At 38.9% G+C, this 118,771-nt stretch overlaps 2 protein-coding genes and 1 pseudogene across 6 annotated transcripts in view; 2 read left to right on the plus strand and 1 right to left on the minus strand.

Moving 5' to 3' along the window:
• The first annotated feature begins 23,072 nt into the window (after positions 1-23,072).
• Positions 23,073-97,775, plus strand: NUP153 (nucleoporin 153). 2 transcript variants are annotated; one of them, XM_082346314.1, is made up of 23 exons: positions 23,073-23,420; positions 42,869-43,094; positions 52,422-52,670; positions 52,810-52,949; positions 53,031-53,159; positions 58,789-58,905; positions 58,992-59,036; positions 59,145-59,201; positions 61,331-61,477; positions 64,339-64,391; positions 64,649-64,775; positions 68,378-68,515; positions 69,166-69,264; positions 70,307-70,394; positions 81,733-81,858; positions 83,691-84,308; positions 87,118-87,312; positions 89,294-90,178; positions 91,874-92,230; positions 92,925-93,197; positions 96,013-96,181; positions 96,659-96,742; positions 96,875-97,775. In XM_082346314.1, the coding sequence occupies exons 1-22, from the start codon at positions 23,310-23,312 to the stop codon at positions 96,738-96,740; spliced, it is 4,431 nt and encodes a 1,476-aa protein (XP_082202440.1). In that variant the 5' UTR covers positions 23,073-23,309; the 3' UTR covers positions 96,741-96,742; positions 96,875-97,775. The 2 variants fall into 2 exon arrangements, with proteins under 2 accessions (XP_082202440.1, XP_082202439.1); XM_082346313.1 differs by having other exon boundaries at positions 96,659-97,775.
• A 2,512-nt stretch (positions 97,776-100,287) lies between these two features.
• FAM8A1 (family with sequence similarity 8 member A1) lies at positions 100,288-109,727 on the minus strand. 3 transcript variants are annotated; one of them, XR_014232477.1, is made up of 6 exons: positions 108,871-109,725; positions 107,651-107,771; positions 105,898-106,021; positions 105,256-105,395; positions 103,307-103,736; positions 100,288-101,317 (listed from the first exon to the last, which is right to left on the minus strand). XR_014232477.1 is itself a non-coding variant. In XM_082346404.1 (5 exons), exons 1-5 carry the CDS (start codon positions 109,595-109,597, stop codon positions 103,592-103,594), a joined length of 1,257 nt encoding a protein of 418 aa, XP_082202530.1. In that variant the 5' UTR covers positions 109,598-109,725; the 3' UTR covers positions 100,288-103,591. The 3 variants fall into 3 exon arrangements, 2 of the variants coding, with proteins under 2 accessions (XP_082202530.1, XP_082202531.1); XM_082346404.1 differs by having other exon boundaries at positions 100,288-103,736; XM_082346405.1 differs by lacking the exons at positions 100,288-101,317; positions 103,307-103,736 and adding an exon at positions 103,743-104,862 and having other exon boundaries at positions 108,871-109,727.
• A 7,924-nt stretch (positions 109,728-117,651) lies between these two features.
• LOC309607657 (small ribosomal subunit protein uS2-like) overlaps positions 117,652-118,771 on the plus strand; it is a 2,482-nt pseudogene continuing 1,362 nt past the window's right edge. Inside the window, exon 1 of the transcript in view lies at positions 117,652-118,771. This exon is cut by the window's right edge and continues 63 nt beyond it. The product of the transcript in view is annotated as a small ribosomal subunit protein uS2-like (transcript).

Below are 118,771 nucleotides of genomic sequence, written 5' to 3' on the forward strand. Positions count from 1 at the left end.
TCTGCTTTCTTCCGGAGAACCGAAAATCCTGGCTTAATGAAGTGGCAGTATTTTTGTGTGCACTCACTACACACCCACCCTGTGTAGAAACCTCCACAGATTCAAACAAACTTTATTCTTGTACAATTTTAATCAATTCTTACTGTAGAATCTGGAGTCAATGCTCTAATTTTTTTTATAAATAGTATATGTTATGTATATGAAATGGTATCTATAGTATGTCTGGAGACAGACAAGTCTGCACACTAAAATGGGGAGAAAAGTGATTTGTAGAAAATCGGAAGGTACTGGACTTCGTTACAAAGCAGCTTGGGCGATCTCTCAGAACAGGAGCAGATGAAAAAGATTGTGTTGCCTAAGAATGAGTTGTAAATCCCTCTTTGCAGCAAAGGTTACAGAATGCCGTTCTTTATAACCAAAGAACTTACATAAGACTGAATGTTTTTGCTGTCCACTCTTGTTTTATGTGCACATACGTGTTTGACTGCAAGTTTGGTGCCATACGCCCCTTGGCTCCCAGGCCACGTGCTGCCGTTCTCTGTCCCGTTTCGTAAGCACACTGAAAAATCTCACGGCCCCGTTCTTTGGTCTTCCACCTGGCGCACCGCCTGCTGACTTGCCGTGGAATTGGAACCGTTGACAGTGACTGGGGCTCTGCCCCCAGCGTTTCTGGTCCCTCGGTCCAGGCCAGCCAGACAGGCGGGATGCAGAGAGCGGTCTTACTGTAAGAAAACACAGGGACAAACCAAGAGTTGGGTTGCGGGGAGCGGGTGTTGATTTTCGTCTCTTTGTGGTTTTGTTTGGGGTTGGTAGGTTTTGTGGTGGTGTGGTTTTGCCATTGTTATTTTACTTCAATTTTGGAAAATGCTGAAGGGATGGAACGAGCTGTAAAGTTCACAGGCGCCCACTTCACCGCGTTCGCAGGAGATCATTGAATACAGATGACCCTGCTGTCCGTGTCTTCATTTGTAAAATTCTCTTACCGATGGAGACTCTGAAGGATTACGTGTGTGGAAGCTTTTACAAAAGTACTTTCTGTACCTGTTGTGTAGATGCCTGTACAGTTGGCCCGGATGTACAGCGATAAATGTGTCGTGGGAGCGAGAGAGTGTGTACAGCCTGCTGTACCTTTTCCCTTTTAAGTTCCTAGCGTCAGTAAGTGAGTAAGATATTGGAGATTTTAATGCAAAGCTGCTGTTCGTGATGTTTGTGTATAGTGAGCTGACTGTAGTATTTTACTATTGTCTGTTTAAAACAAAGAAAAACTGTAATTTATGTCCCTTTCAACTTTATTGTATTTAATTGGTACAGACTGTGTGTGTGTGTGTGTGTTTTAGAATACAGACTGTCTAATTCCGATTTTAAAACATCTGTTGTTTGTCTTTAATTACTCTGCCACTAGTTTCAGATCAATTTTCCATATTTGTTTGTGTGTCCCTGTAGCTTAAACAATAATAGTAACAGCGAACATTCACTGAGGGTTTAACTGTGTACCAGGCACTGTTCCCAACTTTTGATACCGATCTCGCTTAATCCTCACAGCAGCGGATGCCATAGGTTCTGTTGTTATTAAGCGTTGGACGAAAGGAAAAGGGAGGTGGAGAGGTTGGTGACAGGGAGCAGGAGGCAGAGCCAGGGTTCAGCCCACGCTTCCATCAGTGTCTCCCGGTGTTCTGTCTGGTGACGTGTCACGGGGGGATAGGCCTCGTAAGGGAGGACCGGGCGCCTTCAGAGAGCAGAAGGCGGTGGTGAGTGTCCCAAGTCCAGACTGACTGACATTAGCGGGGAGCATCTGCAGCAGACAGGCCGATGTGGGTCACACATGGTCACGGCGATCAAGCACTTCTTTAGAGGAAGCAGCAGGGCCTGCCACCCTGGAAACAGTGGCTTAAGGTAGCTTAATGTGAAAGAGTTATCTAAAAATGGTTTTCCAGAATCTTCTCAGAAAAGATTCACAAGAGCCTTTCTGATGTGGTCAGGAACTAGGTCTAGCCTGTTCTCGACAGAGAGTGACTTTACATAGACTTCCAGGAAAACGTAGGTGGGGGGAAAACCCGAAGTATTTGAATTTTATGGAATGGGAGTTGGGGCAGGAAAGCAGCTATTTAATGTTTAAATAAATCATGACAACCACAAATACAGTTTAAGACAAAATGAGCAAATTGTCATTCCCTTTACTAGTATGAGATCAGTGGTATTTGGTCATGGACGTTGTCATTTGTCATTGACTATGGGAGAGCACACTGATTTTAGAACATACTGGATAGTTAAATATAGGCGTGTGTTTACCAGTTAATTTCCAAAGTACGGTATTACTGCTGTCATCACATTTGTCTATCATTATTTGGACACACAGTTTATCATAGCAAAAATTTAGCCCTGTGTTTCTAGGGTACCAACTTAGGGGAAGAATAACTGTTCATAAAAAACACCTTCAGGGTAGGTAAGGGCCAGATACGATCTTCCAAAAATCCTTCTCTAGCCAATACTTATTTTGAAAGTTACAATATTCAAGCTTTAGAACTATGTTGGGGAAAAAAAAGATAACTAATTACACGATTCATCTTTATTTTTAAAAAGTAAAGCTTTCCGGTCATGTAAATTTGAAAAGTCTTGAAAGAAGATGTAATTGAATAAGAGTTCTTGCTTTCTTTTCTAGACCAAGAGCTAAAAGTAGAAAAGGATGCCACCAGTACACAACCACGTAGAGAGGTTTTTGTATTCAGCCTTGAACTTACTGCACTAACACTAGCACAGGTGTCTTTCTGTAATATTGAGCCTACCTCCTAAATTAAAAAACAACAACAGGAAGTCAGTCTGTAATTTGTAGCAGTTTGTCTCAGGTTTTCTCCTCACCTGGGGGAAAGGCAGTCTGTTCTCATGCCCAGACATCTGGGGGTGGACGGCATCCTGCTGGCGGGGGAACCTGGAATATGTAAGACTCCTCGAGAATGCCAGGAGACGAGTTCTCCCCTTTAATACATTATGAACTGGAGCTGACAGGAGTGGAAAAATCCCAGAGTCTTCTATTTAACCTGCTTGTCATCTGTTTCTAATCCCCTGAGCTGAGGGGAAAGATAATTGTAGATTTGAGGGCCACTTAATGGTCCTTTTTTTTTCTCGGACACTGTGAGTTGATTTAAGTTGAAATAAAACTCAGTCTTCATCTTTCTCATGTTCTGGATCACACACTCACCGCTGTGTATTTTTGGAAAAACAAGTTATTCTCTCCTTTGTGAGGGGTGCCTGTATCGTTGCATTCAGTTCTTAGAAGACTGTAGCTCGAGAAGATGCTTGGGGTGCCTCTGTCACTGTAATATGAGCCCCGTTGGCAACAGCCGCCATCTTGGAGCTTATTATTGTAGGTTTCTCTTTGCCAGATTGTGTCCCTGAGAAAGGAATTCTCGAATCTTTGTGGGACCCTATTTATGAAGACATTGAGAGGCTGATTAATAGAACAATGAATGTTTCACAAAGAAAAAGGTAAGTTAGAACTGGAGTCTGTGGAAGAAGATCAACTCAGAGAGGGGAAAAACGCCCAGTTTGGTTTGGGGAAGAGTAGTACAAACCAACTTGACCCTTTCACGATACCTCAAACACTTGTACCTATTTACATTTTAAAACCAGAAGACACTGGTGTTTATAATAACTTTATCTGCCTGAACCAAATCATATAGAGATGTTCTTAGGTTTCTTTGTTATTGTTTGTCTTTTCTTAGTCTAGCGTGCCACACCTTCATGTAATTGATTAGTCACACTTGTTGAATCAGCATAATCTTTACCAAGCATATGGTTAACCACAAGTAAGCCACTTAGAAACAAGCTACTTAGAAACACCAGAGTTAAAATACTTAGTCACAGCATCAGCCAAGAAAAGAGCAATTCACCGAAAATGATGATTTAATATCTAACCTCAGTACCACTGGCATCCAAGGGTGTCTTGATGATATGAGAATGCCAAGTCACCAACGTTTATTTCCTAGTCCTTTTATATGTAGGGGTATATATTTGTGAGAAAGCCAGTGCATTAATATTAGTTACCTATTGCAAAATAAACTACCCTTAAACTCAGCAGCTTAAAGCAACAATAAACATTTATTATCTCACAATTTCTGCAGGTCCAGAATTCATTCCGGCGTGAACAGTTCTAGGCGATTCTGCCTCCAGCTGCTCATGAGGCTGCAGTCAAGATGTCAGCCAGAGCCGCAGTTATCTGAAGGCTTGACTGGAGCTGGGAGGACCCACTTTTCAGGTGGTTCAGTCACACAGCTGGTGAGCTGGTGCTTCCTCACTATGCAGACCTCTCTGTGCTGCTTGAGTGTCCTCATGACGTGATGGTTGGCTTCCCCCGGGTGAGCGGCTCTGGAGAGTAAACACAAGCCACAAAGCCTTGTATGACCTCACCTCAGACGTCACACTTTGTCACTTCCACCACGTTCTATTCATTAGAAGTGAGTCAGGAATGCAGGGGAGGGAATTGGGCTCTTCCTTTTGAAAAGAGAACATCTAAGAATTTATAGACATATTTTAAAACGACTGTAATTTGTTAGGAGTTATAGGGCTGAGGCCATGGGCCAAAGCAAAGCTAATTGGAACCTGTGAGTGAACGTAGAAATCCAACTCATTTGTAAACAGTAAGGTCAAAAGGAAAGCCACATTTCCATGGAATAAAAAGTGAAAATACTAGGATTATCTGAATATGTGAGTTATAGCCAGTAATCATACTGCACTAATATTTCTGGTAGAGGCAAATGATCGGGAACTATTAACTATGCTTCTATTTATAGTTATATTTTCACATTTGATTCTTTTCAGATTTGCTTCATTAGAGGTACAATGAATAGATTTGATGGCTTCGTGCAAAATAGAAAATGAATCTTAGGAATTTCAAACACATCATTTCTTATTAAGGCAAGCAATATTAATGATTAGCTTTAGAAATAAAACTGCCAACAAAAGAAGAGTTTATGAATATAGGATTTTTTTTTTTAATGAAGACACTGACAAAGGTAGGATTATTTTACTATTAAAATGTCATATACATCCAAATGTTTGGAAATATGCAAAAGAGTTGGTTCAAGGCTCTTGAAGCTTGTAAAATAAAACTCTAAATCCAAAAGAGGACTGGAAAAAACTTTTAAATAAAGGGATTTTAAAAAATAGTTTAAAAGAGAAAAACAGTTTCAAAAATAAAGTAAAAGTAGGCAAACAAAAAATGGTGCAGATATGTAGAAAAGGATTCCTGGGTTGTTTCTTCCTGTTTAAAATTAGACTCGGGGGGCTTCCCTGGTGGCACAGTGGTTGAGAATCCGCCTGCCAATGCAGGGCACACAGGTTCAAGCCCTGGTCCGGGAAGATCCCACATGCCGCGGAGCAACTAAGCCCGTGTGCTACAACTACTGAGCCTGCGCTCTAGAGCCTGCGAGCCACAACTACTGAAGCCGGCGCGCCTAGAGCCCGTGCTCTGCAGCAAGAGAAGCCACCGCAATGAGAAGCCTGCGCACCTCAACGAAGAGTAGCCCCCGCTCGCCACAACTAGAGAAAAGCCAGCGCACAGCAACGGAGATCCAACACAGCCAAAAATAAAATAAATTAAAATAAAATAAATTTAAAAAAAATTGACTCAGGTAAATACTCAGTCAACTCAAACTCAGCGTTGGGGCCCTTTTCCCCTCTCTGTTCCTCCTCGCCTCCTGGGATGGGTCTAGAAGGCACCTTTAGTTTTCCCGTCAGCCAGGAGAGGTGCCCGTAATCTGTTGCCCTCTGCTGCCTCCTGCTGACCCCGGTTGAGGAGTAGCTTTTCTCACCTAATTTTTGGGCACAGACTTCTGTCTTCATCCACCAGTGATGTCAGTGATGGTCTGTCCTCTGAGAAACTTTTTGAGGACAGTTGCTCCCAGGAAACCTGGCAAACGGCCTCTGCTGACCAGCTTCCCCTGCTGGCCTTGCACTGGGACTTGTGAGGCTCAGCTCTCCCTGCTCCAGATCTGGGCTGTCCACAGTGCAGCCCCTGCCATGGCGCTCCGTACGGGAGTGCCCATGCGTGGCAAACCCTGGACAGTCACGGTGACTTAATTCTCAGCTGTTAATTCTTCTGCATCATTCATGGTGTCTTTCAGGAACTTATCCGTGCTGCAAGAGAGACAAGGTGGATGCTTTCTGGAGCCCATCCCTTCCGTCCATCCTACCAAAGCAAGGCTGGGAGGGTGCCAACAGGGAGAAGCAGACATCAGCCTAGGCAGTCTCAAATTCCCTCTCAAGCTGTCTTAGCTTCTAATGGTTTTCCCAACATCTTATCCCAGACAAAGACATGGTGGATTAGGTCTCCTCTTACAGACCAGGAAGCATCCCTACCATGGTCTCAACCTCTGAATGTCTCTGTCTCTTCTCTCATCCCCTTTCTTGATTCCATCTTTCTCCTTCCCTTCCTGTCTCACAGGAACCACCTTTATACCATAGAGCCGGTCTCTCTATACTCTGACTTTTAACAAAATGCTCAGACCTCCAAACTTTGCTTGAATATGTAAAGGAAGGCTCTTGGAATTAAAACAACCCTTTTCTCATTCAACAAAACATGGCTCTCAAGGTTACTTATTACCTACGTGAGGTCTGAAAGCTAACCTGTGCTCAAGATAGTACCCACCACTCTGTGACGGAAGACGTGGAACAGACACAAAGAGTGGAGAACCAGAGAGTAACATGATTTGGAGGCAAAATGATACATCTGTTTAATATTAACAAATACCCATTGCATCATTATTGGGTGTAAAGGATTTCATATGCACAATCTCCTGAAATCATTTCAATAACCCTGTGAGGTAGATACGGTCATTACCCCCTCTTTGTAGATGAAAAAACACAGTCTTAGTTTAAGGATTGTCAATGTCATAAGGGCCAGAAAATGATGGAGCTGAGCTTCAAATCCAGCAAGATGATCATAATCAGTCTGTCAGTCTCAAAATCCTGTTCAGAAGAACTGTATAGTGGTTGTGGCTGTTACACTTGACTCTTAGTTTCTTTGGATTTCCAGCAGAGAAGGGAAAGCTGCAGGCAGATGCATTCCTCCTTTCTCCTAGCTCAGAGACTTTGCTGTCTGTACCGCCTTCATTTGGGGATCTCCAGCCTCTAAGGAAATGAAATATAGCCCTTAACTAAAGGTTGGGGCATCCCTGATATGGATTCTGTAAAGGGATAGGTTGGATCATTCTTCAAAAAATAAACCAACAACTTAAAAAAAAACTTGAAATAACAAGCTTATTCTAGTTTAAAATTGCTCAAGGTCAGACAGCAGGTGAATGGCAGCTCCAGGCCTGACGTCTGTTTGATGCCAAAGCCCACTCTTTCTATTGAACCAGGTTTATCCTGCTGACCTGGCTCCAAGCACCTTTCCAGGTCTACTTCTCACTGGTCATACCCTTGCTCTGGGATCCCTGTACTATGTTTAACATCTATCCGAACCATGCTTATCTGTACCTCCAAGACTCATGCTCTCCCATCAAGAGGCCAATGGAATAGTTCCAAAATTCTGAGAGCAAGTCAATCTGTACTTCAGCTTCTGGTTTGTTAATAATTCAAGAATGAGGGCAAATAACATTTTAGGCAGAGACAAAGACTTTACCACCTATAGACTCTCCCACTAAAAGACTATTAAAAGAAGTACTTCAAGAAGAAGAAAATTAAATGCAGATGGAAGGAATGAAAGCCAAGAAAGAGTGATGAGCAAAGAAAGCAGTTGATATATGGTTAAATCTAAACAAGCATCAACAGAACAAAACTTGTGTGTAAGTTTGAAAATGACGTGGGACAAAAATATGGTCAACAGTTGAGAGGAGGAGGGATTGGACTGAAAGCATTCTATAGAGCTTGTGTCGTTCTGGAAGAGGAGAGAGGCTGATCAGTTTCAGACGATTCATGTTAAAATGTAAGGAAGGAAGGAAGAAAGGAAGTGTTACAGCTTCATAACCAACAGAAAGGGAGGAAAGGCAGGGACAACAAGACCATTAACCATTAGTAGGCAAGAAAGGAAGGGAAAGGCAACATAGAAAAAAACAGGGTAGGACTTCCCTGGCGGTCCAGTGGTTAAGACTCCGTGCTTCCACTGCGGGGGGAATGTGTTCGATCCCTGGTCGGGGAACTAGGATCCTGCAAGCTGTGAGGCACGGCCAAAAAAACAAACAAAAAGCAGAGTGGACAGAATGAACAAAATAAGAAGATAAAAGCAAATCTAAGTAAATCCATAACCACGATGCTTGTAAATAGTCTAAACTTACCAGTGCTGTCAATGAAAACAAAGTAAGAACACATCCCAAATAGGGTAAAACTCACTGGAATTTGAGTCGGGAGATATCTGTTCTATTACTGTCACAAAGTTGTGACTTTGAGTATATAGCCTAAGCACTCTGGACTTCAGTTTCCTATAATGAAACACAACAGTAACAATAAAAATTTATTAAATGAACGAATTACTAACAAATGGAAAAAATGCTTCACAATCTGACAAACCATCACAAAGAGCAAGGTTATTATCTAAAGTACAAATATATAAAACAACACAAGTATTGAGAGAAAATCAGCTTTCGGCCAAGAGAGCACTTGTTGGCAAGACTCGCTGATGAAGTGTCCCCGGGGATTAGGTCCGTCCAGGCTGAGTCCCAGAGCAGGTCCCGGAGATAACAGCTGCCACCTGCCAGGACCACTCTCCACCCCTCAGGAAGCACGGATCTTCATTTCTGTAGACGATAAAGCCCCAACACAATGGATACTTACAAAGTTGAAAAAGTCACTCATGCGTTAGTTGTGGGACTGGCTTAGCAGACCTTTATAGTTCGTTTCAACCTGTGAAGCCTGATTTCTTTGGTTCTCAACTCCATGCCTGTGTCAACCTTTCAGGAAAAAAGGACACTCTGTGCAGGAAAACTAGTTTTCTTTATTTACAGCATCTAGCGGAGTGCTCTGTAGACGGTCGGCATCTGTTATAATATTTCCTGATCAATCAGCTTTGAATAGATACTGCTGCTTAATCAACTTCTTTCCTTCCAATTTTATTGAGTTATAATCGATATACAGTACTGTCTAAGTTTAAGGTGGACAGCATGATTTGACTTACATACTCATGAAATGATGACCACAATAAGTTTAGTGAACATCTATCATCTCATATAGATATAAAAATAAAGAAATAGAAAAAAATGTTTGTGTGTGTGATGACAGCTCTTAGGATTTACTCTCTTTTATTTATTTATTTATTTATTTATTTATTTTTGGCTGTGTTGGGTCTTCGTTTCTGTGCGAGGGCTTTCTCTAGTTGCGGCAAGCGGGGGCCACTCTTCATCGCGGTGCGCGGGCCTCTCACTATCGCGGCCTCTCTTGTTGTGGAGCACAGGCTCCAGACGCGCAGGCTCAGTAGTTGTGGCTCACGGGCCCAGTTGCTCCGCGGCATGTGGGATCTTCCCGGACCAGGGCTCGAACCCGTGTCCCCTGCATTGGCAGGCAGATTCTCAACCACTGCGCCACCAGGGAAGCCCAGGATTTACTCTCTTAACTTTCATATGTAACACACAGCCGTGTTATCTATATTTATCATGTTGTACACTACATCCCTAGGGCTTATTTATCTTATAACTGGAAGTTAGGGTATCCTTTGACCACCTTAATCCGATTCCCCCTCCCTCCATTCCCCCATCCCCTAGTGACCACAAATCTGATCCCTTTTTCTATGAGTTTGTATGTATATTTGGTTTTGAAGTATAATTGACCTACAATAGTATGTTAGGTCCTGTTACACAATATAGTGATTTTTTCCTGTACATATCAAAATGGTCACCACCGTAAGTCTGCTTACAATATGTCACCATACAAAGATATTACTTAGTTATTGACTATATTTCCCACACTGTACATGTCACACCCTGGACTCACTTACTTTGCAACTGGAAGTTTGTCCCTCTTAATCTCCTCCACCTATTTCTTTCTTCCTCCCACCTCCCTCCCCTCCAGCAACCATCTGTTTGTTCTCTGTTATATATATCTCTGTTTCTGTTTTGTTATGTTCATTTGTTTTATGTTTTAGATTACACTTGTAATTGAAATCATACAATATTTGTCTTTCTCTGCTTAATCAACTTCAAAGAGAAAGATATATTTCTCAATAATTAAGCCTGGAGTGAGATATTCAATGTAAATTTACTTTCTTAAGAAGAAAAGGGACTTCCCTGGCAGGCCAGTGGTTAAGACTCTGCGCTCCCAATGCAGGGGGCACGGGTTTGATCCCTGGTCGGGGAACTAGATCCCACAAGCCGCAAGGTGTGGCTAAAAAAAGAAAGAAAGAAAAAGGAATTACTGGAAGCTTCTTAGGCTACATTCACTTCTCTGCTCCTGTTCAGCCTACACACTCCCTAATTTTTCAGGCCCTTTGCCCTGTTATTTAATATGGAGTAGTATTCTGATGTCATGATAATAATACATGACTTTCTGTTGAGTCAAGTCAATAAGCATAGCTGACTTTTATAAATATCAACTACCATCCCAGGGGGTGAGTCTTTCCAATCATTACTTGCGAATGATTTTCATCACTCCCTAGGACGTAATCCTTTAAAAGCCCCAATTTAGCTCAGTACTCCTAACCTCATTTTAGAATAAAATAGGCCAATGGTATTGCCAGCCTGACATGTCCTACCTAGCCATATTCACTTTTAAAAAAGGTGAACTGGTCTCTCCAAATAAATTAAGAGGGTGTTTAACAATAATGTAAGCAAATCAATGCAAGCGATTTTTAAGAATCTTACTTTGTAATTTACACATGTTGGGAATATATCTTAATTGCTTAGGCCTTTCCTCTGGAAGTATTTCCAAGCCTTGAAAAACTGGGATGCTTAGATCTGCTGATGATTCTTCCTAAGAACCAAGCAGCATTTAGGTCTCTGGGAAATAGTTTTGCATTTGACACAGGATGGAGATACGTTGTTGGGTGGTCCTGTTTGATGGGTTAGACTGAGGTTTTCTTCTTGGAATGTGGAAAGGACACTGAAGGATGAGAAAAGCGGGGTAAGAGATAGATAAGAGGAGACGAGACTCTTGAACATCCTCTTGCCCTCCAGGCTATCTTCCCTTTGAAAGATGGATACGGAACTCCACACTAGATTTTGGTTCTGTGCAAGGAACCTTTAACTGGATGTTGCCACTCCAGGGATAAGAAAGAAAGGGAAAGAAGGCAGAAGATGTGGGAAAGAAAAGGGGAGTCATTCTCAGAAGCAGGCCAGAGGACGAGTGCAACTGAGCATGTAAGAAAAATGGTGGGAGTTTTAAAAAATATGCATTCCTAGATTCAACCCTAGAGATTCTATAGATCTGGTTGGGGCCCTGACAATCCATGTTTTAAATGCTTCCCATCTGCTGCTAATGCCAGATTCGGGGACTACTGCGGAAAAGCAAAGTTTATGCCTAAAACAAACCAGGATCTAATGCTTTAGCTTTGACGTTGGGGGGAAAAAAAAAGGGAGGGATGGGGCCTGAGGATGTTTAAAGTCAGTTGGTTAGGATACTTTCCTTTATTCTCGCCTTATTCTCTCTCCCCCTTTCAAGAAAACTGTTTCGTATTCATTGCCTGGCAGGGGGTGAGGGTGGGGAGAATAAGCCAGGGTGAAAAGCAATAACCTTCCAAAAACCTAAGATCCTCAGGGGAATTAGATACACAGGAAAAATATTTGAGAGCTGGAAGGTGAGGCCATGCCCAGAAAAAGATTGGGAAAAAAAAAAAAAAAAAGATTGAGAAAGATTGTCTAGGCAGAGAGTATTTAGAGAGGGGAGGGGAACAGAGAGGACACAGGTGCCTGGAGTCCTCCAGAGGAACTACATTCCCTTCCCACCTGAGACAGTAGGATTCAATGGCGAAAAGCCTCAGGCTTCACTCCCCAAAGCAGAGGCCTGGAGTGCAAGGAGACCCTGGAGAGGGAAGGGCTACACCGTGCATCTCAGCCCAGGAGGACCGGGAGGAATGCAAAGGCCTGGATTGAAGGGGGCAGAAGGCCAGGAAGGCGAGGTGCCTTGGCAACAATTTGCAGGGACAGAGGACATCAAGAAACACATCCCTCCCCACAGCATGACGTGCACCCTAGGAACGACTCTAGGAAGAGGCGGGGTGCTGAGACCTGACTTGGCTTAGTTTATGTTTCTGCTACCTCTAAAAAATGGGGTTTTGGAACAGAAATTCTGTTGAGTTAAAGAAACAGGAATTTACATTTCTTGAATACCTGAGTCATGGACACTCTCGACATGTCTGCTGCACTAGAAGCTAATCAAATGACTAACGGCAGCATCCCATGATAAACCACGGAACAGCCTGGGTAGGTACGGGTTAGGGATGATGTGCTTGCAGTTGAGTTTCCTACGGTTCCAGTCGGTAGCCAGGATATCTTCATTCTAAGCTAAAGATCACGTGTAGAGTTGTAAGTTACTCCAGCATGCATGCAACTGTCTCTAATTCTAATCCAAGACATTTTGAAACAGTGCCAAGAAGCAGGGTGGCCAGATTCAGCAAAGAAGTTGTCTCATGCATTATTTGCACAACTGGGGACATTCTTATACTAAAAAATTATTCGTTCCTTTTCTGAAATGCAAATTTAGCTGGGTGTCTTCTAGGTTGTCTGGCAACCCTACAAAGAGGGGAACTCACAGGTGAGGGGGCCCAATAAGACATCTCCTACTGTCCCCGACCTGTTTAGCAGAGCCCTTACTCCACTCCAGAAACCCTGCCAAGGCCCTGGCTGAGAAGCAGCTGGACAAACCTTGGTGAGAAGAGGCCGGAATGTCAGTGGGCTGAGCAGCTTCCGTAAACATCTCAGACTCCACTCCCTGCACCCGCGCATTGGCTGTGGGAAGTTCTAGAATGCTGCCTGGCTTAAAGAAAGGAACACAGGTTTTGAAATTAGTCAGATGTGAGTTCAGAGCCCATCATGTCAACTACCGAGTGTATGACCTTGAGTGAACTCCTTAACCCTTCTCTTTTAGACAACTCCCTAAAAGACATTGTAAGGATGAAAAAGAACGAAAAAGAATGCACGTAAATCACACAGCGAGGTGCGTGGCTCACAGTGGATACCTCTTAGTGCTATTTTTTTTTTACAAATTTATTTCTGGCTGCATTGGGTCTTCACTGCTGCGTGCGGGCTTTCTCTAGTTGCAGCGAGCGGGGCTACTTCTTGTTGTGGTGTGTGGGCTTCTCATTGCAGTGGCTTCTCGTTGCAGAGCACGGGCTCTGGGCTCGCAGGCTTCAGTAGTTGTGGCTCGCAGGCGCTAGAGCACAGGCTCAGTAGTTGTGGTGCACGGGCTTAGTTGCTTTGCGGCATGAGGGATCTTTCCGGACCAGGGCTTGAACCTGTGTTCCCTGCCTTGGCAGGCGGATTCTTAACCACTGCGCCACCAGGGAAGTCCCCCCTTAGTGCTATTATTTCATGCAATTAATTACTAAATAAGAGTGTGGGAAACTTTAAATCATATTCCTTGGTCTCTTCCTCTCCTCTGGAAGATCCTACTTGGATACTGCAATTATTTGGGGACACAGTTTGTCCCGTTGCAAACTCAGGGCTATGTATCTCTGTCTAGAGTTTACATTTTACAGTATTTTCTTTTACCCTGTTCTTTTATACTAAAGAATTTATTTACATCTAAACAAAGGGTTAGGGAACTCGTTGGCAGTCCAGCGGTTAGGACTCTGTGCTTCCACTGCAGGGGGTCCGGGTTCGATCCCTGGTCGGGGAACTGGGATCCCACAAGCCGTGTGGCCAAAAATAAATAAATAAATAAATAAATAAATAAATAAAATGGTTAATTTTTTAAAATAAATAAATAAAGGAATAGCGTACTCAACTCATTCCTTAGTTCAGCATCCTCATCACAATTCCACTGAGCCCAGGGTATGGGGACAGTGCTGGTTTAGGTGAAGCTTTTTTCTGACCGAAAATTGTTTAAAATAAAGAATGTAAACTTACAGCCATTTATGCAATACATATTTCCAAAAGGAAATGTATCTGCATTAAGTATTTATTCAAAACACTTAAAGTAAAAGTATAACCATTTCTACTTGTCCCTAAACGGCAGGCCCTATGTCGTCATCATGTTTCTATCTGCAGAACATATGGCTCAGAATATAGTAAATATTTGTTCCATAGTATTCCAAAGGTCTGGTTTTAAAGGATATATCCTCCTCCTGTAGTTCCTATTTTGGTATGATCCCTGAGGGAAAGCACTATCTTCATCCGATTACATAAAAGTGATTGTTTTCTGTTTACTTCTGACACAGCAAGTAGTACATGGTCTAAGGTAAACTGTGTTTAAAAAGGAAGGGGGGATTAAAGGTGTTTTAATAATAAAAGATTATTTTAACAAACTAAAGTATTTTTGAAATACACAGAAAAATAATTCCATCACATAAAAGTGGTTGAGGGAAATAACAAATTGAAATAACGAAACTCTGTGAATATGCATTCAGCCATCTAGTAAACATTTATCCAATTTGCACCTGGTACTCTGGATATAAAATGTTAGGAAACCATGATGTGGCAATAACGAGGGTCTTTTCTTTCTAATGTATTATTTATTAGTCCTTCATTATTTACGACGTTAGTAAGTGATACTCTGCACGTCTGTAGCACCATTCCTGCAAGGTACCCCTCATACCTCCTTTGTTTATTTTACAGCATGTGAATTTGGATCAACAAGGAGCCAGTCTAGACTCAGAAGACTGACTTCGAAGGGTCAATCCACCAAAGGTGAGTTCAGGTCGGCTGCGGACCTGGCAGAATTTTTGACTGAGTTTTCAGGAATTGCTCATCGTGACTATTTTTCAGAACTTAAAATTTGCTCTTCCCTTTCTCTCCTCAGCCCTCCCTTCTTCTCTCTTATGTCACCCCTTAAACATTTCCCCTTTCTTTTTCCATATTGCTGGCATGGGTAGGAAGTTGTCAGTGAAAGTTGCTGAAAAAAATCTAAACAAATGATCTTGTCTTGTTTCGACTTGATGTAGAACTGGCCGCTGTACTTTCATTTTCCTTAGTTTGACCTTAGGACAGAAAGCTTCTAAGAACTATTGCTTTTTTTTTTTTTCTCCATCTCAGTCTTTAAGACTTTTCAAAAAATCCCGTTCTAAAGTTAACGATGGAGCAAATGAAGGGGAAAAGTCAGCTCCTTTTTGTTTGTAAACTCAAAGCAAACCTTGAGAGAAGGAAGAGGCTGTTATCTGAGGAAGCGTAGCTGCAAAGCGTAGGCCCAGATGATGAGTTAAGGAGAGGCATAGTCACAAGGGCCAGCAGTGAAAAGAGAAAAATGGCTTTTCCTTCTTAACTGTCTACTCCTAGTGGCCTTTTGCAGGTCTGTGTCCTCAACCACCTGTTTGCAGAGTAACTACCGTTCTGCATGGCACCATCTAATCTGGGAGAGACAAGGGATTATACTCCAGTGTGAGCAGGCACGAAGCTAAGATCATTCATTGATCTCTGCACCTCAGCTGAAAGACATGGGCCTAAAAGCAGGTGCTTCTTATAGTAAGTGCTTAGGAGTTACTGCTGCCTCACAGAAGGGGCAAGATTTTATGACCACATAAGTGAAAAAGAGCTGGTTTAACTATTACTAATTTAAAGCATCTAAGTTGTGGCTTGGATTTAATAGTGGCTGGTAGAAGCTGTGCGTTGCTTGGTTAGGGCCTCTGCGGAGGCTTTTGGCGTGCTTTGATGTTTTAACTCTGAATCTAAACCTTTGTGGGCAGAGGTAGCTTTCTCTAACCGGAGGTGGTCTGTTTAACAGGCTTTGCTCCATGTCTGCAGAGTTGCCTTTGTTTGGCAACACTGCCTATTTAATATTACATGTAGAATAGTATAACTTCACTCATATTTGCTTTGGAGAATATTTGTAGAGTTCTTTTTGTTTTTTGGTTTTGAAGAACCATGTTAGTGGTGACTCATGATATGCTGTTGTCCTTATAATGGACCCAAACAAGGTGAGATAGTTTGAAGACAGGCCGTGGGTTATAGGTACTGGGTTTAAAATCATCTTGTTAACCATTATGTTTGGTTAGTTGCTCTGTTAAATCAGCTCTGCTACCTGCGATAATAGACACTAAAAAAGTACTAAATCCAGAATTTTATTTCAGGTAATAGTCTAGCTTCCTTTGGAAGAAGAAGCTAATGAAAATTAAAAATGTTTAATTTCATTTCTGCTCACATTGTGGTAAAGGTGAAATGTACCAAATGTTAAATAAGAGGGAAAAAAAATCTACACGCACTATAAGCTGCTGGTTCATCAACTCTTACTTAAATTGTTGATTGGAGACTAATGAAGAACAGGGATTCCTAAGCCTGTTCTTTATAGAAACTTTGGTTAACTTCAATACCTTGATGTCTCAATGTGTAAGTGTTCATATGAACAAATGTGTTTATATTTGGCCTATAGGAGGGGAGGTGTGTGTGAGCCTTTTAAAAACGATTTTTCATTTCTTGTGTTTCACAACTTTTTAGGCCTTCCCTAAGAGTTAAGAAGAGCTATAGGTGTGTTGTGGAAAGAATACTTTTGATGACCAATGTCAGGGAAGGAATTTTTACTCTAAAGATCCATTACTATTTAATTTTTTTCCAGAAGTAATTTTTGGAGAAAATACTGTATCTGAATTTTGTCTTGACTTCATAGCACCTACGTAGGAGGTCAGGCTATTAGTAGGTAATCTATTTAATTGGTTTTATAAATTTGTTAAGTAGAAAGCTGCCGTCATTCGTGTCCTGACAGTTTAGGAAAGTGAAAAAATCTATAGATTTTACTCCAAGTTGCCTGACTTCTTATCCAACATTTTAGATATTAGTTGCTAACCCAGTACCAAGAATATTCCCCCTTAGGAGTTCCTACCTTAACATTGGTTTTGTGAGTGTTTGGAAAAGAGAAAAGCCACAGCAATTCTAAGGAAGTAGTCTGATATTTCTTTTCAGAATTTCTCTCTGCTCACAGCTTCTTGGATTGTGAGATGGTTTACTCTCCATCCATGTCTTTTGTTTCTTGTGAATTAATTCTAAAAGAAAATTTGTACAAATAAAGAAGGATAGTTGGGAATTAGCAAAGTGCTCTTTAAAGTGCTCAAGTATATGTCATAACTGATGTTTAGTTTCAGACTGTTAACATTTCAGATGTGCTTTATGAATTCTACAGCACGGTTAATTCTTAAAACAGGGCTTCTCAGATGTCCTGTGCATAGGAATCACCTGGCGATCTTGTTGAAATGCAGATTCTGATTAAGTTGACCTGGGATGATCTTTATTCTAACAAGCTCCCAAGGACTGGTGCTGCTAGCCCCTGAGTAGCGAGGGGCCAAAAGACACCCTTTAAGCTAGGTAGGTTGTACCTTTCTGGTGGTGGTGGGGTGACGTGTACAGTAGGGTTGTTAACATGTTAATTAGTAGAATGCTCTTGAAAAGAAGTCTTAATAAGTTAGGGTCTAATAAATTCCAGCATTCTCTACAAATGCTTTTTAAAAATGAAAACGCTTGGTCTCACTGTGAGCAAATTGAATTTTGCAAACATTATAGTTTTACATAGATTGCAACCTTAATGATGAGTCCAGTTTTCTAATGAAACTGAGGAATTATATTAAAAAAAATAAACTAAGCCATTAGATTTATTGTATGGGATGAATTCAATAGCAGGTGTTTAGAATTTAGAAAGTAGAATTTGGGAGTAATTATTAGTGTTAACGTGCTAGGGATTAATAAGAGCATAATACAGTAAACTTTAAGAGGATTCAGTAAAATGATAAAGTATAATGCACTATGTGGACAGAGGTTGTTTTAATGTTTTCTACACTGACATATATACTAAATGCTGAGATTAGAAATCAACACAGAGTAGGTTCAACACATAGTAGGTGTTAATGTTTAGATTATGTTTGTAAATTGTTTATAAATATCTATATCCTGCTTTAGCCTTGATCTCAATTGTTTATGTTTATCCTAGTTTACATTTTGCCTATAGGCTAATATATGTTTAATCTTTGTTGATTCATTAACTGTCTTAAATATTAGGATGGGACTGGTCTTCCTGAATTTGGTTATTATTTCATTCAGTAAAACTGAATTTCCATTTAGGATTGATGAATTTAAAATGTGCCTTCAACTATAATGGAAGGTACATAAACACATATATGCCAAAAGCTACTATATATTGACATACGCAGTCAGGAAGAAGAAAAATGTTATATGGCATGTTGGAATTAAGTGATCTATATAGTTAATCAAAATTTGATTATATTAGTTAATTCATTTAGTCTTAAGTATTACTTTATTCCCAAAAGACAGAGAACACAGTAAGTTAATGAGAGTATAATGATGTACATCTTTAAATATCTTCCCAATGCTGTGGCCTCTCTGTCCCTAAAATACAGACAAAAACCCCAATACTTTTCTAGAATCCCAACCCCACTTTGAGTTCTTCCAGCTGAGATTGAAGTTCATTATATCATTATAATACATTTTTTAAAAAAAACCACTAGTTTAACCTTATTTTTCTATCTAATGAAATGCTTGGTAATAATTATCACGTAGAAATGTCTGTTGGAAGATCAAGGAGATCTGTCTAAAACTACTCTCAATAAAATAATTTGCTTCAATACACATCATAGCAGATACCTCATTTTGTGTAGCTAGGGTAAATACATAGCTTTCTAACTTCTTGTAATTGTCATCTCTAAATACTCCTTTGGCCAGAATTGTCTTACCTTTTGAAGAAGATATAAAGGCTGTTTTTCAATCCAGGTTGGGTGTAGACCAAATTGTATTTCACTTGTAATTGGTGGATATTCCTTATCTCTAAAGAAAGGTCAGAAGCCTCTCTATTTGCTAATTTATAATTGTCAGATGGATACCATATTATATGGGGAAAAATAAAGATGTTTCTTTGTGGGGAGGGACTTTAGTAGTAACAGTCTTTTCATAAATTAAGATCTCTTCCAATACACCATCTGTTTTGGCTGAAAAAAACTGGATCCGCATTTAAGCAAAGTTGGTCTAATTTTTGTTTTCAACTTATTGAGACAGAATTTCTGTCCTTCTGTGTTTTGTGTCCATTTCTGCCACTTGATCTGAATATGAATAGCTGTCTTTTTTTTCATTATCCTTCATAGAGACAAATACATTGAATTCTATTGATTTTGCTAACATGGGTTCTTCTCTCTGTGATTTGGAGGTCTGATGTACAATATCCTTTCCACCCAAATGCACCTGTTGATGTACTCTTCACTCCCATCCTTCAACATATCCTCATATCCCCATGCCATGATGGGAGTCCTGGAATTCCCAGGTGATCCTAAGCCAGATATTTGAGTCTAGTCTTTCCAATGGCTATCATATGATACAGTTGGCAAATGTCTATGCTCACTATGCAGTAAGACAGTACTAGGATCTCAACATTTTAGTCAACATGAAGGCCATCACAGAGAGAGATTTCTGAAGTGTGGAGTTCTCCACTGAACTGGAAAAACAATCTTTTTTAAAAAAATGTTTAAGTGGTAGTTAGGTTCCTAAATTGGCTACAAAAATGGCAGAGTGATGGCAAAGGTAAGAGGATAATAATTCCTGCATAATATTTTCATAGGGATCTGTTTACAATGCTCATGAATGCTTTATCATGAATGAATAAATGAATTTGAGAAATATTAATTTGTTATGCAGTATAGAAAATGAATGTATGCAAGCTAGGAAAGGTTATATAAAGTAGTTCAGCTGTATTCATCATTGAATTTATTACAATAAAATGGAAACAGTTGGCATTGGTAGTAATTGGATGTTGGGCAAATGAGCTAAAGTATATGTAGAGCTACTGGTATATGTCAACACTGTTCTATGTGTTCAGATTATAGCAGTGAGGAAAAAAATCTTGGTGTTTAAAACATATTAGGGGAGAAATTAGTTTCTATTAAAATACTCCCAGTGAAACAACCCAAAACACAAGATCACTTCTCAGAGTTATTTCAATTTTGTCTAGACCGAAAGACTGATGGGAATAGAAGTAATGAATAAAGGATGAATAAAGAAGATAACCACTTTATAATAGAAAATCTGCAAGTGCTAGCTTCCAATTCTGTGAACTACAGAATATCATAGGCTTTGTTGGGATTAAATTTTATCATTTATAGAAATTGCTTACTTACACATACTAAATAATACATATTATTCCCTTCCCCCAAAACTTAACTCCTAATACGGCTGGAAGGATTTCAAGAATACCTATTATTATTCCATGCCATTTGATATTTTTCCCAACTTATATATAGTATCTCTTAGAGAAATATTCAGTAATTATTTGTATGTTTGAAGGTGGGCAGATTAAGTTTTATAATCAGAATAACTTATTATAACCCATTCAACTACTAGTAATTCCTAACTGAACAATGAGTTCTGTACCAAAAGTGTGTGAAGAATTCTAGATTTGGTGATTTGTAACTCCAAACTGAATTTCAGCACAGACACCATATTATTTTGGAATCTCAAACTGTGTACGAGAAGTTATTTCATCCCATAGCGAGGCTGATACTATTTCAGGGTAAAATTAGGCAGTGGAAAGTTTAGGATGCAGATTTCTTCTTGCTTCTTATTCCTTCTCTGCTGTCAAGATTGGTAAAGTTTCCAATAACTCAGTTACCTGAATGTGGGACTAAAGTATTATTGTTCCCTCACATTTATTTTACTTCAAAGAAATAATCATAAAATGAGTTAAACAACTGAGATCAAGGCTAAAGGAGGATGTGGATTTTTCCTTATCTCCCTGAATCCTACTAATCTTCTATTCTGAAGTTTTATCTGAGTGTGGCCCAGCTCTTTCACATGTCCTTTCCTTTCAGAGCTCGGATATGAATGCTGTCTCATACACCAAATAACAGCCCCCAAGACAGGAATGATTTTTGAGTCCCAGCCAGTTTATTCACCTGTGCTGGAAATTTTGAGTTTGGTAGGGTGAAAAGGGCAAATGGTATGTGGCTACAGTTCAGTCTCCTATATATGAAGTGCAATTAGAGATTAAGGTACAGATCTTTTCTGGGAGTTGGCTTATTAGGAATTACTTTACTCTGCTTGTCACATATCTAGCTAAGAATCATGAAAGACAACTGTATTGAAGAAGGATGAAGTGCTTCAGGGGGAAGAGCTTGTATACCTGGAGAGTCTAGTGGGGAGTTAGTGGTGGAAGGGGGCATGAAGCTAGGACACTGAAGCACAAAAGGAGGTAATTAATTTTGTCTATCCTATTTGGGAACTTTTTATAGTCTTGGTGGTTATAATCAGAGGTGCCATTTGTTCTGTAAACCTATGCCTTATACGTCATGGTTCCTTAGGTGCTGGAAGGTACTACAAATTCCAAGGTACTGTAAGTTTGGCTTCACCTTTTGACTTACATGATTTATATAGTGATTGGAATATTGGAGTGAAGTTTGGTGGTAGAGATGGTATAAAAGTCTTGAAGTTAGTTATTTGTATCTGATAACTGGATGATATTAGATGCTTTGTATCTAAGCAGTTATTATGAACTATACAGAGACACATAAATCCTTTCATCAGAACCACCAACCTGTTGAGGTTAATATTCATTCTATTTGCAGATCAGGAAACTGAAGCTTAGAAAGAGGATCAGTAACTTCCCCAAGGCTACACAGCTAGTAAGTGATAGATTTTAAATTAAGTCTATTTGACTCCGAAGTTATTTATAAGCTTTAAAACCAATTGTCTCAAATGGAACATTAAGCCTATGTTTCTTCACAGTAGATTTTCTCCCTAATCATTTGGTTACTTGTTTGGACTCTTATAGAAAAGCTGGGTTATAGTTCTGGCTTTGACTGCGCAGCTCAGTATCCTCCAGTATGCCACCTGAATTCTCTGGACCCCTGTCTTGTCCGTTGAATGAGGGCTGGATCACGTGATCACCAAGATCTTTCTAACAGTCAGCTCTTACAATCTCTCTACTTTGTGGATTCAGTCTCTGAGCCTACCTCGCTTACTCACTTTCCAAAATATAATGCCTTCTATTTGGGGCAAATATATGTATATTTTTATTACTGGTAATATACCACTCACCTCTAATGTGAGCTGACTGCTGTAGGTAATCATTTATTGCATTTCCTGTATACCAGGAAATATACTAAGTGCTCCATTTGGATGATCACAACAGCTCTATAAGGTGGATTTTAAAGTTCCCGTTTTATAGGGGGGAGGAAGGTTTTGACTTATCCAAGGTCAAACTAGAGAGTGGTGGAGTGAGAATTCCAGCACTTGTGTGTTTTGACAACAAAGCCCTTATATGTTAATGGAACATTAACGAAACTGTATGTATTTTCTAATTCTGCTTTAGGCTTAAAGATCATGGACATTGTCTTTTCAACCAGTTTTTTTTCTTTTTATAAGGTATTGTTAGCTTCTGTCTGTGATTTTACGATCTGCTCACTTTCTGCCCGCTTTACCAACCACGGGGAGAAGGAGACCGGGAAGGAGGTTACTCTTTTTGTGCTAAATGCCTCTTCCGAAGTCTACGTTTGCAGCGCAGAGCAATAAGTCGAACGGAACCCCTGGCTTTGTGCCTCTGCGGCGAACCGCCCATCTCCTTCCGCGTCCTGGGAATTCGCCTTCTTCCGCTGAACTACGTTTCCCAGCGGCCTGCGCAGCCGAGAGAGCGGGCTCGACCCGCCCTTCCTTCCTCCTTGCCTATCACCCGGTCGCAGCGTGATGATGCAAACTCGTCGGGCGCTGACGAGTGACGACCTTCTGGCTCACAACTGCAGCGGCGGCTTTAGCAGCGGCGGCTTTAGCAGCGGCAATAGACGCAACAGCGGCGACTGCAGGGACGACGACGACGACGGCTGGGCGGGCGCTGTGCGCAAAGGGGAGGGGTAGGCGGGCGGCGCCGGCGGCTTCAACTGCGGCAGCTACGGCTAGGGCGACGGAAGAAGAATCCCCATCAGCCGGCGGTCGAGTTAGGCCTAAGCAGCGCCTGGAGCCGCTCGCAGTGTCCTCTGCGGGGCAATCTCCATAGAGACGGTGACATACACAGAGGCGGGGGTCCGCGGGAGGCTGCCGGACCGGAGCCAGCTTCTCGGCCTCTGTCGCCGCCACCCCCTTCCCTGCCGCCAGCGCGCGTTCTCTCTCCGCTCCTGCTCGCAGCCCCGCGATTCCCGGTGTGCCTGTGCCCCGCTGTGTGGGCAGCGCGTGCGTACTTTTGGGCTGGGGCCGGGCGGGGGGGGCTCTAAGGCCGTCTCTGCCTCTCCCGCCCCGGAGGGGGAAGCCGCGGAGGCTCACGCCATGGCCTCGGGAGCTGGAGGCATAGGAGGGGACGGTGGCGGCAAGATCCGGACTCGGCGTTGCCACCAGGGGCCAATTAAACCTTACCAGCAGGGGCGACAACAGCACCAGGTACGGGACCCCGGCGCCGTGGGGGCCTAGCGGGTCGGGAACTGGGCGGGAGTGGACGGGCGGCGAGGGGCCCCGGCGCCCCACGTGGAGCGGACGGGAGGGCCTGAGCGGAGGCCCGAGCGAGGCGGCGGGAGCTCTGGCCGCTGGGGCGGCGACGGGAAGTGGGCTGAGACGGGCCAATCCTGCGGCGCACACGTGTGGTTCGGCCGCCTCTCCCCAGCCCGCTCCGCCTGGGGCTTTCCCCCGACCGGCGCAGGGCGGGAACAGAAATCCTAGGCCACGCTGGGCCTAGAATTCTTCCGTTTTTTGGCGGGGATTGGGGGTTTGGGGGTATTACTCACGTCCTCTCGAGGGAGAAGGAAAAAGATGTGGCTGGAGGCCCCTACGTCTGCTGTTTGCTAGTCTCCCGCGTCTCAGCGTGTGTGGGGAGGGGGCTGCCCGGAGGAATCTGCCTCCGGGGCACCCGGGGGTTGTCGGGGGCGCTGTTAGCGCGGAAAGTGGAATAACTTACAGCGCGATTAATTAATTCTCCATCTCCCGGTGTCCCTCCCCGATCTGAGAGCACTGGCTTCGATTTTGTTTTGTTTGTTTGTTTGTTTGTTTCTTAACCGGCTTATAGTTAGTGGCACTGGGGCATTTTGAAAGTCCCTCTCCACACTTACGTCTCTTTTCCGTCGCGAGACTCTTTCCTCCCCACTTTTGTCCAATCCCCCCCCCCCCCCCCCGCCACCCCACCCGCCTGCCTTTTATTTTGGAAGCTGGAATTGGCCATTCTGCACAGCTGACCGGGGCTCCAGTTCTGATCTCACGCACAAACTATTTTAATGTTACGGGGCGTATTCTAGAAGTTTAGGTACTTTTTTGACACTCCAGGAATGTTGGTGGTCTTATAATCTAAGCACCCTGTGCACTCGTGGGTGTTTGAAATTATGAAAAGGAGTTTATCCTAATTGTAACTGAGACATTTGATTCTGAGACAACTCCGTTTTAAAAATTTTACTTGTTATGGGGATTGAGTAGGATATATGTTAAGAATATTCTAATAAAAGTCATAACACTTTTCAGGGATACTAAGGTAGAAGTAAGTGTGGGTCTTAAACCTATAAAAAACACAAAGGTATAGCAAAAGGGTCTGATAACTTGTCGCTTACTGTTAAGGGTAGACTTCCTAGATTGCCTTATTAAGGATGATGATGAATATTGAACACTTTAACATGTTTGGTGCTGGTGTTAAATTGTATCATTAAAAACAGAATTTTAAAAGATTTCAGAGAAATTTCTTAATAGTAAAAATTGTGGTCTGTAATATTAGGTCTCTACTTACGGTTACAGGTCTTGGCCTTACTTTTACCTCCCACCGGTTTTCCCCCGGATATATACCAAAAGAGCTTGGTTTTCAGATTCCTTTGTGAGGAGCAGGGGTACTTGCAGGCAGATTTAAGATTAGAATTCGGGTCACAAGCCTGGCCATTTAACCTAATCCTTTGGTTGAGTGGAAGTTAAACACACATGCTTTCTGTTTTTCCTGAAGAATAAATGTCTTTGAGTGCTTTCCTAGATCTCCTCAAAAGAAAGTTACTACATAAAAAAAGAAATTTGTAAATACAGAATATTGGATGGTCTGGAAAGGAGCTCATATATTCTGAGTGGCAAAAGCCAAAAATCACACCTTATTTTTAAATGTACTTAGATAAAAATCTAATTTGGGGGAGATGATGCCTTAACAATGTAACACCTATGATCCAAATTGTCTTAGAGCTGGTATGATTTCAGACTGTGTGGTTTTGTTTTAAAGCCTGATAGTTTATCATTTCCCCCTATCTAAAGTACTTTCAGCTTTTTGCCCCACCCATTTAATTGAAAAAGAAAGTACATTTTTAGCTTTTGAGTTGGATCAAAGGTGTTTGGGGGTTTCTTAATCAACACTGCAGGTATTAATATTGGCAGATACTACCAAAGAAAAGTATCCAGGAATATACAAAAGAATACTTTAAGGATTAAAAAAAAATCTTAAAATAAGGACTTTCTTTAATCCTTACTGGAACTTTTGTGAACTTGTAGACTCCCTGGTTGCTGTCAGCTATCCTAGGCTGTCACCCCTCTGTTTTGCAGCAACTGCTGAGTCATCATGAATAGCAAGGAGCTTCATGACATGGCATGTTTTGTACTCATGTATTTTGATTAAATGTCCAGTGGTTTCTGGGCAAAAATGAAGCTTTTGGGTTGTGTAGTAGAGGCTTGAAAGAAGAATGAGCTATCTGGCACTGTTAGTTAATGGATGTTTGCCATTGCTTGTCAGGCCAACTGGCTTGTGCAGTCACGCAGTACCTGCGACTTTCGCATGTGTTCAACTGACTTGTAATTTCCTGTTTTGACTTATTCTGGTTTAGCTCTGCTGAGGTATACCTAAAGTTCACATTTTTTTCCTATTAACTTCTGATCTTTAAAATGGCATCTTGCTTCAAGTTGTGGAGACAAAAATCCATTGTCTTATTCAACTAACTGAAGGGTAGTAACTTAAGAATTGTAGAAGCAAAAATGAAGAACAGCACCAAATGATTAAGTTGATCATTTTCACTTGCCTTCTTTCCTACCCCCTAACTCTTAGCCCAGATGCATTTAGGAAATGGTATCATTTTTCTAGTGGGAGTGAACAGGTCAATAAAGAGAATGTGCTCAGTTCTTGTCACCTGTTCAGTCTCCTTTCCCCTTTCCTTTTTGTGCAGATTGTCAGGCCCAGAAAGTCAGCTCTGGAGAGGTCAAGCTGCTTTTCTTAATAGCCACCACAAAAAACTTGAGCCCATGGGCAAACCAGAACCTTGCCTCTGGAAGAATCTACTGCCACCTCCTGGTGAGAAGGGAACTACTTATTTTTGCCCTTTTTTGGGGGGTGTGCTTCAGAGGTTTTGTCTTCTGGTTTGGAGCTAAGGGAATCCACTCATTTTATCTTCCTAGATGCAGTTTGTCTTACAAGTCAGTTTCTGCATTTAGCTATTTTCAAAAAAGGGGGGGAGGAAACCCCTTTATCTATTCAGTAGCTTAAATCAGGAGTCTGCAAACGTTTTCTGTAAAGGACCATATAGTAAATATTTTAGGTTTTGTTGCTGCAGGTTCTTTGTTTTGTTTTTATAACCCTTTAAAAAATGTAAAAATCATTCTTAGCTTGCCGCCTGTATGAAAACAGGCTGAGGGCTGAATTTGGCCCACAGACCATGGTTTGCCTAATCTTGGTTTATGTGATAGTGTAGTTTTTTTGTTGTTTTGGTAGCTTCTATATGATACTTTGTCCCAAATAACTATGTCCTGCTTGGATTCTGATGGCAGAAGAGTGTTCTCAGTTTTGAAAAGGAGGGATATTTAATGGCTGAATACTTAACTCATTCCAGAAGTCGCTGAGTAGTTTGGACTTTTATCTTTGCTTTATCCTAGATGTTTAATTAATACGGTTAGTGAAAATAGAAATGGAAATAGTTGATAGGAAAAAAATGTGCTGTAATACAGTCAGAGCCTCTGGGTTTGAATCCCTATTCTGCCAGAACTTGGACAAGTTCTCTCTGCTTAATTTACTCATCTGTAAAGTGGAAATTGTTGGGAGGGGTTAAATGAGATAATATAAGGAAAGCTCTTAGAACAGAGCCTGGCATATAGAGTAAGGACTCATTTGAAATTGTGATTAAGTAGAACCTTTTGATTTAAATGTTTTATTGTATCTGAATTTTGCTGCCTCTTAGTAGAGGTATTTTTCTTTACCAATGTTCAGTCTTTTATAGGTTTGTACTAGATTTAAAAACTTGTTTTCTGAGTGATGAGGCCAAACCTTTAAACTACCTTAAACTACATAAAAGTACATTATTTTTAACATGTTCCTCATAGAAATGCCAGTCATTTAAGTGTATAGGAAAATAAATCCAAGTGTTAAATTATTTAATGCATAGTAGGTTTTTTTGTTTGTGATGAGAGGCCCTTGTGTGTGATAGTTTATCAATTTACTCACCAGTTTTTCAGATAATGACAAAAAAGCCAAGGTGTCTCCATTTCCTGGAAAGTCCTTTGATGAGGCAATTACCTATTACTTGAAGTAAAATGGTCTGATATCACTAATTAAAACCATTTCATTAGGCACAGAATATTATTGGAAAGTTGTGATGACCTTGTATTTTCAAAAATGTTTTATTTGTAGCTACTTGGCTAATGGTCATGGTTGTTTTATTTATATATATATATATATATATATATATATATATATATTTCTCTTTTAGATATCTGTTTTTGGTTTTTTTTAAGATCTTTACTGGACTATAATTGCTTTACAATGTTGTGTTAGTTTCTGCTATATAACAAGATGAATCATCTATATGTATATATATATCCCCATATCCCCTCCCTCTTGTGCCTCCCTCCCACCCTCCCTATCCCACCCCTCTAGGTGGTCGCAAAGCACCAAACTGATTTCCCTGTGCTATGCGGCTGCTTCCCACTAGCTATCTGTTTTACGTTTGGTAGTGTATATATGTCCATGACACTCTCTCACTTCGTCCCAGCTTCCCCTTCCCCCTCCACGTGTCCTCAAGTCCATTCTCTACATCTGCGTCTTTATTCCTGTCCTGCCCCTAGGTTCATCAGAGCCTTTTTTTTTTTAGATTCCATGTATATATGTTAGCATATGGTATTTGTTTTTCTCTTTCTGACTTACTTCACTCTGTAAGACAGACTCTAGGTCCATCCACCTGACTACAGATAACTCAATTTCATTTCTTTTTATGGCTGAGTAATATTCCATTGTATATATGTGCCACATCTTCTTTATCCATTCATCTGTCAGTGGACAATTAGGTTGCTTCCATGTCCTGGCTATTGTAAATAGTGCTGCAATGAACACTGTGGTACATAACTCTTTTTGAATTATGGTTTTCTCAGGGTATATGCCCAGTAGTGGGATTGCAGGGTCATATGGTAGCTCTACTTTTAGTTTTTTAAGGAACCTCCATACTGTTCTCCATAGTGGCTGTATCAATTTACATTCCCACCAACAGTGCAAGAGGGTTCCTTTTTCTCCACACCCTCTCTAGCATTTGTTTGTAGATTTTTTGATGATGGCCATTCTGACTGGTGTGAGGTGCTACCTCATTGTAGTTTTGATTTGTATTTCTCTAATGATCAGTGATGTTGAGCATCTTTTCATGTGTTTGTTGACAATCTATATCTTCTTTGGAGAAATGTCTATTTAGGTCTTCTGCCCATTTTTGGATTGGGTTGTTGTTTTTTTGATATTGAGCTGCATGAGCTGCTTGTATATTTTGGAGATTAGTCCTTTGTCAGTTGCTTCACTTGCAAATATTTTCTCCCATTCTGAGGTCTGTCTTCATCTTGTTTATGGTCTCCTTTGCTGTGCAAAAGCTTTTAAGTTTCATTAGGTCCCATTTGTTGATTTTTGGTTTTATTTCCATTTCTCTAGGAGGTGGGTCAAAAAGGATCTTGCTGTGATTTATATCATAGAATGTTCTGCCTATGTTTGCCTTTAACGGTTTTATAGTGTCTGGCCTTATATTTAGGCCTTTAATCCATTTTCAGTTTATTTTTGTGTATGGTGTTAGGAAATGTTCTAATTTCCTTCTTTTACGTGTAGCTGTCCAGTTTTCCCAGCACCACTTATTGAAGAGGCTGTCTTTTCTCCATTGTATACTCTTGTCTCCTTTATCAAAGATAAGGTGACCATATGTGCGTGGGTTTATCTCTGGGCTTTCTATACTGTTCCTTCGATCTATATTTCTGTTTTTGTGCCAGTACCAGACTGTCTTGATTACTGTAGCTTTGTAGTATAGTCTGAAGTCAGGGAGCCTGATTCCTCCAGCTCCGTTTTTCTTTCTCAAGATTGTTTTGGCTATTCGGGGTCTTTTGTGTTTCCATACAAATTGTGAAATTTTTTGTTCTAGTTCTGTGAAAAATGCTAGTGGTAGTTTGATAGGGATTGCATTGAATCTGTAGATTGCTTTGGGTAGTATAGTCATTTTCACAATGTTGATTCTTCCAATCCAAGAACATGGTATATCTCTCCATCTGTTTGTATCATCTTTAATTTTTTTCATCAGTTCTTATAGTTTTCTGCATACAGGTCTCTTATCTCCTTAGGTAGGTTTATTCGTAGGTATTTTATTCTTTTTGTTGCAGTGGTAAATGGGAGTGTTTCCTTAATTTCTCTTTCAGATTTTTCAGCATTACTGTATAGGAATGCAAGAGATTCTGTGCATTAATTTTTTAAAATTAATTTATTTATTTATATTTTTGGCTGTGTTAGGTCTTCATTGCTGCACGCGGGCTTTCTCTAGTTGGGGCGAGTGGAGGCTACTCTTCATTGTGGTGCACGGGCTTCTCATTGCGGTGGCTTCTCTTGTTGCAGAGCACGGGCTCTAGAGCACAGGCTCAGTAGTTGTGATGCAGAGGCTTAGTTGGTCCGCAGCATGTGGGATCTTCCCAGACCAGGGCTCGAACCCGTGTCCCCTACATTGGCAGGCAGGTTCTTAACCACTGTGCCACCAGGGAAGCCCCTGTGCTTTAATTTTGTATCCTGCTACTCTACCATATTCATTGATTAGCTCTAGTAGTTTTCTGGTGGCATCTTCAGGATTCTCTATGTATAGTGTCATGTCATCTGCAAACAGTGACAGTTTTACTTCTTCTTTTCCAATTTGGATTTCTTTTATTTCTTTTTTGTCTCTGATTGCTGTGGCTAAAGCTTCCAAAATTATGTTGAGTAATAGTGCTGAGAGTGGGCAACCTTGTCTTGTTCTTGATCTTAGAGGAAATGGTTTCAGTGTTTCATCCTTGAGAACAATGTTGGCTGTGGGTTTGTCATATATGGCCTTTATTATGTTGACGTAGGTTCCCTCTATGCCTACTTTCTGGAGAGTTTTTATCATAAATGGGTTTTGAATTTTGTCAAAAGCTTTTTCTGCATCTATTGAGATGATCGTATGGTTTTTATCCTTCAGTGTGTTAATATGCTGTATCACATTGATTGATTTTCGTATACTGAAGAATCCTTGCATTCCTGGGATAAACTCCACTTGATCATGGTGTATGATCCTTTAATGTGCTGCTGGGTCCTGTTTGCTAGTATTTTGTTGATGATTTTTGCATCTGTGTTCATCAGAGATACTGGCCTGTAGTTTTCTTTCTTTGTGACATCTTTGTCTGGTTTTGGTATCAGAGTGATGGTGGACTCATAGAATGAGTTTGGGAGTGTTCCTTCCTCTGCTATATTTTGGAAGAGTTTGAGAAGGATAGGTGTTAGCTCTTCTCTAAATGTTTGATAGAATTTGCCTGTGAAGCCATCTAGTCCTGGGCTGTTGTTTGTTGGAAGATTTTTAATCACAGTTCCAATTTCAGTGCTTGTGATTGCTTTGTTTATATTTTCTATTTCTTCCTGGTTCAGTTTCGGAAGGTTGTGCTTTTCTAAGAATTCCAGGTTGTCCATTTTATTGGCATAGAGTTGCTTGTAGTAATCTCTCATGATCTTTTGTATTTCTGCAGTGTCAGTGGTTACTTCTCCTTTTTCATTTCTAATTCTATTGAGTTGAGTCTTCTCCCTTTTTCTTCTTGATGAGTCTGGCTAATGGTTTATCAATTTTGTTTATCTTCTCAAAGAACCAGCTTTTAGTTTTATTCATCTTTGCTATTGTTTCCTTCATTTCTTTTTCATTTATTTCTGATCTGATCTCTATGATTTCTTTCCTTCTGCTAACTTTGGGGTGTTTTTGTTCTTCTTTCTTTAATTGCTTTAGGTGTAAGGTTAGGTTGTTTATTTGAGATTTTTCTTGTTTCTTGAGGTAGGATTGTATTGCTATAAACTTCCCTCTTAGAACTGCTTTTGTTGCATCCCATAGGTTTTGGGTTGTCGTGTTTTCCTTGTCATTTGTTTCTAGGTATTTTTGATTTCCTGTCATTTCTTCAGTGATCTCTTGGTTATTTAGTAGTTTGTTGTTTAGCCTCCATGTGTTTGTGTTTTTTACAGTTTTTTTCCTTTTATTGATAACTACTCTCATAGCATTGTGGTCAGAAGAGAAATTTGATATGATTTCAGTTTTCTTAAATTTACCAAGGCTTGCTTTGTGACCCAAGATATGATCTATCCTGGAGAATGTTCCATGAGCACTTGAGAGGAAAGTGTATTCTGTTGTTTTTGGATGGAATGTCCTATAAATATCAATTAAGTCCATCTTGGTTAATGTATCATTTAAAGCCTGTGTTTCCTTACTTATTTTCATTTTGGTTGATCTATCCATTGGTGAAAGTGGGGTGTTAAAGTCCCCTACTGTTATTGTGTTACTGTCGATTTCCCCTTTTATGGCTGTTAGCATTTGCCTTATGTATTGAGGTGCTCCTATGTTGGGTGCATAAATGTTTACAGTTGTTTATCTTTTTCTTGGATTGATCCCTTGATCATTATGTTGTATCCTTCTTTGTGTCTTGTAATGGTCTTTATTTTGAAGTCTGTTTTGTCTGATATGAGAATTGCTACTCCAGCTTTCCTTTGATTTCCATTTGCATGGAATATCTTTTTCCATCCCCTCACTTTCAGTCTGTATGTGTCCCTAGGTCTGAAGTGGGTCTTTTGTAGACAGCATATGTATGGGTCTTGTTTTTGTATCCTTTCAGCCACTCTATGTCTTTTGGTTGGAGCATTTAATCCATTTACATTTAAGGAGATTATCGATATGTATGTTCCTATTACCATTTTCTTAATGTTTTGGGTTTGTTTTTGTAGGTCTTTTCCTTCTCTTGTGATTCCTGCGTAGAGAAGTTCCTTTAGCATTTGTTGTAGAGCTGGTTTGGTGGTGGTGAATTCTCTTAACTTGCTTATCTGTAAAGGTTTTAATTTCTCTGTCGAATCTGAATGAGATCCTTGCTGGGTAGAGTAATCTTGGTTGTAGGTTCTTCCCTTTCATCACTTTAAATATGTCCTGCCACTCCCTTGTGGCTTGCAGAGTTTCTGCTGAAAGATCAGCTGTTAACCTTATGGGGATTCCCTTGTATGTTATTTGTTGCTTTTCCCTTGCTGCTGTTAATATTTTTTCTTTGTATTTAATTTTTGATAGTTTGATTAATATGTGTCTTGTCGTGCTTCTTCTTGGATTTATCCTGTATGGGACTCTCTGCGCTTCCTGGACTTGATTGACTATTTCCTTTCCCATGTTAGGGAAATTTTCAACTATAATCTCTTCAAATATTTTATCAGACCCTTTATTTTCTTCTTCTGGGACCCCTATAGTTTGAATGTTGGTTCGTTTAGTGTTGTCCCAGAGGTCTCTGAGACTGTCCTCAATTCTTTTCATTCTTTTTTTTTAATTCTGCACTGCGGTAGTTATTTCCGCTCTTTTATCTTCCGGGTCACTTATCCGTTCTTCTGCCTTAGTTATTCTGCTATTGGTTCCTTCTAGAGAATTTTTAATTTCATTTATTGTGTTGTTCATCACTGTTTGTTTGCTCTTTAGTTCTTCTAGACCCCTGTTAAGTGTGTCTTGTATTTTCTCCATTCTGTTTCCAAGATTTTGGATCATCTTTACTGTCGTTACTCTGAATTTTTTGGGGGGTTGGTTGCCTATTTTGTGTTCATTTATTTGGTCTTGTAGGTTTTTACCTTGCTCCTTAGTCTGTAATATATTTTTTAGTCGTTTCTTTTTTTTTTTTGGGTGGTGCTGTATTCCTGTCCTACTGGTTGTTTGGCCTGAGACATCTAGCGCTTGAGTTTGCAGGCAGTTGGATAGAACCAGTTCTTGGTGCTGAGATGAGGACTTCTGGGAGGCCTCACTCCGATTGATATTCCCTGGTGTCTGAGGTTCTCTGTTAGTCCAGTGGTTTGGACTCAGAGCTCCCACCACAGGAGCTCGGCCCTAACCTCTGGCCTGGGAACCAAGATCCTGCAAGCTTTGTAGCACGTTAAAAAAAAAAAAAAGAAGAAAAGGAGCAGTACAGTATCAAAGAATAAAAAAGAAAATAAAATTAGATTAAAAAATATATTAGGAAAAATAAAACTGTAGTTGAAACAACTGCAACAAGGTAAAATAAAACCACAACAGAAAAAAGAAAAAAAGGGGGGGGGGGCGGAAACAAGCCAAAAGGAGAGAACAATAACAAAGTATAAAGAATAAAATAAAATTAGAAAAGTAAAAGATTTATTTGGGAAAATAAAAATATAAAAGAATCGGAACAGTGAATCAACAAGGTAAAACACAACCCCAATCTAAAAGAGGAAAAAAGAAAATAAAAAAGCCTTGGCTATGGGAGTCAAAAAAAGCTTGATGGAGTTTAGGCGGGGATGGAACTGAGTCAGGAGCGTGGTTTAGCGTTGGGCGGGGCCTAGGCGGGGTGACTGTTCAAGCGTGGGGTGGGGCTTCTGCTTAGGACCTGCTCGGAAGGGGTGAGGCAGCACCTCCAAAGGAGAGCCTCCAGAATGTGGAGTTCCTAGGGCCCTGGGTGAGGGAGTATGGGAGGGGTTTAGGCCCAGCGCGTTGGAGGGGGTCTCAGAGGGAGTCTCCGAGTGTAGAGGTGGGGCCCTGGGTGAGGGGTGCAGGGGCGGGGCTTGGGCTCCGCACGGCAGGAGGGAGGCTCCGAGGGCAGAGGATTAGGCCTGGGAGCCCAACAGGCGTCCTGGTGCCCAAGTGGACAGGGAAGGCCCTGGCCCCGTTCCCTTCCGTTCCTTTGTGCCCCTCCCCCACCGTCTCCGCCGTAGCCACTGGTCCCGTAACCGGGGTGGGTCCTGCTGCTGTAGGAACTCCTCCCTTCCCCTAGCCACACCTCAGGGGTGCCGGTCCCGGAGTTCCGGCCTTTACTTTTGCTCCCCCTTCCCTCCCTCCCACTCCCTCAGGACCTGTGCCGAGGGGCCCTCGGTGGGCAGAGGATCAGGCCCGGGATCTCAGCAGGCTCCCGGGGGCCCAAGTGGGCAGGGGAAACCTGGCCACGCTCCCTTTTGATCCTCTGCCCTCCTAGTGGTTCCCCAATTTCCCCCTTCGGGCGTGGGATCCCTTCCCCTCCCCCAGCCACCCCTCAGGGGCGCCAGTCCCATCCCACCTCCACTTCTCCTCACCCTTCACTCCCCCCATGCCCCCCGTCCTACCTGGTCGCTGGGGGTTCCTCCTGTGTCCGTGGTCCCCCACTGGTGCCTAGTAGGTGCCCTAGTGGTGAGGAGACGCGAATTCCGCGTCCTCCTAGTATGCCATCTTAACTCCGCCCTCTCTGTAATATATTTATAAAGGGTTCTTCTGTGTTGCTAAGCCCAGGTGAAGGTCTTGCCACCAGATACAATTTACTATGTTTACTATTGGAAAAAGGATGGTAGAACGCCTCTTCTGTCTAAAGAGATTTTACTTTCCCTGCCCGTCTGCTTGTGACTTAAAGAATAAACTTTTACACCCAGTTTTCAAACAGATTGTGAAAGACAAGTGACAATATCTTGTAGATAACTTTTAGTGGATTAAATTGCTTTAAGCTTTTATTGTGTCTAGTTTGAGGGGTCTCTTAGGGACTCCTTTTCTTGTCCTTGTTGTTTGATTACTGTTAATTATCTATTAATACCACCTCTATAATGTAGATTTCAATTAAGAGACTAAGCCAGGTCATATTTCTCCTTCCTGAATTAGTGTTAGAGTCTTAAAGGACGTTGAAAATTGTGGCCAGTTGTAATTTAAAATTTTCTTAGCTACAATAACTTTTATGCTCATGTTTTTTAAAAAAAATTAATTAATTAATTAATTAATTATGGGTCTTCGTTGCAGCGAGCAGGGGCTACTCTTCATTGCGGTGGCTTCTCTTTGTTGTGGAGTGCGGGCTCAGTAGTTGTGCCTTGCGGGCTCTAGAGCACAGGCTCAGTAGTTGTGGCACATGGGCTTAGTTGTTCCACAGCATGTGGGATCTTCCCAGACTAGGACTCAAACCCATGTCCCCTGCATCAGCAGGCGGATTCTTAACCACTGTGCCACCAGGCAAGTCCCTGTGCTCATGTTTTTTTGAGTTAATCTCTTGATGTTGAGAAGAGAAATGAAAAGTATAAGGAATGGATTTTACGTGGCTGGAAAGGTTTGGACTGGGTGGTCAGGAGAAACTTGGCTGCTAAATGACTGTCTGTAGGTTGTAAAACGTGACAAGTAATAGCTTAGGTTAAATTCAGGTTACTGAAACTAGATTCAGTATAACTGCATTAGAATTTGAATACTTTATAATAGAGATGCATTGTTAAAATAAGTAATGTTAGAATGGATATATTAAAAAGCTGGAACTAACTGAAAGATTAGAATAGCATCTAGGTTTTTACTATTTAGTGTTTCAGATTTTTTATATTTATAATTAGATATTCTTTAAGTCTCATGTGAAGTCTTGGGTTCTTAGCCCTTGTTCTTCACTTGGGCTTGGATGGAGCAGGGGGAAAACTGATTAGGGAATCTGTATGAAATGAGACTTCCAGAAAGTGTGGAGAGACTAGTGACACGGGAGTTGAGTGGGTAAGGAGAGAGTTCACAGACCCTTGGAAGAAAACTAAGGGTCAGTGACAAGCTTCAACAAAATAAAGGCAGCCAAAAGAACAGACAGAAATCAAAACAGCAGTGTATTCTGGGAGAATAGGGCTTCAGAACCTTAAAACTGAAGATGGGTTATGTTTGATATTTATAGTTAGCAATCCCGTGAAGTTTACATGAGAAAGGAGATTTTATAATCTGAATACTACTATTTAGTAGAGGGTAATGTGAAGAAAGGAGAGTTGAGGGAATTCCCTGGTGGTCTAGTGGTTAGGACTGTGCTTTCACAGCTGAGGGCCTGTGTTCAGTCCCTGGTCGGGGAACTAAGATCCTGCAAGCAACACAGCGCGGTGCAGCAAAAAAACAAACAAAAAAACAGTTGAATAGAACTGAGGTCAAAAGTCAAGTAAACTAATAGGAATAGAGGGCATTATATAAGAAGAAGGAAGGCTGTATAGTACTTATAAGGAGAGGTGTCTCTGGTTATTATGATATTACAAATTGGTGAGAAGATATATAGGAAAAGAATTTTTTTTCCATTACAATTGAGTTCTGAGTTAGGATTGTAGAAGAGCCTTGCCCCACCTCAGCTTCTTTGATTAACCCTTGAACTCAGGTTAAATGTAATTTGAAAAGCTAATACATTCACAGTAGCTTACAAATTGGATGTGCTTGATATGTGTATAGTATTGAATTGAATTTACTTTTGGCCCCCAAATTGAGTATTTATACTAGATCTCAGTGACATTTTGATAGCGTTTTTGTTGTGGGGTTTTTTGGTTTTGTTTTTGTTTTGTTTTTGCCATGTTTGCCAAATGAAGAGCCCTTAGTTCTTGAGGAGAAAAAAAATCCAATCATTTTAACCAGTCCAGGTTTAAAGATTCACCCCTGTAATCCTTGAATTTAACTTCATTACTTAGGATCATCTGGTGTAGACTTTGCTTTGGCTACGAGGAGTATTTTAAAGATTTTAATGCCCCATTTGTTTTGTTGCTTTTTCTAATAAGCCCTTCATTAATTTTTCTTCCTTTGACTACTTTTCTGCTTCTCTTCATTTAGTTGGCTTTGTGTTATTTATCATTCCAGAGGATGGTTCAATTTTCCCATGCTCTTGGCTAACTTCACAAGTTGTTTTTTGGAGGAAGGACTATTAGTGTGGCAACAAAAATAATATTTGTTTAAGCTGAAGCTATTATACCAAGCAAATGTATTATTTATTTTTTTGAATTCTAGGATTACTGATGTCCTTTTTTGAAACTTGCCACAGCATATTCGTATGTGGGAATAAAAAGCTGGTTGACTAGTGCAGCTGTAGAAAATTAAAATCATGCACCAGCTAATCTGTGCCCTGTACAGACCTGTTGCCTGCCTTCACAGAGCTGATCCTCCAGGGGAGGTGATAGACTGTGATTACCATCCCATATGACAGATTGCCTGTAGGAAGTACAGGGTGCTGTGGGTGCATGTACGTGAGTGACTGCCTAGACTTGGAGGATCAGAGAAGATTTTCTGTAGGAAAACTTAAACATCAAGTTATAATGATGGCAGTTATGCTTACCACTGAAGCCTGTGGAAGTGGAGAGAAAGCTATTCTGGTAAAGTAGGACTTGAGTATTCACTCCTTAGTAGACCTTTACTCAGTGTACCTCTTTCCCCCTCAAGGTTGGTTTGTTTGTTTGCTTGCTTATTTTTAATATCACAAAACATTCTTTCTTCAAGTCCATATAGGAAGCTGATTTGCCCCATTCCTGTAAAGACCTGAAGCATATTATCTCAATAACTCTTGAAAAGGTAGACCTTCTTTGGTGATTGTAAAAGGAACCTTTTCTTCCATAAGAAAACTATTTTTCCCCTTTTCTAGCTTCCTTCACTTTTTCTCAGTTTTCCATTAGTGGCTGAAGTACTTCAAAACTCATAAAAATTGCCCGCCAGGGAAGTACTTCTCCAAATCTATACGATAGACAGGGTCCCTTACGTCTTCAGTCTACCCCATTCTATGCATAATCAGGAGATTTCTTTTCCCTAACAGTTTTTTAACTTATAATATCTGGTAGTTGGTTATTTACTATAAATAAGCATGTTAAGTCTTTAACTGGAAATAAAAGAGATTCAAAGGTAGCCTTTTATGTTTTACTTCTGTTTACTTCTTTCTATATTTGATATTCAGAATTCATATTATAAAGTAGGTACTTAGGAAAGTTGGTATAATGGTATGACATCTTTGATGAGATAATCTTGGAAACAGTTTATTTTGTAGTTAAGTTTATACTCAGGGTTATGTTTATCATGGCCTTAATTGGGAAACCTGTCAGAGTTTTTAGATGATTTTAGTACAGTGGTTCTCAAACTTTAATTTGCGTAAGAATCACCTCAAGAGCTTGTTAAAACAAATTTGCATTTCTGACATGCTCTTAGGTGACACCAAGGCTGCTGGTCTGAAGACTCCAATTTGAGAACCACATTTTTAGGCTTTTTTATAGTCACTAGATGAGCCACAGAACAAAAGGTTACACGTACATTCTCACACATACACGTACGTGCACACACATGATTAAAGGGGAATTTTGAAGGATCGAAATAGTTATTTCAGGTCTATCAGATAGTGCATTTATTAACAACGTTACGAGAAGCTTGGATGGCATGTGCCAAGGACATTCCTACATTTGAGTCTTTGCACCTTTTGCTTCCTCAGCCTATAATACTTCTCTGCTAGAAATATACATGGCTCATTTCTCACTTTTTTCAGGTCTTTGCATATATAAAACGACTATCCCCATTTTGCTTCCCTGCTTTATTGTTGCCCATAGCACTGAATCACCATATCATGTGTTACATGTTATACTTATTTGTCTCCCTAACTTAGAATCTAAGCTCCAAGAGGGCAGGAACCTGTTCCCTGTTTATTATCCCTAGTGTTCTTGCCTGACATGTAATATGTGATCAATAAGTACAAATTAAATGAAGAAAAGCAATGTTTGCCTTTTACCTCTGTGAGCTAGGTAAGATTTTAAAATTTTCTTCAGGGTAAGCCTCTTTCCTGGTCCGTTTATGTACTGTTTTACAGAGATAACAGTTGGATGTAACTTCTGGATAGTAAGTGCTTCCCCAGGTGTGGTATATGTGTTCCATTGTTGCTAAAGCAGATGAATCTAACTGATATGTGGACTGACTTTTTATTTTTCATGTTAATTAGAAAACAAATTTAACAAGTACGCTAAGGACCCAACAGGAAACAGTTCTCCAGATGGTTCAGCTGAAATATCTTTAAGAAAGAGTCTACTCAAAGATATGGTGGTGATTAAAGGAATACATGCGGGATAGCAGGATACCCAGAGACTAGCAACAGTGGGAAGCTGCTGCCATCCCTAGGGCTGGATGGAAAAGGGAAGAAACTGTGTAACTGGAGTGGAGGAAGGGCTACCTGGCTGGAGCTGTAGTTCTAGAGAAGGGGCGCTTGAGCAGAGGGAGCACAGGAAGAACGACTTCTCTTTCCTCCCATCCTCTAGTATCTGATATCCTCCAGAATCTCTCATGAGCCAGTCCAGAAGCCAGTTTGTTGAGACAGCCAGTCAGGAATGGTGTCAGGGCAGCGCAAGTGAAGACCAGTACAGCATCAAATTTGTGATTTGGTAGATTTTATTGTGTAGGAAAAACTGTTTATTAAGAGAAATAAAACAGATAGAAAACCATTAAATAACAGTACAGGTAAAAATCATGGCTAAAGTTTGGGAAACACTGGGGAAATAGTTATTAATCCACATTGTATTCAGCACAGTCCATTGTAAGGTTTGTTATTCTGATTCATTAAATAGTATTTTAATATTATGATATATTTTAATTATTGTCTGACTAGTACTCCACATGTATGTTTTCCAGATAACTGAATATTAAGATTTAAGTATACATAATTTTACTCACCTCTTGTAGAGGGATTTTTTCCCTGAAATGTATTGTGATTTCCTGAAATGTATCTAATTTCCTAATCTCTTTTTTTTTATTTTAATTTTTTATTTTTGGCTGTGTTGGGTCTTTGTTTCTGTGCGAGGGCTTTCTCTAGTGCGGCAAGCGGGGGCCACTCTTCATCGCGGTGCACGGGCCTCTCACTATCGCGGCCTCTCTTGTTGCGGAGCACAGGCTCCAGATGCGCAGGCTCAGTAGTTGTGGCTCACGGGTCTAGTTGCTCCGCGGCATGTGGGATCCTCCCAGACCAGGGCTCGAACCCGCGTCCCCTGCACTGGCAGGCAGACTCCCAACCACTGCGCCACCAGGGAAGCCCCCTAATCTCTTCAATTAGATTGGTGGTTCTCAAACTATAGCATACATCAGATTCACTTGGAAAGGTTTGTGAAAACAGGTGAGCCCTATCTCCTGAATTTAGTAGGGCTGGGATTGGGCCTTAGGTAATGCAGATATAAATGGTGAAGGGACCACATCTTGGGAACCACTAGTAACTAGGGTATACTGAGCTTAATTTAACTTTTCTTGATGATTTAGGGTCATTTACCCTATAGAGGCATATTGAAGTGAGGGGATATTTCTTTTTAATAACAGTTCCAGGTCAATTTTAGCATCTGTATTTAATTTTGTTGTCACGTGCATCATGCTGTCATTCATTGTGCCACTAGTAATTCCTCTCTCTCACTGTAATTTTTTTTTTTTTTAATATTTATTTATTTTTGGCTGCATTGGGTCTTCGTTGCTGCGTGCGGGCTTTCTCTAGTTCTGGCGAGCAGGGGCTACCCTTTGCTGTGGTGTGGGGACTTCTCATTGTGGTGGCTTCTCTTGTTGCGGAGCACAGGCTCCAGGTGCACGGGCTTCAGTAGTTGTGGCGCACGGGCTTAGTTGCTCCGCGGCATGTGGGATCTTCCCGGACCAGGGCTTGAACCTGTGTCCCCTGCATTGGCAGGTGAATTCTTAACCACTGCACCACCAGGGAAGCCCTCTCACTGTAATTTTGTACTAAGCTGCTCTGGTCTGAGACTAAATAAATTGGTTACATTTCAGGTTAGAAAAGAGAAGGTCTCCAAGCAAAATTCATGAGTTTCAACGAAGGAGCTTTTTTTTTTTTTAATCCATTTTGACTGTTCAATTTTTACTGATTATTCTCCACAATACCTAATGCTGCCACATAAGTGACCTTTGGTTAAGTACGGTGCTAATTTTAAGTTGTTCTGTACTTGCCTCCTTCAGTGAGTAGAGATCACAGGAATCTCTGATACTTTTAGTAGCTAAACACCTTAGAGGAAGTCTACGAAAGATTTATTTTACTCTAAATTCTTGCTATAGTGCCTTAACATCGCTTTGTATCAAGTGTGTCTTTTTTTTTTTTACTTATTTAAACTGTGTTATATATTGAAAGCACTTTCAAGTCTTTTGGAATATGGGGAGGGGGTAAATAAATATTTAAATATAAATAATTAGCAAAATAATAAACATGAATGTTTTTATAAATATTAAATCTTGGAGTAGGTATAGAATCTTTCTTTCCAAAGAAACTAATACTGTGTAACATTGGCATAGAAAAGGGGAACAGTGAATTTGTGTTTTTCAGTAGTGAGTATTCTAGGGCTGCTGGCTTCATGTGTTGTTAGAGATCTTACACAATGTAGATCTGTTCAGAGTTTCTGATGGGAGGAAAAGTAATTACTTTTTTCCCAGTTGTTACCTACAGCTTTTCAGATAATCAGGAGAATACTACTCAAGTGCTTATATCAGAGGTGTCTTCCATCTTTACTATTGACAGAATTTTTCAAGGCCTCTTTGTCTTGGGTTTGCTTTCAAGGTTTATGTGCTCTGCCTTAACTTTACTGTTTTTTTTGTACCTGCTGATTCATTCTTTCCCTTCCATGGCTTTCTCTCTGAAATCCTATTCTGTGAAGGGAATTGTTGCCTAAAACTGATTACCTCACCCGAGCTTGTTTCTGCTAACTTTTTATTTTTCTCATTAGTAATAAAATTATCAGTGTATGTTTCTGTTAATATTTAGTAAGTTGTGAAGTGCTTTCACATTACTTCATTTGATCTTCATTATAATCCCTATCAGGTAATAGTAGGAGAGAGTGTTATTCTTATTTTACCTAGAGTAAATCATAGTACAGCCTACCAACCTCTAAGTCGATGCTTTTACTCTATCCTAGATATACCATAGCAGTTGTGTTTGTACTTGGGCAGGTTACTTAACTTCATTGTCTCTCTTCATCTGTAAAGTGGCACGGTTAAAACCAATTTCATAAGATTATTGTGAGGATTAAATTGAATAATATGTTGAAACTGCTGAGAACACTGTCTGTTCTGATGAATGTTAATAATGCTGGTAGTTGTTATACCACATCTTTTTCTCCCTTTAAAAGTTACTGTAATAAAATTCTTGGTTTTCAGGCAACATTTGATATAACAAAATTTTACCGTCAAAAAAAAAATCTGAGATTATTTGTTGAGTTTATTATGTTGGATTAGTTGTCTTATTGCCTTTTAAAAAAATTCTCATTTTTATTTGTCTAAATTTTTGTTCTTAAAGAATGTGCAATAAAATATTTGAGGAAGCTATTGAAGGTATTTATTGCTTCTTTTAATATGCTGGGATCAAGATGGATGCCTTTTGTCTGGGATTATAACATTTTAGTGCATATCTTATTACTAAATCTAAAATTTATATTGCTTAGTTGAAGACCTGTGGGAGTTTTTTAAAGATTAGAACAATACGGCCATTCGGGACAACTATTGGCTCATGGACATATGCATATGAAAGAAAGAAAAAAGTAGGAATTTCATAAAGTATAGAACTTGTAAAATACATTACGTCAACATTAACTCACGTAACTGATTTTTAGGAAACTTTGTTGGAAACAGTTGTGTTTTGCCTGGCATGGCTTTCTTTAAATAGGTACTTATGTAAAAGATACATTTCTAAACCTGCCTTACATGTTTTCCCCCCAACAGGGCATTCTCAGCAGGGTTACAGAATCTGTTAAGAATATTGTGCCAGGATGGCTACAAAGATACTTCCACAAGAATGAAGCTGTATGTAGCTGCTCAACCGACACAAGAGAGGTGGCACAGTGGCCGGAAAATAGGGAAGATGAGCGTCTACTGTACGCTGATGAGGAAAGCCCTAGCGTTCATGATGGGAGAATCACTCCTGAGCCAACAGTCAGTAATTCAGAAGGTAAATAGAATGTGGATATTTTGTTGTGAATGATAGGTTTTCATGCCTTAATTTAAAGTATGTTTATGTTACCTGGCTATGGTAAATCTAATTGTGTAGTACAGAAACGATGTTGGAGGAGGGTGATGATCACCTTCAAATTAGAGATCTTTTTTATTTATCAGCTTTTTTGTTTATTAAGGGAGGCTGAAATACTGTATCAGTTGAGAGTGCAAGCTCTGCTGCTAGACTTTGGGTTTGAATTTTCATACCACCAATTGTTAGTCATGTGGCTTTGGTCAAGGTAATCTCTGTTCTCCTCTGTACCCTCAGAAATGGTTTTGAAAAAAGTAAAGGTGAAGCCCTTAGAGTAGGTCGTGGCACTAAAGGAGCAGCGTGGCAGTGCTTCCCACAGCACACGGACTTGGGTACGGTGTCACTGCAGTTGTCTCCTGTCCTCTGCAGCTAGCGCAGCTGGGCCACTTCATTAATCTTACCACTGAGTGACCCTGCATTTTAAATGCTTTTTTGGATCCATTTATGGCGTTTTTGTGGGGTGACAAATATTAAATAGCTTCAGTGTAACCCATGAATGTGACATATTTGGGAATGTTACTCTGTCATTTCACTTTATATATGTTTTACAGCTTTAGTGAGATGTACTTCGCATAACAATAGGACTCACCCATTTCAATTGTATAGTTCAGTGGGTTTTGGTATATACAGAGTTGTTCAGTCACCACAGTCAATTTTAGAACACTTTAATCACCATCCTTTCCTCCCCATCTCCGCAAAATCCTATACCCATTAGTGGTCACTCCCCATCCCTACCCCTCCAGCCCTAGGCAGCCACCAATCTGTATACTGGACATTTCATATAAATGGAATCATAAAATGTGTGGTCTTTTGTAACTGGCTTCTTTCACTTAGCATAATGTCTTCAAGGTTCATCCATGTCATAGCGTGTATCAGAACTTCCTTTTTATTGCCAGGTAATAGCTCATGGAATGGAGAAACTACATTTTATTTATCCATTCATCCGCTGATGGACATTTGTGTTGTTTCTACTTTTTGGGTATTATGAACAGTGCCACTTTGAGTATTCCTATGCACGTTTTTGTGTGGATATGTTTTCTCTTGGGTATATACCTAGGAGGAGAATTGCTGGGTCATCGGGTAATTTTACATTTTGAGGAAAAACTGTTTTTCTAAAGTGGCTACACCATCTTACCTTCCCACCAGCGGTGTATGAAGAATGCAATTTCTTTACAACCTCACAAATACTAATTTTCCTTTTTTTAAAAAACATAAATTATACCTATTTTGGTAGACGTGAAGTGGTATCTCATTGTGTTGATTTGCATCTCCCTGATGACTAATAATGAGCATCTTTTCATGTTATTGGCCATTTATACATCTTTGGAGAAATGGCTATGCAGATCCCCCTTTTCCATTTTTAACTGGGTTATTTGTCTTTTTATAGTTGAATTGAAAGAGGTCTTTACGTATTCTGGATATAAGCCCTTACCTGTATATGATTTGCAAGTATTTTCTCCTATTCTGGCTTCTTGATGGTGTCCTTTGAAGCACAAAATTTTAAATTTTGATGAAGTCCACTTTATCCCTCAAGTATATGTTTCTTTCAGCCTATATATTTTTTCTTTCACTACATGTTTTGACTTACTTATAAAAATTTTTTCGAACTCTGTGAAATCTTGTCTTGCCTAAATAATTGATGTGGATATGTGCCTGTTAATTTTGGTATACTTAGTAACTTATTTTCCTGCCTGGTTTGCTTATAGGGAAAACTAGTGAGGGTGAAATGGGCCGAAAGAGTGATTCTTATTTGGGAGAAATGGCAAATCTAAGTTTTCTTAGTGATATTCAGTTTGGCTTAGTCTTCAAATCCTTGCTTATTTTTATTAGAGTAACTTAGGGAGTTTTAATATCTGTATTGTTCAAGATTTCTTTCTAATATATTACCAGCAACCATCTTGAGATTTTATTTGGTAGATCTCTAAGGTGACTGCTTCTATATTGCTCTCTTTTCTGGACATCAAATGGGACCACAGCTTCTCTCTTTCTTTTGACTGGAGACTTTTAGTGTGCAGCAGCATATATCTACAGTGACTGAAACCTTCTTTTGCATCCTAGTGAGTATGCTTGTGGGGATTAACTAACTTGAAGAATTTAATTCAGGTGTGAGGTTAATGGCGTTTCTCATTTTACATCTGTGAAGTTCTTTTTTGTTTGTATTTTCATTGAAACTATGGAATTAATTCAGTGGTCTGCCAAGGTTAATTCCAACTTGGATTTTATTCATTATATTATTAGGTTTGTAAGGTAGCTTTTCTGTTATGTGTATATTACACACACCTTTGTGAATAACTTCTAAATTTAAATTATTGTGGAAATTTTCAAACTACAAAAGTAAGGAGGGTAGTACAGTGAACCTCCATGTACCTGTTACCCAGCTTCAAAGACAACCAGCTTATGGCTGACTTTGTTTTCTTTATTCCCACGTCTATTCACCTACCTTCTCAGTCTAACTCCCTTGATTATTTAGAAGCAAATTATGAACAGCTTTCTGATACTAACTTCAAACACTTGATGGCACTTTCCCTCTGTCTTGTCTAAGAGCTGACCTCTCTGCTCCTATCTTAAAATCTGTACGTTCCAGGCAGTTCCCTTCTCACAATCTGCCTCCACCTCCTCAAAGTATTTACTCAATAGTTGCAGTCACATAATGTGTGACTACAGTACTGTTGATAACTCCCCAGTATGATGAATATAGATCTTACTAGATGTAGCAAATCCGTTTATGTTTACTCTGTGAAACATTACTCTTAAATTTGACAATGCATTCTCAAAACAACTTAGATATACTTGCTCTTAAAGTAGTGTAAAATTATCAAAAGCTTAAAATAATTTAGTTATAACCGTCCTGAGTGTTGTTTACTAAATAGTAATTTTACCACTGTAACTTTTGTATTAATAGTAACTGGAGCTGGAGAGTATAGGACATTCTTCAAATAGCACAGTGCAGTACGACAATTATAGACTCTGTGGCCCGTTTCAGATCTGTTGTCTGCAGCTGTCTGCTTATATGTACCTCCTTGTACTGACTGTCTTAATGATGGTGAGCCATTAGGTGTCTAGATTTCTTCTGCTAGGTTAATGGAATGGATCAATGAGGAGAACCTCAAATAATGTACATGTTAGATTTTTATTGATTCAGTAAGAGTTCAGGCCTCTGAGAGCCCCACAATGGCATATCTAATATGCTAGTCAGCAGTAGATTGAAGTTGTAGACTACATTGGCTGATTGATACTATGTGATCATAGGTGTACTCTTAGAAACTGGGCATTTATGGCTGGTGTGAATCCGTAGATGATGTGGCCTTATTTAGTCTTATTATCCCAAAATGCATCCTTTATTGGGCCTGATTTGGAGGTTAAGGAAGCTCTGTAAATATAAAAAACTGGCATTGCTATTAGCAGCATACCTTCCAGTAGAAGTATATCATACTAGATTTCTTTTTTCTCTATAACTTCTGTATATACTAGATTTAGTAAATGTCTGCCAATATCTAGAAAGTTGTCCTATCACTTTTATCCTATAGGATAAACTGCTGTAGGGATGAGAGAATGGTAAGTAAAAAGCACTTTTAGGATATAACATACTACAAAATTAGAATACTTAATACTCTAAGAAACATTTCAGCCTATATGTGTATGAATCCTGACTGCAGAGAAATTGAAATATGATAATCTTTAGATGCCAATAGGTTTAAATGCCAATACCAGTAGATTTCGAAGCTCCAGCCAGTTTCTGTCTTAACTTGAGCAAGCTTGATAAGAAATTATTACATATACATTAAATTCTAATTCCCCATTCCCCCTCCCCCGCCAGCCCCTGGCAAACACCATTGTAGTTTCCCTATGACTTTGACTACATACCTCATATGAGTAGAATCATACAGTAATTAATCTTTTGTGACTGACTTATTTCACTTAGCAGAATGTCTTCAAAGTTCATTCACATTATTGTAGCATATATCAGAATTTATTTCCTTTTTAAGGCTGAAGAATATTCACTGTATGTATTTACCACATTTATTTATTTATCTGTTGATGGACACTTAACCTTACTTCCACCTTTGGCTTTTGTGAATAATGCTGTTAGGAACACGGTTGTACACATCTCTTTGAGACTCTCCTTTCAGTTCTTTTGGATATATACCCAGAAGTGGAATTGCTGGGTCACATGGTAATTCTATTTTTAATTTTTTGAGGAACCACCATACTGTTTTCCACAATGGCTGCACCCATTGTACGTTTCCTATCCACAGTGCGCAAGGTTTCTAGCTTCTCCACATCCATGCCAACATTACTTTCTTTTGTTTCTGATAGTAGCTGTCCTATTGAGTGTGAAGTATCTCATTGTGGTTTTGATTTGCCTTTTTCTGATGATTAGTGATGCTGAACATCTTTTCATATGCTTGTTGGCTGTTTGTATATCATCTTTGGAGAAATGTCTCTTCAAGTCCTTTGCCCAGTTTTTAATCAGGTTATTTGATTTGTTGTTATTGTTGTTGAGTTGTAGGAGTCCTTTATATGTTCTAGATATTAACCCCTTATCATATATATGATTTTCAAACATTTTCTACCATTCTGTAAGTTGCCTTTTTACTCTTGTGTCTTAGTGCACAAAAGTTTTTAAGTTTTATGTAGTCCCACATGTCTTTTTTCTTTTGTTGCCTGTCATATCTAAGAAATCACTGCCAAGACTAATGTCTTGAAGCTTTTCTCTGTTTTTTTTCCTATAAGTTTTATAGTTTGGGGTCTTACGTTAGGTCTTTAAAACAGTTTGTGTTTATTTTTGTATATAGTGTAAGATAAGGGTCCAGTTTCCTTCTTTTGCCTGTGGGTATCCAGTTTTCCCAAAATTATTTGTTGAAGAGACTGTCCTTTCCCGATTCATTGACTGGTCTTGGCACTGTGTCAAGGATCATTTGACCATGTATGCAAGGGTTTATTTCTGGGTTCTCTATTCTTTTCCATTGGTCTACCTGTCTGTCTTTATGCCAGCAGCATACTTTTGATTACTGTTTTGTAATAAGTTTTTGAAATCAGGAAGTGTGAGATCTCCAGTGTTGTTCTTTTTCAAGATTTTCTTGGTTACAAGTGGTCCCTTGAGATTCCATAGGAATTTTAGGATGGATTTTTCTGTTTTGTCAAAAAAAAGTCATTGGTTTTTTTTAAAGGAATTGCATTGAATCTGCAGATCACTTTGGGTAGTATTGACATTTTAACAACATTAGGTCTTCCAACCTAAGAACATGGGATGTCTTTCCATTTATTTACATCTTCTTAAATTTCTTTCAGCAATGTTTTGTAGTTTTCATCATGCAAGTCTTTCACTTCCTTCCTTAGTTAATTCCTAAGTGTTTTATTCTTTTTGAAGCTATTAATAATGGAATCATTTTCTTTACTTTTTAGATTGTTCATTGTTAGTGTATGGAAACAAAACTGATTTTTGTATGTTGATTTTGTATTCTACTTTGCCGAATTTGTTTATTCTAACACTTCTTTTTGGTGGAATATTTAGGGATTTCTGCGTATAAGATATACCATTTGAAAACATGATTTTACTTCTTCCCTTCCAATTTGGATGAATTTAGTTTCTTTTTCTTGCCTTATTACTCTAGCTAGAGTTTCCAATCCTGTGTTAAATAGAAGTGGGGAAAGCAGGCATTCTTATCTTATTCCTGATCTTGGAGGAAAATCAGTCTTTTACCATTAGGTATGATGTTAGCTGTTAGTTTTTCACATATATGGCTTTTGTTATGTTGATGTTTCCTTCTAGTCTTATTTGAGTGTTTCTGTCTGCACTTTTTTTTTTTATATATAATAGCACTTTGAAACTAAATAATCCAGAATTGTTTTGCATTGCTTAAGCTGGTAAATATTTTTGAAGACAAACTTTTAGAAAGATAGTATTGATACATAGAAGAAGATTACAGAGTAATTTCAAGTAGCAAATACAGTCAAGCAACACAGTAAAGAATAGCAGACTCTTCTTACTCATTGGGGACAGTTAATGTAGGGATGCAAGGAATCAATCATTAGGGAATTGTTAATATAATTCAGCATGTTAATAGGTGAAATGAGGTTGTAAATTGTTTCTTTCAGGTAGATACTAAATAGGCATTTGCTGAAACTTAAAAATATATTGTTCTTTATTTCTACTTGGAATATGGAAACCACTGCTTAATATGTCAGTCATCCACAGGCCAGAAATCATGTGTCATGGTGAAACAATAGAAACATTTTTTTTAAATGTGATTTTTCAAGTGATATTTTACTAAATTATCATTTTGTAGAATATGGGTGGAGATTCTGGGTACTGTTGTCTTCCTCTGAGAAGTATTGATTCTTGTTTCAGAAAGCAGTTGTTACTGAATGATCGTTTTGAACTCTTACATAGTTTTATGTTTTATTAATGTCCATCTGTGGAAAATCCAAGGTGTGTGTTAAGTCCCCTAAAGTGGCAGAATTTAGCCTCCAAACTCTGTCTCCTCTGTGGCTTTTTAGGTGGGTTTACAGCAGGTCTTGTTCTAGGACGTGGCCCTTAGTCTCAAGGGAAAGCTCTTCTGGTATCTCAGCTGAATGCCAGGGATTTAAGGAGGTGTTTATGGGACCTTTAAATTCTGGCAGTCTTGGAACTTCACTGTCCTCAGCACTGCTTTTTTTCCCTAGCACTGATCAACCTTCTAGTAGCTGTTTTCTCAATTTCATAGCAGCTGCTATTTGGTAAACCTTAGGTGGTCTTGCTCTGTGTATGTATAGCCCGTCCACGCTCTGGACACTCCTGTGTAGACTTCTGGAGGCCCCTTCCTGTGTAGTTTTCTACTGTCCAATGCCCTTAGTTCTGATTTCTGCCTACTGTATTTTGCTTTGACTCCAACTCTCTTTGCCAGGTCTGGAAATGTTCCTAGACAGCTGGGTAGTGATAGGGCTCACTGTGAGCTCTTCTTGTCCGTTTTCTGTTGTCTGAAAGTTATTATCGCATATATATTGTCCATTTTTATAGTTATTTACAGTAAGAAGGGCTAGTCTAGGGCCCCACTTATTCCAGCCTAACTGGAAGAGAGTCTTTTGGAAACTTGACAAATGATTCTAAAGTTCTTAAAAATACACCTGAAAATGAATAGAGAAATCCTGAAAAAGAGTAAGGGAAATGTGATGTAAGTCAGAGTAACTTTTACAGGCATTAAATGTGTTACAAAGCTATAGGATTTAAAACATTATGGTACTGGTATAGATATATATCATTGGGGAAGGCCTCTTAGAATTTACTATGTGGTAGTGGTGGCTTCTCGATCAGTGAGGAAAAGATGGCTTACTTAAGAAGATTGTTTTAGAATATAAACAGACTAACCATTTGGAAAACAGTGAAGCTAAATCATTCCCTCACTACTTCATCATAACTGATTCCATATGGAGTCGAGATTAAACATTATATTGAAATAAAAGCAATACTACCAAAAAGAAGAGAGTAAAATTTTTTATTTCTTAGTCTTGGAACGGTAGAAGTCTCTGTTAAAATACATGTTATTTTCTGTATTACAAAGGACACCATCAAAAAAATAATGGTTTCAACCAACAGTGAAAAAAATTAGTTGTGATATTTCAGATCATGTCACACTAATATTACTGATCAAAAAGAAACTAGATTGGACTAATTTTATTAGCAAGATAAACTATATCAATGAGCACTTAACAGAAGAAATATAAGTGACCAATGAATAGGGAAGGGTGCTCAATATGTCATTTAAATAAATTCAGATAGTAATGATGCCACTGGACACAGTAGATTGACAGAAATCAGAAAAGGTTATTATTATCCAGTATTGGAGAGCATGGGGGAAATATACATTGTCATTTACTATTTATGCAGTATAGCTTAACAGAAAACCTTTGGATCCACAGTATCTCTCATAAGCAAAAGTGAGTATGTACTCTGATCCAGTATGACAGGGCAGTTCCACAAATTATTGTTTATCCATTGATTCTCAGGATACCTTGCACTACTTAGGCTGCTTTATGAGCCCAATTTCAGACTTACAGAGTCAGATTTTTTGTGGGTCACTCAGGCATATTTCTTAAATAATTTCTCCTCATGTTTCTTTTACATATTTAAAGAACCATGGATTTATCCAAAAAGAATACAAAGTCTGCAAATATAAGTGCTTGTATGTTTGATAGAATATTGAGAAAACAATTACATAAATAATTATGCTAAATCAGTCTGATAAAATAGAATGTGGTCTTCACATGGAATGTGCTCTGTATGTGGAGACAAAATTATATGATAACTGAAAAAAAACAAGTCACAGAACATAATGCATAAGCATGATTATGTGATTAGGGAAAATGTGTATGCATATAGAATGAGAGGATATACACATTTTTTTTGAGATATAATTGATTTACAGTATTATATGTTTCAGATGTACAACATAGTGATTCACAATTTTTAAAGGTTATTCTCCCTTTATCGTTATTGTAAAATATTGCTTGTATTCCCTGTGCTGTACAATAAATACGTCCTTGTAGGTTATACATTTTATATGTAGTAGTTTGTATCTCTTACTATCCCTACCCCTGTCTTGTGCCCACCCACTTCTCTCTCCCTCTCCACTGGTAACTACTAGTTTGTTCTCTGTGAGTCTGTTTCTTTTTTGTAATATTCATTAGTTCTATTTTTTTAGATTCCTCATGTAAGTGATATCATACACTGTTTGCCATTCGCTGACTTATTTCACTAAGCATAATACTCTCTAATACCTCTCCACGTCCATCCATGTTGATGCAAAATGGCAAAATTTCATTCTTTTTTTATTGACTGAATAGTATTCCATTAGAGGATATACAAATTTAATAGGTGTTGTTTCTGGAGGGATGGACTTACCTTTTTGTTTTATGACTTTCTTATATAGCTTCTTTGCTTTTATTTTTCCATGAGCAGATTTTATTGTTTTTTTCTTTCTTATTGAGCACGTTTTATAATACCAATTCAAGGGAAATCAAGAACCTTGTACTTTTAGAAGTGTATTTGATAATGAAGTATATTTTGACACTAGGTTAGGTAAATTTCAGTTAGTTGAAACTTTGTTTGGCTAAAGAATATCTTAAATTGGGCTTTTGGGAGGCTTCAGTGTTTTGAATTGAAGCTATATTTATTATACAGTATATTTTCTTGAAACAAACACTGTTTTGTTTTGACAGTGTATTGCTTTTTTCTAAGTTGAGTATTCATAATATTAATGCTTTTCTTTTAAGAACCCTCAACAACTAGTACTGCTTCAAATTATCCGGATGTATTAACAAGGCCTTCTCTTCATCGGAGCCATCTGAATTTCTCCATGTTGGAATCTCCTGCGTTACACTGTCAGCCCTCCACATCTTCGGCATTCCCAATTGGCAGTTCTGGATTTTCCCTCGTAAAGGAAATTAAAGATTCTACCTCTCAGCATGATGATGATAACATCTCAACCACCAGTGGTTTTTCTTCAAGAGCTTCTGATAAAGGTATTCTTGGCTTTTGGTAGTAAAAATAAATTTCACGGGATAATTTTTTCTAACTTGGTTGTCATTTTCATTTTCTATTTATAAAAATATAGGCCTTGTAATTAGTGGCATTACTATGCATTGCATATTTTTGTTTCAGATATAGCTGTTTCAAAGAACACTTCAGTGCCACCTCTGTGGTCCCCAGAGGCTGAACGTTCTCATTCACTCTCACAGCACACTGCCACCAGCTCAAAAAAACCAGCATTCAACTTGTCTGCCTTTGGAACACTTTCTCCTGTGAGTACTCATTTGATTTGATTTAACCACATTAGTTTTGAGTGTTTATTGCTTATAATTTATCATTATGTTTTTGTGCAGTCACTTGGGAATTCTTCAGTTCTTAAAACAAGTCAGCTTGGAGATTCTCCTTTTTACCCTGGAAAAACGACATATGGTGGGGCAGCAGCTGCTGTAAGACAGCCTAAACTACAAAGCACACCCTATCAGGTTGGTTTGAATAGGAGGAGGATTTGTAACCATTTTTTTTTTTATAATCAATAAGTAACTATTGGTACTCAAATAGAGTTTTGGTTTAGTTATTCTTTGGTGAAATGATAGAACTCTGGATTACATTCTTTTCATTTAGGGGCTATATTAATATTATTTGAGACCTAAGGGAACATTTTATACATTATTTGTGATTTATTCATTCATTCACTCATTCATTCATTCATTTATTTATGGCTGTGTTGGGTTTTTGTTGCTGCGCGTGGGCTTTCTCTAGTTGCGGTGTGTGGGCTTCTCATTACGGTGGCTTCTCTTGTTGCGGAACACGGGTTCTAGGTGTGGGCTTCAGTAGTTGCAGCACGCAGGCTCAATAGTTGTGGCATGTGGGCCCTAGAGTGCGCAGGTTTCAGTAGTTGTGGCTTGCGGGCTCTGGAGCGCAGGCTCAGTAGTTGTGGTGCACGGGCTTAGGTGCTCTGTGGCATGTGGAATCTTCCCCAGCCAGGGATCAAACCTGTGTCTGCTGCATTGGCAGGTGGATTCTTTTTTTTTAATTTATGTATTTTTTGGCTGCGTTCGGTCTTTGTTGCTGAGCGCAGGCTTTCTCGAGTTGCGGCGAGCGGGGGCTGCTCTTCATTGCGGTGCGCGGGCTTCCCATTGTGGTGGCTTCTCTTGTTGCGGAGCACGGGCTCTAGGCGTGTGGGCTTCAGTAGTTGTGACTCGCAGGCTCTAGAGTGCAGGCTCTGTAGTTGTGGCGCACAGGCTTAGTTGCTCCGTGGCATGTGGGATCTTCCCAGACCAGGGCTCAAACCTGTGTCGCCTGCATTAGCAGGCAGATCGTTAACCACTGCACCACCAGGGAAGTCCCTGTGTGTGTGTTTTAGGAAGTAGGATGATTAATTCCTTTTTTAAAAAATTGAGGTATAATTTACATGTAGTAAAATGTGCCCTTTCCACAGTATTTGAATTTTAACTGAACACATACAGTTGAGTAACCACTTCTGCAATCAAAATACTGAATAAACATTTCCATCACCCCAGAATATTACCTTGTGCATCTCTGTAGTCAGCCCTTCTTCCTACTTCTGCCTCTTGGCAACCACTTATCTGTTTTCTTTCCCTGTAGTTTTGTTTTTTCCCAGGATGTCATAAATTTAATCACATACTATGTAGTTTTCTGAATGTGGCTTATTCTGCTTAGCATAATGTATTTAAGATCAGTCTCTGTATTTGCATATATCAATAGTTCCTTTTTATTGCTGAGTTATTGTTTATCTGCTCACCAGTGAAAGGATGCTTGGGTTGTTTCTAATTTTTGTCCATTGTGAATAAAGCTGCTATATAAACATTAATTTTCATTTCTCTTGGGTAAATACCTAGAAGTTGGACTGCTGAGTCACATGGTAAATATACATTAATTTTATAATAAACCACGAAGGTGTTTTCTAAAGTGGCTGCTACCACTTTGCATTCTCACCAGTATTATAAGTGTGTTCTGGTCAGCACTTGTTATCATCAGTGTTTTGTTTATTTCAGGCATTCTAATAGGCATGTAGTGATAACTCCAACTCACTGTGGTTTTGCATTTCCCTAATGACTAATGATGTTGGGCATCTTTTCATGTGCTTATTTACCATCAGTATATCTTAGGTGAAGTACCTGTTCAAATCTTACTGCTCATTAAAAAAAAATCTAAAAACATTTTTCACTGAGTTATAATTAATATAGAATATTAGTTTTAGATGTGTAACATAGTGATTTGATATTTGTATACATTTTGAAACAACTGTATTAAGACCAGTTACCATCCATCACCATACAAAGTTGTTAAATTATTACTGACTATATTCCCTGTGTGTACATTACATCCCTGTGACTTATTTATTTTATAGCTGACGTGTACACCTATTAACCCCCTTCACCTATTTTGTCTGTCCCTTTTGCCCATTTAAAAAAATTTTTTTTTCTTATTAGTGAGTTTTGAGAGTTCATTATTCAAGATGTAAGTCCTTTATTAGATATATGTTTTGCAAATATTTTCTCCCATTCTCTGGCTTGGCTTAACAATATCTTGTCAAGAGAAGTTTTTACTTTTGATGACATTCAGCGTATCGTTTTTTCTTCCTTTTATGGTTCGTGCTTTTGGTGTCATATCTAAGAAATTTTTGCCTAACCCAAGGTCACAGAGACTTTCTTCTGTTTTCTTTTAGAAGCTTTATAGTTTTAGGTTTTAATTTAGATCTTTGATTCATTTTGAGGTAAAATTTTTGTGTGTGGTATGAGATGTGGATCAAGATTCATTTTTTTAACATATGGATTTTCATTTTTTCTAGTCCTATTTGTTGATAAGACTGTACTTTCTCCATTGAATTGCCTTTGCACCTTTTATGAAAATCAGTTGACCATATATGTGGCTCTTTCTGGACTTTCTGTTCTTTTCCATTGATGTGTGTGTGTGTGTGTGTGTGTGTGCACGTGCACATATATATATGTGTGTATATATATATATATATATATATATATATATGCATGTATCTGTATATATATATATCTATCTTTTGTCAACACTATCCTTTTGTCTTGATTACTATATCTTTATATTAAGTCTTGAAATCAAGTAATCTGAGTCTTCCAAACCCCCCTGCCCCCGCCCAAGATTGTTTTGGCTTTCCTAGTTCCTTTACTTTTTCATAATTTTAGAATTACCTTATCAGTTTCCACAAATCTGCTGGGATTCTGATTGTGATTGCATTGAATCTAAAGATCAGTTTGAGGAGAATATACATCTTAACAAAATTGAGTCTTCCAATCAGTGAACACAGTATGTCTCCATTATATAGGTCTTTTTATTTCTTTCATCAGTGTTTTGTAGTATTCATCACACAGACCTTGCACATATTTTGTTGGATGAATACCTAAGTATTTTATGTTATTTGGTATTAGTCAACAATAAATAGCCCGAATAGTCTATTCAGTAAATTGAATTCATAGTTAAAGTACTTTCCACCAAAGAGAACTTCAAGCCCGATAGCTTCCGTGGCAAATTCTACCAAACATTTAAGAAAAAAATAAAACCAATTTTATACAACCTTTTCCATACAATAGGAAGGCATACTTCCCAACACATTTATGAGGCCAACATTACCCTGATATTAAACTGGACAAAGACATTACAAGAACTCTACAAACCAGTATTTCTCATGAATTACCTACACAAGCCTTTTCAACAGATATTTGCAAATTGCACCCAGTATATATAAAAAGGATACTACATTATGATCAAGTGGGGTTTATCCTGGGAATGCAAGGTTTGCTCAACATTTGAAAATTAATGTGATCTACCATGGAAACAAGCTAAAGAATAAAAAATGAACATCTCCACAGATACATAAAACACGTTTGACAAAATCGAACATCCATTCATGATAAAAATTTTCAGCGACCTAGGAATAGACGGGAAGCTACTCAACCTGATAAATTTTATCTACGGAAAATCTTCGGCTAGCATCATACTCATCGTGAAAGCTTAGTATTTTCTTCCTAAGATCAGGAAGAGAACAAGGATGTCTGCTATCACCGCTACTGATCAGTGTTGTGCTGCAAGTCCTAGCCAAAGCAAGAATACAGAAATACAAGGCACCCTGATTAGAAAGGAAGAAGTAAAAATGACTCCTATTCGTAGACAACGTGCTTATCTACATAGAAAACCTTAAGAAACGCCAAAAAAAAGTTGTCAGAACTTACAAATGAGTTTAGCAAGGTCACAGAATAAAGGTCAACATACAAAATCAGCTGTATTTACATACATATATTAACAGAACAATTGGAAATTGATAAATTTTTTAAAAACATAAATTTAAGGTAAATTGCATCATTCTGTGCTTTGTCCCAAGAGTTACTTGATCATAAAAATCCGGTTTCATGTGTATGTTGTCATGGTGCTTACATTACAGGTTTTGACCTTTTAAAGATGGAGGTGTAATAATACTTTAAGCCTGTAGGCTTTTGGTAGGCTTTTGGAGAGGGAGATCCATTTGAAGATGACAATCCATGATATGGAAGTGACACAGAAGCAAGTATATATGAAGATTGTGTCTTGTCCTTAGGAGTAGTTTCTTTCCTAAGTTAGAGGATGCTTCTATATGTAATTAACAGTAATTATGAGTCTTATTTCTGAGTGTGTTCTTCATGAAGGGCAATATTTTGTTACTTAAAGTGTTAACTGGATGTTGGAGTTACACAGGGAGTTTTTTCTAGAGCTTAAACTGGATCATATTACTCTTTTTCACAAAATTTTTACAGTTAAAATAGTTCAGCGTGTATTAGAAGATAAGATGAAGCATGCCTGTGATTGATGGAATAGCCCAAGTCAGAGCATATTTCTGCTACTTCCTCCTCTGTTTCTTGTATCAAATCCTATACTTTTTAATGCTGAGTCCTGACATACCCTTAGAATCCTTGTCAGCATGAGCTTCCAACTGTTCATCATTGATATTTGGGGTTAAATCTATTTCCTATTCCTTTCCTAGGGTGTTAGAGCTGGGAGGTATATTAAAGATTCTCTAATTCAGTTCCATTTTATTGATTTGTGAGTTGAGGCCCTGAGAGGCCAGTGACCAGCAGAATCCAATGACAGACTGTCATGTTTTCCCCGAGGATTTTAATGTTGCCTCATGTTTGCCAAAGCCTCTGGCCTGAACAGCAATCCTAAACAGTGCACCAAGTTCTTAATAAAACTAACATAGAATATTGCAGCTACTCTGAAAATAAAATGAATATTGGTATCAGATAGAGAAACTTATTTAAAGTAGTTATTATGATTCAATTTTTCAGATATTATGAGCTATTTACAGAAACTGAGTTATATTTTGATTGTGAGCATATATCTTTTTTTATATTAAGCATTTCCAGACTACATTTGTGGTAGTCACTTGGATGTTTTGTGGTAGTCACTTGGCTATTGGAATGTTATAATGCGTTCATGACAAAAGGAAGTGTTTCTATTAGAATTTGTAAACATTGCTTGTGTGTTAAAGGGTACATGTCTATTCTTTATAAGGATTTTTCCTTAACTCCAATTTTAACGTTTAAAAGTCATTTATTAAGAAATAGCCTGAGTATTTAAAATTTTCCTTAAAATTTGAGAAACAAGTCAGTTTAAAAATTTTAATTTCCATTTCAATAAAAGTTTACAGTCTTGTTTAGCTATCTTGGATGTTACTATAGTTAGAAGTTATTTAATACCAAAAATAATTAATACTAATGCAGTTCTCATTAGTGTTCTTTGATTTAAATATCAGGGATAAATTGATCCAGGTGATACTATAACTTTTTACCAGTTGTCTCATTTTTCACATTTAACATAGCTGACAGGTCTTTAGAGTAGCGTGCGCTATCTTATCATTTTTATCTGATTGTAAAAGTAATTTCTCAGAGAATTGAATTTTCAAGAAAGGCATAAAGAAAAAACGTTGAACATGAGCTTAATGATACCACCCAGGGATAAGTTGCTGTTAACAGTTAATCCTATTTCACTTCTCACATTCATTCTATTTTGTAAATATTTTCATTGCCTGAAATATGTGCTTTAGAGTTTATGGTTCCAACAAATAACTCAAGGCTTACATTATAGGTACCAGTCAGAAGACAGATGAAAGCTAAGCAACTCAACGCACAATCCTATGGTGTGACTAGTTCAGCAGCTCGGAGGATATTGCAGTCTTTAGAGAAGATGTCAAGCCCTCTAGTGGTAAATTTTTTAAATCACAAATTCAGGAGTGTAACAGAATTTGAGTTTAGTGAAAAATCTTAATTTTGTTATTTCAACATTAACAGGATGCAAAAAGAATTCCATCTGTTTTTTCTTCTCCTCTGAATTCCGTAAGTTGACTTTTAAATCTTTTTAGGAGATATATTTTTATATATTGGTATGAGAGTCATATTTTTTCAAAGTTTCTCATCTATTCTAATAGTGTTTTATTTTTTCAGCCTCTTGATAGGAGTGGGATAGATACCACCACAGATTTTCAGGCCAGAAGGGAAAAGGTAAGACTTCTTTAGCATTTATTTAAGGTATTGGCAGTTTTGTTGTATTTATTTTTAAGTTGGCAAATATACAAATTGACTTTAGTTGATGGTCATTAGGGAACATGTTTGAAAAAATAGATTTTTTTACTTGGACATTGTAGCCTCTTGTGAGGGCCTTACCACATGCTGTATATGTAGTAGATGCTCTGTGAATATTTCTTGGTTATTTGGCATTTCCATCTTCAGTATCCTGGCAGTCTTTTTTTTTTTTTTTAACTTTATTATTTAAAAAAATTTTTTGGGGGGTATAGGTGATTTACAATGTTTTGTTAGTTTCAGGTGTATAGCAAAGTGAATCAGTTATACATATGTCCACTCATTTTTCAGATTCTTTTCCCATATAGGCCATTACAGAGTATAGAGTTCCCTGTGCTATACAGTAGGTTCTTATTAGTTATCTATTTTATATATTCCTGTCAGTCTTTATGAGTGACTCTTACAAACATTATGTTTGTTTCCTCATAAACAAACATTATGTCAAATTTGTTATGTGTGATGGGATTTCTAGTTGGCATATCTTCCATCAGTCAGCCAATGTACTGTTCCAAGATAGCAGAGCTAATAAAAAATATAATATAGATTATACATTGATAACCTTTTTTAGTGTATTCTATTTGGTTAAAATTAGCTTTGGAGGTTACTGTGGGGGAAAAAAAATGCTTAATAGTTAGAGTTAAAGAGGTATATTTTTTGTCAGTTATATTTGTGGCTAGTTAAATATCCTTCAGGGGAAGCAGATTCCCAGATCATTACTTGTGAAAGCATTTATTATGATACCAAGTTCCCCCAGCAGTAGTTGACTAAAATTATCATAAATCTCTGAATTAATTGTGGGAACTATATTCAAGATATTGGTAAATTATAATTATTGTTACTGAAATTCTGAAAGCTTAATTGAGTTTTTTCTTGGGATAGCATTGCTTCTCAATTTTCCGTAGTACCCAGACATTTGTAATAAGGCAAGAGAGAATTCATTATTGGCTGCTGTGATGGGATTAATTTAAGCCATTAGCTGCTTTTCTCAGACTCACTTATATCAGATTGCTTAAAAAGAAGTAAAATTTAAAAATTGTGCCATAAGAGAAGTTCTCATCAATAAAAATTTTATTAATGGTTGAGTATAGTATCAATAAAATTTTGGTAATGGGTGCTAGGAAGTATGAAGACCAGAATACAGTATTGTAGTTAAGGTTTTACGGTTGTAATCAGAACAGTCTACAAAATAGACTTGCTCATTGAATTATAGGATTACATTTGTGATGAGGATTTAGGGAAGAGCTAGTAACTATACAGAGGCTTTGCCCTGGAAACCAATGCTGTTCACAGCTGCTGCTGGGTGAAAGGACTGTATTCATAGTATTACAGTTTTTGGACAGAGTAGAAGCTCTTGGCTTTATAGTCGTCTTGCACCAACAGGATTTTTACTGTGTTTTCAGTGTACCAAAAGAATGTTGACAAAACACTTGTGTACTTAGATAATGAAGCCAGTTCATCTTAAGATTTGGAATTCTTCACAGTGCTTTACTAATTGGACTTAAATTGTACGACTTTTGATTTGGTTTTTAAATAACAATGGAAGAAAATTTACTTGGAGAGAGATTTGCTCATTTTTTAGCAATTAAAATATTTTCATAGCTAGTTTAAAAAAAAAGAGAATGTAGATAGTAATTTGGGGAAAATGTGGCAGAATCAGTTTTGGTTCATATGTTTGAAATTCATCCTGTAAAAGCTTAGATTATTCAAAATACTCTGCAATCGTTTCCATTTTGTGTGTGTCACGTGTGTGAAAAGTCATTAAGTCTAGAATAAAATAGTCTGTGAAACTGTTTTGAAATTATATGTGTATATGTAGGTATATGTCTAAATAAATAAGTACATACATAAATTAATAATATAAATACACACACACACCCTTGGTTCTTTACTTTCAGTTTTTCCTCCTAGTATTTGTTGGCACCCACTGGGTATTTCTCTAGGAAGTACTCATAGTTTCTGGGTTACATTAGCTATTGTCAAATAATTTTTAGATATGCATCGCTGATAAATGAAAATAAAAGTTTGTCTTTTGATTTCTGCCTGTGTGTAAGGTGGACTCTCAACACCCCCCTGTTCAGAGACTCATGACCCCAAAGCCAGTTTCCGTAGCAGCAAATCGAACTGTTTATTTTAAACCATCTCTGACCCCTTCTGGTGAATTAAGGAAGACTAATCAAAGAATAGATAAAAAGCACAGTGTGAGTATGTGTTTATTTTCACTAGTCTTTGAATATTGATTAAAATGAGTAAGAATAAATAAAGTACCAGTAACCTACTGTTGCAGTCTAGCAACTAGATAATGCGTAAAGTTTGTGAATTAGTGATGATTACGAATTGGTATGGCTTTAAATAGTTGGCACCTTGGTCAAATCCTAAATTAGTGTTTACTAGTAAACACTAGTATATATTCATTGTTTAGATTAAATAATTTTGCCAAACTAGCTTTATTTGTGTGTTTTGTTTATGTTGTTGAACTATTTGAAAATAAATTTTAGACACCATGACTGTTCACCCCAAACTGCTTTGGTATAGATCTCCTATGTTGTCATGTCTAAGCAAATTACTGTCAGTTCCTTCCTAATATTATCTAATATCTAGTTAATATTCATATGTTATTTATAGCTGTTTGCGTTTTTTTGTTTTTGTTTTTGTTTACCATGCCGTGCATCTTGTGGAATCTTAGTTCCCCAACCAGAGATTGAACCCAGGGCCCAGGCAGTGAAAGCACAAGAGTCCTAACCACTGGACTGCAAGGGAATTAATTCCCTATGGCTACTTTTTTGAGCCAGAATCCAAACAGGTTTCACATATTACTTTTGGTTTTGTCTTTCTAGACCTCAAATCTTCATGCTCACCACATTGTTTTTGTTTTTAAATAACTTCCTTATTGAGATATAATTCATATACCTTGCCATTCACCTATTTATTTAAAGTTTACAGTTCAGTGGTTTTAGTATATTCACAGTTGTTCATCTACCAGTACAGTCAACTTTAGAACATTTTCATCACCATCCCCTCCCCCTCCCCCAAATCTCACATCCATTAGTGGTCACTCTCCACCTCTAACCCCTCAAGCCCTAGGCAACCACTCTCTATAGGCTTGCTTATCTGGACATGTCATATAAATGAAATCTTAAAATAAGTGGTCCTTGGTGTTTGGCTTATTTCACTTATGTTTTTGAGGTTCACATCATATATTAGAACTTCAGTCCTTTTTTATGGCTGAATAATATTTCATTGTTTGGATATACCACATTTATCCATTCATCAGTTGAGGGACATTTAGGTTGTTTTCACTTTTTAACTGTAATGAATAAATACTGCTGTGAACTTTTGTGTGCAAGTTTTTTTGTGGACATAGGTATTCATTTCTCTTGGGTCTTATAGCTTGGAGTAGAATTGTTAGGCACATTGGTATTTGAAAAGGCCAGGTCAGTTGTCTTATATGATGTGTCTCATATCCTGGGTTTGTCTGTTTTCCTGTGTCATTTAACTAAAGTGCATTTTTTTGTATTTACATAACATCTTCCTATTTGTGCCTTTGTTTATGTTTAATTTCATTCAATCTTTGTAACAACTCAATTTCTTGAAAATATTCAAACTAAAGTTGAAAGAATAGTACAATATTTACCCATTTCCTTTAACTTGACTCACCAATCTTTAACATTTTTTCATATTTGCTTTATCAAACTTTAAAAAAATGATTTGAACATAATTTTGGACTTGCAAGAAAAATCTTAAGAACTCCACATTTTACTACATTTCCTTCATGTTTTTCTGTGTTTTCTACAAACAAGGAGTTCCCTCACATAACTGCAGAACAATTACCCAAACCAGAAAGAAAGTTGATATCGGTACAGTACTATTATTTACAGATTTTATTTAGATGCCAGTTGTCCCGAAAGAAAGAAAATGCAAGATCATGTCTTGCACTTAGTTGTCATATCTCTTTATCTCCTTTAGTCTAGAACAGGTTTTTAGGGTTTTTTTATTTGCTTGTTTTTTGGTATTTCATAACATTGATAGTTCTGAAGAGTAAAGTAAGCTGCGTGTTCGACGTCTCCTCATGATTAGACTCCGGTGTGGTACTTTTGGTAGTAATACCACAGAATAGAGTCTGAACTCTTCTCACTGTGTCGTATTAGGAGGCACGCTCTACCAGCTGGTCCCACTCCTGACACTGTGATAACTAGTTAAGGTGGCGTCAGTGGGATTTCTTCACTGTGAAGTTACTGTTTTACCTTTCGTAATTAATAAGATATCTTTGAGAGGATAAATATCTTTTTCACCCACCAGTGTTAGCATTATTGATGATATTTGCCTGAATCTATTATTTGTAGATGCCAAATGGTGGTTTTCTAATTACACTATTTCTTCTACCTTTATGAAGTTGGCTTTCTACTGTAGGAAGTTTTCTTTTCTCTTTTTTTGTGTGTATTTCCCTATTTAAGTCAGCGTGAATTCTTATATTTCATAAGATTATAATCTTTTATTAGCATTATTTATCTTGATGCTCATATTGTCCCATATTTGGCCTTTGAACTGGCTCCTGTGTGTCCTTTTAATATTTCCCCATCATTTTTCAAGCCCTTAGTTTCTTTTTGATACTGTAAAACAACCCAGGCTCATCTTGTGAGTTTTCAGCCCCAGCCCTGTAATCAGCCATTTCTCCAAGGAACCCTGATTCCTTTAGATGGAGGAACTCTTAAGGTGCAGAGAATCACTTCAAAAGGAATATGCTTGTAAATTTGATTGCACATTTAATAGGCCTTAATGAGAGATAAGTAAAAGTATTTTTGTGGTTGGTAAGTGTATTAAATTTGTACACTGCTGTTTTGTTGAAAGGACAGTTGTGCTTAGTGACAGTTTATGTGTCTAATCACACTGTAGCTCTTGGTCATCATTCAGGAGACAGGATATAGGTTGCAGATTTTAGGATTCATTAACTAAAAAATCATCAAATTCCTGATTCCAAATATTAAAATTCACAGATAGAAGGGTGGTGTTAAGAAAATTAAATAAGCAAGCTTGTAAATACATTGTGTTTATTCTTTTCTAGACTGGATATGAAAAAAATATGACACCAGGACAAAATAGAGAACAACGAGAAAGGTAATGTCATCTTTATAGTGAAGCTTCTTTATACTCATTTGTAAGGTCTGTATTTGATTTGTATCTGCCTTTTTGAAGATTAAGAAGGTTAAAAAAATAGAAACCACACACACATCTGTCAGCTTTTAAAATCACATTCAGCTGAACATTTATTTTCTCAGTTGTTACCCGTTCTAATTTTTCGGTGTTCAATTAGTTAACAAGTTATGGACCAGAGTAATACATCATTGGTTTTAATTTTCTTTTTCTTTGCCTAGCGGCTTTTCTTACCCAGATTTCAGTGTGTCTGCAGCCAATGGTTTGTCTTCTGGAGTAGGTGGTGGAGGTGGGAAGATGAGGCGAGAGAGGACGCGCTTTGTGGCATCTGAACCTCAAGAGGAGGAGGTAGGGTTGTACTCTTAACATGTGTTCTGAAGCATTGTAATACCTTGAAGTTTATTATTAAAAGCTTTGGTGTGGTGGTGAGGGGGAGACCTGGAGGTCCCCTGGAGGGGTGGGATTTGGGGAGACCCAGCACAAGAATAATCTGCCATTGAAACAGTTCCTTAAAAGTGTGTGTGTGTGTGTGTGTGTGTTAAGCTGTCAGGCTTTTTTTTTTTTTTTTATAATTTTTGGCTGCGTTGGGTCTTCGTTGCTGCGCAGGCTTTCTCTAGTTGCGGTGAGCAAGGGCTACTCTTCATTGCAGTGTGCTGGCTTCTCATTGTGGTGACTTCTCATGGTGGTGGCTTCTCTTGTTGCGGAGCATGGACTCTAGGCGTGTGGGCTTCAGTAGTTGTGGCACACGGGCTCAGTAGTTGTGGCTCGCGGGCTCTAGAGTGCAGGCTCCGTAGTTGTGGCGCACGGGCTTAGTTGCTCCATGGCATGTGGGATCTTGGTTTCCCTGACCAGGGATCGAACTGGCATCCCCTGCATTGCAAGATGGTTTCTTAACCACTGGACCACCAGGGAAGTCCGGAGAAATGTTTCCACCTGTGTAACCCAAACCCCTATCAAGCTGTCGAACATTTCCATCACTCCAGAAAGTTCACTCATGCACCTTCCCTGTCAATGCCCATTGCCTCCTGCCCCAGGGACAGTCACTATTCTCATTTGTTCCATAATATATATATATATGGTTTTGCTGGTTCTAGAACTTCATATTGATACAGTTAGTCAGTATGTATTCTTTTGTTTCTGACTATTGTGAATAAAGCTTCTGTGAACATTCTTGAACCTTTTTGTAGACATAAGTTATTTCTCTTAAGATAAATACTTAGAAGTGAAGTTATGAGGTTATATGATATGTGTTTAACTTTTTAAGTAACTGACAAACTGTTTTCCCCAAAGTGATTGTAACATTTTACACTCCCACCAGCAGTGTGGGGCTTTTCTTAATCAACTACTCTTTATCAGTAGTTGACTGTCATCCTTTAAATTTTAGCCCTTCTGCTTTGTGTATGATGGTGTCTCATTGTAATTTTAATTTGCCTTTCCCTCTTGCTTAATAATGTGTTCTTCTTTATGTGTTTATTGGCCATAATATCTTCCTTTGTGAGGTGTCAGTTAGATCTTTTGCTCTTTTAAAAATTGGATTGTCTTACTATCATCGAGTTGTAGCAACTCTATAAATTCTAGACCCAAGTACTTTGTCAGATACGTGTCTTACAAATATTTTCTCCCAGTTTGACTTGCCTAATCCTTTTCTTAACAGTATCCTTTAATAAGCAGATGTTCTAACTTTATGAAGTCTGAACTTACCCATTTTTTCCCATTATTTTTACTGTTCTTTGTGTCCTAAGAAACCTATCCCCAGGCTGCCAAAAAAGTCTCCTATGTTTTCTTCTAGGAGATGTATAGTACTGCTTTTATGTTTTTCCTAGTTTCCTTTTTGATTCCTTATATGATCCATGGATTATTAAGAAGTGGATTTAGTCATGATTTTAATGTTTTGAAATGTATTGAGACTTGTTTTGTAGCCCAGCACATGGTCTGCTTGATGAGTCTTGACGAATGTATATTCTGCGGTTGTTGGGTATAGTATTCTCCAGATATCAGTTAGATAAGATGACTGATAGTATTTCTAAGATCTTTGTTCTTGCTGAATTTTGGAGGGAGTGGGGTGGGGAGATGTCTGTTTACTGTATTGTTGAGATATGAGTTAAAATTGTCAACTTTTATTTGGTGAATTTGTCTTTTTCCCATTTATAATGTCAATTTTTGCTTACTTATTTTGAGGCCCTCATTGGTGCATATACCTTATATCTATTGTGGCTTCTCAGTGATTTGCCCCTTTTAATATTACTAAATGTCCTTTAAAAAAATCTTTGGAAATATTCTTTGTCTTGAAACCTGCTTTAGCCAGTGTTTAATATAGCCAGACACTTTATTACTGGAATTAGCCTTCTTATGCTTACTAACTGCAAGTTATATCTTTTTCCATCCATTTACTTTCAATCTGTGCCTTTTCGTTTAATCTTAAGCCTCTTATAGACAGCATATAATTGAGTCTTGTCCTTTTATCTATTTTCTGCCTTTTAATTGGAATGTTTACTTATATTATTGGTATGGTTGGATTAAGGTCTACCTTTTTTTTTATTTTCTATTTTTCCCACTTGTTTTTTGTTTCTCTCTTGTTCCTTTTGAAAGCTGTCTTCTTTTAGGTTAATTGGAAAAATTAAGAGGAAAAAAGGATGTTAGCCTCACATATTCTCCAATTCTTCCAGAAATCTGAATTTCCATCTGGTATCATTTCCCTTCACCCTGAAGAACCTATAGAGCAGGTTTTATGATGACAGATTCGTAGTCTTGTTTTCTCCAAGTGCCTTTATTACACACCTGTAGTTTACAGAGATTTGGTTTGCCAGAGATTTAGACAGTTTATGTGCAGACTTGGGATTCCCTTCTGTGGCTCTTCATTCCTGCATCTCCCCTTGTTTTCTACCTACTGTGATCACCCTTTTGTGTCCTTTGAATGCCTCAACCAACAGATTTGCAGTTTTCTTTCTGAATTTCAACTATCCAACTGGCATCAACTCAAAGAGAGCAGGAAGCTCACTCAGAAGAAGCCCTTCTTCTAAGTATCTTCTTCCCTCCAGTATCTGCTTGCTTTTGGTTGCTTTGTAGTGTTTTCAGATGGATGTTTTTAATATATTGTCCAGAGTCTATAATTCCTATCTGTCAGAGCATTGGTCAGGCACAAGCTCCTCCACCATTAGCAGAAGTGGAACTCTTTTTGTCTGTTCTAATCTGGGTCATTTGAGACTAGTGGTGGTCTTTGCTATATTGAGTTAAAAACCAAGGCAGTTCACCAGACTTAGTGCTGACGTTTATTAAATGCTTGTTTTACATGCCAAGACCAAAAGTGACTTTCTTTCGTATTAATACCACAACTATGGTATGTTAATTTTTTTTCTCATTTTCACCAGTTAGGAAATTGGTACTGAGGACAGTTAGGTTCACGAAGTCTCATGGCTGACTGGTGGCACAGCTGGGATTCATATCTTGTTTATTTATTTATTTATTTATTTTTTTAAATTTTTATTTATTTGTTCATTTATTTATGGCTTGTGTTGGGTCTTCGTTTCTGTGCGAGGGCTTTCTCTAGTTGCGGCAAGCGGGGGCCACTCTTCATCGCGGTGCGCGGGCCTCTCACTATCGTGGCCTCTCTTGTTGCGGAGCACAGGCTCCAGACGCGCAGGCTCAGTAATTGTGGCTCACGGGCCTAGCTGCTCCGCGGCATGTGGGATCTTCCCAGACCAGGGCTCGAACCCGTGTCCCCTGCATTGGCAGGCAGATTCTCAACCACTGCGCCACCAGGGAAGCCCTATTTATTTATTATTTATTCAAGAGCTCACATCGTTAACATTGCCTGCAGAGTGCTACCGTATCCTTGTTTATTCTAAACTTACCTGTAACTATTGATATATCAGTTCTACCTGAAAATAAGTAGAGACAAAAGTATGACACGAAAGATGAAATATACCATTGTAAAACATGTTGTGTTTTAGGAAATGGAAGTCCCAGTATTACCGAAAATCTCTCTACCCATCGCCAGTTCTTCCTTGCCTACCTTCAGTTTCAGTTCTGCTGTGATGACAGCTTCCTCTCCATCGCCCAGTGGTCCTTCACAGTCATTAACCAACCAGGTAAAAAACCATTGCACCAATAGAGGTGGTTTTTGTTTTTTCTCATTCTTTAATTTTCAAAAAGCTAAGCTGTTTAAAGCAATGATTAATTTTCACTATGGAAATTAACAACTCAGTGAGATGAGAAAAATGGAAATAGTGTTTTGCTTTTTTTTTTTTTTTTAATGTACATCATGATGGGAGCATTCTTCAATTCTTATGAATGCATTAGAGGAAGAGTTGATAAGTTTGCTTCCAAACAATCTTTCCAGTTAAAATACTTTTTTTTTTTTTGTTTTTGGTGAGAGTGGATTTATGTTTTTGTTTCTCAAGTAGTATTAACATTTTTAATCTGCTCCTGAAATTTTTATGCTTTTTTTCCTGACTTTTACATCTTCTGAACATATTCTTATAGATGTTATTTTTCCCCTTTAGATAAATATCTCCCTCTAAGGTAATGTATATTCCTCTTCCAAGGGGAAGCAAGATCTTATAGCAGTTAACTGTTAAGTAGTTTTCAGAAGTTAAAAAGTGATTTTTAAATTCAAAAGGGGAAAAAATTGCTTTTGGCTTCTTTGTAATAATTAATTTTGCTTAAGGTCTATTTTATTGTCAATTTCTTTTCTAAAAAACTCTTTTTGTATCGTTTCTTTAATAATTTGGAAAACTAGGTACAAATGACCTCTCCAAACAGCACTGGCAGCCCCTTGTTTAGATTTTCATCTCCAATTGTAAAATCTACTGAGGCAGATGTACTACCTCCGTCATCTGTAAGTAGCAAGCAAGGACTATTTCATATTTATTGATTTCAAAGGCATACTGTATTTTTAAAATCAAATCTAAGATGCCATTGGTAGTAAGAAATACCACTTTTCTTACCAAAAAAATTCCAATGTACAGAAAACTTTGAATGAACATCTATATATTTTTCACTATATATACATATATATATATATATGCATATGCATATTCTTATGTACCATTTGAAAGTTAGGATGCAGACATCTTGGTACCCTTAATACCTTTCCGTGTATCCCCTAAGAAAAAGGATATTCCTTTGTATACCCACAATACAGTTATCCTATCCAAGAAATGTAACATGATATAATAGTAATAGTGTTCATGTTCAGATCTACCCATCAGCCCCAGACTGTCCTTTAATTGCTGTTTGTTTCTCTTGGTCCTAGATCCAGTTACGATTAGGACTAATCTAAGTCATATTGAATTTAGTTAACATGTCTCTTGAATTGACTTTAATCTAGAAAAGTTGGAAGTTTTTATGTCCCACAGTATGTATTTGTTTCTTCATAATTAAGAATAAATATTTTGAGTATGAATAATACATAAGTTTAATGTTCGAATTGCCCTACCTGTATTTGGCATGTGTATCATTTTAACATGTTACCTTCTGTTTTTCACTGTGTCCTTGTTTTCTGTCACAACTAGATGTTCCAGATCATTTTGTAACTTCCCTGCCACATGCCTGAAATGCACTTGTTGGCCATAAAGTCTCATACTTTTTATTAGGAAATGGCATTTAGAAATCCAAAACTGGGCATTAGGAACACATTATTTTACGTATTGCTTTGAATGAAAAAATGCTTCAGAAATTTTAAATGCTGTTGTTAAACTGTGACACACCATTCATTATAAGAAGCACACCAGTTTTAGAGATTTAAAATAGGAGAAACTGTGAATCTTATAATACGTGAAATTCAGTATATTTTTTTGACTTGGCATAAAATAGAGCTTTATATTTGATAATCATTTGAAGCTAAATGGACACTGAAAAGACACCTTCTCTCTCTACAGATTGGATTTACATTTAGTGTGCCCGTGGCAAAGACAGCAGAACGTTGTGGCCCTAGTAGTGCCTCAGAGCCACTTACAAGGAGTTCAGGTAAGGAACCATTTCCATAATATTTCACATAAAAATACATTAGATTGATATTTTAAATTATCTTTTACCTTTGGCAGTTCTTGTAAATGGTTTCGTTTGAATACAATTAGCTCTCTAAATGTGAATGGTTACAGTTTGGATGTGAAAGGGATGGTCACAATAACAAATTTATCCACTGTCTTTGTTTAGTCAAAATAAAGTGATAGTTTATTATAAATGAAATCTTCCCTTTTTTTTTAACATCTTTATTGGAGTCTAATTGCTTTACAATGGTGTGTTAGTTACTGCTGTATAACAAAGTGAATCAGCTATACGTATATATATATATATCCCCATATCCACTCCCTCTTGCGTCTCCCTCCCACCTTCCCTACCCAACCCCTCTAGGTGGTCACAAGGCACCAAGCTGATCTCTCTGTGCTATGCGGCTGCTTCCCACTAGCTGTCTATTTTACATTTGGTAGTGTATATATGTCCATGCCACTCTCTCAGTTTGTCCCAGCTTCCCCTTCCCCTTCCCTGTGTCCTCAAGTCCATTCTCTCGTCTGTGTCTTTTTTCTTTATTCCAGTCCTGCCCCTAGGTTCTTCAGAAACTTTTTTTTTTTTTTTTAGATTCCATATATATGTGTTAGCATATGATATTTGTTTTTCTCTTTCTGACTTACTTCACTCTGTGTGACAAACTCTAGGTCCATCCACCTGACTACAAATAACTCAATTTCGTTTATTTTTATGGCTGAGTAATATTCCATTGTATATATGTGCCACTTCTTCTTTATCCATTCATCTGTTGATGGACACTTAGGTTGCTTCCATGTCCTGGCTATTGTAAATAGTGCTGCAATGAACATTGTGGTATATGACTCTTTTTGAATTATGGTTTTCTCAGGGTATATGCCCAGTAGTGGGATTACGGGGTCATATGGTAGTTCTATTTTTAGTTTTTTAAGGAACCTCCATACTGTTCTCCATAGTGGCTGGAGATTTACATTCCCACCAACAGTGCAAGAGGGTTCTCTTTTCTCCACACCCTCTCCAACATTTATTGTTTGTAGGTTTTTTTGATGATGGCCATTCTGACTGGTGTGAGGTGATACCTCATTGTAGTTTTGATTTGCATTTCTCTAATGATTAGTAATGTTGAGCATCCTTTCATGTGTTTGTTGACAATCTGTATATCTTTGGAGAAATGTCTATTTAGGTCTTCCGCCCATTTTTGGATTGGGTTATTTTTTTTTTGATATTGAGCTGCATGAGCTGCTTGTATATTTTGGAGATGAGTCCTTTGTCAGTTGCTTCGTTTGCAAATATTTTCTCCCATTCTGAGGGTTGTCTTTTCGTCTTTTTTTATGGTTGCCTTTGCTGTGCAAAAGCTTTTAAGTTTCATTAGATCCCATTTGTTTATTTTTGTTTTTATTTCATTTCTCTAGGAGGTGGGTCAAAAAGTATCTTGCTGTGATTTATGTAATAGAATGTTCTGCCTATGTTTTCCTCTGAGAGTTTGATGGTGTCTGGCCTTACATTTAGGTCTTTAATCCATTTTGAGTTTATTTTTGTGTATGGTGTTAGGGAGTGTTCTAATTTCATTCTTTTACATGTAGCTGTCCAGTTTTCCCAGCACCACTTACTGAAGAGGCTGTCTTTTCTCCACTGTATATTCTTGCCTCCTTTATCAAAGATAAGGTGACCGTATGTGCATAGGTTTATCTCTGGGCTTTCTATCCTGTTCCATTGATCTATATTTCTGTTTTTGTGCCAGTACCAGACTGTCTTGATTACTGTAGCTTTGTAGTAATAGTCTGAAGTCTGGGAGCCTGATTCCTCCAGTTCTGTTTTTCTTTCTCAAGATTGCTTTGGCTATTCGGGGTCTTTTGTGTTTCCATACAAATTGTGAAATTTTTTTGTTCTAGTTCTGTGGAAAATGCCATTGGTAGTTTGATAGGGATTGCATTGAATCTGTAGATTGCTTTGGGTGGTATAGCCATTTTCACAGTGTTGATTCTTCCAATCCAAGAATATGGTATATCTCTCCATCTATTTGTATCATGTTTAATTTCTTTCATCAGTGTCTTATAATTTTCTGCATACAGGTCTTTTGTCTCCTTAGGTAGGCTTATTCGTAGGTATTTTATTCTTTTTGTTGCAGTGGTAAATGGGAGTGTTTCCTTAATTTCTCTTTCAGATTTTTCATCATTAGTGTAGAGGAATGCAAGAGATTTCTGTGCATTAATTTTGTATCCTGCTACTTTACCAGATTCGTTGATTAGCTCTAGTAGTTTTCTGGTAGCATTTTTAGGACTCTTTATGTATAGTATCATGTCATCTGCAAACAGTGACAGTTTTACTTCTTCTTTTCTGATTTGGATTCCTTTTATTTCTTTTCCTTCTCTGATTGCTGTGGCTAAAACTTCCAAAACTATGTTGAATAATAATGGTGAGAGTGGGCAACCTTTTCTTGTTCCTGATCTTAGTGGAAATGGTTTCAGTTTCTCACCATTGAGAACGATGTTGGCTGTGGGTTTGTCATATGTGGCCTTTATTATGTTGACGTAGGTTCCCTCTATGCCCACTTTCTGGAGAGCTTTTATCATAAATGGGTGTTGAATTTTGTCAAAAGCTTTTTCTGCATCTATTGAGATGATCATATGGTTTTTATCCTTCAGTCTGTTAATATGTAACACATTGATTGATTTGCATATATTGAAGAATCCTTGCATTCCTGGGATAAACCCCATTTTGTCATGGTGTATGATCTTTTTAGGGTACTGTTGGATTCTGTTTGCTAGTATTTTGTTGAGGATTTTTGCATCTATGTTCATCAGTGATATTGGCCTGTAGTTTTCTTGTTTTGTAACATCTTTGTCTGGTTTTGGTATCAGGGTGATGGTGGCCTCATAGAATGAGTTTGGGAGTGTTCCTCCCCTGCTATATTTTGGAAGAGTTTGAGAAGGATAGGTGTTAGCTCTTCTCTAAATGTGTGATAGAATTTGCCTGTGAGTCCATCTGGTCCTGGGCTGTTGTTTGTTGGAAGACTTTTAATCACAGTTCCAATTTCAGTGCTTGTGACTGGTCTGTTTATATTTTCTATTTCTTCCTGGTTCAGTTTCGGAAGGTTGTGCTTTTCTAAGAATTCCAGGTTGTCCATTTTATTGGCATAGAGTTGCTTGTAGTAATCTCTCTTGATCCTTTCTATTTCTGCAGTGTCAGTTGTTACTTCTCCTTTTTCATTTCTAATTCTGTTGATCTGAGTCTTCTCCCTTTTTTCCTTCATGAGCCTGGCTAATGGTTTATCAGTTTTGTTTATCTTCTCAAAGAACCAGCTTTTAGTTTTATTGATCTTTGCTATCGTTTCCTTCATTTCTTTTTCATTTACTTCTGATCTGATCTTTATGATTTCTTTCCTTCTGTTAACTTTAGGGGTTTTTTTTTGTTCTTTCTCTAATTGCTTTAGGTGTAAGTTTAGGTTGTTGGAGATTTTTCTTGTTTCTTGAGGTAGGGTTGTATTGCTATAAACTTCTCTCTTAGAACTGCTTTTGCTGCATCCTATAGGTTTTGGGCTGTCATGTTTTCATTGTCATTTGCTTCTAGGTATTTTTTGATTTCCTCTTTGATTTCTTCAGTGATCTCTTGGTTATTTAGTAGCATATTGTTTAGCCTCCATGTGTTTGTATTTTTTACAATTATTTTCCTGTAATTGATATCTAGTCTCATAGCGTTGTTGTCGGAAAAGCTACTCGATATAATTTCAATTTTCTTTACCAAGGCTTGATTTGTGACCCAAGATATGATCTATCCTGAAGAATGTTCCATGAGCACTTGAAAAGAAAGTGTATTCTGTTGTTTTTGGATGGAATGTCCTATAAATACCAATTAAGTCCATCTTGGTTAATGTATCTTTTAAAGCTTGTGTTTCTTTATTTATTTTCATTTTGGTTGATCTATCCATTGGTGAAAGTGGGATGTTAAAGTCCCCTACTGTTATTGTGTTACTGTCGATTTCCCCTTTTATGGCTGTTAGCATTTGCCTTATGTGTTGAGGTGCTCCTGTGTTGGGTGCATAAATATTTACAATTGTTGTATCTTCTTGGATTGATCCCTTGATCATTCTATAGTATCCTTCTTTGTGTCTTGTAATAGTCTTTATTTTAAAGTCTATTTTGTCTGATATGAGAATTGCTACTCCAGGTTTCTTTTGATTTCCATTTGCATGGAATATCTTTTTCCGTCCCCTCACTTTCAGTCTCTATGTGTCCCTAGGTCTGAAGTGGGTCTCTTGTAGACAGCATATATACAGGTCTTGTTTTTGTATCCATTCAGCCACTCTCTCTTTTGGTGGGAGCATTTAATCCATTTACATTTAAGGTAGTTATCGATATGTATGTTCCTGTTACCATTTTCTTAATTGTTTTGGGTTTGTTATAGTAGGTCTTTTCCTTCTCTTGTATTTCCTGCCTAGAGAAGTTCCTTTAGCATTTGTTGTAAAGCTGGTTTGGTGGTGCTGAATTCTCTTAGCTTTCACTTGTCTGTAAAGGTTTTAATTTCTCTGTCGAATCTGAATGAGATCCTTGCTGGGTAGAGTAATCTTGGTTGTAGGTTTTTCCCTTTCATCACTTTAAATATGTCCTGCCACTCCCTTCTGGCTTACAGAGTTTCTGCTGAAAGGTCAGCTGTTAACCTTATGGGGATTCCCTTGTATGTTATTTGTTGCTTTTCCCTTGCTGCTGTTAATATTTTTTCTTTGTATTTAATTTTTGATAGTTTGATTAATATGTGTCTTGGCTTGTTTCTCCTTGGATTTATCCTGTATGGGACTCTGTGCTTCCTGGACTTGATTGAAAGCCTCCCTAACATGGGAAGGGATATAGTCAACTATAATCTCTTCAAATATTTTCTCAGTCCCTTTCTTTTTCTCTTCTTCTTCTGGGACCCCTATAATTCGAATGTTGGTGTGTTTAATGTTGTCCCAGAGATCTCTGAGACTCTCCTCAATTCTTTTCATTCTTTTTTCTTTATTCTGTTCTGTGGTAGTTATTTCCACTATTTTATCTTCCAGGTCACTTATCCATTCTTCTGCCTCAGTTATTCTGCTGTTGATTCCTTCTAGAGAGCTTTTCGTTTCATTTATTGTGTTGTTCATCATTGTTTTTTGCTCTTTAGTTCTTCTAGGTCCTTGTTAAACGTCTTTTGTATTTTCTCCATTCTATTTCCAAGATTTTGGATCATCTTTACTATACTTACTCTGAATTGTTTTTCAAGTAGACTGCCCATTTCCTCTTCATTTGTTTGGTCTGCTGTGTTTTTACCTTGCTCCTTCATCTGCTGCGTATTCTTCTGTTTTCTCATTTTACTTAACTTACTGCTTTTGGGGTCTTCGTTTCGCAGACTGCAGGTTCGTAGTTCCTGTTGTTTTTGGTGTCTGTCCCCAGCGGGTAAGGTTGTTTCAGTGGGTTGTTTAGGCATCCTGGTGGAGGGGACTGGTGCCTGTGTTCTGGTGGATGAGGCTGGATCTTGTCTTTCTGGTGGGCAGGACTGTGGCCGGTGGTGTGTTTTGGGGTGTCTGTGAACTTAGTATGATTTTAGGCAGCCTCTCTGCTGCTCATGGTTGGGGTTGTGTTCCTGTCTTGCTAGTTGTTTGGCATGGGGTGTCTAGCACTGGAGCTTGCTGGTCGTTGAGTGGAGCTGGGTCTTAGCGTTGAGACGGAGATCTCTGGGAGAGCTGTCGCCAGTTGATATTACATGGGGCCGGGAGGTCTCTGGTTGTCCAATGTCCTGAACTCTCAGCTCTCCCACTTCAGAGGCTCAGGCCTGACACCCGGCTGGAGCACCAAGACCCTGTCGGCCACATGGCCAGGTATGTGGGGCGTTTCTTGCCTTTTGGGAGGTCTGAGGTCTTCTGCCAGCGTTCAGTAGACGTTCTGTAGGAGTTGTTCCACATGTAGATGTATTTTTGATATATTTGTGGGGAAGATGATGATCGTCACGTCTTACTCCTTCGCCGTCTTGAAGGCCGCCCACTGTGTTTACTTTTGATTACAACAGTTATTGTTATTCTTATCTTGGTATCATATTTGATGTATTATTTCTGGAATATCCTGATGGTTATAAACTTGTCCTCAGTTGGGGGAACCAAGCAACAGGGAGCTGTGCTGACGTTTGCTCCTGTCACTGGAGCTACTGCTATTGCTGCAGCTTTGCTCCTAGGCCTCCGCTCACCAGATCCAGGCAGCCTTCCAGGAGCCATGGCTGCTGGTTACTGATCCCAGGGCTGCCCACCAGGTCTCACAGAGGTGTCTGGTATTAACCTGTCTGCCAGTGCTCTCGGTACCAGACTCTTCTCTGTGCTAAGCAGACATCGTCATCTGAGCAACAGGAGAGCTCCCTCAGCGGGTCTCTCGCCGTGGATGCTCTATAAATGAAATGTTATAAGAAGTTCAAGGGTGGTCTACATTGTAATTACAGTGGATTCCATCTGTAGGTTTACTCTTGAGTTCACAAGCATTTTTATGCGTAAGGGTTATGCCGGCCTCTGCAGATAGTGATATATAATTTCTAAACTCAAAAAAATGGGCATAATTGAGGGAAAGAAATGAATATCCAGATAATTAAACCATAGGCTTTTGCTGTGGTGGTGGTGGTTTTGTTTCAAGTGTTGGGTGTTTGGGAAATGAAGAATCATCTGGGCTGAGTTACTCAGGTCAAGAATTCTGAGTAAGGGCATTTCTCACCCAACAAACAGCCAAATGCAAGAGAACAAGAGGAAAAGCATGGCATACTTTGAAAATCGCAAATAATTTGTCATGAGATTGAGAGGTAGCTTTAAATTGTAAAAATTCTCCGAATGCTATGCTCAATAATTGGATTTTAATCTGAATGTGGTAGGAAAACATTGGGTGGTTTTTATAGGGGGTGAGATGGTGCCTTGGAGTAACAGCAGTGTGTTGAGTGGGCGTGTGGGTGGGAGTGGGGTGTCATATGCTGAGACACCAGTTAAGGGGCTGTTGCCTTATTCAGAAGTGTTTCGTTGACTATCTGCTGAGTTTGGGAATTTTTAAAAACTAGATCCTCCCTCAAAAGATAGATTTAAAAAACTATCAAAGAGCCAGGACCTATAAGCTAAGAAAGTCTTTGTCTTTGGATGATCCGGAAGAAAAGAGCGTAGGTTACGAGAGTGGCACAAAATAAGAATTTGACTGGTATGTTTTCAATCCTAATTTTTGTTGAATAAAACAGCCCTGTGTAAGAGAAAGTAATAAGCATATTTCAGGTGTACTTAACACATGATTTTTTTTTTCTTTAATGTTACTGTGAATTCAAGAAGAATAAACCGATTCAAATTTCATTTTCATGCCTGGTTATGAGGGAAAGGCATTAAAGTCCTCCAGGTTTTTTTTTTGTTTTTGTTTTTTATAAATTTATTTATTTATTTATTTGTGGCTGTGTTGGGTCTTCGTTTCTGTGCGAGGGCCCTCCCCAGTTGTGGCAAGCGGGGGCCACTCCTCATTGCCGCGCGTGGGCCTCTCACCATCACGGCCTCTCTTGTTGCGGAGCACAGGCTCCAGACACGCAGGCTCAGTAGTTGTGGCTCACAGGCCCAGCCGCTCTGCGGCATGTGGGATCCTCCCAGACCAGGGCCCGAACCCGCGTCCCCTGCATTGGCAGGCGGACTCCCAACCACTGCGCCACCAGGGAAGCCCAGTCCTCCAGTTTTTATTAATGCTTTACTGATGGTAACTGAATGAGTAATAGTTTGTTGAAACAACTTTTCTGTTTCATTATATCTGGGGAAATTATCCAGATTTTTCAGGAGTTTATTATGAGTGGCATATATAGAATTGTTCTTACATTGAGACCTCTGTTTCTCACCACTTCTGTCATTAAAAAGCTGATGAAAATGTGGAAGTCATGATTATGCTGTGATAGGAGCTAATTTTCCCATTATCTTCATTTTCCATCTCTTTGAGTACACTTTAGGAAATCCTTAAAATTTACCTTAAGTTACTAAAAGCAATTCAGTTTTGATTATAAAGGAAGATAGAATGTGATAAAGTAATGAAAGCATTTTTCTTTGTTTTGACACAGTTGTAAGAGATAGGTATGGTGTTCTGTTTTTTGCACAATTTTATTATTCAGGTGAAATTGACATAAGATAAAGTTAATCATTTACAGGGAACAATTCATTGGTGTTTAGTACAATCACAATGTTGATTGTGTTTAGTACAGTCACCACCTCTAACTAGTACCAAACATTTTTATCACTTCCAAAAGGAAACCTGTACCCGTTAACCAGTTTTTCCCCATTTCCCCTCCCCCGCAACTGCTGACAGCTACTAATCTGTGTTCTGTTTCTATGTATTTACCTATCCTGGAACCATACAGTGTGACTTTTTGTATCTGGCTTCTTTCACGTACTGTTTTCAAGGTTCATCTGTCTTGTAGTATGTATCATTACTTCATTCCTTTTATGGCTGAATGATATTCCACCATATGGATATACCATAATTTATCTGTTTATTCGTTGATAGACATTGAGTTGTTTCCACTTTTTGGCTATTGTGAATAGTGTTGCTATGAATATGCATGTACTTGTATTTGTTTTGAATACTGGTTTCAGTGCTTTGGAGTGTATACCTAGGAATGGAGTTGATGGGTCAAATGATAGTCCTATATTTAACTTCTTGAGGAACTACAAAACTTTTTCTCAGCAGCCGGCCCATTTTACATTCCCACCAGCAGGATTCAAATTTCTCCATGTTCTCACCATGTTTATTATTTTCCATTTTTTGATGATGGCCGTCGTAGTGGGTATGAAGTGATGCTTCATTGTGGTTTTGATTTGCATCTATTTCCCTGAAGACTAATGGTGTTTAGTATCTTTTTTTTTTTTTTTTTTTTTTGGAACAGAGGAAAGTTTATTGCAGGGCCAAGCAAGGCGAACAGGTGGCTTATGCTTAAAAAACCTGAACTCCTGTTTAGCATCTTCTCACCTTTACATATCTTCTTGGGAGAAATGTCTGGTCAGGTCCTTTGCCCAGTTTTAAATAGGTTTGTCTTCTTGTTGCTGAGTTGTAGCGTTTTTATATAGTCTGGATACTAGATCTTTATCAGATGTGTGATTTGCAAATATTTTTTCCCATTCAGTCAGTTGTCACTTTCTTGATAATGTCCTTAGATGCACAAAGATTTCTAATTTCGGTGAAGTTCAGTTTTTTCTTTACTTGTGCTTTTGGTGTCATATCTAAGAATTCATTGTCAAATCCATGGTCATGAAGATACACCTCCTAGGTTTTCTTTTAAGAGTTTTATGGTTTCAGTTCTTATGTTTAGGTCATTGATCCATTTTTTTTGTTAAATTAATTTATTTATTTATTTTTGTCTGCGTTGGGTCTTCGTTGCGCACGGGCTTTCTCTAGTCGCAGCAAGTGGGGACTACTCTTCGTTGCGGTGTGCGGGCTTCTCATTGCGGTGGCTTCTCTTGTTGCAGAGCACGGGCTCTAGGTGCACAGGCTTCAGTAGTTGTGGCTCGTGGGCTGTAGAGTGCAGGCTCAGTAGTAGTGGCGCACGGGCTTAGTTGCTCCGCGGCATGTGGGATCTTCCCAGACCAGGGCTCGAACCCGTGTCCCCTGCATTGGCAGATGGATTCTTAACCACTGCGCCACCGGAGAAGTCCCCATTGATCCATTTTGAATTAATTTTTGTTTATGGTGTGAGGTAAGGGTAGGTAGGGTTTTTGAACTACTTTACCCACTGCTTTTAAATTGGCAAGCACTTTAGAAGAAAAACCTGATTATTTATATATTATTATGGAAAATTTCAAACATTCTCAGAAGTGGAAGAGTAGACTGAGTCCCCATACACACTTTACTGAGCTTCAGCATTTGCCATTTTGTGACCAATCTTGTTTCTCTCTCCCTCCTTCCTTCCTTCTCCCCTCACACACACAAACACACCTATCAGGTAATTTTGAAACAATCCCAAACATATTTCATCTGTATACAGAAATATAATGACAAAATGATTATTGTACTCACAATATAGATCTCTTATTTTAAGTATAAGGGTATGTTCGTTTTAGCAAGTTTGGGAACTATGAAAAGTAAAAACATCACTCTTTAGATGTAAACAGTCAAAATCTTCTGGACTTTCTAACCTACTCTTTCCCATAACTATGCTTCTAAGAATGATTTTTTGGGGCTGCATAGCATTCCATCATGTCAATGTTCTGTCATTTATGTAGCTAGCTCCTTTTATTAAGTATCATCCAGGTTTTCAATATAATAACTGAAAGATATTTTCAATCATAGGATGAATTTCTAGAAATGAAATATCTGGCTTAATTAAACATTAATTTTTTTAAAAATCTTTATTGGAGTATAATTGCTTTACAATGTTGTGTTACTTTCTGCTGTATAACAAAGTGAATCAGCTATACGTATACATATATCCCCATATCCACTCCCTCTTGCATCTCCCTCCCACCCTCCCTATCCCACCCCTCTAGGTGGTCACAAAACACTGACCTGATCTCCCTGTGCTATGCGTCTGCTTCCCACTAGCTATCTGTTTTACATTTGGTAGTGTATATATGTCCATGCCACTCTCTCACTTCATCCCAGCTTACCCTTCCCCCTCCCCGTGTCCTCAAGTCCATTCTCTATGTCTGCGTCTTTATTCCTGTCCTGCCCCTAGGTTCTTCAGAACCATTTTTTTTTTTTAGATTCCATATATATGTGTTAGCTTATGGTATTTGGTTTTCTCTTTCTGACTTACTTCACTCTGTATGACAGACTCTAGGTCCATCCACCTCACTACAAATAACTCAATTTCGTTTCTTATGGCTGAGTAATATTCCATTGTATATATGTGCCACATCTTCTTTATCCATTCATCTGTCTATGGACACTTAGGTTGCTTCCATAAACATTAATTTTTAAAGTTTTTTTTTAAATCAGTGTTGTAAATTGCTGTGTAATCAAATACATATTTCATACAGTGTTTGAACTCGCCCCTGTTGCCATATCCTCTTCAGGGTTTCAGTTTGATGAAACTGGTGAACTTATTGGATAACAATTATAGATTATATATAGTTTATATAATTTTTTGTCCTTCTGGAGGAGAGAGATGTACAGTATAGGAAACAGTATTTTTTGCTTCCTTGTAATGGCAAGTTAACCCTGTACTTTAAGTCATTTGTTCATTATCTTTGAATTACAGTGACTTTTTTGGTGGTTTTTGTTCTTGTTTTTTAAGATGTTGATTCAGATGGACTTTGAGAGATTTTTAATACATGTAACTTGCTTTTTCTTAGCATAATATCTCTTACAATTAAAAAAAATTACAGCTCAAGATATCGCTGCAGTGAACAGTCCAAGCTGTAAGAAGAAACCAGATGAAGATTGCAAGGACCCTTTCAAACCTGCAAAAACCCTGAAAGAAGGAAGTGTCCTAGATGTTCTGAAGAACCCTGGTAAGATAATGGCTGCCCTTGAGATAATCTAAAATCTTAATTGCAAAATCATGATCTCATCTTAATATCATTTGTTATTACTTTGTTGTACTTCAGGCTTTTAAAAAACGATGTCTAGTTTGATAGGAGATTGGCTTTTGAATGTAGATGTAGTCAGATGTAACTTTTTAGGTGCAAGACCTTAGAAACTATTTCTTTAGAATTTAAGGACTCTGCACTAAAATGGAATCTCTAAGGGGCAATGATAGAAGGAGAAAATGTGAATTGCCTGTTAATTAGAGATGGGCCAATAATTGGAAAAAAGTAAATAAACCTGATGATATACCTGGACATGTCTCTCTCTGAGAGCGTTGAACTGCCTTGTTCTTCTCAGATTATTCCCCAGTTGTGGGATATATATATATATATAATAAAGCCAAGTGGAAAGGAAACATATGCTGACTGTAACACACACACACAGGATAGTACTCACTTCAAATAAAATAAGATATGAATGTTAGTGGGTAAGAATTTGAAGATAATGAATAGAAATCCTCAAATAGGAATAGGTTTTCAATTTGAAAATCAAAGAGGATAGTATAATTCCAACTGGGATGTATACTATAAGAATATAAAAGTGTTTATAAGATAATCTAGTAGCTCAGAAAGAATTTAGATTTATCCAGCACATGTGTTCATGTATAACTGAATATGAGTTTCAATAATAAGGTTGGATGCTACAGCAAGATTTAGAGGGATTAGGATTTTTTGGTGTAGCTCCCATTTTATAGATGAGTATACTGCCTACTGGAGTCTCAATATAGACGGTTTTATGCAGCTTTGGGCAGGACTCCAGAATGCCTGTGTTAGGGTGAACCGAGTGGTAATCACTCAGCATCAAACGCATATAGGTTTTCTTCATAGAAGTTACACTTTGCATTCATAATGCCCACTCCTCCCCTCTTTTAAACTTTTTTTAAATAGCAAAAATTTGGAGAAGTTACATGTTCTCTTGAGGGAAATCAGGAAAATCCAAAAAAGTGGGAGGAAAAGAAAACTTGTAACACCTTGAAGGTGGTTACTGTTAAAATTTTGCCAGCCTTAGTGACTCAGGTTAATAATTAACAAAATAGTACATTGTCCTCCTTTGGGAGTAACTGAAGTATGTGGGATAGTTTTATCTTTAGGCAAAAAATAGCTCTAGGCCGGATTATTTCTTGGTACCACTAGAAAACCTCTTTAACAACCTCCTGTATCATCTTTCCCTCTGATTTTCTTTTCCCTTGATGCTAAAGGCTAGAGAAACGGGTGTTTTTTTGGTGTATGTAAAATAAAAGTTAATTGGTCCAAAGTAAAGGATTGAAAGGTCATTTCTACAAATGAAGTGTAGTTTGAGTGAATCAACTCAATGTTATCAGTTTTGGTAGCACAAAGACTTTTCCTCATTATTTCATGGTTCTATGTGCATACCTTAATTAAGTCTCAAATTAGGTATTGGTTGAACTGCAGTAAACAGATTCCTAGAGGAAGATGATATACTATAAACCAAACATCTTTTGTAGCCTTTTAACTAGGTCTGTCGCTTATTAATTATGTGATTAGTACTAGAAATACAGCTTAGGTGAAAAACTACTCTTAAGTAGTCCATCTTGGATTGTAATAACTCTGTAATTAAGGTAAAAATGTTTTCTCCCAGGAATAATATTTTTATTATTAACAGCTATTACTCTATAATTATTATTGTCTATATTAATATTATTATTTATTAATGATTACTAAATAATAGAGAGGCTTTCTAATCAAAACATTGACTAACCTTTTCCTTCCTGTTCCCCTCTTCCCCCGCGTTGTAGGTTTCACATCACCAAAGGCAGATTCTCTTGCTGCTCAACCTGCCACCACAAGCCTGGTAGTTTATTCAAGACCAGCAATAAGTAGCTTTTCTTCTAGTGGAATTGGGTTTGGGGAAAGTTTAAAAGCTGGGTCATCTTGGCAGTGTGATACCTGTCTACTCCAGAACAAAGTTACAGACAACAAATGTGTAGCCTGTCAAGCAGCAAAATTGCCACCAAAAGATACTGCTAAACAGACTGGAACTGGGACACCAAGTAAAAGTGGCAAACCAACTGTTTCTGCACCAGAGACAGGCTTTGGAGACAAATTTAAACCAGCAGTAGGAACTTGGGATTGCGATACCTGTTTAGTGCAAAATAAACCTGAAGCGATAAAATGTGTAGCTTGTGAAACACCGAAACCGGGAACTGGTGTTAAGCGAGTCCTTACGTTGCCAGTGGCTTCAGAAAGCGCTGTTACTGTGGCTGCTTCCTCCTCCAGCTGCACTGTGACCACTGGTGCCTTAGGATTTACAGATAAATTCAAAAGGCCCGTGGGATCTTGGGAGTGTCCAGTGTGCTGTGTTTCTAATAATGCAGAAGACAATAAATGTGTGTCCTGTATGTCTCAGAAACCAGGTACGTTTATGGCTGTTTGGAATAATTTTGTTCATTTCTTTAATAGAACATTTTAATTTATTCTCTGTAAAACAGCTAAGAATAACCTCAATATTTTAGATGTTTCAAGATGAGCATTTCCTCATACGTCTTAATTTTTCTGAACTGTCTTGAAATTAAAATGACTTGCTTGGGACTGGAACTGCATGTTCTCTTAGGAGAGGCTGTGTGTTGAAATCAGTCCAGCATTTGCTTTGACCTCTTTTTTTTGTATGTAATTTTATCAGAAGCTTCTGGCTCTTCGTGATCATTTTCAAAGTTGGCTAATATAGATGCAAAGGTCTTAGAACGGGGCGATCTTTCTCAAACCTTTACACAGAATAAAATATTCCTTTGTCTCTTTTCCTCTAAGGAGAAGTGAGGATGGCTAGTGGTCATTTACACAGCTGGTTTCATTGCATTATGAGAAGGCTGTGGCTGAATGTTAATGGTGATACCTGTACCTGTATGTGCTATCTGCCAGAGATACTGCAATGATCGTAAATTACTGACTCATTAATGAAAAGTTCTATTAGGTAACCAGAAAAATGAAGTTAGAGTTGAGTTTTTCCTGTTTCTGTTCAATTTTGAAAGAGTTACTGAAGATTTACATTGATCTTTAATTCATTTGGAATTAATTCATTTGACTCTGCTGTGTCTGTAATGCTACTATATAATTATTTGGTACAGATATATGGTAACATGGATACTAAATAAAACATGTTATGAGTATCCTGGGAATTATACTTCCTATTTTTATTGCATTATCATGGATGTGTGATTTTGTGTCTGCAATGGAAAGCTCTTGAGTTAATAGCCCACATCCCTCTCTTAACACCAGGGGTGAGCCATATTTCTGATTCCTGCTAGACGTCTCTACAAGAATAAGGTTTCAGAATCTTTATTCTGAAATATTTTTCTCTTTCCGTCTGGCATTCTTCCTCTTCCCCTTAACAAAAAAAAGAAAGAAAGCTCTTGAAACGTGTAGGAAACCAAAATTTATTCTGAGTTGATGGGTCAAACTTATATTTTTGATAAATCACCTGGTGGCTTTTTGGAGGATAGATTTGAAGGCAACAAAATTTGGAAACCAGAGGACAAGTTAGGAAGTTGATCAATAATATAGGTAGAGATAGTAGTGACATGTACTAATAAAATCAAATGGGGTATAGAATAATGTACGGTGAAAGATACGTTGATTTCAAGCTGCTGAAGTTGACAGATATGTGTGAGGCCTTTGGATATACTGATAATGGACCCTCTGGACTGGAGATACAGATTTGGGAGTCATTAGCCCATAGTTTTCAAGTAAGTCATGGGAGTAGAGGTGATATAAGGTGAGTGAGCAGAGCAAACAGAGAAGACAGCCTAAAACTGAACTCTGCCAACTTAAGAGAGTAGCAGGAATAGAACTTTGGAGCAGTTAATCTTTTAAATGAATAACCAGAGAGGAAAAACAAAAACCACGTGGTACTAGTTGCTTTTTAGGAGGATGGATTTCAAGGGAACGAAACCAGAGGTCTCGATAACAAGGCTATTAAGCAAGCAAGAGATGAGGGGGCTTGAACCAGAAGAGCAGTAGAAGGGTCAGAGAAAGAGAATGAAAAAGATTGGAGAGATATATAAGGGAAGAGTTGTCATCTAGCCGAGGTAACCAGGTGGATAGTGGAACTACCAACAAAGAGATAGCGCAGGGATGAAAGCCAGAAGTGTGGGTCTCAGGTATGGATGGGAAAGATTTTGTTGGTGATTAAAATCATCAGAGTAGATGAGAGCTCATGAGAAGGGCAGTGGACCAAAGATGGCACAATTTTATTGGCAAGATGGAAGAGAACATACCAGTAAAACACAGATGAGGTAACTGGGAAAAGTGACAACAGCTGGAGGACATTTAGAGAAGTGGGGTTACCAGAATGAATGGCTCCACTCTCAACACTGTATTTCTTCATGCAGCTGTGCCTTGCTGAGCCATCCTTCCTGTGCCGCCGCATCTGCCCACTAAATTGCTAGTTCTGCTTAAAAATGTAAATACCACCCCTGTGAATCCTTCTCCTATCCCATAGTAATTTCTGCTCTGTACTCTTGTTTAGATCATTTGTCACTCTCCGTCTTAGTGATGGTGCTGCTACGCATTTATGTTTCTTTTGCTTTCCACCCTTTTAGACCAGAAACACCTTTAGAAGTTAGGCAACATTTTATCCATCTTGATATCCCGAGAACCTAAGAACGTTATGGTGCTTAATAAATGTCTATTAAATGGCTACCTTATAACAGAAATGCCATGAACATAGTAGGTGGTGTTGAGTTGAATTGCAAAGTGGATAAAAGAACACTTCTATGCAAAAATAGTCATTTCAAAGTCAGAGATCTGTGCTTTGAAATCTTGAAATTAATATTGCCTGGGCTGTGTGTTTTATAAGTCAGGCTGTTGCCTGCAATTTAGAACTTATGTTTTATAATCTGTGATGTTTAACAAAATTTGACAGATTATTAAGGAAAATTTAGTCTTTTAGGCTCTGATTTGTGAGTATGATTCTTAAAAACCATGGCTGTTCAAACTGGGGATTAAAAGGGGGCTCATCACTGAGCAAGGTGTGTGAGTTGCTCTTTCGTAAGATTAAAAGAAATCTGAGATGTCTGTACTGTTTTTAACAATGTGATGTTTAGATTTCTGGCATTTTCTCTTAATAGGAAACACCGGTAAAAATTGTACATTTAGACTTAGTGGTGTCATTGAGATCTTGACATAATGTAAATCAGAATTTTCCTGTATTTCCCCATCATTTTTTAGGAAGTTCAGTACCCGCTTCAAGTAGCAGCACTGTCTCTGTCTCTCTGTTGTCTGGAGGCTGCCTAGGATTGGACAAGTTCAAGAAACCTGAGGGAACCTGGGACTGTGAAGTGTGCCTGGTGGAGAATAAAGCAGATTCTACCAAATGCGTAGCATGTGACAGTGCAAAGCCAGGCACAAAGTCTGAGTTTACAGGTAAGGTGTTGGTAAAGTGCCTCCTTAGAATACCACTTTAAAGTGAAATATTTACAAACAGCTTTGGTTTTGAAACTATTCATTCTCTGTTGAAAATTCATGTAAAATGAGCTGTTGTCCTGGACTTTTAGCTCATATCTGTCTCTGAATTACTATTCAGTTGAATTGTTTGCTAGTCTGCAGTGAAGATAAGTACATTTTCTATTTTATTTGTTTTCATTTGAGAAGGAAAATGCTGGTTGCCGCCCACTGAATTAATTAACATGGCTAAGGGGGATACAACTGGTTTGAAAAACACTGCATTTGGGTTTTAGAAGATCACTAAAGCTCCTGTGGCTGCTACCTTATGGTCCCTTTCCCATTTTCCCCACCCGTAGTACAGCAATCACCATACCTTTAAACCTTCCTTTTGAGGCAGAAGTGCCTTTGAGATCCTTTGAGTCAGAGGTGATAACTAGTTAATTATTGTCTTTGGCACCTTTATTTTTAGTTTTCTGTCTAATATCACTTAAGGTATTTCAGAGACCGTGTGGATAGCCATTTGCTTTTGAGATTTTTTTGTTTTTTGGATGCGTTGGGTCTCCGTTGCTGCACGCGGGCTTTCCCTAGTTGCGGCGAGCGGGGGCTACTCTTCGTTGCGGTGCACAGGCTTCTCACTGCAGTGGCTTCTCTTGTTGCGGAGCACGGGCTCTAGGCGCACGGGCTTCAGTAGTTGTGGCTCGCGGGCCCTAGAGCGCAGGCTCAGTAGTTGTGGCGCACGGGCTTAGTGGCTCCTCAGCACGTGGGATCTTCCCGGACCAGGTAACAAACCCATGTCCCCTTCATTGGCAGGCGGATTCTTAACCACTGTGCCACCAGGGAAAGTCCTGCTTTTGAGATTCTGATAAAATTTTTCAAATAAGTTTCTTATGGAAAGAAAGTGGGGTGGGTAATCATTAAAGGGGGAAATCTGAAGACAAGCGCTTTTTACAAGCCCTTGGCTGTCACTTGTCTTTATTTACATGTGGGTAAACAGAGTAATGGATGAATACCTTGGCACTGTTTAATGATTTTTGTGTTGAGCCAGTCATTCAAGTGCTTCATTTCTAGTTTATTCCACTACAGAGAAGAATTCTGAAACCAAGACTTTGATCTTGTCAGTATAGTATTTTTATTTTTTAAAATATTGCTTCCACTCATACAATTCTAGTTCTTTGGTGCTAAAAATTTTAATTCTTAAGTAAATAACACATGATGTCCTCACAAGATTTAAAAAGCAAATTATGACAGGATTCACAGCGAAAAGTCTCTTTCTTGTCCCCATTGGCTCATTTTCCATCCTTCCTGCTCCACCAATGGTAATAGCTCTCTGTGGTTAGTTTCTTGTAACTCTTTCAATGTTTCTTTATGCACATCACAAGCAAATATACTTCTATTCTCTATATTCTTACTTCTCTCTACCTTGTTAGAAAAGGTTGTATACCACACCGCCTTTCTGCACCCTTGACATTACCACAGATTAGCTTGGACTTTGTTCTTCATTTACAGCTGCCTGGATTGCATATGGCATTCTGCATATCTTTGAGTTTATCATTCAAATAAAGACTCGGCTGTAGACTTGCTGGGTCAAAGGGTACATGTGTCTGTAATTTGGGGTAAATATTGGCAAGTTGCCTTCCACAAATTTTGTGCTGATTTACACATCCACCTGCCATGTCTAGAGTGTCTGTTACTCCTGGTCTCATCACCAGCACTGTTTTATCAAACTTGTTTGATCTCTGTCAGTCTGGTAGATGAAATGTGGCACATCAGTGTAGTTGTGAGGATCGAGATGCTGAATATGGGCAACTTGGTTCATGTTTACTGCCATTGTTAAACTAATACTCTTCGAAGTAGGCCTTTTCAGAGTTGTCCCATGTCCCTTTACTTTTCAAGGTTGGCATTCTGTTTGAGAGAGCAGTACTAATTCATTGTCTTTGTGGTGTTTCTTATATTTTTGAAGGCTTCAGCCCGTCTTCCTCATCTTCGAGCACAGCAACCTCATCCTTCAAATTTGGTATCCCGTCATCCTCTTCTGGGCCCTCTCAGACTTTAACAAACACTGGAGATTTTAAATTTGGAGATCAAGGAGGTTTCAAAATAGGTGTGTCATTAGATTCTGGGTCTGTAACCCCTTTGAGTGAAGGCTTTAAATTTTCTAAACCAATAGGAGATTTTAAATTTGGAGTTTCATCTGATTCTAAACCTGAAGAAGTTAAAAAAGATAGTAAAAATGATAGTAATTTTAAGTTTGGACTTGCTTCTGGTTTAAGCAATCCGCCTTCTTTAGCTCCATTTCAGTTTGGGGTGTCTAGTCTTGGGCAGCAAGAAAAGAAAGAAGAACCGCCTAAATCTTCATCTGCAGGCTTTAGCTTTGGTTCAGGTATCGTTAACCCTCCCCCTGCTGCTACTGACACCACAGTGACCTCTGAGAGCAAGAGCAGCTTCAGTTTTGGAACCATAGACACCAAGAGTGTCTCAGCGGCTCCTTTCACATGTCAGACGTCAGAAGCAAAAAAAGAAGAAACCCCTGCCTCCAAAGGAGGGTTCACTTTTGGCAGCGTGGACCCTGCCCCCCTGCCATCTGCCTCGTTGTTTGTTTTGGGAAGGACAGAAGAGAAACAGCAAGAGCCTGTCACGTCTACATCTCTAGTGTTTGGGAAAAAAGCTGACAGTGAAGAGCCAAAGTGTCCACCAGTGTTTTCCTTTGGGAACTCAGAGCAAACCAAAGACGAGGGTTCTTCCAAGTCGACCTTTAGTTTCAGTATGGCGAAACCATCTGAGAAGGAATCTGAACAGCCAACGAAGGCCACTTTTGCTTTTGGAGCTCAAACCAGTACTACAGCTGGTAAGTATTAAACATTGTTTTTTGTTTTTTGTTTTTTTGTTTTTTACAAGATGTCAACAAATGTAGCAAGGCAAGGAGTGGTTTATACTGGAAATAGTTGAGAGAGTACCAGTAATAGAACTCTCTGGGAAGGAGCTGAGGATTCAGCTCCTTCAGAATCCCCCCCGTGATTCTGATGAAGTTATTTACATATCCAATTTTGAGAAATACAGCTCTAATGGAAAGCCCACAATATTTGCACATTTGTCCGTGACTTTCTCCCTTCTGTTTGGGCTTTTATAATCAGAATTGGCATATACTGTTCAGGAAAATAAGCATTTTTTCTTAAGCTCATGAAATATTTTTTAACTAATAAAATCTTTATGTACAGGCCTTCATTTACAAATAGAGATAACCAGCCTTCATCTGGCATTTAAGGAACATAGACAACAAATATGATAAATCCCTGAGAAATAGAGGTGATTATAAAAACTAAGATCTGGAAGAAAAAAAATGAAATAGCATTTTTAAAAGTTAAAGAAACATAGTTTGTGAAATAAAATCATTGTGTGGACTGAGGAGCAGGGGGAAAAAAAAACAGCTGATAAATTGGATTAGTGAACTGGAATTTCCCAGAACACAATGCAAAAGAACATGAAAACTTTTGAATAATAAATTAGAAACACGAGAAAATGAAAAATTAACCTAAAAAAAAACTGTATGGAATTCAACACATAGGTGTGAGCAGTTTTTGCCTATAAAATTCTACTTAAATTTTAAAACACCCTTCAAAGGAAACAAAAACTAAATTATACATTATTATTTAGAAAGGAATAAAAATGAGATAGGGTCTAATCGAATTTAATCCTGGTATCGCTATACTGTTTCCATTGAAATAGACATTTTTAACATCCTATTAAACCACCTGAAAGTGAGCTAACATGCTCCATTTTCTGTAAATTATACCAGTGCCCATACCACAATGTGACCAGCCCTGTCTAGTAAATAGTGTTGGAACTGAGATATTATTGGAACAAGTTTAAAAAAAAAAAAGTCTTCTACTGAAGGTAACTGGATTCAGGGTCACCATATAAAAAATCATTCTCTTTTCTCCAAATCAAGAATAAATAGTTGGACAGCATTTCCCATTTGTATTTACTAACATTTCCAATTTGTATTTTATAGTATCAGCAGAACCTGCAACATGCTAAAATAGCCTAGTAACAGTAACTGTAGAGGTTTGGAAGGTTAGTACGTTGTAAAGGTAGAGTTACAAATTAGTGAGCAAAGGGTACACCGGTCAATAAAGGCGGCAGAGAAAATTGGCCATTGTTCAGATAAATTGAAGTTACAATCCTGCTAACATAAATTGCGAAATCAAATTTATAAAAGTGTAGCTGTCTCCCATTGTCTGAATTTGTTATCCAGAGTATCCAGTTAGATTTGGATTTAAGGAATATTTTTTATTTTTATTAATCTGAATGCCAAAGGTTTTGCTATGTTAGACAAAATTCATAAGCCATAAAAGAAAAGATGGATATATTTGACTGCATCAAAATTTAACGTAACAGATGTCCATTCGATGAATGAATCTATATTAAAAACTTAATGATTCTGTTTTCTAATGGACTCTTAGACTTTAGGCTAGGAAAAAATGCTTTCTGGTATTACCTGTTCTTAAAGGTTTTTGTTTATTTCTTAATTTCTGTCTTACAGATCAAGGTACAGCAAAGCCAGTGTTTAGTTTCCTGAACAGCAGTTCCTCTAGTTCAAGTACACCGGCCACTTCAGCTGCTGGCGGCATGTTTGGTAGTTCCACCGCGTCCTCCAGTGTGCCTGCGGCTGCCTTTGTGTTTGGACAGGCCAGCAGTCCTGTGAGCAGCTCTGCCTTTGGGAACTCTGCCGAATCCAGTACATCTCAGTCTTTGCTGTTTTCTCGAGAGAGCAAACCAGCAACCACGTCGAGCGCGGGCACAGCTGTCGCCCCATTTGTCTTTGGTCCGGGTGCCAGCAGCAGTGACACTGCCGCCTCTGGTTTCAGCTTTGGAGCTCCCACCACATCGAGCTCTGCAGGTACATTTAAAAAAGAAGAGACATGTTAGTTTGAATGGCTTTCATTGTAAGCAGATGAACTCTTGGCAAATAATGCCACAAAAGAGCATGGCCGCTTTTAGGTCATCTCTACCCAGGGTGTTGTAGTTATTCACTATGTGGAATGATATGCATTTTGTGTATAGTGTAAGTAACTCTTGGAAGCAATATTTCTAATCTCATTAGGAGTATAATCTTCAGTTTTTTCAAGTGTTTTTTTGTCATTTTGTTTGTTTGTTTGTTTGTTTTCTTTGCAATGTTAATTTGTAAATAGCCAGACACTGAAGATTATTTTAATAGACATTAGTCCTCATTATGCAACGGATACATAATCACAACATTAGCTGATTTCTGCAGTGTGTCACACTTCTGATGGCAGATCAGTTGTCTTCTTAGATTTATCTCTTTAAAGACCTAAAAATTTTTGGCTGTTCAGATAGGAGGCTTGTTAATAGAAGTTTTTGTTTATTTGGATTTCATATGGTTTTACTAAATAATGGTAGAGAGAATTGTATTCTTTCTTAATCAGTATTCAAAACTTGTCTTGCTAAGATCTGTTCAGCAAGGTAAGAGTCTGGAAAGAAGCTTGAACTTTGCCTCTCCGTTGATAGAGATTCCTTGAGGCTTATCTCGTTCTGACCATCATGGTGATTTCAGTGTCTCTCTGGGCCTCTAGGATCCTCCTTCGTATTCGGCACTGGACCTTCAGCACCATCTGCCAGTCCAGCGTTCGGTGCTAGCCAGACCCCAACGTTTGGACAAAGTCAAGGTGCCAGCCAGCCTAACCCCCCAGGCTTTGGATCGCTATCATCTTCAGCAGCACTGTTTTCTGCTGGGTCTCAGCCTGCGCCGCCTACTTTTGGGACAGTGTCAAGCAGTAGCCAGCCTCCCGTGTTCGGACAGCCGCCTAGTCAGTCTGCATTCGGCTCTGGGACAGCTCCTAATTCCAGTAAGTATGTGGTAGTCATGTCCTTTGTTTCCGTACTTGGGTTCTGTATGTCTTAAATATAATTTTTTTCTTTGAACTTTGAAACCATGCATGTCTTTTTCTTTTTTTGTCTCTTGTACTTGGCAAAACAGAGATGTGTATGTTTAGATTTACCTATAAACAGCATTCCCAACTTTCACACAGTTAAGCACTTCTTTTTGGCTGCATTGGGTTTTCGTTGCCGTGCACGGGCTTCCTCTAGTTGCGGTGAGCGAGGGCCACTGTTCGTTGTGGTGCACAGGCTTCTCATTGTGGTGGCTTCTTTTGTTGCGGAGCACGGGCTCTAGGTGCGCGGGCTTCAGTAGTTGCAGCACGTGAGCTCAGTAGTTGCGGGACGTGGACCCTAGAGCGCATGGGCCTCAGTAGTTGCAGCGCGTGGGCTTCAGTAGTTGTGGCGCACGGGCTTAGCTGCTCCGCGGCATGTGGGATCTTCCCGGACCAGGGCTCGAACCCGTGTCCCCTGCATTGGCAGACGGATTCTTAACCATTGCACCACCAGGGAAGTCCCCCTCAATTTACTTTTAAACACACCTGTTGAGATTTTTACCTCCACTTGTATTACTTTTTAATTTCCAAGTGGTCCTCTTTGTTCTGTGGATGTTTCCTTTTTATATCCTTTTGCTTTTGTTTTAGAAGTGTTATCTGTTGATCTCTTGAAGATATTAATGATGCAGGGGGTTTTTTTCCCCTTCTTAAAGCTTTTGCTTAGTTTTCTCCAAATTGCTTTTCTTTATTATTGTTTTGGTCTTAGTGTTTCTTATGAAATACTTTCCTCACGTGTTTGGTGCTTCTTGCCTCTCTACTTGTAGTGTTTGGGTTTTTTTTTTTTAATTGTAGTAAGAATGTTTAACGTGAGATCTATGTACTCTTTCAACAAATTAAGTGTGCAATGCAGTGTTGTTAACTCTGGGCACGGTATTGTGCAGCAGAGTTCTAGAATGTACGCGTCTTGCATGACTGACACTTCATACCTTTTGAATAGCAGTCCCTCATTTCTTCCCACTCCCAAGCCCTCCTCTGCAGCCACCATTCTTTTAGCTTCTGTGAATTTGGTTATTTTAGATTCCTCATAGAAGTGAAGTCATGCAGTACTTGTTCTTCTGTGATTGGCTTATTTCACTTATGTCCTCCAGGTGCATGTTTTCCCATATTGCAAGATTAATATTCCATTTTATGTATATATGTCATTTCCTTTATCTGTGCATCTATCTATGGATATTTAGGTTGTTTCTACATCTTGGTCATTGCGAATAATGTTGCAGTGAATGAGAGAGTCCAGCTATCTTTTTGAGAGCCTAGTTTAAAGTCTTTTGGGTAAATACCTAGAATGGGATTGCTAGATCATATGGTGGTTCTATCTTTAACTTTTTGAGGAACTTCCATACTGTTTTCCATAGTGGCTGCAGCGGTTTACATTTCTACCAGCAGTTCACAAGGGCTCCCTTTTCTCCACGTCCTTGCCAACACTTGTTATTTCTTATCTTTTTGATAATAGCCATTCTAAGAGGTGTGAGCTGATATCTCCTAGTGGTTTTGATTTGCATTCCCCCCGATGATTAGTGAGGTTGAGCATCTTTTTATATTTACCCGTGTGTTGTCTCCGGAGAAATGTCTATTCAGGTTCTTTGCCTGTTTTTTTTTTTTTTTGCCCGTTTTTTAGTTGGGTTATTTGAGGGGTTTTTTGGTTTGGTTTTGGTTTTTGTTTGTTGCAGGGGGAAGGTTTGCTCTTGAGTTGCAGGAGTTCTGTATGTATTTTGGATATCAGCCCTTTATCAAATATATGGTTTGCAAATATTTTCTTCCATTCTACTTATAACTTTATGAGTGCAGGACACCTAAATACCACTCGATAATTCATTGTATGTGGTTAGGGCTTACAGATCTTGAATATCATTGTAGGTTTATCTAACTGGCTTGTCCTCTTGGGAGGAACTGGATGCTAGTACAATATCTTTAGGCCTTTCCTTTCAGACTGCCAGATTCCCCAGAGAAGATTCTTCCAGTCTCCTTCCTGAAGGGTATATATACTCCTGATTGCCAGTGTTATGGGAGCTGAGTCGTGGCGGAAGGCTGCAGCTCTCAATATTCATTGTATCAACCTACTCTGAATCCTTCTGTTTTCAATATGGTATCCTTGCCTTTATGTGTGATGTCTCCTGGTCCAGAGGCCTCTCCAGAGACTAAAGTTCTATTCTTCCGCTGGGTAGAGGAGATTTATTATCCTGTTTGGTGCTGGGGAGGGATTGATCTAGGTATCTGCTTCTTAAACAGATACTCTACCATTCTGCTGTTTTTTTTTTTTTAGTCACACCTTCATTCTCACTTCCAGAAGTACCTGGAACCTAAACCTTTTGGGTATGTTTAGTGTAAATGGAAAGACTTCTGTGCTTTCCCTTGCTGCTAGTTTAGTACTTGGCTCCAGTTAGCCTTCCAACTTCAAAATTTTGTTGTGTTGTCTCCTTTCCATTTATTGTAAAATTCCCTTTTCTGTTATTTTAACATAATGTTTGAAGAAGATAGAGGTAAGTATGTTTGTTGATTCCACGGTCTTAGCGAAAAGTCCACTTTGCCCTTTTTTCCTTGGTCATGGGTGAGTTAGGTCACTTGTTTGAGGGTGTCAGGTACATATTGTGTGAGTGGAGAAAATACTTAATTTTCTTTAAGTGACCATAAGAGCTTTAACCCTTTACAGGTTTTTGTATGTAAAAGTCAGAGTCATTACTAGAAGAACCATCATTTTTACCTTAATGAAGTTTTTCTGCTTCATCTATTGCAGGTTCTGTTTTCCAGTTTGGCAGCAGTGCTACAAATTTCAACTTCACAAACAATAATCCATCAGGAGTGTTCACGTTCGGTGCAAATGCCAGCACACCTGCAGCCTCAGCCCAGCCCTCTGGCTCAGGGGGCTTTCAATTTAGCCAGCCTCCAGCGGCGTTTACTCTGGGGTAAGAGAGCTTTTTGTTGAAATGGAGAATTTAACATAATGAGGGTGTGTGTTTGTGTGTGTGTGTGTGTGTGTTTAGAATCACCAAGGTGCAGTATAGTTGAGGTAAAATCTATGTTCTCCATCAATTTACCATATTACAATTTTGGAGGATCATAGCCTAAGAAAACTAGCAGGAGAGAGAGAGAGAGAGAGAGAGAGAGAGAGAGAGAGAGAGAGAGAGAGAGAGAGGGAGAGAGAGAGAGAGAGAGAGAGAGAGAGAGAGAGAGAGTGTGTGTGTGTGTGTGTGTGTGTGTGTGTGTCTCAGGTATGAGGTGTAGCAGAAAGCAGGGTGTGTGTGTGTGTGCATCTCTCTCTGAGGGTATGAGGTGTAGCAGAAAGTAGTGTCCCCCACCCCATCACCAGCCACATTTAGTGTTATGATTGTGAACTTTCATCTGAGCATCATGTCACATTACAGAGTTTTTGTTTTTCACAGGTCAAATGGGAAAAACTCGTTCTCTTCTGGAACTTCAGTTTCTGGTCGCAAGATAAAGACTGCTGTTAGACGCAGGAAATAAAGGTCTTGATGGTGTTATACACACTGTTTTAACAACAGCTGGTGCCCTACTTTCAGATTCTGGATTGTACTATGTGCTGGGTTATCTGAAGTCAGATCTTTAATTTTGGAATTTTCCTCCTTTTTTCTTTTCAGAAACCCCAACTTCACCTCTCTCACCCCCTTTTAAAAAAATAATAGCTAGACCGGTGACTACTTCTTCAGCAAAAATGTTTTATGATCCAGCAAATTATTCACTGGTTTGGCATAGGCTGGCTGAACCCAGGAATCAAACCCGCTCAAGAGAATGGCTTTGTATACAACCTCTTTGTCTGCAGCACCATGTGCGTTGATATGCGTTTTATGGAACGCATTGAAATTGTAATTATATCTGAGGAATTCTGTATAGATTAGAGGATGTTGAAATGAATGATTTCTATGCTGAGTTTGTGCTGGTGTATGTGTGAAGTGAGTGAGTTGGGTGTATTGTGCACTAAAATTTTCTGGTAGAGGAAGCCTGATTAAAGAATGGTCCATACTAAGGACTTGTTAGATCTAGTTCGTTCTCCATTTAATAATTATATGCTATTTCTATATTGGCATTCTTCTGACTATCACCTGTCTTGCCTTTTTCATTATTTTATTATGAACCTTGTGTAAATACAGTTTTGTTTCTGTACTTTTTTGGCATAACATAAATCTGTGAACTTGAAATTTTAATTTTGTGTTAGAAAATTTTTTTTGTTGTTTAGTCTTGTCTCAGATTTTATTATGTAAATCCCATTATTCAAAGTTGCCTAAATCCATTTGGAAATCTTTAAAAAAAAAAAAATTGGGGATTCTTAAAGTGAGTTTATTGGCTTTTCTGATCCAGTTTTTGTTTGGACCAAAAACCAGTATTGTACAAAGTATTAAGCATATATTTTTATATTTACTGAAATGGACTGTGGTGACTTTGGATAATAAGGAAAAGTTTAATATTAAAGCCATGTTTATTACAGTATAATTAACATGTTAAACCATGGGATAAATGCCATCAATAAAAAATTATGAAATATGTTTTGTTCTAGTGTTAAATCCTAGTGAAGGTATGAGTGTTAGTGGAAGGGAACCTTTTTATAAAGGTTAACAATGGTCAGGTAGAAGAAAAATTCTGAAGAATACATTGAAGTGATTTGGACAACTCCTAAGTGAAGGGGAAGTGTAACCCTGCTTTATGTCTGGTGCTAGGAATCACACCTACTCTGCATATAAATTGACATACCTTTTTAAAAGTTGAAAATAAACACACGCAGCCATTTCTGTTTGTACTTGTATCTTCCTTGATAGGTGACTAGACAATGTTTTATTGATAGAGTTCTTGGAGATACGTGCCCAAAATAGCCCACAAAAACTTCAGTGGTCATTTTGTGGAATTTCTTTTGGATTATTTTATCGATTTTTTTGTAACTAGATGTCTTTCCTATGGTCCATAAAAGTGCTCTTGGGATAGCGTTTGATAATTGTATTCTTCAGTTTGTACATATAATTATTCTGTGGCGACTTTTATTTTGCTGAACTTGTGGTTAAATTCAGTACTTTAAAATGTTTAAGAGCTTTTTTTGTTTCCAGTGACATGGTTTCTCTTACTGAAAATGTCTTAGGCCATTATCCAATGCTGGTTTTGGAGCAGGAATTTTGTATTTATAATTCTCACCTTATTAAATAATACACATTCGACATGAACCTCTTTGGGGCAGAAGATGATGGTGAATGCTAAAAGAAGTAAACTGGGAACCTGTGGGGTGTTGATGCGGAGAAGTTAATGCCTAACTAAACTGCATGTTCGTTCATTCTTAGCCATTCTTTAGGTCGATATGGATGGGAATATTAGGCTTTCTCTTCTGGGAAAGATTTTTCATTAAAAATGTGCTGGAAATATTTCATTTTATTTAGTAATTTTTTTTTTAAAGCAAGTAACTGAAAACCAAACTTAGGGTGGCTTATCTTATAAATGAAATCTCCTGGCCCCCAGAACGGAGATCTCTAGGGCTAGAGCGTTTGGGACTTGGGTAGGACTTGGCTTTTCATCTCAACTGCTTTAACTCTCAGGCTGCACACGGCAGCTATAGAAAACATTCGTGGTAGCAGCTCCAGCCTCAAATCAGTCCCTGCTTAAGCCCAGCAGAGGTATCTCTTCGTCGGACTGGTGCAGGCTGCAGACCCACTCCCTGTGGCTGTAATAGCACCCTTGGGTTCCATGCTCCATACACAGATGAAAGTCAAGCGCTGTTTGTGGAAGAAGGGGAAACGTTATGGAAAGAAAACAATAAAAGCCCACTTCTCATGCTGGATCAATGAGGAATTGTTTTTAACTGAAAATCTCTGAAGGTAAGAAAGGCATATGCAGAAAGATGGAATAATCAGGTACGTTTATATAATTTGGTTGATTTACAAGAGGGTCCGTTGTTCGCACTGAATGTACATCAGTGTGCTTGGTGAGGTGGGCCAAATGTATATCCTGGGACCTGCTCACCAGAGATTGATGCATCACCGGGTCCAGGTAGGGCCCAAGATCTTTACATGAGCACCTGGAAGACTTCTGATGCATGAGGTCCAGGCATGACACTCTCAAGTGGTAGGTTGTTTTTTAGTAATTTACAGTTTGGGGCATTAAGAAAAAGAAGTACAATTCAGACAACTGAAATAAGTCTTTAGCTATTTGTTACAAATTTCTCTTGGAATTATTCATGGAATCAGGATTTTATTACTTGAAATAAGTGTTGGACTAATTTTAGCAATTTGTAACCAGGCCATAAACTTCCTGGTTTAGCCTGGGGAAGAACTTATGTTTTCTTTAATTGTATCAGTATGTCAAGTGCTGGGCCTGTTTAATGGAAACTGATGAATTTGGTACAGTAAAATTGAGAAAAATGGGTGTGTTGGGTCTAGCTAGCTACACACACCACCTATATATACACCATGTCAGAGCTTTCGTTTCCTTGTAATATGGGGCAACTTTTATAAGCTTACCTCAGACATCCACTGTGGTTTCCAGAATGTGTAGTAGTTCATGGCCGAGGTCCTAAAACAGCACATTGTGTACAGGATTCAGACCACGCCACAGTTTAACTACATTTAAGTAAGTTTATCCTTTATTATCTTTGTGTTTCTCGAGGAACCTGTTGTGTGTCCTGTCCTAGTTTTGTTTGTAAAGGTCTGAATAGGGAATGCTTACAAGACCAGACTAGGATTAAATTGCCCAGCTCAGTCTTCTACTAGCTACGAGACTCTGACTTCTGGTTCCTCACGTGTAACGTAGGTCCTTAGTATCTTGCACTGCGGTTGGAATGGCTTAACAACTTTAAGGAACGGACAGGATTAGTTTAACATTAAAAGCTTAGTCATCTACAGCTAACTTCTGAGTGACTTGCTGAAAGAATATATCTCAAAGTGGATGATTTTTTTTTTGATAGACCTCTATTTCTGAAAGCATTCATCTCCTGAAGGCAGAGAATGCTAGAGCAGCTGTATTTGGAAGCAAGGGATTCTGGAGCAAACCTCAAAGAAACAGGCAAAACACAAAAGCATTGGCGACCAGGTATTTATTGAGACAAAGAATACAAATTGGTGGCAAATTATTAAAAATAGAATGTTGAATTTTCATTTATAGGCAGGCCATCAGAAACTGTTTGTGGATCAAGCCATACTATAATGAACTGCAAAGAAATACGCACACAGCTTGAGAGGAGGAACTTTACCCAGGCAAGCACGTATTGCAAAGATTTTGGCCTTTGGTATGGGGTGGGGGGGGTGGGAAATGGCAAGTAACTGAAGTATTTGCCAGATTTTAGGAATACTGCTATTATTTAGGAATATTCTTTAAAAGGAACAACAGCCTGTTTTCATAGGGATAAGTGTAGAATAAAAAAATTTAATACATTCCCATCAAAAAGCCCTTTATTCCCAAGTAGTTTAATTTTCAACTCCTGTCTTCCTTTTGCTGGAAATACTTATGCCTAAGTGAAACGCCCAAACAAGTCACTTAAGGGAAAAAAAATCCTTCTTTTAGAGTTAGTTAGAACAATTTTTACTGTCATTTGAAACAAACATTATAGACTTTTATAAATTTAGACAAAGCCCTCAAATATAATGCAGTTTTTTCAATCCTGAATATTTGGGAGAAACTAAGTGACTGTTTAGGGAGAAAGAAGTAACTTCTGAAGCAGTGCCACACGAGTACCACACAGGTGCTGGCTCTCTCTCTGGTCACAGACGCCCTAAAAGCACAGTTTGCTTGCCGCCGCTCCCACTCACCTAGCTCAGCCCAGCGTGCATTTAGTATGTCAGACTTTTCTCACGGTGCAGGAGCCACTCAGGCTGCATATTTCGTAACAGGTAGAGTTTCTAGATGCCTAAATTAACCGCATGACCTGTGGTTTTACATACGGTATTTTCACTGAAATAGTATTCTCAGCATGACTCCTAATTTTTGTTCCCTTATTATCTTGTAAAAGTGATGAATGATATTAATACTATGAAGACAACTTTCTTTTTGCCTTTTTAGGCTGTAGAGCTTCAGTATGAGAATTCTGTCTTGACACAGAAAATTCAGCATTTCTATAAATGAAATATAATAAAGTATAGTGAAAATAGGCCGCCGCCCCAAGAGAAAAACATGTGGCTCCCCCTTCCCCATTTTGTCATTTTCCCCCCCAACTTGGGAATCAAAAATCTCCCTAAGTAAGTGCTGAATTCATAAACAGACTTGGATTTTGTTGTAAAGGCAGACAAAGTAACACTTTTTACTTGATAGGGCTACATAGTGTAACTTGAATCCTGAGAAATGCATCTACATAAAGTATAAAGCAAACTGGACTACGTATTTCTTGTTTTACTGTATAAAAATAGCCTAAGTGGTGAACCATCGAGGAAATTATACATTAAAGGTGTATTCCAGAGCTACATGTCGGAAGGGTACATTTCAACTCCAATTCCCAATCAGGGGCAAAGGCGGTGTATACACTGATGCTAATGTATACACTACTAATTGGTAAGTTTATGTAACATTTCCTAATTTCTCCTCTAATTTAAGAAGTTAGTGGATGGTTTGGCTTTGTTTACTGTGAAGGGCCATAACACTTTATCTTCCCAGAAACAGGTGAATGATCTGTTTAGTATTTTGACACATTTAACTAATAGGCTTTCTGTGATAGATTTACTATAAAATTATTTTGAAAAACATTGTTTATGAAAACCATAAGCCATGGCTCATGGTTTTCATGAAACTATAAACCATGGCTCATGGTTTATGAAATTTTACAATAAAAAAAGGCATTAAGGACACTGTTAAGGTTTCTATAAACAAATTGAAAATATTCACGTTTTAAATGTCAAAAAAAAAACGACTTTAAAAACTGATACAGTAATAGCAAATGTATTTGCTGTTAAGACCAAAATAAAGCCTAGATTGATCCTGTAAGCACCCTAGTTATGAACTGTTCAACACAGTTTAGTGTTTTGGGGGAAAATAACAGATGCAGAAAATGCCTAAGAAACAAAACCTTTAGTTCAGATACACCTCAGCACAGCTAACTGGGCCATCTAACAAAAGCACACACGCGCACTAAATTAAAATGGCAAAACACGAAGTGTTCCTTCACATTTCCCTCAAAAATGTCATCCCGGGCAGGCCCCAGATGAGCTTCTGGCCCACAGAACCAAAGAACTCGGAATAAGGTCTGGAAATGCTACTCTTCCTTGTTACAGAGAACAGTCCCTAACGGGAAAATTGGTAAGTATTTCACAGGCTACTAGTATTTAATCATGAAATGCTAAGATTATTTAATTCCTTGATGCTTCAAAAGTTATGGAACAATATAATATGATAAAAGGAAACTGGTATGTGAATATCCTGTATATAAAGAGAAGTTATATTCAGAACACTGAAAAGCACTAACACTTTCTTCATGCTGCGCACGTACTGGGAATATTGTGTAATTACAGTAAATATGCAACAGTTTGATAGGACTGCTTTTCCCCACATATTTATGGTTTGATTTAGGGCACTGAAAACACTTGCACATGAGTTTCAATTTAAATTTACAGTGAAAACTTACCCCTCCCCCCTAACCCCATTAAAAGCAATCACTAACTTACCTTTTTCTTTAAAAAAAAAAAAAAATCAAGGATAAGATAGCAATATGACTTATACTTTTTCATCATCATGCAAAATCTGCCCCCAAATACATGTTTAGGCATTAAGAATAGTTATAAAGTTACATCATTCCTGCAGTAAACTGCAGTACAGATTTTAAAATTTCAAGTCAGGGAACTGCTCGCCGGCCTCACTTTCCCCTCTCTCTTGAAGCTAACTCACTCACCCGCTCCTGGGATGGGCGCTAAGTGGCTTATCAAATGTGTGTCCCCACTCCCTCCCCCCAAAAAGCAAAGACAAAAATTGCCTCAGGAAGTGTTACTAAAGGGTGAGTGTGTACACTAAACACAGCTGGACGTTTTCCATCATTTGGGATAAACCAGAATAAGTTGTTAAAGTTTCGTTTGGAGATTTCAAAGCTGAAAATGCTCTCAGCAAGTTCTAATAAATACCTTAGATCTTATGTATATACTGTCCGTTGTTGATTATGACACCACTTGCCTTCGGTTCAATCTAAAAATTTTAACACTTGAACTTAACAGGTTTTTCTTCTGGAGAAGTTCTTTGACATTCAAGTAAAATCAATACTTTCAGCATAGTCACCTGCATCACACTGGAGCAACTGCTTTAATTTCTAAATCATCAGTTAATGTAACCCAGGGATACTGATGGCCTTGATATATAATTTAGTCTTGTCATTATTCCAGAGAGTATGGAATTCAGGGCTTTTTGGGGCATCATCTGACCCCATTTCTTTTTACCACAATGGTCCCTGCTACAATGTCATAGGCTGTTCGATTATGCTGAAAAAACAGCAGTGTGATGAAAGCAGGGAAAAAAGAAGCAATAGAAAAATTCTTGATCAAAGCTCGTATAGTGGACCTAAAAAATTAAAGCAAAAAAAAAAACACAAAAAACAGATAAGTCGTATACCAACTACATATAGATTAATAGTATTCTATCAAGTTCAAGATGTATTTAAAACATATTCAAAGTATAATTAACAGTTTTAACCTTTGATAACTGAATTACTTTCAAGTAGCAAAGTATGATCAAACCACCTGGGCTAGTTCTAAAGACTTCGTAACATAAAAGTTAGACTTTAGAACTTGCACATGAAAAGCAATAATATGTCTTAGAATGTGAACTAAAAGTTTACAGTACTTTCTAGTATCTTGACAGAAGACTAGAATAACTATTGCCTTTACTTACCCTTTCTATAGTCACTCATTACTTTTAGTACCTCTATACTTTTACTGTGTTTTCACTATCTTCTAAACTGAATACACTTACACAGTCCCATTTTCTACCTTCTATGAAGAGCACCAGCATTTCAAATTACTGTATTTGTTTATCATATCTCTTCTTTCTTTGTGGGCTTCTGTGATTAAGGAAAGCTTTAAAAAGCTTTCAACAGTAGCTCAGAATGGAGAATTGTCATACTAACATTAGATTTCTGCCTTTCAGTGCACTGAACCGTTACAGGATAACACAGCAGCTGAGTGTGGGCTCTGAATCCAGACTGCTTGGTTTCAGATTCATTTTCTACCAACTACTAGTTGTGTTACACATCTGTAATAAGAGGGTAATAGTACCTATAGTACCTATCTTAAATTAGTTAATACATATGCAATGTTTTTAAAACAGTGCCTGGTTTATGAGGTGCTCAATAAATATTAGCCATTATTGACTCATTAAAAGTAATAGCCAGGATTATTAGAATCACAAAAATGTAAGGAAATTTTGAAGATGTGAGCAAATTCAAGGCTTTTTCTAGAGTCTCTTGTTTAAACAACCCAACTCTGAATCATTCTAGCAGCAATTCCAGCCAGTATCCTGTTTTGCTCAACTGATTACCACCTACTCACCTCCACAACTTCCATTATCACTATCTGTACCTTCCCCCAGAGCCAGATGCCAACAGCTAGCCATGAGTACTGGAAGTATTACAAGCTCTATCACTTAGGAGCAGGATGCACGCATGTATAGCTGTCAAAATTCTTATTGCCTATTCAAGATGGGATAATGACAGGTATTACCAAATGGAAGCTTCAGGGCAGAGCAGTAACTAAACTCCAATATCCACAGATGTAGAGAATACTAAAGCTAGGCCTGGAGCACTGATAGAGCAGCCACGCCCAGATCCTCCTCTCATTACTGTGACCTACCGTTCATAAAGTGCTTACCTCTGAAGCTGTATACTGAAGAGGCGTCTATAATCATTGAAAACATTCAAACTTTGTCTTAAACTTAATAAATGTAAGCCTATTCTATGCCATGAAGAACCAACATCCTAAAAATACTTTTATCAAATGGTATAACTTATGAAAATAATTTTTAAGTACAGTAATCAATACAATTCATAAGTACACAATACATTAAGCTAAAAAAAAGAACTTACGTTGTAATGCTAACATTTGAGGAAGGAATCACTAAAACCCGACTTGGTGCAATAAGCACTGATGTATCACATGTCACAACTCGAAGCCCTAGCAGGAACTTCCCTGGGGTCGCTCCACCTGCTCCCCAAATGCAAATTATCTAAGGAAAGAAGGATAATTTTAAAATAATTTACTGGCTCAACTATACCAATTTTAAAGGTAAATTTTCCTGCCATATGATTCACGTTTTAAATTTTTCAAGTTGGAAGAATTTCATAGAATACTTGAGTTAACCTTTTAATGCATTTCTGCAGGTCTCTAACATCTTCAATACCACAAGATATCTACTGTAATATTTCTCTATGACCCATTATATTTTTTAGCAAGTTGCTTCTATGGAAAGACACATTTCAAGTTCCACAACCAACTTAAAATATATTTTCGGACAACAAGACTGAAATGTATTACAAAGAAACTGAAAAATGTCTCCATTCCGAAAGTTTTAACTTGGAAAGTATTATGTTAAAGGAAATTTAGAAAAAAATGAGGACATTTGACAAATACATGATTAAAAATAAAAATCTCCACTACATTTTTGTCTTGGGCTGATAATCTAAAATTAGATTGTTAAATATTAATATTTGCTGAAGTCAGTAGCTTACCTCATAGAAACAAACTAATAATCTGTATATAAGCGCCACAACCATCATTTTCTGCAAGTCTTCCATGGATGTGTCTTCATCTATTTCTTCTATTATATAATGCATAGCAAACTTAGAGATATCCCTACAAAAAAAAGTTTTCGGTTACAAAGAATCAGTTACCAGAGCAGTTGCATTGTTTTCTTTTTCATTAGTGTAAATCAAAAACTTTAATTGAAATTATAAACTAATCTTCAGGTTTCCAACTGTCTAGTTTCACAAAACATTCATTAGCTTCTTCAACAAATAAGCAGTACCATGAGCAGACGCTGTACTAGCCCTGGGGATAAAATGCCAAGTGAATTCAACATGGTCTCTTGCTTTCACAGAGTTTCTAACCCAGCAGGTGAAGCAGAATAAATAATAATGAGGTGGGGAAAGGGCTATAATAGAGAACCATTGGGTACTTGGAGACACATACCAGGCACACTTAACTTAGTGGAGGCTTCCCAAAAATGGCATTTAAGGTGAGATCTGAAGGATGAAGAGAAGTTGGCCAGACTAAGAAGGGAGAAATTTCAGAGAGAGGGACTAACCAGAGAGAAAGCCTTTAAGCAAGAGTATGATGGAAGCTGTAGGCAGTTAAGTGTGGCTCAAATAACTAAGTGTGAGAGGTGAGTGATTAAGAAATAAGGGTATCTGTTAAAATATATGAGGACATTAGTAAGACTTACCCTGATGGCAATGAGAAACTATTGAAGGATTTTAAGGCAGGAGAGTGGCAGAATCAGAATTTATGATCTCTTTGGTTTTCTATCAGAGACTGAATTGAGATAAAACAGGAGACAGTAAACTGAGATACCAGTTAGAAGACTTGTGTTATAATCCAAGCAAGTGATGGCAGTGACTGGACTAGGGAGAAGCAATGATGAAAAATGAAATTCTGACAGTGAAAAGGAAATGGTATGGGTTGAAGGTTATTCAAGAGATTGAACAGAAAGGAGTTAGTTGGTACTTGATTGGATGTGTAGGGCGTAAGGGAGGGAGAGACAGGGAAGAATCATAGTAACATTCAGGCTCCTGGCAGGGGCCCTGAAATTTAATTACCAGGGTCTGAACTTGACGGTCACTTACTGCCTTTGTAAATTCTGGGCTTAACTTTTTGTAAGCCCAAATTTCAATCTCTATAAAATGGAGAGATTAACCTCTACTTTATAGTGGTGGCAAGATTAAGAGTCCATACAAAGCCTAGCACACACAAAGTGCTTAGCAAGTGACAACTGCTATTATGATTGTTAATCTGAAAGGAAGATTATTCAAATAAATAGCTCACTTTGCAGTTCACTTGGAACTTGCCTGACAGTATACGCAACCCCATTTGGAAATGCCATCTAGCTGATTATTAATAGTTCATCTACCAAAACCTCTTTATGCCTTTGTCTTTAGATACTCCACTCTGAAAACGATTGTAAGAGAAAAATTTGCAACTGGCCTAATAGTGAATAAAATCAAACCAGGGTTGGAGGTTCCTTTCACCTACTTTTGATAGGTGGAAACTCCCCACATCTTGCAGAATTTATTAAGTGTTTTTCTCTCTTTTGTAGTTATTTCTTAAAACCAACAAGAAAGCAAATCTGACAAAGCTCCTATAAAGAAATCATTGGCACTGGCACACAGTTTATCCATATAGTCACTTGCAAGCATGAAAACAAAATTAAAGCAAGATCTCTAGACAGTGGACATTAAAACCCTTCTGCAAATGGCCTTAACTTACTTTATTCCACTGAGGTGCATAATGCTTAAGACAATGGTTGCTTTTATAAAGAAGAGAATAAAGAAATCCACCATCTCTGCCATGAATCTGTGGGCCAAGGATGGAATAACATACTCTCTACCTGTAAATTAAAAAAAAAAAGAAAAAAGTTAGGAAAACTAATCTTTGCACATAGGCCTTGGAACCCAAGCTAGGTAATGAATGTAAAGTCAAGGTACAACTTGCTGATAAAAAAATTTTTATAACTGCAACAATTATTGGTATTGACTTCAGCAGGGCATGTTATTAAAACAGCAACGCTACTTCACTATTTACTGAGCAGTTTAAAGCTTGTTTTCACCCCCTTAATGTTTAGAAATGATTTCAGAGATAAATTTCATTATTTCAAGTACTCAATACATTTCACTAGGGAGTCAAATGAGACTCCAGGTGATTACAAGCCTATGACACAAAATTAAACTTTTTTTTTAAGCAAAATATCAAGGTTAAGTGTAGACGGTACGAAGTAAATCCCTGTGCCCCTCATCTTACCCCTTATTCATTTAGTTTGTCTTGCTTTCTATGTAACAAATCCAGGGATTATCAAGCTGCCATCCTAAATTCTGAATCAAATTCAGGCAACTAAGTCTTGTCCCATATTATCTGTGGCTGGATAAAGTAAACAAAAAGCCTAAATAATACACTAAAGAGTGTACGTGATTCAGAATATTCTAATTCCCATACAGAAGTAAACAGACGATACACAAGATGAAGCCAAGGCCCAAAGGTTCCTAATTCCATTTGCATTCATGAAGATCTCCTTTAATATCCGTCAGTTCCACTGTCCCTAATTCATAAAACAGTTATCATATTAACTATATATAATACAGTTAATACATCCATGTCTGGATTCTTTCCAGCATCACCAGTCAAAACTTCCCCTCCCCCCAGCCGGGTCTGCCGTCGGAGTGAATTAAGCTTCGGATCTCACTCCACACCGGGAGACGAAGGCTAAGAGGACGCTTTGAGGAGCAAAGGCTTCTTTACACGTGGAAACCACCAGTCCGGGGAGCCAGGGAACCGATTCGGAGCGCTAGGTCTAAGGGAAGGCGCACGCTCGGCCGCGCTGCACACCCTGCGAGCCGACAGACGCGCAGAAGCCGCGGCGAGCGCGGCAGCGCTGACAGCGGAGAGGGGCCCGCCGGCCCCGCCCCCAGGTCGCTCCCCGAAGAGCCTCTCACCTGCCTGCCGCCCGGTCTCGCTCGGGGCTCGCGAGGCGGCGGCGGGTCCGACCCTCGTCGCTGGGGCTGCCCGGGCCGGCGGCTGCACGTGAGGCGCGCGGGCTCCCGGGCCGGCGACCGGAGCCGAGGCGGTGAGGCCGGCGGAGGCCGGCGGCTCGGGCCCGGCGGCCGCGGCGCTCAGGAAGTAGAAGGGGTTGTAATAGCCCAGCTGCAGGGGCGGCGGCCCGGCGGCCGGGGCAGCGGCGGCGCCGGCGCCCGCGAGGTAGCTGGGCGCGGGCGGCTGGGGGCTGCAGTAGGCGGGGAAGGCGGCCAGGCCGCTGTGCCAGGTGAGGTAGCCGCAGTAGGACTGCCACAGCCACTCGTGCACCTGCCGGGAGTACTCGCGGGCGCTCAGCCGCGCCGGCTTCTCCCGCGGCGCCGCCGCCTCGGGCGCCTCGCAGCCTACCGGCGCCTGCAGGCCCGCGCCGGGGTCGGAGCCAGAGCCGGAGCCCGCCTCCCTGCCATTCTCGGGCTCGCGCGGCGGCTCCGACTCCTCGGCGGCGGCCGCGGGGGGAGCGAGGCCCGGGGCTGGGGGCCGGCCCGGAGCCTGGGGTTCGGCCTGCGGCCCGTCCCGGGGCCGTGGGGCGGCGGCGGGAAGGCCTCTTCGCGAAGGAACGGGCTCGTGGTCCCCTCCGCCGTCGTCCTGCCCGGGAGGGCGGCCTCGGACTTTCTCCGGCCCCTCCGCCATCGTCGCCTCAGCAGCACGCTCGGCGGTCCTGTCACTGCGCCGTCTCACTCCCCCACTGGCCCCTCCCCAACGGCCCGGTAGCCACCGCCGCAGCCGCAGGCGTCAACAATCCGCCACCGGAAACGGAAACCCACCCCCTGGTCGGCGTCGCCGGCGCGGGGCGGAGCAAGGAGGCGGGGCGGAGCAAGGAGGCGGGGCCTGAGAGTGGGCCTTGGTGCTCAGAGACTTGGGAGGCAGGAGTCCTCCTCCTCGGCTGGGCGTCGTGGGCTTATCGCTTGAGGGGCCCAGACTATCACCCGTCCCCCAGACGCGCACCTCTTGTGGTTTTAATGAAGTTGGAGGCCCGAGGCTTCTCCAGATAATCTCACGGGATGTGGACTCAGGCTGCTCCGGGAGAAATAGCTGATGGAGGAAGAGGATTTCAGAGAGAGGTCCCAGGGCTCGGCGCCGCCTTTTCTATTTGGGGCCGCGACAGTTTTGGTCTCTAGGCACAGGGCTTGTTACTTGTTCCGCCTGCGTTCATTCCAGTTAACTGGTCCTCTCCCATTTGTACTCAAGGTGATATGAGGCATATCCCCTTAGAGGATAAGAAATTAATAACCAAACCATATTGGGATCTATCAAGATAGTATGGCTCAGCGGCAGAGATCTTGATTGTAAGAGAAAAGAGGAGTTATGTTGATTTAAGAGCTAGACTCTGTCCTTATCCTGGAGCTGACCTGTGTCCATAATATCTTACTCTGCACTGATGCAGACACAAGCCTACTTCAGCAAAACTGTGCCTTTCCTCAGACCCGTTGTCTCAACCTTTGGTGCCTGCCTTTCATTTTCTGTTAAGGCAAGACCCCGTTCATATCCCAGGGCTTTGGAGCCTCCTCTGAGTACCGAAGCCCAGGCACGATTTCCCCTTCCTCTGAACTATATATGGCACCTTACATATGTATAGTTTAATACACCTTCCTATGTCCTTAAGTTGGTTAAGTGATAGGAATATATCTTTGTATCCCCAGTCCCATACAGGAGATCTACAGGGGCCAGGTATTGTGGGTTATACTTGTTAACAACGATTCCCATAATCACTCTTGACTTTGCTCTGGGAGATGAAAGTAAAAGGCTTAACTTTTGCCCTGAAGAAGCTAATGATCTGGTTAAAGGGAAAGACTTTCATGAAACACTCGAAGACCTATTTAAGACAATACCAATATAATACGAGTCCAAAATAAGGGAAAGATCATGGTGGCCTATTGCTAGAAAGGTTACCCTTACAAATGTGATTTTAAAAATCAACTCTGGGACTTCCCTGGTGGCGCAGCGGTTAAGAATTTGCCTGTCAATGCAGGGGACATGGGTTCGATCCCTGGTCCGGGAAGATCCCATATGCCGCAGAGCAATGAAGCCCGCGAGCCGCAACTACTGAGCCCACGCGCTGCAACTACTGAAGCCGGCACTTCTAGAGGCAGTGCTCCACAGCAAGAGAAGCCACCGCAACGAGAAGCCCGCACACCGCAACGAAGAGTAGCCCCCGCTCACTGCAACTAGAGAAAGCCTGCACGCAGCAACGAAGACCCAACGCAGACAAAAATTAAAAAAAAAAAAAAAATCAACTGTGAAAAAGTTGTAACATTTAAACATGCATTCCAAGTCTGGGTAGGGGAGGAAGGAGAAGCAGGAACAAATAAATGAAGACGGCATGGAATGAGTGTAAAATATTGTGGTTATTGGAGACACTGGTCTTTGTTTTGCATACCACTGATTAGGTAGCACCTGGCATAGTGCCACTCACATAGTAGACATTTATATTAATCAGTACTCTTTGCTGCAGTTGTCAGAAATCCAATTGTAACTGACTTAAGAGAGAAAAAGTAAACGAATTTATTGACTTGCATAGAAAGTTCAGGAGTAGTTTAGGTTTCAAGGATATCTAGTTACAGATAAGATAATCATAACAGCTTCAGGAATCACCTGTTTTTCTCTTTCTTTGACTCCGCTTTTGAGAAAGTAAGAGTGTTTCTGTTTTGGTGATAAACCTAATTCTAACTGGCTTAAGCAAAAATAAAATTATTGCCTTTTGTAATCAACAAATTCAGAGGTTCTACATAATATAAGAAGGTTCAACAGTACATCTAATAGGCATTCCAAAAGAGAGAAAAAGAAATAATGGCCAATAATTTTCTAGAATTGAAGGAAGATGACTCTTTACATTGAAGAAGCACGTCAAGTCTTAGGAAAATAACATATACATATAACACATATATGATGAATATAAGCAAAGAGAAAAATAATGATCTTAAATAGCAGCAGTTAAAACGTAACCTAACTAGAAAGAAATGACATTTAGACTGGAAGCCATATTGTCAAAAGTAAAAATATGCCAAAGATAGTGGACCATATATAGTACAGAGTATATAACTATATATACATAGTTACATATATATGTAACCTGGACAACCTAGTATGTTACAACCAAGTAAATCATCACTCAAGAATGAGGATGTGATGTAATGCACCACTGCTAATCCAAACAACACCCTGATCAACCCTAGTCCCTTCCCATCATACTCAGCCAAGGACTGAAGTCTCAAGGATATAAAAAGGGAAGTATTCATGAGTCAAAAATATAAATGGATTCTGGAAAGAGGGCAGTACATGAATCTTGAATCTCCATGAATCACCACATCAAAACAGACTGTATAGTGAAACCAAAAATGCATGGGGCAACATTTACAACTAAACTAGGTAACAGATAACTCCACAAACCCCAAAATACAAGTGTGGGATCAAACCACGAATGCAAAATTGCGTAGTGTTAATGCCGAAAAAAATCAGATAAAAACTGTGAAGATATTACGAAAACTATATAAGACATGAAAGAAAAATCAGAATAGGGACTTCCCTGGTGGTCCAGTGGTTAAGACTCCATGCTCCCAATGCAGGGTGCATGGGTTCAATCCCTGGTCGGGGAACTAAGGTCCCGCATGACGTGGCCAAAAAAAAAAAAAAAAAAAAGACAAAAGGAAATTCAGAATTTAAAAAACCTCAGAAATAAAGTAACAACTTGGGAAAGAATTAAAGTAAGAGAAAAAGTGGTTTCAGAAAATACTGAACTAGAAGGAACACGGGTAAACACAGATGGTGCCCAAGAGAACTAGAATTTGAAAATGAGATTTTAAATAAATATAGAAATAGAAATGATTTTAGAGTAAAGATAAATATTGAAGATAGGTAAAGAAGATCCAGTGTATGGATTAAGAGTTCTTGATAAAGAAAACCAAAGCTAGCTACCAGAATACAACACATAATTCAAGAGAACTTTTCCTGAAGTAAAATACATATATTCTATTTATATATATTCACATATATATTCATATATATATTTATATATTCACATATATATTCATATATATATTTATATATATATTCGAAACCTCACACTGAAAGAGTATACTGTGCACCTGAAAACACTGAGCATGAACAAGATGTATTCTAGTCAGTAAAATTACTAGACTTTACATTTTGAAAAATGGTCATTTAGGCCAAAAAAAATTTATGAGAGAAAATTGGATTACCATAAGACTTCAACATTAACACTTCATGTGAGGAGAAAATGGTGAAACATTTAAAATATTCAAGGAAAGAAAATGAGAACCAAGTACTCTGTATCCAGCAAAACTGACTTTATAAAAGCCTATTGGTTATCAAAATGAAAGAACTCAGAATGTTACTTGAGTTCTTCCTGAGGGGTGAAGCTCGGCAACCAAAATTACTGACAGTGACAGAAAGACAGTTAGTAAAACTTTCAATATTACTTGTAGAACCAAGACTAAATGAGGCTTTGTTTCAGTCAGGGTCCAGTCAAGAGATAGAAACTACACAATAATTTGAACAGAGGACATTTACTATGAAGAATATTAATGGAATTGGAATAAAGGGAGGCTGACTAGCAAAAGGCAAAGAGAATTCTTACCGTATAGGAACAGTAGATACAGGGAACAGCCACCGCTCCTGAGCTGAAATAGAGTGACCAAGAAGCACCCTTAGAATGGCCAAGAAGCACCCTTGCCCCCATGCCCCATCCACCTCCTTGCTGGAGAGGGCATGACTGTGGCTCCCTGCTGTGGCCTCGGTGCGCCCCGTTAGAAATCCTCTCTGGAGTTCTTGGAGAACTAGCCACAGCAAGGTGCCTTTATCAGAATTCACCGCAGCGTACCCAGAGAAGCCACTTACGGGAAGGTGCTATACCAGCAGCACACCGCTCCATGAAGCCATCTAAAAAAAGGTGTACTGGGGGAAGCTGCCGCTTGTTGTTGCCTACTGGGCACTGCTGAAAGGAACCACACACTCTGCAGGGGCCCAAGGAGATAAGTACAGGAGAATCAGAAAGAGAAGCCTCTTTCTCCTCCAGTGCCTCCCCGCCCCTACTCCGGCCCCGCCCCCCTCCTTGCAACAGTACCCTCTGCTAACGAAGCCTAACATTAAATCAGCTGATAGGGGAGAAGTATTTACAGAGTTCAGCTCCATTATTGCACAGCAAGCAAAGATTTGGAGCTGAGAGCCACAAAAAGTATAATCTGAGATGGATTTGTATTCTGAAATATTGGTACAAAATTACTGTAAAACTGGAAAGGAGTTTGGGAGGAGCATTGGCAAAAATTTAACTTTTCAGTATATTGATGGTGGCAATATTAGTATTTTGAGAATGTATGTGTAATATGGGGTAAAATGAGTAATTATCATTAGTATGAACTATCTATCTAGTTTCCTGCGTCTTTTCAGTAGCAGTGCTCATTCTTATCATCTGGAGTGCGGTTTTGAAATACCAAGTCCCACTTAAAGAAACAAAGGCTACTTGGAGAAATGGGTGATTCTAGATCTGGGGCAGGAAATGTATGAATGAGCATAAAATATCTTGACATACTGAAGAGCAGAGGAACTATTAAAGACTTCTAGGGTCATGTCCAAAGGACCCAGGAGCCAACTTGAAGAGGCTCCCCATTGGCCAAAGATGGGACAATTTGAGTTTCAATAAGGGTAATAATTAGAATGGACTGAAACCCATTAAATAAGTTAAAATACATAAACTCATAATAATAATGTAGTCTTACCAAAGGGATTAAACCTGAATCTAATCAAGTTGAATCTGATCAACTGCCAATCTACAGGAAATAGAGGACAAAGACACATTGAAATACACCATGAGTGTGCAATCTGCAAAATCCAGACTGTGGGGAACCCGGCAATCAGACAGCTGAGTTCAACAGATAAATTGTAAGAAAAAGAAGGGGGAGAACCATTAGATTAAAGGAGACTTAAAAGACATCAAATTATCCTAAATGATACATTAGAACAGTTAGACTAATTGATATTTTCAGGACACTAAAATCTGGAACAAGACAAGGATGCCCACTCTCACCACTTCTATTCAACATAGTATTGGAAGTCCTAGCCACAGCCATCAGGAAAAGAAATAAAAGGCATCCACATTGGAAGGGAAGAGGTAAATTTGTCATTATATGCAGATGACAGGATACGATATATAGAAAACCCTAAGACGCCACACAAAAACTACTAGAACTGATAAACGAATTCAGCAAGGTAGGAGGATAACAAGGTTAACATACAGAAATCGGTTGCATTTCTTTACATTAACAGTGAAATATCAGAAAGGGAATGTAAAAAACCAATCCCTTTTAAAATCGCGTCAAAAAATAAAATACTTAGGAGTAAACCTGACCAAGGAGGTGAAAGACTTATATGCTGAGAACTATAAAATATTAATAAAGGAAATTGAAGATGACTCAAAGAAATGGGAAGATATCCTATGCTCTTGTATTGGAAGAATTAATATTGTTGAAATGGCCATACTACCCAAAGCAATCTACATATTTAATGTGATTCTTACCAAATTACCCATGACATTTTTCACAGATCTAGAAAAAATGATCCTAAAACTTATATGGAACCATAAAAGACCCAGATTCGCCAAAGCAATCCTGAGGAAAAAGAAAAAAGCAGGAGGCATAACCCTCCCAGACTTCAGACAATATTACAAAGCTAACAGTAACCAAAACAGCATGGTATTGGCACAAAAACAGACACATGGATAAATGGAACAGAATAGAGAGCCCCAAAACAAACACACACACACACTCCTATAGTCAATTACTCTGACAAAGGAGGCAAGAATACACAAAGGAGAAAAGATAGTCTCTTCAGCAAGTGGTGTTGGAAAAGTTGGACAGCCACATGTAAATCAATGAAATTAGAACACACCCTCCTCCCACCATACACAAAAATAAACTCGAAATGGCTTAAAGACTTAAATGTAAGACACAACACCATAAAACTCCTAGAAGAGAACATAGGCAAAACATTCTCTGACATAGATCGTACCAATGTTTTCTTAGGTTAGTCTCCCAAGGCAATAGAAATAGAAACAAAAATTTAAAAATGGGACCTAATCAAACTTACAAGCTTTTGCACAACAAAGGAAACCGTAAAGAAAATGAAAAGGCAACCTACAGGCTGGGAGAAAATATTTGCAAATGATGCGACCGACAAGGGCTTAATTTTCAAAGTATTAAAAGAGCTCATATAACTCACTATCAAAAAACAAACAACCCAATCAAAAAATGGGCAGAAGACCTAAATAGACATTTTTCCAAAGAAGACATACAGATGGCCAACAGGCACATGAAAAGATGCTTAACAGTCACTAATTATTAGAGAAATGCAAATCAAAACTACAAGGAGGTACCATCTCACACGGGTCTACAAAGGGCTTCCCTGGTGGCGCAGTGGTTGAGAGTCTGCCTGCCGATGCAGGGGACACGGGTTCGAGCCCTGGTCTGGGAGGATCCCACATGCCGCGGAGCAACTGGGCCCGTGAGCCACAACTACTGAGCCTGCGCGTCTGGAGCCTGTGCTCTGCAACGAGAGGCCGCGACAGTGAGAGGCCCGCGCACCGCGATGAAGAGTGGCCCCCGCTCGCTGCAACTGGAGAAAGCCCTCACACAGAAATGAAGACCCAACACAGCCAAAAATAAATAAATAAATTTATATTAAAAAAAAAAGTCTACATATGTGAAATTCTGGACAGGGTGCAGAGAAAAGGAAACCCTCCTATACCGTTGGGGGGAATGTAAATGGGTACAGCCACTATGGAAAACAGTATGGCGGTTCCTCAAAAGGCTAAAAATAGAGTTACCATATGATCCAGCAATTCCACTCCTGGGCATATATCTGGACAAAGCTATACTTCAAAAAGAAACATGCACCCCAATGTTCATAGCAGCACTGTTCACAATAGCCAAGACATGGAAACAACCTAAATGTCCATTGACAGATGAGTGGACGAAGATGTGGTACATATACACAATGGAATACTACTCCCCCTTGTGGTTGCCAAGGGGAAGGGTGTGTAGGGGAGGGAAGGACCGGGCGTTTGGGACGAGCAGATGCAAACTATGATGTATGTAGGATGGATAAACAACAGTGTCTGACTGTATAGCACAGGGAACTATATTCAATATCCTGTGATAAACCATAATGGAAAAGAATACGAAAAAGAATATATATATGTCTAACTGAATCATTTTGCTGTACAGTAGAAATTAACACATTATAAATCAACTATACTTCAATAAAGTATTTTTTAAAAGACATCAAATTAAAGAGTAAGACTAAATTACAGTGTCTAGAGGTACACTTAAAGACATTTTTAAAAGTGGTGACTGGGCTTCCCTGGTGGCGCAGTGGTTGAGAATCTGCCTGCCAATGCAGGGGACACGGGTTCGAGCCCTGGTCTGGGAAGATCCCACATGCCGCGGAGCAAATGGGCCCGTGAGCCACAACTACTGAGCCTGCGCGTCTGGAGCCTGTGCTCCGCAACAAGAGAGGCCGCGATAGTGAGAGGCCCGCGCACCGCGATGAAGAGTGGCCCCCGCTTGCCACAACTAGAGAAAGCCCTCGCACAGAAATGAAGATCCAACACAGCCATAAGTAAATAAATAAATTAATTAAATAAAAAAAAAAAAAATAAGAAGCTCTGATTTTAAAAGTGGTGACTATCAAAGTCAAGATAGTGATTACTTTTGGGGGAGGGAGGGGTTTGTGATTGGAATGGAGAACACAGGCTTCTGGTGTGGCTGACAAAACTCTTGATTTGGGAAGCGAATACAAGTATGTTCACCTTGTAAGAAACCATCTGTTTATTAACCAAGATGTTAATGAAATATTTTAACCAAGCTGTTAATGGAAGTGACAAAAATGGAGAATTTTTCACTCAAACACCTAAACTCTAAAGGGTATACTTTAGCAAGAGGAAATGGAACTCAAAAGCAAGGAATGAGATGCAAAAAGAAATGACTTTGAGTAAATTAGATCCTGAAAGAATATAATACCTGAGTTAAATGAATTTGAGAAAGAGAGTCTGGAAAAGCATAGTGAATTGACCACATTCACTCATTTTCTTTCCAAAACACCCACTGAAGTGAAACAAAGGAATAAAGTTATAAACCGACAAGGTGGCTGCAGTTTTGCAAGACAGTAGGTCATTGATTTGAGGAGAGGCTCAGAACTTGGAGGTATAAGGTACTTTGGGAAGTGGAAAGTGCTTACAGGAAGCTGATGAGTAAAAATCTGTATGCTGAATAGTGACTCCTTATCCCCCATTTTTTTCCCATTCCTCTTTTTGAAATTCCATCAGCCAAACCCATGCCTCCTAAACTAGATATTGGAGTATTATTCTTTTGAGAAACTGAATGGTCCCAGAGAAAGCCTTCTATATGTTGCCATTTGGAGGCGCAAAAGCAAAAAGTTTGGTTTACCAGCTTATCATTCTCACCTGAAACCTATTAGTATATAAAAATAAGTGTAGAAAGAAGCCCCCAAACAAAAGTGAAATCTATAAATACGAATTGCAGAGAATAATATTGATGAGTATTTGACAATTAAAAAAAATAGTTGGATAGGTATACAGAAAACCAAACAAATTTTTAAAAGAAAGGCAATCATTAATATCGGGAAAAGCAAGCCTTTCTGTGTTACCCAAAAAGGGGTCCATATGGCATTGTTCTGAGTTCCCATCTTAACTCAAAAGGAAACTATCACAATGTCCAGAGCCCCTGATAGCCTGAAAATGAAGGAGGAGGGTGTCCTCAACTTCCTTGCAGCAGG

Source organism: Balaenoptera borealis (genome assembly GCF_965194805.1).
Source record: "Balaenoptera borealis genome assembly, chromosome: 12".
Taxonomy (NCBI): Eukaryota; Metazoa; Chordata; class Mammalia; order Artiodactyla; family Balaenopteridae; genus Balaenoptera; species Balaenoptera borealis.

Bases quoted from the DNA above. Each gene is read 5' to 3' on its own strand.
- NUP153 (XM_082346313.1), top strand. From the start codon at position 23,310: ATGGCCTCGGGAGCTGGAGGCATAGGAGGGGACGGTGGCGGCAAGATC. The intron at 68,516-69,165 runs GTAAAAAACCAT...TTGGAAAACTAG, and splicing joins CACAGTCATTAACCAACCAG to GTACAAATGACCTCTCCAAA. The intron at 92,231-92,924 runs GTACATTTAAAA...CTGGGCCTCTAG, and splicing joins CACCACATCGAGCTCTGCAG to GATCCTCCTTCGTATTCGGC.
- FAM8A1 (XM_082346404.1), bottom strand. From the start codon at position 109,597: ATGGCGGAGGGGCCGGAGAAAGTCCGAGGCCGCCCTCCCGGGCAGGAC. The intron at 105,396-105,897 runs GTAAGCTACTGA...TTCTTTCCTTAG, and splicing joins TATTAGTTTGTTTCTATGAG to ATAATTTGCATTTGGGGAGC. The intron at 103,737-105,255 runs GTAAGTTCTTTT...TTAATTTTTTAG, and splicing joins TCAAATGTTAGCATTACAAC to GTCCACTATACGAGCTTTGA.